At 36.3% G+C, this 121,896-nt stretch overlaps 13 protein-coding genes, 1 long non-coding RNA gene and 2 other non-coding genes across 25 annotated transcripts; 10 read left to right on the forward strand and 6 right to left on the reverse strand.

The window, feature by feature from the left end:
* Window positions 1-5,439: 5,439 nt before the first annotated feature.
* LOC121266162 (40S ribosomal protein S14-3-like) lies at window positions 5,440-8,678 on the forward strand. Its single transcript, XM_041169899.1, has 6 exons — window positions 5,440-5,623; window positions 6,731-6,850; window positions 6,935-6,980; window positions 7,651-7,736; window positions 8,015-8,144; window positions 8,422-8,678. The coding sequence occupies exons 1-6, from the start codon at window positions 5,621-5,623 to the stop codon at window positions 8,487-8,489; spliced, it is 453 nt and encodes a 150-aa protein (XP_041025833.1). The 5' UTR covers window positions 5,440-5,620; the 3' UTR covers window positions 8,490-8,678.
* Window positions 8,679-10,910: 2,232 nt separating this feature from the next.
* LOC121264090 (cytochrome P450 710A1-like) lies at window positions 10,911-13,013 on the forward strand. Its single transcript, XM_041167141.1, has one exon. It carries the CDS (start codon window positions 11,230-11,232, stop codon window positions 12,763-12,765), a length of 1,536 nt encoding a protein of 511 aa, XP_041023075.1. The 5' UTR covers window positions 10,911-11,229; the 3' UTR covers window positions 12,766-13,013.
* A 13,666-nt stretch (window positions 13,014-26,679) lies between these two features.
* On the forward strand, window positions 26,680-34,661 carry LOC121264760 (60S ribosomal protein L18a). Of its 2 annotated transcripts, XM_041168060.1 has the most exons (6): window positions 26,680-27,012; window positions 28,818-28,893; window positions 29,346-29,460; window positions 32,716-32,831; window positions 32,963-33,026; window positions 34,107-34,661. In XM_041168060.1, exons 1-6 carry the CDS (start codon window positions 26,793-26,795, stop codon window positions 34,446-34,448), a joined length of 933 nt encoding a protein of 310 aa, XP_041023994.1. In that variant the 5' UTR covers window positions 26,680-26,792; the 3' UTR covers window positions 34,449-34,661. The 2 variants fall into 2 exon arrangements, with proteins under 2 accessions (XP_041023994.1, XP_041023993.1); XM_041168059.1 differs by lacking the exons at window positions 26,680-27,012; window positions 28,818-28,893; window positions 29,346-29,460 and adding an exon at window positions 32,209-32,370.
* Window positions 34,662-39,368: 4,707 nt separating this feature from the next.
* LOC121264889 (cytochrome b561 domain-containing protein At4g18260) lies at window positions 39,369-41,782 on the forward strand. The gene is made up of 4 exons (XM_041168232.1): window positions 39,369-39,775; window positions 39,965-40,129; window positions 40,777-40,925; window positions 41,068-41,782. The coding sequence occupies exons 1-4, from the start codon at window positions 39,638-39,640 to the stop codon at window positions 41,411-41,413; spliced, it is 798 nt and encodes a 265-aa protein (XP_041024166.1). The 5' UTR covers window positions 39,369-39,637; the 3' UTR covers window positions 41,414-41,782.
* A 2,923-nt stretch (window positions 41,783-44,705) lies between these two features.
* On the forward strand, window positions 44,706-50,286 carry LOC121264888 (urease accessory protein G). Its single transcript, XM_041168231.1, has 6 exons — window positions 44,706-45,137; window positions 46,381-46,441; window positions 48,858-49,059; window positions 49,539-49,660; window positions 49,791-49,895; window positions 50,051-50,286. The coding sequence occupies exons 1-6, from the start codon at window positions 44,836-44,838 to the stop codon at window positions 50,132-50,134; spliced, it is 876 nt and encodes a 291-aa protein (XP_041024165.1). The 5' UTR covers window positions 44,706-44,835; the 3' UTR covers window positions 50,135-50,286.
* A 1,380-nt stretch (window positions 50,287-51,666) lies between these two features.
* Window positions 51,667-54,418, forward strand: LOC121264890 (uncharacterized protein At4g18257-like). Of its 2 annotated transcripts, none has more exons than XM_041168233.1 (4): window positions 51,667-52,032; window positions 52,798-53,118; window positions 54,011-54,276; window positions 54,325-54,418. In XM_041168233.1, exons 1-3 carry the CDS (start codon window positions 51,749-51,751, stop codon window positions 54,171-54,173), a joined length of 768 nt encoding a protein of 255 aa, XP_041024167.1. In that variant the 5' UTR covers window positions 51,667-51,748; the 3' UTR covers window positions 54,174-54,276; window positions 54,325-54,418. The 2 variants fall into 2 exon arrangements, with proteins under 2 accessions (XP_041024167.1, XP_041024169.1); XM_041168235.1 differs by having other exon boundaries at window positions 54,011-54,256; window positions 54,326-54,418.
* A 511-nt stretch (window positions 54,419-54,929) lies between these two features.
* On the reverse strand, window positions 54,930-55,013 carry TRNAL-CAA. Its single transcript has one exon. It is a non-coding gene; the product is annotated as a tRNA-Leu (tRNA).
* Window positions 55,014-55,092: 79 nt separating this feature from the next.
* TRNAR-ACG lies at window positions 55,093-55,165 on the reverse strand. The gene has a single exon. It is a non-coding gene; the product is annotated as a tRNA-Arg (tRNA).
* A 2,596-nt stretch (window positions 55,166-57,761) lies between these two features.
* Window positions 57,762-61,181, reverse strand: LOC121266243 (uncharacterized protein At2g34460, chloroplastic). Of its 3 annotated transcripts, none has more exons than XM_041170018.1 (5): window positions 60,945-61,181; window positions 60,520-60,732; window positions 60,266-60,385; window positions 58,328-58,600; window positions 57,762-58,160 (listed from the first exon to the last, which is right to left on the reverse strand). In XM_041170018.1, exons 1-5 carry the CDS (start codon window positions 61,080-61,082, stop codon window positions 57,996-57,998), a joined length of 909 nt encoding a protein of 302 aa, XP_041025952.1. In that variant the 5' UTR covers window positions 61,083-61,181; the 3' UTR covers window positions 57,762-57,995. The 3 variants fall into 3 exon arrangements, with proteins under 3 accessions (XP_041025952.1, XP_041025953.1, XP_041025954.1); XM_041170019.1 differs by having other exon boundaries at window positions 60,520-60,825; window positions 60,945-61,086; XM_041170020.1 differs by lacking the exon at window positions 60,945-61,181 and adding an exon at window positions 60,877-60,897.
* Window positions 61,182-62,418: 1,237 nt separating this feature from the next.
* LOC121265201 (3-oxoacyl-[acyl-carrier-protein] synthase I, chloroplastic-like) lies at window positions 62,419-68,529 on the reverse strand. Its single transcript, XM_041168721.1, has 7 exons — window positions 67,953-68,529; window positions 65,959-66,390; window positions 65,295-65,468; window positions 64,256-64,369; window positions 63,878-63,979; window positions 63,177-63,243; window positions 62,419-63,077 (listed from the first exon to the last, which is right to left on the reverse strand). Exons 1-7 carry the CDS (start codon window positions 68,397-68,399, stop codon window positions 63,010-63,012), a joined length of 1,404 nt encoding a protein of 467 aa, XP_041024655.1. The 5' UTR covers window positions 68,400-68,529; the 3' UTR covers window positions 62,419-63,009.
* Window positions 68,530-76,365: 7,836 nt separating this feature from the next.
* On the forward strand, window positions 76,366-101,438 carry LOC121265555 (high mobility group B protein 14-like). Its single transcript, XM_041169218.1, has 7 exons — window positions 76,366-76,457; window positions 94,379-94,555; window positions 95,105-95,284; window positions 96,796-96,853; window positions 96,977-97,021; window positions 100,928-101,008; window positions 101,093-101,438. Exons 2-7 carry the CDS (start codon window positions 94,470-94,472, stop codon window positions 101,144-101,146), a joined length of 504 nt encoding a protein of 167 aa, XP_041025152.1. The 5' UTR covers window positions 76,366-76,457; window positions 94,379-94,469; the 3' UTR covers window positions 101,147-101,438.
* Window positions 86,218-89,203, forward strand: LOC121265689 (protein FAR1-RELATED SEQUENCE 5-like). Its single transcript, XM_041169376.1, has 3 exons — window positions 86,218-88,516; window positions 88,599-88,724; window positions 89,186-89,203. The coding sequence occupies exons 1-3, from the start codon at window positions 86,387-86,389 to the stop codon at window positions 89,201-89,203; spliced, it is 2,274 nt and encodes a 757-aa protein (XP_041025310.1). The 5' UTR covers window positions 86,218-86,386.
* On the forward strand, window positions 89,376-91,123 carry LOC121265690 (60S acidic ribosomal protein P2-like). The gene is made up of 3 exons (XM_041169378.1): window positions 89,376-89,474; window positions 90,158-90,403; window positions 90,870-91,123. Exons 1-3 carry the CDS (start codon window positions 89,376-89,378, stop codon window positions 90,894-90,896), a joined length of 372 nt encoding a protein of 123 aa, XP_041025312.1. The 3' UTR covers window positions 90,897-91,123.
* On the reverse strand, window positions 91,370-94,000 carry LOC121265556. Of its 6 annotated transcripts, none has more exons than XR_005940691.1 (4): window positions 93,926-94,000; window positions 93,779-93,830; window positions 91,711-91,882; window positions 91,370-91,613 (listed from the first exon to the last, which is right to left on the reverse strand). It is a non-coding gene; the product is annotated as an uncharacterized LOC121265556 (long non-coding RNA). The 6 variants fall into 6 exon arrangements; XR_005940689.1 differs by having other exon boundaries at window positions 93,779-93,870; window positions 93,926-93,956; XR_005940690.1 differs by having other exon boundaries at window positions 93,784-93,870; window positions 93,926-93,955.
* A 1,876-nt stretch (window positions 101,439-103,314) lies between the features above and the next one.
* Window positions 103,315-107,821, reverse strand: LOC121266208 (uncharacterized protein ycf23-like). The gene is made up of 9 exons (XM_041169979.1): window positions 107,519-107,821; window positions 106,596-106,661; window positions 105,925-105,999; window positions 105,475-105,537; window positions 105,266-105,325; window positions 104,784-104,873; window positions 104,597-104,704; window positions 103,742-103,864; window positions 103,315-103,570 (listed from the first exon to the last, which is right to left on the reverse strand). Exons 1-9 carry the CDS (start codon window positions 107,717-107,719, stop codon window positions 103,439-103,441), a joined length of 918 nt encoding a protein of 305 aa, XP_041025913.1. The 5' UTR covers window positions 107,720-107,821; the 3' UTR covers window positions 103,315-103,438.
* An 11,060-nt stretch (window positions 107,822-118,881) lies between these two features.
* LOC121265691 (cation/H(+) antiporter 15-like) lies at window positions 118,882-121,222 on the forward strand. The gene is made up of 2 exons (XM_041169379.1): window positions 118,882-119,778; window positions 119,975-121,222. Exons 1-2 carry the CDS (start codon window positions 118,882-118,884, stop codon window positions 121,220-121,222), a joined length of 2,145 nt encoding a protein of 714 aa, XP_041025313.1.
* Window positions 121,223-121,896: the final 674 nt, after the last annotated feature.

A 121,896-nucleotide genomic window follows, 5' to 3' on the forward strand; every position in this document is an offset into this window, starting at 1 on the left:
AGATATCATTAGACTCAATGGTCTTGTCGTTTCTGCACGGAAGATCAAATTATTCCAAACCAAGATTAGATTCATTGGTTATGATATTTCTGAAGGGAAAATCAGGCCCATCCAAAAAGCCATTGATTTTGCCGACAAATTCCCTGATGTCATTCTTGACAAAACTAGTTACAGAGATTCTTAGGATCTCTTAACTATGTTGCTGATTTCTACAAGGATATGAGGAAACAATGTCGTCCTTTGTTTAAACGACTCATTTCTCATCCTCCTCCTTGGACAGAAATCCATACAAAAATAGTGAAGAAAATCAAAGCACATGTCAAGACTCTTCCGTGCCTTGGTATCCCCACTTCTGATTCATTTAAAATCGTTGAAACAGATGCCTCAAACATTGGTTATGGTGGCATTCTAAAACAATCGGTTTCACCAGGCTCTTCCGAACAAATCTTTCGTTTCCATTCTGGAACCTGGAACCCTGCACAAGAAAAATATAGTACTATTAAACAAGAGATTTTATCTATAGTACTATGTATTTCTAAATTTCAATCTGATTTATTAAATAAGAAGTTTTTACTTCGTATTGATTGCATGGGTGCCAATTTGTTTTAGAACAAGATGTTCAAAACATTGCATCAAAACATATTTTTGCACGATGGCAAGGTATATTAAGTGTTTTTGATTTTGATATTGAATACATCAAAGGTACTGATAATTCTATCCCTGATTTTCTTACCGAGAGTTCTTGCAGACACCCAACCATGAGCGAAAGCAAGAAGAAGAAAGGCAAAGAAAAACAGAGAGTGAATCTCCCACCTCTAATACCCAGTATAAAACTCATCAAGAATGAGTCTAGATCATCCATTGTGCCCAGTGCCGTCTCAACAGCACTGGATATTGCCAATAGGTTTACGCCTCTTGGTAAAATTGTGCAACCATCGACCTTCGCGTCTACGGTTTCTACACCTTTTGAACCATATGCGAAAGCAATGGCATCAAAAGGCCTTACTTTGATCACTCCTCAGTTTTTCCTCCTAAAAGGAAAATCTGAATATATGAAGAAGCCATTTATTACTCATCTGTTCCATATAGAATCTAACCGTTCTAATTCAACAGATCCGTTCAAAATAGTCTCTTCCTATTTTCCCCCTAATTTCCACTGGATACCTGAAGATTCCTAAAAAAATCTCCAGTATTATTCCAGTATCTTGATTCTCACCAACTCTCTTACCATAAAACCCATTTATGATAAGAATGACTCCACCAAACTGATTTACCACAGTGCTTATATTCTTCGAGTCGTAACCGAGGCCGAATGGGCAACAAACCCATGGACTCTTAAAAAACTCCCAGATACTGCACTGAGTTATAATTATTTTGATTATATAACGGCCTGGAGACGTTTCATGTTTTTCCAAGTACCAGATATGAGCCATTCATGGTTCATTAACTTTGATACAAGATTCAAAGGAACATTTCCCTACTGGTTTCTCCAATGGTGGGACCAATTTGGGATAATTCCCCAGAATCTCTCTGAGCAGCTCGCCAGAGCTTTTACATTTTATCAACAAGTTGCTGGTACAAAACTGAACCTGCATTCCCAGATGTTTCCTTATGAGCTCCATTTTTGCAAGAACTACAAACTATCGTGGATCTTCAAATGGACTTATAAGAAAAATGCTGATATATTGGACAGAGCTTATTTCACAAAATGGTGGGATAAGTTTGGATTTGCTGATAAAATAATTGACCAGATGATTAAAGATTTTCCTCAAGTCGCTCCTGATCTACAAGACAAGAAGAAATTCCCTACAATTAAGTCTGGTTCATCTATTCCTGAATATCGCCTGATATGTCAGGCCCCTAAATCTCCAACTGCTTCATCAAGAGGAAAAGCCACCAGCTCATCCTCAAAGAAATCTTCTAAGTCTGCCAAAGATAACATCCTCAACAGACTCGGTAAAAAAGACCTGATAAAACTGTTGGAACAACAACTGTCTAAGTCTACGAGCGATAATTTTGAAGATAATTCGGAAGCATCCTCCGAGGCTTCATACAGTAATATTTTTGGTCATGATTCAGAAGTCATTCCAAAGCTGGAAGATGATTGACTACTACTTGAGTTCAAAGAAGACCGACCATAGTCCTCTTTGAGATAATTGTCACTCTGCACCAAAAGCAGCCGCCCATAGAGATAGCTGGAAGACACAGAGTCGACCAAATCCTAAATTGTCATCTTGCGCCGAAAGCAGCCGCCCACAGAGACAGCTGGAAGACACAATGATGACACCATGAGCCCCGTGCCTAAACAGTACCCACTGTTCACTCACGGGTCGATACACTGTTTTACTTTTACTATTGTAAACAGGAACTCCTTATTTCTATAAAAGGAGAACCTTACTCTGAGCTAAGAGAACTCAAACCAGAACTCACTCGAGAGAAAACCCTGACCCTCTCAACCTTGTTCTTGAGTCTCCTTATTTACCCTGATTTTGTGTAAGTGCAAATTTGCACTACCTTGTACCTGTAATTACTTTAAGCTTGTTAATTTTAATAAAGCTTATATGTCTATTACAATTAATTTTGCAAACTGCATACATGCATATGGTCGGTTTAACCGCCTGATTATTTTGTGCTTGCATAAATTAATTATTGTGCAATATATCTTCCATCCTTCTTTCTCTTGCTTCTTTTCCTTCTCTTCTTCTTCAGTCAGCTTCGACTTTTCCTTCTCTCCGCTGTCTTATATATATATATATATATATATATATATAGTTTACAATAAAACAAAAACACAAAGATATTTATATAAGCGCTTGTTTTAGTTATGAGCTATGCGTTTTAAGGCCAAAGGCATTACAAGCTTGCTACTTATGTTTAAAATTACAAGTTTACAATCTATTTTAGTTTTTCCTACTTCTTAAAGTTGAAAAACCTTAATACTCATAAAAGTGTTGAGATTGAGACTCAATTATTCAAGTTGAGTTTAAGGCTTGTTTGGGTAATGAGCTATTCTCAAAATTTCTCATAATTTTATTCCCAAACATCACTTAAATACAAAACAATTTCAAAACTTTAACTTTTTCATCTAATAATTATCTAATGAACACAAAATTTAATAAAATTTTTCCAAACTTTCAAATAAAACATAAAAAATAATATAATTTTTCAAATTTCAAAACAAAAATTATATTTAAACAATTTTAATTTTATAATATTTTTATTAAACTTTTTATTTCTCACTTCCCAAAACTCAATAAAACATCAATCCGTCTAGGTACAGCCGTTTTGGTGGACCGAATCCGCGCACGAAGCTGACATGGTAGCAGCTTTTTTTCTATAAAAAAGAAAAAAAAAAGAAAAAAGAAAAAAAAAAACAAAGAGAAAAAGAAGAACATTAGTTCTTCTTCATCTCAGTTCCGGTTCAAGAAGAATCAGTCATTTTCACCTCCCCTTCGTCTCCCCTCCCCCAAATCCCATCTTTGCACCCTATTTTCGCCGTTTGTGGGTGGTGCTCTCTCGTTCCTCCCTCTGTTGCAGATTGGCCGATCTCCTCCGTGACCCACCTGTTATAATCATTGAAGATCCTAAAACTCTAGAATATTTGATGCATTTACCATACTGTTTATGAGATTTAATTTCTTTGCGTCATCCACAAACCATGTCCCAAAACCATCTTCAAAATATATACCACCTACACTCTCATTCCTTTGGCATTTGCAATGCTGAAGACAAGAAGGATCAATTTTTGTATTTCTAAGAAAACCACTGTCTATCCCTCGAGCTCCATACTGTAGCATACTTGAGCACTCAAGAAATTGTGAACAACTTGAGGCTCTTCTCCTCAAGCATTTGAAACGAAACTTAAATGCACATCTCAAGTTTGATTTTCTAAAACACGGGTTACTATAGAAAAGACAAGGTCCAACCCTAGACAAAATTTGCAGAATTGCTTAAGAAGTACCTATCGATAAAACATCTGTATCAAACTAATATCAAACTTAGTCCAAAAGAATCCAAAAAATCCCGTTTGGTTCAAGACACCTACATAGTGTACATTAAATCAAAAACAACTATAAATCATCAAAGTCTTCAATGTCTTCAGATTTGTTTCGATAATGTCTAAAGTCAGAGAACAAATTCAAACAAACATATATCCTGGCAGTGTTTTCTTAGAAATGCAATGGTAGAGAACAAATGCAAAACAAATGCAAATCTTTTCTACTTGCAGCGTAAATTAATCCGAGATTGTAGATGGTTCGAGCAATGGCAGTGTTTACTCGTGTCTCGAACGAAATCGCAAGGAATTGCATTCTACTCCCACGTATAGCCTGCTCCCATTTCATTTAAATTCCCTTCCTGTCCAAAACTCATTCACTGAAGTAAAGTAAAAACGAATCGTTTCATTAAACAGTACAAGTGGATGATTGGGTGCGCGTTCATCCCCTAATTTGCCTTCATTCATATTTTTTCATAAAATATCTTAATTCAAACTATTTTACCGCTATTTATAAAAATTTTGAAACCTTCCAAAGACTCAATTATTCAATTTGGTATCCGTCGATTATCAATTTTAATAAATTAAATGTAGAGGAAGCAAGACATAGTCATATAGAAAATAAGTGGAGGTGTCTAAGACCTTTAAAATCTCAAATTGTATTAATTTTTTTATTTGGCCTTTCAACTTATTTTAAAACTTTAATTGCAGAATTTAAAGAAATATATATATATATATATAAAAGAAAATGAATAAAATATGTAATATATTTAATTCTACGAAGATTATATATGTAATATATGCTTAAAATAGTTTGATGTTATGACACAACAAGTAGACTTTTTTAAATTTACAACGTCAGAAAAGATTTTAAAAGCTTAGTTTTAAAGAGTTATGCTACTCGCAAGGCTATTATGTATTGCCACATTTACTATATCACCTATTATATTCTTAAAAATTATTTTTGCAAATAATTTATCTAGTAATGTTATATACAATTAGGATATGTAAGCCCAGCTTACTTCTCTTGAAAAAAAAAAGGATTTATTATTAAAAAAATATTTTTTATTTGAATTTCAAATTTATCCATTATTTTAAAAAAACTGTAGAAAACTTACATATTTTAAAACTACAAATATCATTTACTCATCTTTCTCAATTATAGAATAAATGGTGCAAAATAGCACTTTAAAAAATGGTGCAATAGAGACTTAAATTTAAAATAGTCAGTAGTTTCAAACTAAAAGGGTATAAAAAAATAAACAAAAATTTTGTATACAGTTATTTTTGTATACTTTTTACGCACTCTATTAATATAATTAATTATATTATTATTTTTAATATAAAATTACTGTTTTGATCGAAAGTGTGCTAAACAGAGCTCAAAAATAAAATGTACTAAGCCTAGTAATAATATGATATAAATGAAAAAACAGAAGGATATTTCTGTAAATCCGATCTCAATTCACTTTCGTTCGAGCAAAACCCTACCCCGATCCTCATATAAATCTGACGCCGTCACACCGTCTCTTTTGCTACCAGTAGTTCAGAGGGTTTTCGCAGCCAAACGAAGTACCGGAGCATCTTCAGAAACCCTAGAGTTCTCAATTTCATCACGACTAAGCCATGGTAGGCTACTCTTGAATATATTCTCTGCTCTCATGCATATCGTGTTCTTATAGCGTAGTTTGCTTTCCAAAGTCATCACCTTCTTTCTGCGCTTAGATTGCATGTGAAACCTTCGAACCGCAGTTTAAGTCTTGTTTCTTCTCAGATCTAGAAGCTCTTTGGTTTATTCAGGATTAAAGCCTTGTTTTTTCTTTGCGTAGATTGGGAAATTGATTTGCATTTTAAATAGACAATCTATAAAATTTTCTTAGTTTTATATGTACAGCTTATTTGCAGTCAATAATAGTAGATGTTGTGTTAGATAGAATAAGGTTTGTCATCTCGATGTGATTTGGGCGTTGGGCATTTTAATTTTTCTTTTTCTTTCTCTTTTTAAAGTGAATCCCTGTAATTTTTGTGTAAATACATTTCTTAAATAGTATGTTTTACTTTCTATACAATAAAGATCTGAGGACGCTTGCCTAGTTATTTATACCTTCGACGTTTGTGCATTCCTTTCTTTAATATTCTCTTAATAAATGTACTATATATCTAGCCACTGAAACAAATATTATTTATCAGATTCACTTCAATAGAATTTGTTTTGAGCATGTCAAGTATGACTAAAATCTCATAGACTACTCTAATTCAACGTGCAAATGAAGCTTGGAGAACTTGTTTTACAATCTGTTTTACAAACAATCGAATTTGTTTCTTGGGCATTTCGTTTTCTTTTTGGGGCAATGTGAAGTTTAGTTATTTACAATGATAGCAAACATATCTTTACCTTCTTTTTGTGCAAATTTACCCTTTATTTTTTGGTTCAGAGGAGAGAAAAGTCCATTACCCATTCCCTTGTCTCAGTTTTCTTGAGTTTTGTATAGGCTTAAGCTGGTAACTTGACCCGATATTAGATGTCAAACTTTAGCGGATTGGATCTGTTTGTGGCCCCATGCTGTGACCCATCACTTGAGAACGGAGGTGCTATGAAACATATAATTATTTGGGTTAGATATACTTATTAAAAAGTTAGTTGTGTTAGATATATCAGATTTATTTTTAGGCTTGCAAGATTGCTGGATTTCTGACTCCTCTTGGCTTCAAATGTTTTGTAATGATGGATTATAGTCGAGGAAGAAGACTAGGGAGCCAAAGGAAGAAAATGTCACACTTGGACCCGCTGTAAGAGAAGGGGAACATGTTTTTGGTGTCGCCCATGTTTATGCATCATTTAATGATACCTTCATTGTAAGTGTAACATGTTTGATTGGTGCTCATGCAATTATACTTTCTTGGAGTATGGCAGAAAGTGAACTTTATATTTGATTGTAGCATGTGACCGATCTGTCAGGCAGAGAAACACTTGTTCGCATTACTGGTATGTACACCATCTGTTTTGTAGTTTTATACACAATCCATTATTTCATTAAAAAATTTTGGACCAGAGGTACATATCATGGCATTGATATTGTATCTGTTAACTGTATTTATTCTTCCTCCAAAAAATTATATATGCTCATTGGTTTGTAGTTGGTGCAGCATGGAGTGTTTTTTTTAATATATATATATATATATATATATTATGCTTTATTACTTATCAAAAAAATATATATTATGCTTTATTACACACTTTTAATCTGCATGTATGAAAATATTTATCTGCATGTATGAAAATATTTTCTTTTGATGGCTTTGGACTGAATCATGAACTAATTTCTGAACTTATAAGCCCAAGTCGATTCCTAGTTGTAGGAGTTTTTTCAAACACTTGAATTTTTGGTGAGATCCTCTTTATATGCTGTTGAAGTGCTTAAGAGAATCTCCGCACCTCTTTATAAGCCTAAGTCAATTCCTAATGGTAGGAGTTTTTTTCCGAACACTTGAATTTTGGTGAGATCCTCTTTATATGCCATTAATGTGCTTAAGAGAATCTCCGCACCTTCATTCCTGTAATAGAGTGTTTGATGACAGATGACTGAATAATCAATTGCATTTTGGATAGAAAACTGCTATATAGCTTGTTATGTAATCTGCATTTTGAATTACAGGTGGGATGAAGGTGAAGGCTGACAGAGACGAGTCTTCTCCATATGCTGCCATGCTTGCAGCACAGGATGTCGCTCAGAGATGCAAGGTCTTTGTCCCATTTCCATTTGTACTCTGAAACTGAGTCTGAATGCTCTTTATGTTTCTTTGAAAGAGCATCATTTATCTATTTTGGTCAAAATGTTCCCTTTCTCTGTTTGATTTTAAAAACAAATATGTATATGCTGCATGTTATTTGAACATTTTGTGACAGGTCTTGGCCTTTTCCATTGTCTGTCTTTATGAAATAGTACCATCATCTTCTCTTGAATTGCTAAGTTTCAGTTTTATTCCTTGCGATAAGAACTTTCAGTTTTTATAAAGCAGGAACTTGGCATCACGGCTCTGCATATCAAGCTCCGTGCTACTGGTGGGAACAAGACAAAAACACCTGGTCCTGGGGCACAGTCTGCTCTCCGTGCTCTTGCTCGTTCTGGAATGAAAATTGGACGTATAGGTAAGGTTTTTGTTTCCACGAAGGCAATTTTCACTGTTTTGTGTTGTAATTGAATGGACAGAATGTTATAGAAAACCTAAGCTATTATTTAAGGGATGAAGTTTAAATTATCCAAAAAAAAGAAAAAACTTTAGGAATTAATTGAAAGATATGGCAATAGGAGTGCCTGTTGTTATTGCATTTTGAGCTTTACTTTCTTTGGTTTGAAACTTTGTTTTTTGTAGTTCATTTTCCAGTGTGTTTGTGATGATTTAATTTTAATTACTTTGTGTTTCAGAGGATGTTACTCCAATTCCTAGTGACAGCACCCGCAGAAAGGGTGGTAGAAGAGGAAGAAGGCTCTGAGTTTACTGTTCTTATCCTGTCACAGCTGCCCTTGTTCTTGCACTCGTGGTTTCCATCTGAATTGGCAGACTTTTTAATTTAGCGACAATGCTACCTACCCAATTTTGAAACTATTTTGTAATTCTATAAATACTGGATTTTGCCAAAGATTCATTTTTAGGCTTATTTGGAAACCTCTATTAGACTTAAGATTATGATTTGTGGCTTTTTATAATATTATGATTTGCACTATTTATTTCACTTAAAATCCAATTTCCCAGACAGCTGCCGCAGCCTGCCACTGTAGTTGTTGTATCAGCTACAATTCCAGCTTCTGTGCTCCCCCCGATTTTGGGTTATCTCAAAGCTCAAACCCCTGATGTTGGATCTCGTGGGGCTCTGCCTAAAAGTTGAAAAGATTACAATGAATTATTGTAATTTTGTTGGAAATTTAAATAGATGTGAAGGGTCATTCCATTTTTCTACGGCAAACCAAACCCCCGTCAACAAAATTAACTCTATTCGTTCTTCTGTTCATTACTCATTAGAAGAAAAGTAAGTACTTTGGACGGAAGGTAAACTGAAAAATGAACGAAGAGGTTCCCACATACTCTGGCTTTTTATTATTATTAGCATTTCTTTATATATATATATATATATATTTACATATATATATATTGAATTTTCTTAATATTGAATTTGTGTAAATATGTATTTAAGTTGAGGTCATCCACGTGTGATACATTCTAGATCCTTACCTTTCTTTCAAATTCAAAGTTGTCCCCCTTTCATGTATGGGTGGGGAGCGTATAACATAGAAATATAGAAGAAAACTCTCAAAATTGCTGGCGGCTACTTAATTACATGTATCATCCTTTATTCAATCTTTGAAAATGCTGCTAGAAAGTGGCTTAACAATACGAAATTGGCAACAATTATTCCCATCAACACCCTCCTCAATTTACCACGTGGAATTAGTTGCAGACTTGTGTTGTTCTTCTCTTTTTCCTGGGTGGAATTGTGGCCGGTCCGGTCTCTCCGCTTTAGATCCCATTTCAATTTAAAACTCACCTAAATTCTTCTTATTTCATTATTATAACATTTTTAAAATTTCATACAAAATATAATAAACAATTCAACTTTTTCAAATCTCAAAACAATAATAATATTAAAAATAATATTATAATAATATTTTATTCAACTCATGTAAAACCATCTCAACTCATCTCTAAATCCAAACGGGATTGTTTCTTATGGTATTAGGGTTTTTTTTTTCCTTCAAAAAATGACATTTGATGGTATTAGGATTAAGATAAACAAAAAATAAATGACATTAAGCCATTTTAATGGGTGAATATTGAAGAATAGTAATTTAGGAATAAAATTCGGTGCCCTTTTTATTTAATGATAAAAAAAATGATATATACAAGTCCTAAATACACCAGCTTCGCATAAGCACTTATAAAAAAGTGGATCCAACCATAAAAAAGTGTAAAAAACTCATTTTTTTTTTTTTTTATGGGATTCACATTTTTATAAAAGCTTAGTACAAGTCTTGTACATTTGAGACTTGTATCTACTATTACTTTTTTTTTTTATTATTATATTTTTATAATGATCAACTCCCTGTCTATGTTCGTCTCCTTGTTCTTCCAAAAAAAAAAAAAAAGGTGAGCCATGTGCTCGCGTCAATACAAGAGACAAACCTGAATTGTATATATATATTTTTTTTCACTCCATTATTTTAACTAAATATTGAAATGAATTCCCCTCTAATTAGTCATTCCCATGACAAGTCAAACCCTTTGATCGTTGAAGAGGAGGGAAGAGAAAACTGCTGTCCCACGAGCTCTTAACATCCATTATCCATTCATCGATCAACCAAACAAATGACATAATATATAGATAACATGACGTAGTTTTTCTCTGGTTCAATCAACCAAATAATAGTGATAAAGACAGGAAAGAATAAATATTTCAAAGTGGTGAAATATACAAAAAGTAGTTTTTCTGTCTGGTTTAATAAGCGCGAGTGACTCTCTGGTAATCAAGTTGTTGTGCAACTGATCATGGCTAATTGATTGAAGGTTAAGGTGGCCGAGGAAACAAGTGTCATGTCCTTACAATTATGCTTGCTACAAGCACGACTAACTGGTGAGAAACCCAGAATATTAGAAGCCTAAAATGTCTTACGAGGAATAATCTCAATTGTCTGTGGATAAGGTCTTAGACATGTTTATAAAAAATGAACAATCATATCTTGTACAACCGATTTTATGAGATGAATTCGGCCATAAATTTTTTTATAGTATCAGAGTATGCCACAAGACAAATGAGAGACCATACTACTGCATTGCCTAACAATGTCTTGAACATATTTGATCTCCATTCTCTGGCTCTGTTTTCATAGCCGGATCTTATCTGTGCCTTGTAAAGAACAGAACTCTCTCTACCGCCGCCATTCAAAAAACTTCTTTAGACTCTTCCCTTTTGTCTCCATCTATGCTCTGTTGATTTATTATTCAGCATTCAAACCCAAATCCCCCGGCAGTAAAGCACTTGCCGCCCTCAAAACACCTTTCAAACAGACATTTGATCCTCCCCTACGTACTACTTTACCACCCCCTGTTTTTTTGACCACCTACATTCAGTCACCACCTATTATATATATAGTATACCCTCCCACACGCTGGTCATCTTAACCATTTCCCTCTCCCTCTCCAACTCCAAAAATAAAAAAGTAGATCAACAATATACATTAATGATCTCCATCATCCGTACCTCTGTCACCCCACTTTTGCCTTATCTCTTTTGCTTCGTTGTCTTCCTCATCTTCTTCGAACAAGTCTCTTACTTGAGGAAGAAAAAATGGGTCCCTGGTCCTGCCTTTGTCTTTCCCTTCCTCGGCAGCGCTACCTCTTTGGTCCGTCACCCCACCCACTTCTGGGACCTCCAGTCCTCACTCGCCAAGTCCTCCGCTCTAGGCTTCTCCGCTAACTACATCGTCGGTAGATTCATTATCTTCATCCGCGACACCGACCTCTCCCATAAGATCTTCGCCAATGTACGACCTGATGCCTTCCATCTCGTTGGCCACCCATTTGGTAAGAAGCTCTTCGGCGACCACAACCTCATTTACATGATGGGTCAGGATCACAAGGATCTTCGCCGTCGCATCGCTCCCAATTTTACTCCCAAGGCGCTCTCCACCTACACTTCTCTGCAACAGATTATCATCCTCGACCATCTTAAGAAATGGGTCCGCCTCTCGTCTCAGAGCGCGATGAAACCGATTGCACTGAGGAATCTGGTTCGTGACATGAACCTGGAAACTTCCCAGACAGTATTTGTTGGTCCGTATTTGGGCCGAGAGGCCCGCCAGAGGTTCAAGGTAGACTACACTCTCTTCAACGTTGGGCTCATGAAGTTACCCATCGACTTTCCAGGGACGGCATTTCGGAACGCCAGGCTTGGTGTTGACCGGTTGGTCAAAACTCTCGCTGTCTGTGCGGAACAGAGCAAGGTGAGGATGGAGACGGGAGAGGAGCCGTCTTGTTTGATCGATTTCTGGATGCAGGAGACTGTGAGGGAGCTGACGGATGCATCCAGAGCCGGCGAGCCCGCTCCTGCTCACACCAGCGACCTCGAGATTGGCAGCTACCTCTTCGACTTTCTCTTCGCTGCGCAAGATGCGTCGACGTCATCGTTGCTGTGGGCCGTGACGCTCCTCGACTCGCATCCTGAGGTGTTAGCAAAGGTTCGCGAGGAGGTTGAATCCAAATGGTCGCCGGACTCGGATTCCTTGATAACGGCGGAGCAGCTGGGGCAGATGAAGTACACGCATGCGGTGGCGCGTGAGGTACTGAGGTACCGAACTCCGGCGACCATGGTGCCCCACATAGCCGGGGTGGACTTTCCGTTGACCGAAAATTACACGATTCCGAAGGGTACCATCGTATTTCCATCGGTGTACGAATCGTCATTCCAGGGTTTCAGCGAACCGGACCGATTCGATCCGGATAGGTTCTCAGAGGAGCGACAGGAAGATCGGATTTTCAAGCGGAACTACCTGGCGTTCGGAGCCGGGGCTCACCAGTGCTTAGGCCAGAGGTATGCACTGAATCACCTGGTCCTCTTCATCGCGATGTTCGCCACGTTGCTGGACTTCAGGCGCCACAGAACGGACGGCTGCGATGAGATTGCGTACGTCCCCACCATTTGCCCCAAAGACGATTGCATGGTTTTCCTCTCGCAGCGGTGTGCACGGTATCCGAATTTCTCCATACGAAAGGTCTAAAATGCCCTTATTCCCTGGAGCCGGTGGAGGTTGGGGTGGGGCAACTGGTAATGTTGTTTGTTTTGCCGTGTTTGTCGAGGGAATGGTCAGGCCGTGTTTTTGTCTGTTCATGTTGTAATCTTTTCGTTTTTTTTTTTTTCCCGGGTTGTTGGTGGAAAGAGCTTGTGGACGGTTAGGATTCTTTGGCAAGGAGTGTGTGTGGATCATTGAATGGTGGATCATTGGGTGGGTGTGGAGAATCAATTTTTTTTTTTTTTTAAAGGGTCTGTCCGGAAACTGCTGTTTGGGCTTGACTTGCATAATAACCTCTAAAAACACGTGCCGTAATTGTATGGAGTTGTTCTTGTTTGTAGTACAAGATATTGGACATTTTTCCCTTGCAACTTTTACAAGTATGGTGCCAAAACGAAAGACAGTCGGACATCGAAAATACGGAACCTTAACATAAACGGTCAAAACCATAGCATGTAGTTTTCAACTTTTGACAGTTTTTGGTTACCATTTACGTAAGGAAAACTCTAAAGGCAGTCGTTTTCGTGTACAGAGGGCGCACGAAAACGATCTGGTAGGCGAGGGTAACAAACAAAAAAATTTTAACTTATGAAACGGTGTGTTTCGTCTCAACAAATACGAGATTCTCCTCCTGTCATTCCCTTCTCTTTTCTTCTCTTCTCCTGCATCTGAACCCGTCATCTAGCCAAAGACGCCTTCTGCCATTTCCTTCTCCTATCTTTTCCATCCATGTTATGTGCCTCTAATGAATCCCCGTACCAAGCCCTTCTCTTGTTGCCTGCCAAAGAGCTAGCTAGAATTTGACCTTCGGAATAGTTTTTGAATTTGGGTATCTATGATTTCTTATACCCATGAAAAATCAACCAAATGGGTCGAATGAGTTTGGTCACGAAACAGTTGATTCCTTGATCTCTAGCTTTGATTCAGAAACCTCCCACAAACATTCGATACGGGATATGCTCGATTTCTTCGAATCTGGGAGTTAGTGATTCTAGATTTTTGGAGGATTCAGAAACAATGGGTCAAGAAATCAATACCAGGTTTGAATCTGGGTGTTTGAGATTTTCCTTCTCTCAATAGTTCTGAGGAATTAGAAGAAAAGGTCCAGCGGGTAAATGACAAAGGCATTGATGAATTCGAACTTGGAAAAATGATGTTTTTATAAGCTTTTTTTAGGAGAGAGAAAACACACTGCACGCACAACAATACAAAGCGCATAGGGAGAAAGTGTTTTCCCATTTATGTGATCCGACTCCGTAGTTTTCTTTGCTTTTTCGAAGAGAATTGTCAGAAAATTATTTATTTATAGTCAGTTAATTTTAATAAAATAATTATTTATAATTAAAATAAATTTAAATAATTTTTTTGTCTCAATTAAATAATCAAAAATTTTTTTTTTTTTTCTTTTAAGTGTGTTAAGACTGTCGAGTGTGAAAATGGAAGAGATTTGGTAGTAGTCCGTTGAGTCCGTTGTCTTCGTGTTTTTCGATTTATTTATTTTTAAATAAAATAACTGCTGCTTGTGCAGCGGTGCGCACAAAGGGTGCACAAAATTATCTGACCGTAGCAGAATTGTTTACCTAATATATCCGTTACTATTCATCTTCATATATTATATCAAATAATTTGTTTTTTAATAAGATACAAAATGTGAAATAATAAATAATAGTTATTAAAAAAATTATTCTTACGCATATATATATATATTAATTAGTTGTGAAATAAATGAAAAAGTAATTATAAATATTTAATTTTTTTTAATGGATAGTCCCTACAGGCAACTCAACTACTTCCACGTGGCGCTGCTGTCAGACTGCCCCTATACATCCGCAATATATTATGGCATGAACTTTATAGTAGAAAAAGCTCATTTGGTTGGACGCATGCATGCCACTTGTCCCAACATGTCCAGACTCATATACAAATAATACACATATACATATGTATATTGCAATTTGCATGGCCCATAGATATATAGGGCGGCAAAGCAATACAGTTGTCAAGTCTTCTTATTAATTAAGACGTGATAGATAGATTTCTGTTTTCTTTTTTCTTTATTTAGCATAACAATGGAGTTTTATTTGTTAGGTGCTCTTAGTCATGTGGTCTATCTAGCTATCTAGTACTTCCCATGCATTGGTTTGGTTACAGCTAATCTTGTACGCTTTCCCGATGAATAAAATTATTATGCCTCTTTATTTTAATCGTTTCATTTAAATATTGGTCAATTTTTTATTTTATTTTATTTTATTTAGTTATTAAAAAAATAACTTTAAATGTATTAATAATTTTTTTAAAAAATATTTAAATATATTAAAAAATAAAAAAAAATACTGAACAATACGTCAGCGGTTAGTTGGGCCGCATTGTAGCTCCACCCTTTCCTAATACTGCAAGTCTGCAATTGCATGCACGTCTTGGCTTTCTTTTCTGACTTCTAACTTCCTTGGATTACTCCCCCCAATGACTTACACAAGTGCCCATGATTACTTTGACCAACTTGAGATTTGAAGTCACAAGTATTAACACGTGTTATTGAATGACCAAATATTCATTTTGTGCATTCATTGGACCCCAATTCCTTTTGGAGCATTGTACTTTGCTTTTTTAACTTCACGTCAGTGAATAAAATGAAAAACTCATGCCGGAGTCGCTTCGTTGCGGGGCAAACGGGTTCGATGTGACGTAAATAAAAATGTACCATTTTAGTGAAATAACAATGCATCGTTTCGATCTACTTTCCTTCTCTCGATTTCCCTTTTTATCTCTTTTCTCACTTTTTCGATTTCTCTCCATAATTTCCATTTCGCTGTCGTTGAGACTCTCTGTATTTCTCTCCCTCAAAGACAAAGACTTTCCCATTTCGTCGAGTTCGAGCTTCGTTTCCCTTCCATTTCCTTCCATGGTTGATAATTCTCCAGTCACTCATGTGGTGATGCATTTTCTCCCCATCACAAATATAGCTTAGGAAATAATATTTCATAAAGTCGGTAAACAATAAAAACTATAGAGTAAACATAGAGACGAAGACACTATCTTTTTCAGATCAAAAGACATCGTGTCTGGTTTGATTTGGTAACAACCATATAATTATCAGAACCTCTATTCTAGTCGGCTCTAATAATTATCTGGTAACATCCATATGATTATCATTTTAAATGGGATATCATTCTTATTTGATCCTTCAAATTCACTGTTTCAATTGACGAAATGTAGATTGAGAAAAGAAAAAAAAAAAACTTTACCAATGGAGACCCACGGAGAAGACTCCCATGGAAAAAATCCACACGGAGAAGACCATCAGAAAATACCTACAAAAATGGAGACCCACGATGAACACGAAAACTCAGAAGTAATGTGGGTAGCAATTTCCCATATCAGATGAGCAGGAAGACGATGACTGCACAACCATTACACATGAAGCTGACGACTAAGAAACCATTACACCCAATTGAAAGAAACAGATGCCATACAAGCAGGAACACGAAGACCTAGACAATGCCGAACTTTGTTTTTTCTTCAGTTCTTCTTTCAACCATTACACATGAAGCCGACGAACCATTACACGCAAGACCCAGACGCAGCACGAGAGGGAAGATGAAGACCAAGCTCTGTTTCTTCAATCAGTTCTTCTTTCAGTTTCTAGTGGATTTCTTTTCCTATTCTTCTTCTATATCTTTTTTTTTTAGCTTTTTTTATTTTTTATTTTTTAGAAAAATATGACGTGGCATCCCGACTGCATAACTCGACTGTATATAGCAGAATTGAAATAAAATTGGTGTGTTTTATCTGAGAAAGGTCACATGCAAAGTTTGTATTGGCTATTGGGTAACGACCGATTGCCTAGCCATATGTACTGTACTGAGAAAACCAACAAACTATTTCAAACACTAGTTCCAGAGAGGGGGAAAAAAGATTTTAACCAAGACTATTCTAAAGCCAAAATCATATTGTGGAGAGATAAAATACCACAGTCCATAATTGGGCCCAACCTGCTAGGCCACCACTAGAGACAATGAGGAAATAAGAAAGAGACAAGGAGGGACATGAGAGCATACAAGTGTCAAGAGGGGTCAGAGGCCAAAGAGAGCAAGTCAGACATGCCAAGTGACTCAAGTCACCTCATGGCAGGGGGATCAGAAAAAGGGGAGGACGAGACGACTTTAAAAGGATCTTCTTCTTCTGCGACAAAAAAGGCTCTCAACTTCTACTTCTTTCTCTTCTTCTTCAACCCCGAAAATGAGCGCTCCAGAGGAATTTTCTTCTTCAACAAATAGATGATTCTTTTGTACAATGAGATATAAGGGTGATGTAACTGTAAACAAATACATTATAGTAGAAATTCTCCCAGACTCCGTAGACGTAGGTCTAGTGTCGAATCATGTAAATTTTTGTGTTCATCTCTTTTTATTTTCTCTGCACTTATATTTTCCATTCACCGCCATGGACAAACACATTGCCATCGTACAGCTGAGCAGGAACACTGCCGAGGGCTCCAAACAATACCAATCAAGAGAGGAAAAAAAAATAAAAAAATCATTGCATACGTACTGCCTTTTCCAAGTGTACATGTGGACTTCACCTCTGTTTCGTGACCGTTTTAAAACCCGTTTATTTTGGAATCTTCTAAATTGTAAGGATATACTTGGAAAATTTTAATTTATAATACAAATTTGAATTCATTTCTTTTCAAAGTTATTATTTGAATGTATACAGTTATAAAGAAATTTTGTAAAAGTAAATTTATAAATTAATGTAACTTTATGTGATTTATTATATCTATTTTATAATAAAAATAATTTTACAATCTAACATATAGTAGTAAGTCAAGTCAGGTTGTTAGTTTATTTTCGTAAAATCCTTTTATAACTGAAATATTTCTTAAGTCATTATAGAAGAGACACCATACACACTATTGATGTAGTAAATTTACATTGCAAATTAAATCGTGTCATATCAGCGATGTTACAAATATAATCTTTCTTCATTTCAGTTCAAATCAAGTAATTTTTTTTAATAATCAAATCAAGTAATTGATTTTTCAGTATACAGGCGTAAAAAAGCCGAGTTCGAACAAGTAATAGGTGATTTAAGATTTATTTTTCATTTAATTTTTACTCGGATACAAACTGAGCTCTAACTTATCAGCGAGTTACGAATAGCTCATTTATTCTTTTTCAAGTTGAGTTTGCGTTATACTTGATTTTGATAAAGTAGATTATTTATATCATATCTTATATGTTTATTTACTAATTTTGATAAACAAATTCTGAATTCCTTTTTAGTATCATTATGAAGTTTATATTATACATATATATCAATCATTATATTTGTAAAGATTTGCAAAATAGGTATTATTACGCCCTGCACCTAAAGGGTTAGGAATTGAGTTCGTGCCACTTAAAATAAAATCCCAACCATACAAGTATAAACTCCATATAATATAGGAAAAAGCTCTATAACATGTAAAACTCATTTATTTTGAAAAAAAATACGTTCCTTTAGAATAAAGAATCTCCTAAAATCTCAATAAATGCATCATTATTTTAAAATGGTGCATTTTTTTTTATCATTTCAAAAGAAAATAACTAATTTATTGAATAAAATCCTTTAATGATCTCTTGCACCTCTTATGGATTTATTCCATAATGCTAAACTAATTTTGCCATTCCTTCCTATTCTTGATCTTTAGCTGGAACTTCAAAGCAATTTGAAAAATATTGGATATAAATAGATAAGTTATCAACAACTCAATAAGCAACGAATATATATTAATGTGTAAATATGAACCAGTTATAAAATACAGAACAAAACATAATCTCAACATAACAGAGTGATATTTCATAAACATTAATTTACAACAATAATAAAGACAAAAGACATTTGTCATCAGTACAACTGAAATTACATCATAACATAATAGAGGCCATTTTTACCCTGTGGTTGGATTGGCAAACATCGACATCAAACCAAGCAAAAACATAAGTGAAATCTCCATCTTTTAAACTCATGTTCTGTGACACTCCCAACCTTTGCTTGGGATGGATCAGATACTTAAAACGTCGGGACATGTAATATAAGGTTACATACTCCCGTTCATGACAGTTAATATACAATGCATTTGGCAGTATGCAATAACTACAACAGAATAAAGGCGACTAAATAAAGCTTATGCCAAGATAAACTAAAACATCTCAATTTCATTCATAACCATCATTAGTTCAGATCATAATGTAGCATAATCTTAGTACAATTATTCCTACTAAGAAGTCTCCATAACTAAATCTGCTGCTTCACGCGTTCTAAAGCATGAAGGATTAGGGCTATAAATATCAAGATGAGGTTCAATATTTTATCGAGGTTCGATTCCTCTTCAATCAATCAAATTCATTGGTCCATCTGGTTCATTTTCGTCAAGTCCTAACACAACTTCTATTATTTTGAGTGGAATGATAGTGAGTTAACAAATGATGAGATTTACTTGAAATTTCAGTAACTTAGACAACATGCATAAAGATAAATTATGCGAGATTAATGATACATATGAAATGCATGCGATTCAGGAAAAAAAATCAGTATATGTCTCCCATCCAGATTTCTTAACATTTTCTTACAGAGAAAATTTTTCATTTCAACTGTCAAAAACATAATTTCATCATTACTTTTCATCATTATTAGAAATTCTCATTTAATCATAACATTAACATCATAACATGTGATATCGTCACAGTTCCTTATATGCAACGTGAGTCCATTCTGGTGACCATAGTACAACTCATGTTGAAACTACGTTATCTGCAGACTCGTTCTCAATGCATTGATATTATAACATAATATTATCATAACATCATAACATGTACACTCATCAGCCTTAGATGTCATAACATTGACTTCACTTCCAGCGTTCTTTAAAAAGAACCAATTTGAAGCCCGTTGGCTGTTCTTCGTCAACTTAGGGGTTACCACTCCATTTTTTATCACTCCAGAGTGGACAAAAGAGTTTCACTAGGATAATACCTCATCATCGAATTTAGGGTCGTGACAAAATTATTTTCATATTATGCTCGAAAAATGTAGTTCATGACATGTGCATACATAGTAAGCTTTCATGTGAAAATGACATTTATAAGCATTATGCTAAAATGGTAAAAATTTCACATGTCATGTAAGAAAGTAGTCATGTAGTCAATGTATCATATAACATAATGTATCATGCTCAAATGACAATTATAATATGAATATAGCAGTTATCAATAAATTAACTTACAAGCTGCTCGAGTTTGGAAAGTTTGGAAAAACGTATCGGCCGTAATCAAAGTTGTACTAAGTTAGAATTTGAACTACTATGGAAGATGTTCATAGAACTCATATTTTGTATATTCTAAAACCATATATGCTCTTGGAATTCCAAAAATCAAAGTGGAATTAGCCCAAATATATTCAACCTGTGGCATGCACTCTAGTTGATGCTTAAGTGTAATTTCAACTATTGATCTCTATGAGTGCATGCTATTCAATTTTCTTTAATTAAAAATAATCACTATAACCCTTAAAGACATGTTAAAAGCTTAATCTTGGGTGAATAAGTTCATCCCAATACTTAATCATGACTAAAAACTTTAATTTCTATTAAACTAGTCCTTAAGCATGCATGATATCTCTTAATCTTTTTCATCAAAAGTCTCAAAAACTAGAATTAAATCATGCATTTATCTTCTTATCCCAATCACAAGGTTTTCTAAATACTCATATTTCAAGTTTAGGTAAAATAAATCAAAACTCCATAAATTAAGCATGATTTAATCAAACCGTGCATCCTTTGATAATCAACATGTACTATATAGAATTAATACCAATCATTACATGCTTTTAATCTCAAAATCAAACATTCAAAAATCATTCTAAGACATTTATACATTATATCAAAATATGCTAAGACAAGCCATAGCTAAAATTCTCACTTAAAACAATTTAAACACTTAATCCACATCCTTAATGAACTCGGCTTTGAATTAAACATGGTAACATTTTCTAAACTCATCCAAAAATCATTTCAACACTTAAAAGCAACACATAATATGCAAACTAAGATCTAGGGCAAGAAAACTTACAATTTTCGTAGCCCTCTAAAGCTCCCAACACAAGAACTCTTAACAATCTTCCCAAGAATACTAAAAAACATTCGATTTCCACTCACTTAGACTCTAAGAGGAAAATAGCTCTCAAGAAATTAAGAGGAGTTTGAAGAAGAGGTGTGGAAGAAATAAGAGAGTAAGGGGGTTTGTATAGTGCTCAAGAGTAGGAGTGTTAGCCCATTTGTCCAGACTGGATCGAATTAAAAAAAAAATATTATTTATATAATAATTATATAATATATTATGTAATTTTCATCTAATCTATCATCATTAAAAATATAAAATTTTAAATATGTTATTAACAAATTAATATTCTATCAATTAACTAATATATAATATCAACTAAATAGTTATATAGTAATTATATAAGTTAATAATGTAATTTTCATCTAATTTATTGTCACTAACCATATAAATGATTTTTTAATTAAGTTAGCTACATAATCTACATTAATAATTCACTTAATTTTAATTTAGCATTTTAAATAATTTATTGTTATTATTTTATTTTAAAAAATAATTGGGCCGAATCAACTGGACCGAATCGGACTGATAGCTACCAGTTTGATCTGATCCGAGAAAAATGATGGACTGAAAATTTCGATCCATCATCCTCTTGGACCAGACCGAATTGAATTGAACCTTGAGTCAAGTAGAGAGGGCATGCTGTCCATGGTTTATAGTGATTGGGTGGAGTGGGTGGTGGGTAATGAATGCCACTAAGTCGGTTGTGTGTGTCATCCTTGTGCAGTGAATAGTGCCCCATGATCTCATCAAGTCAAGTGCTGCAAAGAAGCTAGGGAGTGTAGGGCTGCCGTGGTGTAGAAAGGGAAAAAAAATAAAAAATAAAACCAGGGTATGATGCCATGCCATGATGTGCCAGTTAGGGATTTTAAAAAAATTTGGGCAGTTTTTCAATTTATTATTGCATCATATTTGTTTTATCTCCATGGTTGATTTGTATAAGTATCATGACACTCCTTGAAGACTTTTCCAGGTGGTAGAAGGTTGAGGGTTGGCTAACATATGATGATGAAGTGGTAGATCAAAGAGGAGGGTGAAATGGTGGTGGTTGCCGAGTCGTGTTTTGCACAAAAAGCCAATCGGTTTTGGCTCTATTTGGGGTGGCTTGGAGTCAAGGTTCACCATGATGACTGGAGGGGATCTTGGGGATTGGAGGAGAAGGGAGGTGGGGTGTGATGGTGGCTCAGTTATGAGCAGAAGTGCAACCAAAACACAAGCCATTCGTTTTCCATCCAACTAGTGTTTATGTGCATTTGGTTTGGGATTTTTGGTTTGGTTCTTGGAATCAATTTCTTCTACCACTAGGTCTACCTTGAGAAGGGTATTTTGAGGGCAAAGACAATAATTCCCTTAAGAAAAAAGCAAAAAAAGATTGAACTAAGAGCTATTTAGTCCATTGCACACAAGGGCACACATGTGTGATTGGTGTGGATTTAGGGTTTTGACATGTCATTACCCTTAATTACATGTGTGGAAATTTATCTAGGGTTCTAATATGATCTATGAATGATGAAATAGAATAAAAAAACAAGAAAATGTCAGGAAAAAAGGTGAGAAATAATTAAAAAGAAAACTAAACTTAAAACATGGTTTAAAGATCATTACTCATGGGTAAGTTGATCAATACTCTTAACCCAAGTTCAAAACTTAATTTTGGGTCCAAAGAATTCCTTAGGGGCGTGGGGCACAATGTGGGTTTGAGGAAACCAATGATATGGTGTATGTGGGTTTCAATTGGAAATTTAGAAGTGTGAAAATGCAAGACAGGACTTTAGGCCTTGTTGGGCTTAAAAACTAAAAAAGCCATAAGAGTGAGTTGCATGGTTTATGAGCTTTGGGTGTGGGTTGATGGAAGATTTTGGGTCTAGATTTTAAGAGGTCATGAGAGGCCTCAAGATCCACAACAAAGGAGCTTGAAAGGTTTGCTTTAACGTAAATGAGCTTTGGGTCAAAACTAACACAAAATTAGGCCGAAAATGTTTTATGCCTTCCTCACACTTGGACCAAGTCTTTCTAAGGCTAACCTACCAAGACTTAAACTCTTATAAGGCTTGTAAGTTTTGGCCCATAACATTCTAAGGGTTTAAGGGACTTAAGTGAAGCATTAATGTGCTTGCTTACTAAACTACTTAAGCTTAACTCTCACGTTTAACAGTAATGACTCTAAGCATCATAGTTTAATGGATAAAATAAACCTAACTAACTCCCAAAGAAAAAAAAAATTATAATAATAATTTTCATTCTAAAAAAAATATATAAAGCCCAAAAATATAATATAATATCATAATCTTATTCTAAGGGAGATTAAGGTTGAATCTTAATGGGTAATTAGGCGGGGTGTTACATGTGCCAAGTGTGCACACAGGAAAGATCCACGCAAAAAACTACATTGTGTCCAAAGTAGGTGTACCAACGTAGATTTTGGTACCAACATAATAATATTGGCCACAATTTTACGCTCGTGGTAAGCTCAGGACCCAAACATAAATATAATGTCATGCCAAATGGTTTTTAGTTTCAATATCATATTATAATAGATGACTAAGTAGATAATTATCATATAAATTTTTAATCATATAAAAATTTCAAACTTCCTATTCGCTCTTTATATAGTCGAGAACAAAATAACAAAATTGTTCATGTCTATACCATTCATGTCAAGAATATTTTATTTTTTATTCATATACAAAGAAGAGTGTAGAAAATAATCGAGGTTATTTTCATAACAAGACGGGCAGATATTTCATAAAACTAATCTGAGTTAGTTTTTAGGGGAAGTTTAAGCATAGAATCATCTCTTACCTGAATTTTGCAGTATATTATCTAAGATTTGAACTTGAACAATGGTAGTATCATGACCTAATCTAGAAAATATTACTAACATACTAATAACTCATACGAATATAAGATCAACCTAACTAATAAAATTTTATAGCACAAACTACAGCTCAATATGAGCCAATAAATTACACATAAACAAAATAGTTCATCATGATACCTCAGGTTTATAATAGCACGAGTACATTGTCCAAAACACACACTCCGCCATTAGATTATCCCAACCTCATTGATTCACTTAAAATTCACCACAACAATGTTACTATTTACAATCTTATTCACCAACAACTCACATTTTAAGTTCATCTCCGCCTCTCTCCATGACATTACAAACAGGTGATTCTCCAATCATCAACCAACTATGGCATTACGACGGTTACGTTTGGATGTTGAACTGAGTTGAATTAAGTTAATAAAATATTGTTAGAATATCATTTTTTAATATTATTATTATTTTGTGATTTGAAAAAGTTGAATTGTTTATTATATTTTGTATTGAAATTTGAAAAAGTTGTAATAATGAGTTGAGATGAGTTTAGGAACCAAACGAAGCAGTAATCTACAAATTTCAACATGTAAACAGAAACAATTGGTGTTGGAAGCCAAAAGTGGGCGGCGGCAGGGGCGCTACACATTCCACTGAGAGAGAGAATGAGTGTCAAGTGAGATAAGAAATATAGGGGAAAACCCTTTCCAGTCAAACGGTACGTTTTTGCATCTTTTTTTTTCATCACTTAAAAAGAGAGGGTCAAGTCTCCCTTCTTGGACTGAGGTCGGATATTATATGGTATTAGAAATAGGCATGCAACCCGACCTGGTACAGTCGGGTTTAGGCTCAACCCGACCTGAACAATGTTGTTTATGCCGCCAAACCGACCTGAACAAAATGAAATCGGGTCGAACCATATGACCCGACCAAAAAAAAACACTCGAGAGATTTTCAGGGAGAGTGTGGCTATGACGCGATGGATTTTCAGTTGTGATGCGGCGGCTTAGGCTAGGTCGTTTCCTTTTTCTGAGGTCAATAGGAGTTTCGAATCTTGAGTCGGCGAGGCAAAACTCGAACTCGTCCGAGGTGTAGGCTGGGATGAGCAGCGCAGCGGTGGCCCTGGCTCTTATCACAGCCATAAACAGTATAACAAACTGTAATTACAAGAGCAAATAAACAAATTACTCTCAAATAATCTTCTATATACAATAAATATACAGTAAAATAAAAACGAAGAAACTCATTCAGGTACCCAGGTGAGTTGATGAGAAAAGTTATCACAAGCTTCTTCAAAATAGGTCGCTTTCAAAAAAACATCAAAATGCAATCTTTTCTTTGGTTTTAAATTGTGATGGTACTGCACGAAAGAAATTATTACCAACTCTTCAAAACCATATTCAACCCACTTCTATCTTCTTCCTACTCTCCAATCCCATCCTCGCTCGCCTGCAAAACCCATACTGTTATGACCCTCCATGGCAGTGAAGATAAGAATAGTAGTTGTCGAGGAATGAAGAAGAAGCAAGCTGCGCAGCGTCGTTCACTAGATGGAGATGAAGCAAGCTAGGTGGCGTCGTACCTGACCCTACTCTTATAGTCCTACCTGTATCCTGCGACCCGAATAAGCTCTGCGCATGGTCTCTTACGCAGACGCCTCGTCCAATGAAGGCAACCTCACTTACGAATCGATCGGCCAGTTGGAGATGGGAGGCAGGGTTCTCATCCTGATTTGGGAGGCTAGGGTTTGTGAACTGAATGTAAGTATTCTTTTATAGTTGGACAGGTTGACACCCAAAACGCGGACCCGCTACTTAGTTAGGTTGGAGATCCGAAAAGATGGCACCCGATAAAAGTTGGGTCGGGTCGAGTTATTTTGCTCCGGTTCAACGAGTTATCGGATTATATGCACAACCCTAATTAGAAATATGATTTTTTTTTCTTTGAACATTTAGGTTTCGTTTGAGTTTAGTCTAATTTTAAGTTGAGTTTAATATCCAAACGCTCAACTCTCAAATTACTAAATTCATTCCAACTCAGAATCTTCTTACACATGGAACCCACAACCTTTTTCAATTTTTCATAAAAAGTACTAAACTCATCTTAACATCCAAACACACTTTAAATTCAGTTTAGATGGATCCCACATAATTCTCTTTACTACTCAACTCATTACTATTCATAAAGAACTTAACTCAGTTGAGCTTAGTTTAACATCTAAACACAGCTTAAAATATCCTCATTATAAATATAAAAACAATTTTATTGAATAAATATAAAATTACTCAAGTTTATACTAGTCCAGTCGATATTTTATTTTTGGGGACTGCTACCATGCCGGCCACTGCTGGGCACAGGCCAAATGCTATTTATTTTATATTTATTTTTAAATTTTTTTAAAAAATAAAAAATATCAATATCTTAATAATTATTTCTTTAATCATTAATTTTTTTTTAAAAAATTAAATATATGATAGGCATAGTTATTATAATTTTATATTTATAGATGATTCATTTATTAAAGGGTAGTGATAGGCTTACTACCCTATTACTACCTATCTACTACCTAAGTGTATTTCAAGGTTTTTTTATTTTTTTATCATTTTCTTTTAAGTATTTTTTTTAACATCCTTAATAATTAAGAAAAAAATTAAAAAAATATATAATTTTACTAATACTCACTTCCTTAATCATTAAGTAAAATAAAAAATTAAAAAAATTAAATACAAAAAAAATAATAGATGGGTAGTAGTAAGGTAGTAACCTTATCATTATTCTTTATTTTATTAAATGAATTGAAGTAAATTCAAGTTTATCCTTGCCGATTTCAAACTATTAGTAGAATAATTTTATACAAGTTATCGCTCGCTCGACCGATCTATACCTTGCACGTACCCAAAATTATTTAACCATACCTCCATATTTATCGACCTTTACCGCATCAAAATTTTTTGTTGCTGGTGAGGCGAACGCTAAACCAGAGCCCCAAAAAAAAATCCCTGACCCCCAAATCCAAATCGCTACTCAAAACAATGAGCGAAGATGGGAAGGCCAGAGGACTCATTGACGATCAGCAGAGTCAATTTCACTACGGCACGTTTCAAGGCGTCGCCAATTACAACCCTCCCGCTCCGCAGCCACTGCCTCATCCTGTCGTCGGTTTTCCCCAGCCGGTTCCTCCGCCTGGATTCACTGTAGATTCCCGCTATAATCACCAACACCATCATCATTATGGATACCAAACCGTTCAAGGTATGACACATCCCTATCTGGGGATTTTGATAAAGGATGCAGATATTTGTGAATTATTTCTCGGATATAATATACGAGATTGGGTGGAAACAACATAAAATCATTGGGCAATCAAACGTTGTTTTTCTATTGGGTACAGTGCAAATTATAGTAACTCCACGAACGGAGGTTGTGAGAAGGGCCCAAGACAAAAAAGAAAAAAAAAAAGAACGGAGGGTCTAAATTTTATACTGAATTAGTTTTATTGGGCTATTATTTAATAATAACGTTGTGGTGCTGTTTAATTCATTTTTAAATGTTATAGCTTGAATTGTATTTTATTATTTATATGAGGAGATTTGAAAGAGTTAGTCAATTTAAATGGTATCTGTGTAAGTGCAATGATATGGAAGTTGAATTATTGAGCTAATCTTGCTCAAGATCTGTTTTCTTGCCCGAATGTGGCATGACATAACTCGGCCCTGATGTTGGATCTGAATGATCTCGAAAAGATGGATCTTACTTGAGTTTCTGCGCCTTGTGCTTTAATTTGGGATCACGACAGGTTGCAGAAACCATGCTTGTGATTCTGGGAGGGAGGGACGGAGGGAGGGAAAGAGGATGCTATTTTTGAGAAATTTGGGGCTGGAAAAAGCTTGATCAGGATCTATTCTGAACTGAAGAAATGGCATTAAGTACGGTTGAATAACAGAAGAAATTAAAATTTTGAATCTGAGTGCAAAGAGGGCTGTAGATGCTTCATGGGAAAACAACATCTGGCATCACATCTTCAGGTTAGGTAGAATTGCATGATGCAATACTTGCTGCAAAGTTCCTCAAATTAAGATCACTTTTAGCGAAGTTAGAATTGTGGAATCTCTGTCTTACAGTGATGATGCCTGGATTCATTACATTTTATGCCTTTTAACTTGTCATGTAGAAATGGATTGGAGGTTTGAAGAACTTTTCAGCAACTGTTTTCATCAATTAGAAGGTTGCTAGGATAGTTTCTTGCTATATATTATAGTTGTTTGGAGGGAAATAATGGAGTTATTTCAAATTGAGAATAGTTAGCAGGAAAATCATTTTATAATGGGATATGGTGGGGAGTAGACAATTAGTTTGCATTGTGGTGGTTGAGTTTGATTAATTGGAAATTTTCGAATGCATGATGCTTAACAGTGGACTATCTTGTACTGTAATGTTGAATAGATAGAGTTGCCTCTGAAGTGGGCTATCTGAAGTGGTAAGGGCCTTGGGCTTGGTGGTATGCTCCCTCCAAGTCTAAGGTTCAAATCCTTTTTGGATGCAAACATTTTTGTCGACATCATATGTAATATGACCACAGCAACATGTAAATTGGGTATATAATCCTAACCTCAACAAAATTATTCTCTTAATTGAAAACTAAAATAAGTTGTTATGTTTTTTCTTTTTTGGCTTTCGTAATGAGAAAGCACGAACCTGTCCATAGCCGTATTCTTCATAGTACTGCTTCTGAATAGCAGAGCTGAAGTAGAGGGACGTGTTGTATATGAGATATGAAGAGTGCTTCGTCAAATTTAGCAGCATGAATTCGAAGTTCAACCCCACCACACTATGTTCACATACCCAAAACGAAAAGATTTAACAAAAATGAAAACCTATGGGAACGAAATCCAGGCCGAGCTTCAAAGATTGGGAATGCTCATTGGATAGACTTAGATGTTTTTCAAATTTTGATAATTGTGTATATTAAATACTTATTGATATTGCTGATAATGAGCAAGTTCTTATTGATATTCTTGAAAAATTTCAATCCTCATGATATTCTTATGCTGTTCAAGGTTATGCCATCGTTGAGGGAAGACCTGTCAGAGAGCTGTCACTTCCTTGCTGTGGTATCGGCATGGGCTGGGTCCTGTAAGCCACTTTAATTTCATCAATTCTCTTCATATGTGTTTTAGGGGTGACAATAGGACTTGTAGAGTCAAAAAAATTGAAAAAAAGGAGTTTTGCGGTTTCCTGCTGGCAGTGGCCATGCATTAATGACATGAAGGATTTTTGGAAGAATATATATAGATACACATTTTACTGAGCTCAGTATGTTCATAATATATGCCGTATACAATGATGAAATCTTAAAATAGTCAATTGACTTGGTCAAGCAAACAACTTTGGGCAATCATAGGTTTCGTTTGGCCATGGAAAGAATTTCTAGTCCCACACACTTTTCATGTAAGTTTAAGTTGCCTCTTGAGTGCTCTTTTATTGGCAATATTGGCTTGCCATTGCAATGCATTTATTTGACTTCTTGCAATGTGTAGTGGTTGTAATCGACAAGTGACAACTCTTGCTTTTATTTTTTTTGCAAGGTTTATAACTGGATTTTTTCTTGGTGGCATTCCCTGGTATATTGGAACTTTTATTCTACTTTGTGTACAAGTGGATTACAGAGAAAAACCTGGATATGTTGCATGCACAGTAGCTGTAAGTGTTTGTGTTTCAATTAGTCTTGCTGGTGGTGTTATAGATCTTTTGAGACTAGTTGTTTCTCTTCAAATGGCAATTTATTCATTTAATTTCTAAACTTGCAATTAGTGCGATGGCACCACAGTTCACAAAAATAACGTCTTAATTAACTCACGTTCTGGGAAGTGGTATATAAGCTTCATGACCCCCTTCAACCTGACCTATTGAATGGACAGTTGGTGTTTGGGAATGAAAGCTTAATGTTTTAACTTAAAGGAGGGGCTCCTCTTTACTTATGGGTCAACCATGGTACATATAAGTTTGTTAGTAATATTCGGTGCTGGAAGTATTTAGAGATGCTATCTAAACTATAGTGTGAACAGTAAGTTACGACAAATTTATTCAGTTGCAGTGACAGAGGAAAGCTTTTGTTCAAGAGGTGAAAGAGATTAGAATAAGGGGAAATATGCTTTTTACTTTCCAAGTAATGGGCGTTAAACATTTTGAACAAAAAACTATTAGAATTGACATGTTGTACTACTCAATTTAAAAAAAAAAAAAAATAACACTTGTTCAATTCAGACTGTTAAGGTGGATGAAAAATAGTTAAAAATAGGTGACATAAAATAATCTTGACAGGATATGTCATTACATCTTTTTAGTGGTCTGCCGGTAAAATCTGCCAGCTTTGTTTTTTAAAGTTTAGAACACCTGCTAATTGGAGGGTGAAAAGTATATTTTCAGCTCAAAATAGGTATGAAAGTTTCAGTGAGTTGTTTGTAAGAGTGCCTTGGCTAACCTCCTTGCTAGTAGGATGGTTTTTAGGTTTGAGAGATTTTATGCCCATGATGTGTGTTACGGTACCATTCCTTCAAACTGGGGGGGGGGGGGGGGGGGATGCTCCCGTTCCATGTGTGGTTTCAAACTTCTTGCTAAAATGTCTAATCTGCCTTATTTGGGTAGAAGTCACCTCTCTGATTCTTTGGTTAATTCAAGGCATCATGTTTTCAATCATTAGGGAACTCCATAGAACAGCTTCTTCTGTCTGTCTGTCTGTCTCTCTCTCTCTCTCTCTCTCTCTCTCTCTCTCTCTCTCTCAGGTTTCTATTCCGGATTATACTGCCTGGCTTAAGATCTTTAAGGCTTTGTAATGATGATATTTAGACTTTCTGCTTACAATGCGCATGATCTATGCTAAGCACTGATGATGTTATCTTGTTTAATTGCCCTTTTGTCTGGTTGCTCAGAAAAATATACTTAACTCTTTTTTTTTTGTTTTTTAATAATAATTTCTACTCGAGCAGTCGCTTCTCGCCGTGATTGCAGTTATGCTTGGGGTGACAAAGGGTACTCGCGTGTGGTGAGATTAAGATCAGCTACAAAGTTGAATGCATAGAGATACCTGTATGCAAAAGAGCAACTGATTGCTACTATTATACTTTTACTGGGACTCGGATGTTTTTCTACCTTGTATTTATGTAATTATTATGTTTATGTTGTTGTGGCATTCTTTCTGACGTGCTTGCAAATGCCTACTTATTTAGTAGATTGCCAAATATTTGAAGAAAAGAAAAGAAAATTAAGTATTTATAAACTTCAGCTTAAAATTTGTTCGTACTCCATTTATATATACTCATAAATTCGGTGCATGTCTTTAACTGTCACACTGGTATCATAAACTCAATCTGTTAGCCCGATCTTAGCCAATATAATGTACGCAGATTCCAACGGTCGAAGTACAGTGTAACGGGTTGAATGTAAATGGAAAATGAAAGAAATGTAGATGATGAGAAATTGTATGATTCACCGTAATTTCTGTAAAACAAAGCCTTCTTCGAGGGAGGCGTCCTCTATTCTGGATGATGATTGCCAACTCTGTCAGAGAGACAGACTACAAATACTAGTAAAGTAAAAGTACTAAAATGCCCTCTGTTCTATTTTATTACATCAGGTAAAACGCAAACATGAAATAAACGGGTCCATGATTCTGAGACTGAGGCCACGACTCCTTCTACTGCAAAGCCCATTGCCTTTCCTACTGTGTTGGCCCACGAAAGCCCACCATTAGCTTAACGTCTAGGGTTCTTCGATTCCCAATCCCGTAAGCCTTTCCCGAGCTGACTCTTCTTCCTCACAAACCCTAGTGCCCCCAATGCTCGTCATACCGTGCCATGGTTGTGTAACATACAGGATTAAGAGCTTACAATTTATTTATTTGTTTTTAAAGAGCTTACAATTTACAAACTGATACGGAACTCGTCGTGATCTTTTGAAATGGGATGAAGGACTATATCCTAATCTTGCGAAATCCGACAAATGGACATTACATTATTTTATATTGGCGCGAATCTTGTCGTTAAATAATAAATTTATTATTATTTTTAATTATAGCAATTGATATAAGAGTAAATGATATGCATAATTATTTTCATCATCTTTTGCATAACCATGAGTTAAAATTAGAATATATATATATATATATATATAGATTTTTATAAAATTTAAGTTAATTTATGAATTTCGATGGAAGAAATACAACCTGGAGCAATAATAAATTTATATGTAGTAGCATCTCATGTGTTTGTAATATATACATGCATTAATATAAATATATATATTATTATATTATTTACGTGGGTTTTATTTCCTTGTTTGGATTTCAATCGGGCCTGGTCCTCTATCAGCCCAAAATTGCGAAGGTCCTTCTCCACGTGTAGGTATTCTACTAGCGGTCATTTATTTGTCTCACTGGCCAGTCACTTTATGCCTTTCTTTACAAATTAGGGTTTTTCATCTCTTAGTCCTGGCTCATATATAATCCAAAGAAAACCTTGCCCCTCGCCTTCTTCTACACACCGATAGAGAGAGAAATCGAGTGGCAGAGGCTTCGGAGATCTTAGCTTCTTATCGGAAATGGTTACTTTCAGGGTAAGCCTGCGTATCCTAGTTCTCAGATCCATTACAAAACCTGTTCTTTTAGGGTTTCTATTCAAATTCATTTTCTCTGGTTTTGGTAGTAGTTATTGAGTTCTAATTATTTATGTTTGCTTGGTTCGCGAGAAAAGATAACAATGGAAATTGAAACCGTCCCTCCTTAGTTTGAGCTTTTCGTTTAGTTGAAAAAAAAGAACCTCATGAATAGATATCGCGATTTTCGTTTTCGCTGAAACAAAACTGTTGGGTCGGGGGGCCCGGAGGGGGAGGGCTTGAGGGTTGGTTGTAGGTTGGCTTTTTCTGAGTTTATGCTGAGGGTGTTTTCATTTGGAGTTGCAGTTTCACCAGTACCAAGTCGTTGGTAGGGCTCTGCCAACTGAAGCAGATGAGCACCCAAAGATTTACCGCATGAAGCTCTGGGCCACGAACGAGGTTCGCGCCAAGTCGAAGTTCTGGTGAGTGATTTAGTGGAGATCATTGTGGTTTTGGTCAATGTTGTTTTTTTATTGCTGTGTTATCGATATGTGGATCTCGTATTCTTTCTTTGCTTAATTTGGTTTAATATATTTTTTTTGGTCTGGATTAGGTATTTTCTGAGGAAGTTGAAGAAGGTCAAGAAGAGCAATGGGCAAATGCTTGCTATCAATGAGGTATATTGTTGAATCTCACCTATGAGTCGATTGTCTATGAAATGATTTATTGGATAATGTTCTAGGTAATTGTGGTTTTAGAACTCTATGTTGTGTTCTTCATTCCGAAGAACCTAGTATTCTTTTTGTGCTTATGATTTACTATGTTTGTTAAAATATAGAGAAATGCTGAGCGTGGTTATCAAATTAGCTGTAATTTTTTAGTGTTGGTGTTGTTGCTTGTTTTGCTTTCCATATTAATTTGAGGGCATGATGATTGTTATTTGATCATTTAGTATTTCTTCCATGCAATGAAGCAACAAATTATGTTTGTGTGGCACCCGCCCGTGGGTAGCCCAAGTGGTATGGGTGAACTTGTGTGCATGAGCCCCACCCATGTCAGAGGTTCGATTCTCCCAAGGATCAAACTGTGATTTAAGTGGGAGGTCATGGCGGTGGGTTGCTGTGCTAGTCTCCCCTGGGGTTTAGGTTCCATGGGTGAGTCCTAAGGGCTCTGCCATGGGGTGGTTCCCCCGTTATAAAAAAAAAAAAAAAATGTTCATGTGATATTGGCTGCTAGGGTGTGATTAGGACATAAGAAATTGTGAGGGTATGGCTGGATAGTTGAAATTTTCTGATGGCAATTCCCTTGAAACTGCAGTATTGTTTACATAGTCTTGATCTGGATTTGAAGCTGCACATCTTTCTTTATTTAGGCAATAATTTCTTAGCCTACTTTAATTACTCATTTTTATGTTGGGTTGCTTTTTATATAAAGAGGAAAACAATGGAATGGATGATTTTCATTGTTTCTGACTTGTATGTGGAAAACGAGTGAATATTCTATGTCTAGTTAGGTGTTCCTCTTGTATACTATGTCTACTAGGGTAACAAGCTTTGCGATTATTAAATAATAAAATATTTATTAAAAACATCATTGTTATAAAAACGAATGAATATCTATTTGTAGGTTCAAATTGAATAATAGTATATAATCAGTTTCTTATGGTGGGTGCCTTATTTTTGAGAAGAAGCATCGTATTGAAGATTATGATTATCCTCTGTTTTATTATCATTAACCCTATAACTTGGGTTGTGCAGATTTTTGAAAAGAACCCTACCAAGATTAAGAACTATGGTATCTGGTTGAGGTATCAAAGTCGAACAGGTTATCACAATATGTACAAGGAATACCGTGACACCACTTTAAACGGGGCTGTGGAACAGATGTACAATGAGATGGCTTCTCGACACAGAGTCAGGTTTCCTTGCATCCAAATTATCAAGACTGCCACCGTCCCAGCAAAACTCTGCAAGAGAGAGAGCACCAAGCAGTTTCACAACTCCAAAATCAAGTTCCCCTTGGTATTTAAGAAGGTCAGGCCACCCACTAGGAAGCTGAAGACCACATACAAGGCATCAAGGCCTAACTTGTTCATGTAATTTGATCATTTGAGGAATGAGCTCTGAAGTGTTAAGAGTGGGGCCTAAAATCATTTTGGTAGAGACCATCGTATCGTTGAATGTTTCTTTTTGGATATTGTTTTATTTCAGAATCTTAGCTAACCAAAGGTTTGGAGCTTATCTTTGGGTTTTCCGAGTACTTCATTTATAACTTTCTATGAGAGTTTTTTTTTTTGTCATGAACTACTTCAATGATCTGGTTTTGATTGTTCGTGTTCTTGTATTACAAGTTTACAACCCGTTCAATTTTTCTTTTTAAATTTAAATTTTATTTTTTATGGTTATGGAGGAGTAATGCTCCCCTCAAAGTGGCCTTCTTTGGTTGGCTAGCATCTCACGGGAAAATTTTGACTATCAACAAGCTGAGAAGGCATGACCTATACTTAACAGATTAGTGCTTCATGGGCAAACATCAGCAAATCAGCGGACCACCTAATTCTTCATTGCGAAGTAGTTAAGGTTTTATAGGATGATATTCACACGAGACTGGGTATGGCATGGGTAATGCCTAGAATATTGGCATGCAGGAGAGGAATCCGGGGCAATGAGCAGATCGTGGTTATTTGGAGGATAGTGCCTCTTTGCCTAATGTGGTGCGCATTGGAATGAGAGGAATAGACGATGTTTCGAGACAAGGAGCACTTATTGGAAGGGCTTAGGACTTTTTTTTTTTTTTTTTTTTTTTTTTTAAATCATACCTTGCTACTTTGGGCTTCTTCTACTGTATTGAACGAAACATCTTTTAACGGCTTCTACGTTGCCCTTTGCATCACTTAGCTTGAAATTAAGCTTTCTCTATATACTCATTGTGTACTTGGACTTTACCTATTTAAGTGAATTAATATCATCTTTTCTTATAAAAAAAAATATATTTAAACATCACATGTATTATTAGAAACATAATTTATGTTTTATTTTAAAACATTAAAAGTACTTTCATTATAAGTTTTGAGTTCATAGAAGATTATACAAGTGAAGTAGAGTTTTATACTAGTTTATCATTTAATAACCAATTATAATTTGTGTTTACAAATGACTCTACAAGCTGCGTTTGGAAGATGAACCAAACTCAACTAATCTCAAACTAATTATTAATAGGATCCACTACTTTTTTAATTTTCTATAAAAAAGTTAAACTCATCTCAATCTACTTCATACATTTCAACCTAAAAAATTAAATCCATCTCAATCTAAAAAATTTAAACCCAACCCAATAAAATATTACTATTCACTACTCAACTCAACTCATTTTAACATTCAAATGCAATAAATGAGTTGAGACGAGCTTGAGTTTAGCCAAGTTGACCTTGAACAGCTTATGAAGTTGTATTGTTTATTTACAATCTTATACATTTTGAGTCAAAAAGATAACAGTTCAGAAGAAGGCAATTCTAGGATCTGATTTTTGTTGTTAGGCGGATGTCATGTGAGGGTTTTATTTCTTCAATTCAGTTTTGAAGCTGTGCAGTAAAGTTGGTGAGGGTGAAGTTTGGGAGTATGCTCTACAATGTTACACAAAAATAGAATTCTAAGAGAGGTTTCTAGTGGATTCATATGGGCACGAAATGGTCACAGTATGCAGCAGCACAAAACAGAACAGATACCTGCGTTTTATCCTCGATAATACTAATCTGATGGACACTGCATCTAACCCTGGGTGTGGTAGCCCGCCCATCTTAGTGGCGTGGAAATTTGGAATGAAGGACCCAATGTCTTATAATAACTTTTGGAAAACGATAACATGCATAGACTATTCTTCAATTTTTACTTAAAATACTTTTTAATAAAATATTATTTATTTTGAATTTAAAAAAATTTAAAAAGTAATAATATTTTATTAAAGAATTATGTAAAAATTTCAAAAGAATTGCGTCTTTATCGTAACATTCATATATTTAATTTTGTCATTCTTAATCACACTTATTTAGACGACACATTTTACCGTCTTTCATTCAAATGATTGACATATAAAACTAGTTATAATGCATCAGATAAAAGAGTGACGGAGAATGACACAATAAAAAATGAAGAATGTCATTTCTCTAACGTTTATACCCATGAAATTATAAAAAGTAATTTTCATGTCTTTGTCCAAAAATGCTTGTTTTCGCCCCATTTTTAGCCCAATATGAAATGATAACATCCACCAAAGGAAGGTCCTTCCATCATCAAGGATGCTTCTTGTCTTGTTTTGACAAATCTGTTTCTGTTGAGCTTAATCCATGAAATAAGGTCTCTCGTTTCATATGAAGAAATGATAGTGTAATAAAACTACTCATCTATCTCCCTTGAGTAATACTATATATAATTATAGAGTATACAAGCGTTGTGTAATCGCTTTGAAAAAGAGTAAGATCTACTATTAAAAAATTATTTTTTTTTCATGTGAGTTTGTATTTATTCTTTTTTTTAAAGTGATTGTACGTCGCTTATACACTTATAATTATAACTATCATTTCTCATTTAGGTTGGCTTAGGACTTTTTAAACGCCTTTAATGCTTAAATTTTGGTAACTATTTAGTCACGGTGTACACAGCCACACGACCTACGTAGCTAGAGATACAGCAGATGCAAGTTTTTTTCAACGTCAATCCAACGTCCAAACAAAGAAGAAAGATGATATGGACAGCATACCAAATCTCTGATGATCTCTCTTCTGTTCGCTTTAGAAATTGCTCGTTGAAACATTGCAATACTAATGATGACCATGACTTTGCAGTGGATCCCTCTCTCTTAGTGCATTATCACAAATTGATGTTTTACCCTTTAGCTTTGACGATCGTCTAAAGCAAATTAAGTACCCCTTTTCAAGATTGGATTTATCTTAAAGCCAAGTAATAAGTGTTGAAATTCTGAACGCCACCCCCATTTTTTTACACTCTCTCGTGATATTTTCTCGGTTACTTTTCAGTTCCAATAACCAAAGATGAGAGATTACTACTAGTTCTAGATCTTTTCTTTTCTTTTATTTTTTATTTTTAAATAAAATCACTCTGTTTTTGCAAATTATGTCGAAGATGGTGACGTGAAAATGTTTAGACTTTTGTGGTTTAAATAACACATTGTAAATGGATATATTTAAGTATAGGAAAATGCTAGTATGCCGCCTAGCTTTGCCCCTCATTTTAACCGTTGATGTATTTAATTTCTTTTTTTACTTAATAGTTAAGAAAGTGACTTTTAGTGTATTGGTATATATATTTTTTTATTTTTTAAAAATATTTAAAGATGTTTAAAAAATGTAAAAAAAAGAACAAAAAAATAAAATATAAAATTTATACTAGTAGACAAGCCCAATGGTCAAAGCTGGGTGGTACACTAGCATCACTCTTAAGTATAAAGCGTAATTTTATTTGCCGGTTCAAGTTTGGGAGAAAAATATTTGTGGTATATATATATATATATATATATATATATATATATATATAAATTTACTAATATTCACTTCTTTAATCATTAAGTAAAATTAAAAATTAAAAAAAAATAAATACAAAAAGAGTAGTAGATAAATAGTAATAGAATAGTAACTCTATCTTTATTCTCTACACAGATATATGTGTACACACAAAGTATACAAATAATAGGCCGCCTTCGCTATTTTTCCCACCAAATAAAATGGACTTGCTATGTAAAGACAAGAACAACCCAATTGTCATTTAAAAAAAAAAAAAAAAAACACAAGAAGGGAGTGGAACTAATATTAGAACTCAAAGTGCAAAGTGCAAAGTGCAAACCGATAGTAAGTTGAAAAGAATAAAAAAAAAATCCAACCTCTATGCCTTTATTTGGCCAAGCTATGAATTTCGAGCTTAGATTATCACCATGTAATAGAGACAATCAATGGTTCATTATTCATCATGTGATTGGATGTCGGGTATGAAATACAGCAGTAAACACCCCCCCCCCCCCCCCCCCCCCCCCCCCCTCTCTCTCTCTCTCTCCACAGAAAAGAATTATCTGCAGTCCTACTGGAGCCTCGTGGATATGATCATATCTTTTCTTTCAGCAGTAGAATGGTAAAGCAAATACTAAAAAATACTAGTCAACCTCGCCTCCCCCTCCTTTACCTTCTTTCCTGATTCTACTTTTCAATATGGGATGCTATTTCTGGCCAAATATGTCAAATGGAATTTAAATTACACTGTTCATTCTAGATATACTACCCTCTTACTTCTACCAAAAATCAACCAGTCAAAATGATGAATTCGTTTGAATTTAAGTGTCTTTAGTCATGAGTTTGGTAACAAGAAGTGATCAGAATTAGAAAGGCCAGGCTCAACAAATTTAATCATTTGTATGCATTTGTCATGGGGTGCTTTAATGCTGTCCATAATCCATTGAATTGGGTTCATAGATCTCATGATGTCATGCCAGGGTGGATCGGTAGTTAGTGTTTTAAGAATTGCCCAATTCCTTGTGCTAATATGCAGAGCAGTTGAAATATACGTACCTTCTGTCATCATTAAAAAGACATCAATCTGAACATCCCCATATTATCAACTAAGCTCATCCCATGATGTATTATTTATTGACTGTCGACCATGTTGTGCATAACATGATTTTTGACCATGTAGAGTACTTGTGCAGACTAAGACAGACATGCTACCATGTCCATCATGCATCCACTACGCGGTCCTTCTCAACCTTTCATCCATGAAAATTTTGATCCTTTGGTGTCTGCAATTCCACATTCTCCTTTCTGTACCAAAAAGCTTGCCCATATTAGCCCCACATCGTTGAAATTGTTCATACCCTCCCCAGCTTTTTGTTTTTTTTTTTTTGGGTTTAATTTATGAATCCTAATCTTCTCTCTCTCACCAACCACCACGAATTGCATGACCATGCTTATGAATGTCATAACCAACATATCTTGTTATTATCCATTATGTATTCACTAATCATACCACACTCGGTTTCTTTGTACAGTAAAGCATTGCAGCAGTTTCTGGAACAGCAACCAATACTAGCTTTAGTTAAAACTCTATTTAAAAGCTCTACCCCTCATTGCCAAGTCTGAAACAAACTTTAGCATAAAGCATCTACTTTCATAAAAAAATAAAGAAAGGCTGAACTTTGCAGAGGGATCGAGCGGCAGAGAAATTTCCGGTAGCGATCGAGGCAGCTTAGGATTTGTGATTGTATTCTTGCTTTCCCTGGAGATTGAAAAATGCAGGTTTTTCAGAAGCTAGCACCTTTCACCATCTCTACATACTGTGTTATTCTTCTACCATTAGTTGGCTGTTCATTCCACCAAGAAGTGAATCAGTCCGTCAGTCACAAGAGCATTAGACACGACTTTCACAAGGTAACCCAGTTCTTCTTCAAGTTCCCTTTTTCCTCTTCAATCTTCTTCCTCTTCATCTTCTGGAGAAGTGCCAAGGAAGATTATATTCACCATTAGCAAACTAACTTTCCCATTTTATTCTTGCATTAGTTTTTCTATGAGCTTTTAAAGAAGTACCAGAGGTAACAGTTATTTAGTCCCCTATTGCAGCTGAGTCCTCAGATGACATCTGATGTTGCAATTCATGGGTTTCTCCTATGGGTTTCACTTGGGTTCTTAATGCCTCTTGCGATACTTGCTATCAGAATGTCTAGAAGAGAGGAACCCCGGTCCAAAAGGCTCAAAGTTTTTTTCTATCTCCATGTTTTTGTGCAGGTATGCTCTTCACTCTGCATACTATGCATACAGGTCCATCGTCGAGAAGTTGAAGAATACATTTGCATCCATGCATATGCTCCTATTTTTTAAACATGGCCAACGAATGAAAACTCAGAGCTACAATATGTAATCGTTAAAGATTTGATCTTTTTCTACAACTGCATCATGAAAGTTACTTGAACCTTAATGGGGTCCACAATTATTTTGGAAGAAAATGATTTTGTAGCCCACCGTTTGGAAACAGTTAAGTTCAATTAGTTTTACAAAATTCCTAACAATTAGCAAAAGAAGGTAGTGATTATGTAATCATATATTTATTTTTCCTCGACTTCATTAGTAGGATACACCCTAGGCTTTCTGTATCACAATGGTAATCACACGTTGAAAAAAATTATAATCATTTCTACAGGAACTAGCAAACTGCTGCTCTATCACATATATATAATATTCCATTCCCCTAAGTTTGCTAGATCAAATGATTTAGGCACCTTTCATGGGGCTATAGATAACTACAGGGGCGAGGTATTTAAGAACTAGATGAATCAAAGAAGGCATAAATCTTGCAAGTTCTTCCACCAGCTATTTATTACTCTGTCCTTCTACTAAACCTTTGTCTCTGTATGTGCTGAATTCAATTTTAACAGATACTGTCAGCGCTTCTTGCCACAGTTGGAGCTGTCTTATCGTTCAAAAAACTTGAGAATTCCTTCACTAACAGCCACCAAAGATTAGGACTAGCACTTTATGGTGCCATTTGGGTGCAAGCCTTGATCGGATTTTTCAGGCCTAAAAGGTAATTAGTACAATTTTCTCACAGTCTAAGTAGTTTCTTACCAACTATTGTTGATTCTCAATTAATGCCTAAATTAATTCATTGCATCATTTTATTGGCACTGCCTTATTTATATGTAATCTACATTTTCCTTCCTTTTGCAGGGGAAGAAAGAGAGGAGCTTGTGGTACTTTGTGCATTGGATGCTTGGAACAATGATTTCTCTCTGTGGGATCATCAACATCTACACAGGCTTAAAAGCTTACAGTAACAAAACATCAAGAAGTACGACCCTTTGGACTATACTTTTTACAGCAGAGGTCCTTTTCATTGCTTTCTTTTACCTCTTCCAAGACAAATGGGAGTATATACAAAAGCAAGGTGTGGTTTTAGACAATGCACCTATCACAGTTTCTAATCAACAAATTCCAGAAGGGATCTACCAAAAGGAGTTGCAGCCTGAACCATGTGGCAAGCGCAGTAGACTTATTAAGAATTTGTTTGATTAATATGGGATTCTTTATTACCTTTTTTCTCTATTATTTTTCTTATAGGTTGCTCATTTGCACTTTGTTTTTTGATGCCTGCAATGCAAGGCGATTTGACAAAAGAATACATTATTGGAGTGCATGCAGCTAAGCCCAAGGATTTTTCCTTTTTCATGTGACATACACACGTACTCTAGCTAGATATATCTTTGATGTGATACCCGGCCTTAGGAAATTGGGTGCTTTTTACATATATATATATATATATAATATGTATGGAATAGATGGCGATTGCTTTGTAGGAGAATGTTATGAAGTTTGTAAGTATGCTTTTGTAAAATTATATATATATATATATAAGAGAATATTACACAGACCCTTGATCTCAAACCCCGTACACCATGTCTCGTTCAGTTCATGGAATAAAAGAAATCAAGTGAAGCCTTCGAAACTATTATTGTGGGTTTACTCCCATATAGTTTGGTGGGTGAGAAGTCATGGATTCAGATCTCTATGGACATAATACCAAAGAATTGAGATTCATATCCATTATCTCGACCTGCATACTTCATTGAGAAGTGTTATAGACACAAAGTAATTATATAAGAGTAAACTCACAAACTGTTATAATTTTATGTGATCAGTTAGATCTACTTTATAACAAAAGTAACTTTACAATCTGACATATATAATACTATATCAAACTACATCAATTTGTGAGTTTACGTTTGTGTAATTCCTTCGTAGCTAAATTATTTCTCTACTTTTCATAACACTATATTAAGGAGATCCCACAAAGCAAGATTTATGTGGAAGAACCACAAATGTACTATCAAGACGAACTTGAGTTATATTACAGATCCAAATTAACCTAGCCCACCAAAGGCATTGTAGGGTTAAGCTGGCACGGATGATGGCTCAAGTTCATCTTTATGAATCCCTTTGGTTGTCTCGCTTCGATCATGCTTTGCCCGCCTAGGTCCTTCTCAAAGGAACATCTTGGGAGTAAAGGTGCTACTATGATTATGTCCAAACCCCAGAGAGAGTACCACTTTGATTTTCCATTTCCCTTTTTTCTTTTCTTTTTTTATCAATGCAGCTATTTGTAAACTTATTTTCTGTATGAAATCATTCAACTGCCTGCATCCAAGTAAATATATCTCCAGCTTAATATCAAGGTGAAGTTCAAAAACTTCACCAGCTGACAGCATGCTTCTACTTCCAAGATATGCAGTCTCTGAAAGAATTGAATATTTCTGGGAAGTAAACAGACTCTTGGCACTTTGCAGAGTTTGCATATCTACCGATCGAGTGGCTTGTGTAAGACGATTCTCAAATAGTACTGTATAGAAAGGATCACCAAAATATATATTAAGAACAAAAATTGGAGCAGGACGAGGATGTGGGTCCAAAAGACTCCAAACCCCAGAGGTTTTGTGCACTCAAATCCAAAATTGAATTAGACTAAGCGACAAATTTTGCCGACTTTACATGGGCTGGCATAATGAAAGCAAGCGGGAAAAGTTGTGGACATTGTGGTTCGTTTCTTATTATAAGCTGGAAAAAGAAAGGAGAGGAAGAGTACGTCAGTGGTATTAATATCTTTTCTTCGACTAGCAGCAATTAACTCCGCGAATGATACTGACAAAACAGTAGTGAAATTTGCAGTGAACAACAACATATTCCCATGCATCTGCATTTTCATAAGCCAAAGAGAGAATCTTCTAGCTGCATGGGTACTTGCATGGTCATCAATTTATGTGGTTTTCTCCCTGTGTCATTCAATTCCTTCCTCTCAGAAGTTGCATCCAACAGATCAACCTCCAGCAACTCAATACTATTAATTTGGCAGACCTCCAATACTATTATGAATATTGGATAAGAAAAATTCTTTTCATCAACTACTATTCACTACTTCGCACCCCACACCTTATGAAAAATACCCTCATATCCTATAAAAAACACCCCACGTTCTATAAAAAATTTCTAAGTATGGGGTATGGAGTGTCTACTCTAATTGATCTGTAGAATTAAGGTATCATCACCGCTTCAAATCAAAAGTTGAATCTTAAATGGTTAAATACTTCTAAAATGACAGTCATTATATATTCTGGCAAACTAGTTGCAGAATGAATGAAAGAGTACCATGTTCAGTCAGTTATCATGTAAATCATGAAATTAACAGTTAAAAATAAGCATTAATTGAGTAATTCTTTTACCACTCATTGTTTGCGTTAATGCAATGTTCATGGGCAACAATATGTATAACTTTTAAGTGGCATGCAGGGATGGAAGCCCATCTAACATCATTTAGGTCCTCTATGCTCAGTAAGGCCACAAAAATCAAAAGCCCTACTTGGTGCATTAGGCCCTATACTAATATTTTACACATTAGTGCTTCTACGGAGACCGAGAGATCTACCGAGAGAATGCACTCATTGGTGTATTCTTATTTTTTTTCTTTAAACTTTATATTTCTTTATGTTTAAGGAAAAAAATCAAGTCAGTGCATTTCCTAGTGTTTAAAAAATACAAAACAAAAAATAAAGAACAAAACTGCACCCATCGGTGCAAGTGCTCGGTGGACCGGACTATCTGGCATTTCTCTTTACTTATTACTATAACACTTTGAGCAATACTACACCCATCGAAGGTATATCTTGAGATGGATTTGAAATAAGTCTTAATAAAATATAAATAAAAAGTACAATCAGCTACGGCTATATTATATTATTACAATCTTTAAGAGCATTTCATTTCATTTCATTTCATTATTTAAACTTAAGTTTCGTTTGGATACAAAGTTAGTCTCATCTCATTACATTTCATTTTATATCTTTTAAATATCTAAACATTACTTAAACGTAAACATTTTTCAATTATTTTTTCATACTTTTGATCTAACGTAATTATAGTATTAAATATAATTCAATATATGTATATTATATACATAATCACTATCCAAAATAATTATAATATATATATATATATTTGTTATATCCTATAGTTAGTAATGTGGGAGTCGAATTCAGAGTCAGTAAAACTGGAGTCGGAGTTGGTCATAGAAACACTATTTCCGACTCTAACTCCGATTGAATTTTTCATAAACATTCAGATCCAGTTCCGTTTCAAACTCTTGAATAAACATGCATGTGACAGCATTTATAAGTCACAGGAAGAATAGTACAGTTTACTTCAGCAATTGAAGGCAAGACAGCAATCAAAGGAAAGAACTGTTCATGCCAAAAAAAAAAAAAAAGGAAAAGAACTGTTCCGCTCTAAAGTCTCGGAGACTAAAAAATACACTGTTTGCACAGATTTCAAGAAATATAAATGATTTAATCAGATATATCTCCATGTTCCTGAGGCAAATAGTGGCCTCGTGACCTCGTCTCTTCCTTATCCTCACACTTCTCGGTAAACCTTTGCAGACTACAGTCACAATGGCTTCCCTGCCTTCCCATTCCCACGACCATCATCACGACCACGACCACGACCACGACCAGCATCATCACCACGACCATCATCAAGATCACGATCACGATCACACTCATGGGGATTCAACAACAAAGTCATGGGTCGGCCCCGATGGTAAGGTGTACCATAGCCATGATGGACTGGCACCGCACTCGCATGAACCCATATACTCCCCAGGCTATTTCAGCAGAAGAGCTCCGCCACTTCTCACCAGGGATTTCAGTGAGAGGGCTTTCACTGTTGGCATCGGTGGCCCAGTTGGTACTGGGTATCTCCTTTTTCCCTTCAATGTTCCATTTGTTAGTTTCTTTACATTATTATCAACATTCCCAATCACCGTTGGATCACTATTAGTATTTTCTTCAAAGACACGGAAATGATTGATTATAATATTATACAAATCTTAAGTTCCCTATTATTTTATGTAAGATTCGGATTCATATGGGGATAGTTTCCTTCGAAGAGTGCTCGGTACAGTAAATTTCTTTAAAAAGACGAGTCTTTTGCTTGGAGGGCTACTTTGGGTAAAATCTCAACTGCTGATAACCTTATACAAACAATGTTCCTAGTTGATTGGAGTTGCATGTGTAAGATAGTAGTGAATGTGTTGAGATTTTCTGCTTCGTTTCCTTTTTGCGAGGGAGCTATAGTCCTTCCTTTTTTATGTTTTTGGTGTTCAATGGATGGTGCCAATGACAACGATGGATGTGTACTTTTGGGGGGGAGGGGAATTCAAGTTCACACGGATGTGTACTATATGTCTTTTTAAGTCGGTGTTTGTTGATACTCGTAGCCATTTTGGGAACTCATTTATTCAATTTTTCTTCTGAATTCATCAACAAAGGTTTTTATCCGCCGCGGGGGGGGGGGGGGGGGGGGGGGGGAAAGGGGGAAGGGGAATTCAAGCTCACACGGATATGTACTTATATGTCTTTTTTAAGTCGGGTGTTTGTTGATACTCGTAGCCATTTTGGGAAACTCATTTATTCAAAATTTTCTTCTGAATTCATCAACAAAGGTTTTTATCCCGCCCCTCAGTATTCTTTCTTGGATATGCTCAACTGTTTAAAAGTAGGCATTAGCAATCAAATTAATTCCATACTATTTTGTATATATTCTATTAACATCTTTATTTTTAGTGAATTATCTTTCATTCCTCATCCCTCTAGTTGGGTGTTTCCCATTGTATACACATACTTGGGTTATGCCCCTTTAATAAACTAACTTTAAAAATTTATAAAATATATATATCTTCCAGGCTCCTAGTTTTCTTACAGTTGTGCTATTTTGAACTTTGTTTGTTTCTTGTTATTGTTATTATGAAATGCTTACCTCATATCTGTTATTCTCTTGAAATGTAAACATGGATGACCAGAAGGGAAGCTAAAGATGTTTGCTCCCCTCCCCCCCTCTCTAGTAGATCCACTTTGTTTCATTTATGTATTTTGCATTGCTAGTCTGAATCCAACTCATAAATGGGTGTTGATGGAACGCTGTTTCATGCCTTACAGGAAAACAGCTTTAATGCTGGCTCTTTGCAAATTATTGCGGGATAAGTACAGTCTTGCTGCGGTAAGTAGAAATTCTTTTTCTTTTTTTTTAATTTCTTCTCTTTTTCCTCCGTTCAAAGTTATTTATATTCCTACAACTTGGACTCAATAATTGCCATTCTCATTTGGAGGAGTTAAAAAAAACACCTTTTCTAAGCCCAAGTTTAGCTCTTTTCTCTGCTTAACCAAACCAGTTAACAGACAATCCTGAGCCAAAACTAAGAAAGAAAGGGGAAAAAAGGATAAAGAATGCATCTTTCTTTTGTTCATGGCAGTATAGAAACTATTAATCTGATATATCTTACAACATTAATCAGCAGATGAGTATGTGTATGTGTTTGTTCTTACTAAGCATATGTGATAACTTTCTCTATTTTGAGTATCTCTCCATTTCTGGGTGTTTGAAGTTTCTCTGGAACCTAATAGTAGAATCTTGCACAGTGGTTGATGTTTCCAAAGACCTTGAAGTCCATGTAGGCCTGTGGCTTGAGTCAAGGCATGCCCAGTATACCTAAAATAGAATATACCTAAAATAGAATATAAGAACACCTTTGGGCTTAACCTTAAGTTTTAAATAGGCATACAACTCACACAAACGGGATCTGCATTTCTGGTTTTAGTGGTGCTTCATTGGACTGAACTATAATAATTTCTCATCATTTGTTTCTAGACGCTACTTGTATAAAAAAAAAAATTTGTTTCTAGACACAATCATGCACATAAATAGATACAAAATGTTTGTCAACCTATGTGAGTGCATTCCATACCTCTATGTAGTGTGTTTGAACACCTATGTGAGGGCAATTTATACCTTCATGTGGAGTTACTTTGGGGAAAATACAATTTCCATCCTCGAACTAGATGGCATTTTTCATTTTACACCCCAAACCATCAAAATTTACATATTGTGCCATCAGACTACCAAAACTTTGTGGTGCACACCCTACGTTGAGACCCAAGCGTCGAGATTGTGCCATGTCACTAATTGTCATCTATTAAGGGTAGAATTGGACGAGTGTGCTATTTTTCAGTTTTCGGTAATTTGAGGGTACAATGTATCAGTTTTGATAGTTCAGGATGCAAAATGAAAGACACCCTATAATTTGTGGGAGGAAACTGTACTTGCCCATATTCTCAGGATGCAACCAAATCTTATTAGAAAGACACCCGCACAGCCCCTGGTTCCATCTCTACCGATTCTTGACATAAATTTTGATTTGCTTGATTTGGAAAATGATACTTGGCCCCAAGAATTTGCCCCCTCAAAGTTACTGCTCGGGTATTTTAATTTATTTTTTTTACTTGGTGGTTAAGGAAGTGACTATTAGTGAAGATGTGTATTTTTTTCTCTTAATGGTTAAGGATGTTTAAAAAAGGTTTGAAAGAAAATGAAAAAAAAAAAAAGGTGCAATTGCACTAATGGTAATAACTTTGAGGGGGCAAATTCATGGGACTGAGTAGCAGCACCCTCTTGATTTATTTAATCTCTTTCTAGGATGTGTTGTACTTTTTTAAAAAAGTAAAATACAGCCTAGAATATCTAGCTTGGGACTTCCCTCGATATTTGGTCATGGAAGGGCAGAGGGTATTTTGTCTGTCATCAACTCATTTTACCTGTCATCAACTCATTCAACCTGTTTTGGATATGGGTGTGTCCAAAATAATATGCTGCCTGTTTTTTTTTTTTTTTTTTCTTTTATATACATAAAATACTTGAGCATGCAGTTGCAAGCAAGATTCCAGCTTTGTGAGGCTAGCTTTTGCTTAGCCATAACATGTCATTGACCTTAACCCCTAGGGGTTGGCTCAAGTGGTAAAGTCCTTGGGTTTGGGGGTATGCTCCCCCAGGTCTAAGGTTGAAATCCCTTTGGGTGCAAACAATATTTAGGGCCATCGGATTGGGAATTTTTCCCTTGAATTACCCGAGGTGCACTTGCGAGAAACTCCTTACCAAGGGTTTGTGCACCCCGGGATTAGTCGGGACACTATTCCCACACACCCGGTGCCAATAAAAAAAACGTCATTGACCTTGCTTATTGTTTAATAAACTGTGTCTATTCATGTGGTGACTGATTACTAGGTTGGCATCTTTTGTAGATATTGAACTCCCCTCACTAGAATTATTTACGAGTTTTCTCTTGCACTGATTCAGAGGAGTGCATCAAAATTTTCTGAAAAAATTTAAATATGTTTTGCTTGTTCCATACTCCATGAGAAGATACAAATTCCTTTCGAAAGTCTCCTTTAGTATTCATACAGAAGGATGAGATGGTCTAATCTTGAAGTTTGATATGACTGAACCCATGCTAGAGCCTGTTTTTCATATTATTCACGCACAAGTAGTTAATATATTACCTTTCTTCTATAAGATAAGATACACGAGGAAGAAAAGAAATTTAAACCTTTTATCTTCTGATTTTGAAATTGTAATTTTTCAGGTGACAAATGATATATTCACAAAAGAAGATGGTGAGTTCTTGGTAAAACATGGAGCACTTCCTGAAGAAAGGATACGTGCTGTCGAAACTGGGGGATGCCCACATGCTGCAATCCGCGAAGACATAAGCATTAATCTTGGTCCTCTTGAGGAGCTCTCTAACTTGTTCAAAGCAGACATACTTCTTTGTGAATCTGGGGGAGGTAACTTTACAAAAGATGATTGATGTGGCGGTAGTTTAATTTTGGTTGATGCAAACTGATATTAAAATTGGCATGTCATAAGTTAGTAACTGGCAATGATGCTCATATCAGAACGAGAATCAAAATGTAGAATTAATTTGCTTTAAGATTTCATTTGGGGAAATGCAGTTTAATTAGTGGGAGAAGAGCAGCAATTAAAGTTTGGCAGTTCTTTTTCTCTTTTAGTGAAAACATGATGCATACTTGATGCCCCTTAAGAAAGAGGGTACAAGGTAGTTGCTCAAATTTCATTTAAAAAGTTGCATTATTAGTTCAGGATCTGTTTCTAAAATAAAGTTTCTGTTTCGAAATACAATCGTAAAAAAAAATGCTTATATGAAATTGTGAATAAGCGAGCACCTATCTTATGTTAACGCTTGTGGAATTAAAAGCTTCAATGAGAAAAGGTTCAATATTCTCTTGAATTTGTGTTGGTGCAGATAATTTAGCTGCCAACTTCAGTAGAGAACTGGCTGACTATATCATCTATATAATAGATGTATCTGGTGGTGATAAAATTCCTCGGAAAGGTGGCCCTGGTATCACCCAAGCTGATCTCCTTGTAGGTGTTTTCTTAAATTCATAACTGCTACTTTGGCTGTGGCACCCTTCTTACTGTCAATTATTAATCTTTATAAACATAAAGTACTTGGGAAGTCTAATGAAAATGAGTCAATTGTTTTGGATTGCAGGTAATAAACAAGACTGACCTTGCACCAGCAGTTGGAGCTGATTTAACTGTCATGGAACGTGATGCACTTCGAATGCGTGATGGAGGGCCATTTGTCTTTGCTCAGGTCGGGTTGAGTACGTTTTTCTTTTTTCTTTTGGTTGACGGAAACATGATGCAAGCTCTAGTTTGCCCTATTGGTATCACCTATCAAAAGAAAAGTTTGTTCTATTGGTATTGCACAATTTGCCTTGTTCATGATGCATGTGATTTATATGTCAGGTGAAGCATGGACTTGGTGTAGAGGAGATAGTGAACCACGTACTACAGGCTTGGGGAGCAGCGACCGGAAAGAAGCGTCACTGACGTCCCTTTCGGGAAGTTGGTTCAGTTTGTATTTTGTATCTCAAGTCACTATTGTATTGGGTTACTTTTTAAATGCCTGTGTGACTGCATTTAGGAATACTCACGACTTCGTTTCCAGTCTTCTTAATAATGAACATCTGGATACTAATTTATATTCGCCCCCCTTATAAATGGGTGTTTCTAATTTGGGTTGGGGGGCTATGGCAATTTGCTCTCTTGACAATGAGAGAGAGGAGTGTGAGAGGCAAACACTAACGTGGAAAATGGGAACAATTGCAAGGTGATTCTAAACTGCAATTCGAAGCATCCAAGTATTTTGGTCAAGGGTTGTTGAAGCTCTTGTCAAACTAAAAAATTAGTAGAACTACAAAGGTGGAAGTTGAGCTAGACGGCGTATTGACACAAAAAAACCAAATCTTCGGACGAGGAAAAGGGGCAATAGGCAAGAAATCCATACCTCTGCCCAATACCCAGAGTGCCATTGAAAGTGAAGCAAAAGAAGTTCTCATGGAGGTGATTGAACTGGAAAGATGCGATGAAAAAGTAGCAGATGCATGAGAATATATCGAGGGAAGTGAAGAGGGAGCGTTGGGGAGGAGGGAGGGGATCTTCCCGTCCAGTGAAACGGAAAATGAAGTTAATAGAGAGAAGAATACAGGGGTGTTAAATCGTGTTTTCGAATCATGTTCGTGTCATTTCAAGTTATGAACATTCGATTATATAGGTCAATCCGAACTTAACCTATTAAGCTAAACGTGTCAAACTTTCAAATCATAATTCAACCTATTTAGATAATGGTTCGTATCGTGTCACTCGTTTTGACCCTTTTAATAATTAATTAGAAATATATTAATACGAAACGACTCATTTAAACTTGTTTGTTTCATGTAAATAGGTTGAACTAAAATGCATAACTCATTTTACTTGATTAACAAAATTTTACATAAATGTTAAAATCTATATTTATTAATAACCACAATATCTTAAAAAATATATATCAATATTTTTCAAATTTTAACGTATAATAAAATCAATATTACAAATTATATAATAACAAATATGAACTTAGGTCTAAAATTACAATCCTACCAATAAAAATAATAAAAACATAAGCATACTGAGAAATATCAATATTAAAACTTAACAATAATAAAATTTTAATTTAGAAATAAATTCTAAACGGATCAAAACAGATTGATTTTGTGTTAAACAGGTTGACCGGTTATTGATCTGTTTATAAATCGTGTCTTAACGTGTCAACCAATTAACATTAAACTCAAATCTGTTAATTTAATATTATATTTATATTAAATTTACGAATCGTATCACATGTTACCATACTAGAAGAATATATAGAATAACAAGCAAGAAGTGAGGGGGAGACTTCACTTGAAAGGAACAAAAATTTACTGTCTTTTATCTAAAAGAAGAAGAAAAAGAAAACGAACTTTTGACGATGGGCCGGGCCGTTTACACAGAAATCAGGCCCGGCCCATGTACTCCACCGTCCCTAATTCTGTAAATTGAATTTCCCCTTCCCGATTCTCAGACCAAGCCATCGAACAGAGAAACCAGTCGCCGAGCATTCCCCACTGAAATAGATATCAGTAAAGAATGGGGGAAGAGGTGGAGAGGAAGAGGAGGGTCGTGGTCGAGTCGCTTGGATGGCTGACGGAGTCTTCTATAATGCCGAAGAAGCACAGGGCAATAGAAGGGGTGGGGCCCTCCTCCATCCTGGAACTCAAGGCCCACCTCTACAAGTCCCAGGAGGAGTCCAAAAAAAACAAGGAACTCGCCGGCGTCCCCGACTCCGTCACTTTTCACCGCGCCAAGCAGAATATCGCCGCATCCGATTCCTTCTCCGCCAAGAACTCCGGCGTCGACGCCCGCGCCCACAAGTACCCTTCTCTCTTTGTTTCCCTTTTTGTTTTTGATTTTTCTCGTTTTGAATTGATTTTTTTATTGTAATTTTATTTTGTTTCTTGGGTTTATAATGAGAGAACTGATCTTAAAGGGTCCGTATTTGAGTAGAATTAGGGTTCTAACTTGTGGGGTCATGATGATGATTTTGTTTACTGGTGATACTTAATTTAACCTTACTTGTAACAACTTCAATTTTGGTCGATAATGGATATGAAATTGGCAGTAGGTAACTTGCAATGGGGGTTCTTGAGCTTGCTTTTTTGTTAGCAACTGTTATTTACTTCTTCCATAATCTAGAGTTTTCATCTCCCAAATTAAAACTTCACCCGAAACTAATGACCCTTGAGAAAAGCAATCTTCCCCTTTTATATATTCCAGTCTCATGATGATTTGATTACTTGTGAAGCTTAAGTTTCCTGTTGAACGACCTATCAAAAAAAAAAAAAAAAAAAAAAGTTTCCTGTTGAACGTAATTAATGCAATAACCAGTATTGAACTATGTATCTTTCTCGATGAGGATGATTGCTAGTAGAAGAATAATGTAACTATCTTGACGTGAAAATATAACTTCTTGCAATTCTTCACTTTTCATTTTGGGAATTATTTCCATCAGTGTCCAAATATTGCGGACATGGGATGACATAAGTATTGTGTGCTCTAGTGTCCAACATGCCACTGGACTCTAATTTGGCTTGCAACTTAAGTGGCATCATGTTTTGGTGTTAAAATGATAAATCCAGGGACAAACTCGAGCTGAAAGCAGCTAAAGATGGATCAGCCAGCTATGCAGCATTAGAGAGGAAGGCCGCATTGTATGATAAGCTAGTGAGGGGAGAGCTATCTGATGAGGAAGATAAGGAGAAGTATTGTGTCGATTTCTTCCGCAAGAATGTTGAACAGGATGAATCAGAGCAATCTCAGGACCCAGATACTCCCGCAATGGTACCACCAGAAAGTGAAAATGGCGAGAACGATGCTTCTTTTTTGTTTAACACAAAACCCGTGGGGCTCGGAAGAACAGCTGGAACACTGGACAATGATGAACACAAGCGTTTTGTGAGGTGAGAGTCCTAGCCATTTCTTGTTTAGAACATATAGTTTTTTATATTGTAAAATTCTTAGTAATAAATATGAAACATAATTCGTTTAGATATGAATTAACTGGGCAATGATTGATGAGGGCTTGGGCCTCTGGCAGTTCAATTCAAGTTATTAGTTTATAATCAGGAATTTATGCTGGCCAATAATTTTATGCAAACTCATTTGTACAGGTATAACGCCATGCAAACTCATTTATTACACTTATACTGTTATTTTCCTGTGCCTGCGGAGGGCCTGTGCACCCTGGGTTAGTCGGGACTTGGTTCCCGGACACCCGGTGCCAATTAAAGAAACAAGTTCCCGTGCCTGTTAGCATAAGTTACACCCTTGGCTGCCACTATAATTTGGTTGTGGCTGCTGTTTTGTATTCATATAAGTTGCATTATTGTGGCTGAAAAGTCAAGAATGGCCTGGTTTCAGCAGTTGATGCTATCGACAAGCTGCTTAATTCTAACTCTTTTAAGTTTTAATAACAAGCCTTTCTATTATTGCTGTTACGCAGCATTGACTTGACACTATCAGGCTTCAGATTGAACCTTGTTTGACAAAGACTATAAATATGATGTATTATCATCTGTATTCAACTAAGGATATAAGGAACGTAGTTCATGCAGATTTTAGGCAAAATCCTATCATAAAACTGAGGAATGTTTTTTGACAGCACATGTAAGTAGAACATAAATTTCTAGTAACAGCTAAGAAAGGCTCAATTACAGTCTATGTTCTTTGGCTTGTTTGGTTGTGTATCCCTGAGACCCCTGCCTGATTTTATTGTTTGAAAAATGTTGTTTGTGTTATATGAGTAAGGCTCAATGGCTCATGACATGTTTATTGTGTTTGTGGTTTCCTCAGGGAAGTTCATGAAGAAGTAAATCAAGCAAGAGAAAAGGCGTCTGAGCTCAAACTGCGCAGGCAAGAGCAAGCCGCAGCTCGTCGTGAGAAGCTGAGGCAGGCATATTTAAGGAAACGGCTAGAGAACCTGAAATCTGCTGCATCAAATTCGGAGCGGACATGATTAGCCGAAGGCTAGGATCATTGTCTTTTATTGTTCATGTTGATTTTTCCGGCTCAAGCATCTGGAAGTTTGTTGGTCCTCAACGTGTGAAAAATACAATTTTGATGTATTCACTTCATCAAGCATTCAAAGTATTTTTCTTTTCAATTATTACTTGTGAACAGTAAAGTGTTTTATAGTACAAACTAGATGATCAGTCTGACAACCTCCATTCCTCCCCCCCCCCCCCCCCCCCCCCCCCCCCCCCCCCCCCCCCCCCCCCCCCCCCCATTCTACTACTTACCCACCCACCCACCCGCCAAAAAAAAAAAAAAAAAAAAAGGACACTTGCAACTTTGATCCGTCTTTGTTCAGCTTTTGCAAGCCTTGAATGAATTGCAGCATTTGATTCTGGTGCCGCAAATTGCAATTGAGAGTCATTGTGTGTGTTTCAGATATGGCCAAACAGAAAGTAAAAATGATCATAAGATTCCGGACTTCAAACATGTGTCATGAGACTTCTGAACAATCCAGATTGCAAACTAGAAAATTGAACAGGATGGATTTTGGAGAAAGATGTTATAGATGCTAGTAATCAAGTTGTCAGCTTATTGGCATTATTCTTCACAACCAAGCCAAACCTAAACAATCATCCAACAGAACAACAAAATATAAACCTAGAACAAATTTAAAAAAACATGAGTAATTCCCTTTTCACATTTAGAAGAGTCTTCAACAGTCTTCTGCAGAAAATGTAAAAAGGAAAGAATAACTTCTTGTCAGAAGTGGGATTTGAACCCACGCCCTCGTTAGAGGACCAGAACTTGAGTCTGGCGCCTTAGACCACTCGGCCATCCTGACTGATGTCCATTATTGCACAAGAATATCTTATTTAATCTAATTTTCAAATTAATTATTAAAGCCAAAAAGTAAACCAAAGCGACTCCGCTGGGGATCGAACCCAGAATCTCTGGTTCCGTAGACCAGCGCCTTATCCATTGGGCCACGGAGTCCGCATTTGGTTACATGATAGTTGTCATTATAATATGACTGCAATTACGAGTATAAATGTGAGTTATCCACATAATCGCTTTGAAAAAAATAAATAAAACATAGGATTTACATAAAAAAAAAATTAATTTTTTAACAGTAAACCCTATTCTTTTTCAAAATAATTACGCAGTGTTTACGTACTTCACGGTTATTCTTCGTATTATTACCCTTTTTTTTGATAAGCATAGCTTGTCACCACTCACAATATTCATATTATTACCATTACATTTGTCGGAACTTAGTATACATGGGTCAAGATTGAAGCCACCGTTTATGACAAAAAAAACAACGTACAACTGTAGTGTTCATTCTGATTCTTTTAAATCTATCATTGAAAATGCACGCGAACATCGTTAGTAAGAGAAGGAGATTCTTCTATGGAATGTACCATCTTTTTTACAACGACAGTTTGAAGTCATAACCAATCAATTTAATCATTGAATCAACGCAAATTCCCTTTTGGTGATCTCCTCGTTAGTTCAGTTAACAAATATAGGTCCATTTTTTTTTTTTAATTTTATCCATCTTCCCATGAGCAATACAATTATAGTTGTAATGAGATTTTTGTATGGGGCACTCTACCTTCACTTCTTGTACCTCTGTTTTAATTGAATACATCTTTGATTTTTTTTTTTAAAAAAAAAACATTTTCTGCATAGACTAGCCTGCCTATAAGATCTAGTGTTTTTTTCTTTTTCCCTTAATTCAATGATGCTACCCTTCATCTTTAGGGATCATGGGATCTAAAAGTTGGGAGTTCAAAACTTCAATCCCTACTAGGGCTATGGTAAACGCTTCCAAACTTTCCCACCCAAAGTTTAAAATTTTATATAAATTATGAGGGATTCAAATTAAAAACCTCACAAAGCTATCAATTGGCAGGGTGCCATTACACAGTTAGACCAGGCTGGTACGGGTTACAGTGGAGTTAATTATAAGGAAAGCCCACCAGCTTAAAATGATCATGTTTGTGGTTAAACCAACATAACTAGCTGGAAGATTCTTATTTTCTCCTCAAACCCTCCCTATAAAGACCATTTTCACTCCCATTTTCCTCACTCAAAACTCAAAACTCAAAACCACCCCCATTTCTTCAATTTCCTTGCAAGTTTTACTCCAACCTGTTCTCAATTTTCCATAGAGACTAGTCGGAAATGGGGGATTGCAGGGTGCCCATGGTTTTGACCATCTACATTATGGTTTTTCTGGCTTTTGCTGCTTTCAGAGCCACAGTTACACTTGAAGATATCGGGGAGATAGCACCATCGCCAGTGATGGAAAGCGCCGGAGCGGCTTTGGGCGTTCCAGCTGTGTTTGCAGCTATGACTTTACTAGCTGTTTGGTTCTTCTAAATTACATTTTTTTTATCTGTTTTCCATTACTTGTCGAAAGCATTAATGGAATGGAATGCCTAAATTCTCTTATATTGTATTTTGGAATGAGTTTTTAAGGCATTGGGCTTTGAAGAATATGATATCTTTCTATTCTCATTATTTCTGCACTCAAATGTTGGAGACCAGCATTTTTACCCCCCCCCCCCCCAAAAAAAAAAAATTAGGAAGGAAATATGTTTTCCAAAAATACAATAACAAATCATACTTCTAAAAAAAAGGACATTATCCTATTGCAGAATAAGCTCGCATATATATATATTTTGTCGGAGTACCTCTCTAAGGCAGGGCCCCCTTGGACTCACCCCTACAGAGTAAACATCGATCCCGTGCACTTGAAAAATTTTCCTACACGGAACTGGTTAAATCGCTGACTTTTCACTAAGGGGTGTGGTCCTAAAGAATTGTTTGCACCCATGAGGTGTTGAACCTTGGACTTTGAAGAGAATGATACCCAAGACCAAGGCCTTCACCACTTGGGCCAACCCCTTGGGGTTGGAATAAGCATATATTAAAACTAAAAGAAAGAGAGAAATAGACAAAAATCATACGGGTTATTTTTAAATTATTTAATGGATAAAGTATTGTAGCTACTTCATCCAATCTTTTGCCTTACGATCTGATCGTTACAGTATAAGATGATATATAATTAAGGTATGTTGAGGACAAGGAGTCTCTTTTAAGGATTCCGATGAAAAACTTCTCCACAACTTTATATGCAACGACCATTATGCATGGAGAAACTTCAGATGATAAACATTCTAAGAGAACAGACAAGGTCTTTTATGCAACTATTTGTCATTAAAACCCTCGGAAAGCGAAGAATGAGAGATAAAAAAAAAATCTAAATGGTTCATATTCCTAACCTCGTTTGCCTTGCTATTGCTGTTGCTCTTCTTAGTCATTTTGCTTTCACAGAATGTATTATTCGCTATGACTCAGTTTCTTATACAGAAGCAACCTTTAGGGGAAGCCAAATAATGGATTTTTACACTTTGAATTCTTGTATGAAGCATCTTATTAAGACCACAAAGGAATTCACCTCAAGCGAATCTAGTATACACGTTGTGAATTCAAATTAATTTTTCGTTTCTGAGCACAACTTCAGACATGGAAAATAACTGAGGAAAAAACAATAGGTTTAAAGTGAACGCCACACCAAAAATAACCAACTCTCACTTTCTAGGACCCAATTAAGATTCATTCGAGTGCTTTAAGGCAACTGTCTATTGAACAGGATTGAGTGTAAATTAAGCATTTTTCTAGTTTGCTAGGCATATTCTTTCATCAAAGTTTAATGAGCTCGAGAGTATAATAGCAAACATATATCTGCCAGAAGAAAGAAAGAAGTCAGAAATAGTACTCTGCCTATGTCGTGTTCTGAGATTTAACTTTGAAGTCACCGCTGCTTAATGGACCTAAAAAGATCTTCATATGAACGCTTAGGAGCATCAGCTCGGGAAACTATCTCTACAACCTTATAAGATGCTTCAGGATGGACTAATGCCTCAACAGCAACTTCTGCAACCTGATCTCTTGATATGGTACCTTCATAAAGAGTGTCCTACAAAGAAGGGGAGAAGGGGAGAAAGGAGAAAGGGAGAGCGAAGAAAAGAAACAACTGAGTTCTTAGTATTTGACATAGTAGATTTTCTTTTTTTTTTATAAGCAATGTATTTGAACGCCTGGTAGAGAAAATGTTGAAGTTTAGCAAAGTACTCTTTCATTTACCTCTGGCTGCATAAAAATATTTCCTGCTGGGGGTTCATTTCTCAGCCCACCAGGCCTTATTATAGTGTAGTTTATACCCGATTTCCTGATATATTGTTCAGCCTGAAGCTTTGCAATTAAGGTAAGTCCAAAAACATTAAGAAAGATGTAAGCTGGATTCAGTATCTGTCCCATTGCAGCTCCATTGACTAAAATGGAACTGACAAGTATGAATCTGTTGACACCCAGTTTACGGCACGCTTCAACAAGGTTTACAGTGCCAAAATTATCAACCTGCAACATCATATTTTTCAGACAATAATACTCATATTACAAAAGAGCACCAGAAAAGAAACAGGGCATATGCAACACAAGGACCATCAAAGACCAAAGGCTCATGAAGGACTTCACAAAAAAGTACAAATGGTGGTTGAATTCTTAGATTCCTATTCTATATTCACATAGGCTTAGCTCAGGACCCCACTACTCCTGAGGGCATTTGGTTTTGTATTTCTACTGCATGACTTTTTTTTTTTTTTTAATTTATTACGTAAGTCATGGACAAACAAAAAAAATAGAGTAAATTTATTAAGCAAATGTGGACATTATCGCTCATATTGAAACACTCTTCACGACAGTAAATTTAACGTTGGGGAACTGTTACACTATAACTTGTACCCACAAATAATGCAGAGATGCACTAGTTTGAGGAAAGATTACAAGAATGAATTGAAGACATTTCTAAAAACATAAACCTTGCTAAAGTAGAAGATCACAGAAATTTATGTCCAAAGTAAAAGATCAACAAATGCCAAGGAATAACAATTTTCTTGAATTGAATTAGTATCGGATGAATAAGTATGTACTAAAGATTATATGAGTGTGAAGATATATAAGTAAATGGCAAAAGTCTTTAGACTTGTGACTGCCAAGTGCAAGAAAAGCCTACCAATGGAGCAGTCAAGAATAATTTGACTTCCAAGTTGAAGGCAACAAAGGACAAGTGCAAGGTCCAAAGGTCCAGAAGAGGCAGGAAATGTGTAGTAAAGCAAGGATTTAACAGAGGATATACTTTGAGATAAAACTGACAGGAAAATAAGACACCAACAAATAGAAGTTGTTAAGACTAAGGTTTTGCTGCGTTGGTGTGTAACAACCTAGGGAAACACTAGCCACATATGTGCTATAACCCCAAAAAGACTAGTCAATTTGAAGCTTCCCTAGAATCACTTATAAGGCCATGTTTCGCCTAGTAGGTAGCCGCTGTAGGACTTAGCAACCATGACTACCTTTATAACCTATCCACTCTATGTAGGTTATTCTTATTCACGTGTTGACTGAGATGTTACATGGTGAAAATATGATCTTGACGCAGGATTAAATGTATTGCCAAGAGATAGTCCTTTTGGAATCAACAAGCTACTGAAAGAGTTATTTTTAGCATAGATGTAAGCACAGCTTGACCACCATATTATTAATCTACTAGTCAACTGAATCAATAAAATGAACTTAGATTCCTTTGTGTTCTACCCTTTATCTACTTGGACAAAATACAAGTGCCTTTGTCAGCACTGTTTGGGATAACACTGGATCTAGTCGGATACAAAAATCTTTAAGTAAACTGTGATGCCGGTGAAGAAACTAAAATATCTATGCAGTTCAAACTCAACATGAAAGCAGAAAGTAACAAATGAAATATTATTAGCCTATCGGTCCATGATTAGTGACAACAATAATGTAGTGTCATACAAGCTAAGTAAAAAATTAATTCTTTTTTTTAGGTATTTTGAATGAGAATTTACAAGAGCTGTTTATAACTTAACATAGACGAGCAGCCTCCATATGATTACAGATAAGTTGGGCATTAATAAGAACAATGAATGAATGTACTGCGAAATTGGCTACAAAAATCCATATGCGGATAGATATATAAGTTGAATAGGTACAAAATGGACTGACCTTCCATGGAGCAAACAAATCCCACCCCGGCCGAAAGCCAGTTGCACATATCACAGCTTCTGAATCATCACCAATAGCTTCTGATAGCTTCTCAGAACCCTCTGTTACATCCGCTTTCAGCTGAAAAACAGAAAACCCATAACACGTATCTCGAGAAACTTAGACGAACTCAATAAAAATAAAAATAAAAACCAGTTAAATTTTCACACAGACAGTGTTTAAGTCTTGCACTTCAAACATCCGAGGAAACTAACAATTTGAAGGGCCGGGTTGTCATGGGAAAGCGTATTTTTGGCCTTGTCCAAGTCACGAACCCCGGCTTTAACCTGAAAACCCTTTGCCAGCAGCTGCTCAACAATTCTCTTCCCAGTACTTCCGGTTGCTCCAGCAACAAAGATTTTCTTCTTTACAATTTCATTGGCTCCTGAATTCTCTGCCACTTCTTCTGTAATCTCACTTCCTTCCATCTAACAGAAATGGTTGGCACGCATAGCAATGTCAAGTTATGAGAAGCAATAGTCTATTTTTCTGTGAACCCATTTTACCCCACCGTTTGGAAACTGAGAAACCATAGGAAAATAAAACGAGAGGAGAAAAAAGAAACCCAATAACAAAACTTTCTTTTACTTTTCCTAAGACAATCAAAGAGCGGATTGCTGTCTTTGCGTGCGTGCGTTACCTTTGTGGAACAGAGGATGGAGAGAGGCCTGGACTTGGGGATGGTGAAAAAGGGAAGGGAAGGGAGGGGTTTGTTGGAGTGTGGAGTCCAGAGACAGAGAGGTGAGGTCCTGAGAATCAGAGGAGAAATAATGGCCATTGCTATCTCTGAGCTTTCTCATAATCTCATTACATGTTCAGAACCAAGGCAAACCCCGCCACTGATTTCTTTCTCAATCCACTAATAGCCTGTCTCTCTCCGCCACGTACTCAAACCTTCTATTACCCTTCTACTTCTCGCCTCTTAACGCTTCTAATTACATTCACGAAACGGTATTTGCAGCTATTAAGTATATGTAAGACTCATAAAAAAAAAAATGGAAAATAATAATAATAATAATAATATAATACGTAACGTTCATATAGTCTCCATTTCATCCATTTCCATACAGTTATTTTTAACTAAATTTTAAAATTATAATAATATTTTTTTTAAAATAATTTTTTTTATCCTCATTTATCAATAAGACTATCCTCCGATTGAAAATAAAATTTTTCTAAAATAAATTTTATTCATCATCCTACACATCATATTTTTTTTTTATTTTTTTTATTAAATATGTGATATATAAATGATGAATAAAAGAATTTAATTAGTTTAATAAGAATAAAAAAATTAAAAAAAATTAAAATATGTGTAATATATAGAGATGAAGAATAGCAGAGTTAAAAAAAAAAAAAAAAAAGTACGACACAATTCATGACTATATCATATCATCAGCATAGTCTTCCGTATATACACAGTTACGTTTGAGGGCTTAGCCCCCAATTTTTATTTATTTTTCCACAATTTGTACTTGGGCTGTAGTTTCTAGCGTTTTAGATAATGGATGTTCCCTCAGTTGGTTTATACCCTTTCTAAAGTTGATTAGGCACGATTTGGATTAAGAGATAAGATGATTTATAAATAATAGTGAAATTTATGAATTAAAATTTGTGAATAAAAGTAAAATGAGTTGAGATCATCTTTCAATCCAAAACGGCTCAATTTCAGCTATTGGCATATAGAGTACGAAATAGAAACAAGTTGATATGCTGTTCCAAAATATTCATCTGAAATAATTTCCTTGTAATTTTCACTTTCATAGCGATTCCCCTACCATCAGAATTTGCAAACTGCAAGCAATACCACTCTATCCATCCCCATTCATTCATTCATTCATTTTTCTCCAAATTTCTCTGGTTCACGCTTAATTTTGACAATGATCTTACATTATACACAGAGAGAGAGAGAGAGATTAATAACAATGCTCGGATATGTAATCCATTTACAAGTCATTGAGTATGTTAGTGATCTGTCTTGATGAGCATGGACCACAAACGAGACAGCAGAGTTTATATCTAAATTAAAGATGACATGCAATCATGCTCAACTGTGTTTCTTTGGTCACCAACAATGACTCACCCGCACACACGAGTATATTAAATGCTCTAAGAACACCAAATTTTAAAGGCTTCCATTCCATAAGAGAATTACCAAAATTCCGTAAACAACGAAAACGGTAACAAAAAAACAAAGACCTGTAGTAATCAGCTCAAGTCTTACATGAGGGCAAGTTGAGATACATTTTAATCAGCTCCATGACCACCATCGATATCAGCCGCTGTATCCAAAGAGACAACACTACGCTGGGCTTCAAATATTTAGCAACTATCTGCACCTGGTCGGAAGCTGTCCCTGTCAGCCCATTTTGTGAACCTCTCTAGTCATCTACACTCCGATCAATGAGCCAGAAAGATAGTAAGAATCATGTCATAAAGCAAAAGGCCTTCGGCAATCTCTCCCTCTCCCTCTTCTATCCATGACAATTTAAAACTGAAAATAGATTGAATAGTTCCAAGTAAAGATGTCACAAAGTAATCAGAGCTAGAATTCAACTCATAACTATCACTAAATTAACAACTACAAGTGGCACAAGCATGCAGTTGACTCCAGAAAGTAGAAAAGGAAGCGCCTCACTAACAAACAAGCAAACTCCTGAAAAGCAAGACTCATCTCCTACAAGAAATCCAGAATGGCCGGATGATCAAGGTTTGAATGCAGAAAAGGCCACGACTGAGTTGTGTCCACCGAATCCAAATGAATTTGAAATGGCTGAAATCATACGACATAGATGAGTAATTAAATCTTGGATGCTGAGGCATCACAAGCAATTGCAAATGAAAATGCCGTGGTGTACAATGGGCATCTTACCAACATTCACTTCATGCTGCTGCTTTTTATTTGCGACGGTGTCGAAATCAACTGAAGGCTCTGGATTCTGCGTCCATTGAAGAGAACATGTCACTCATCATAATAACATTATCCTAACTTTAAAAAACTGATTAAATTGAAACTTAATTACTACTTTATTTAGTCTAAAAAAATAGACCAAAAGAAAGTAAAAATTCACAACCATAAGATTCGAGTTTACTTAAAAAAATATATAAAAAATCAACTCTCATGTGATTGTGGTCTGTACCATGGCTCCCAACAGCAAAGACATTTTTTTTTTTTTGGCATCAAAGACACATAATTTGTAATGTTATGTAATAATATTAAAAATAAAATAAAACCTCAGCCCAATTAGTTGTCTGCAGTGACTAGTGGAGAATACTGTTCACAACTTCCTGTTACATTCAGTGCTATATGATGGCATTAACCACATATTCCATCTCCATAACTTATTCCCAGTCTAATATCTAAGATGAAATAATAGGATCAATTGAATAAATCGGTATAAGAATCAAAACTGGCTAATGTTATGAAGTGTACTGTATGTGCGTTTCACAAGTTTTCTTTCTTTCTTCTTCTTTTTTTTTTTTTTTTTTTTTTTTAAATAGGAATCTGTGTTACACTATCTAATTCTAATTTGCATTCTACAAAGCAAGTGTCAACTAGAAAGTAGCACATACAAATTGATTTATGGTAGGATGCAGCCATCCAGTGGTTATGGCTTTCACGGTTGCGATGGCTTCCAAACCTCCAGCGGCACCTAGGCAATGTCCAATCATTGACTACAACAGAATGAAGACAAGAACAAAACAAGATGAGACAAGTGGAACCAGGATACCTAGTTTTTGGGGCCGGGGAGAAGGGGGGGGGGGGGGGGGAGGACTAAAAGATTTTTTTAATGAGGGGGCAAAAGTCAATGTTTAGAGTCTACTTTATAAAAAAACCTTAAAAATATGAAATTTAAAGTGAGTTTTTCAAATACCTAGTTCTACCCCTGCATATGACCGGCTTAAATTTGAAAGAAGAGAAAGTAAAGCATTCACTTGGGGAAAGATTACCTTAGTGGCATTAATTTTGATCTCTGAAGTATTCTTGAAAACCTTTTTTACGGCATTTATCTCAGCCAGGTCACCAGCAAGAGTGGAAGTTGCATGCGCATTTATGTAATTAACCTGGAAAATGGGGAAAAACTATTTTAATTCTCCTTCTTTAGTTTATTTACTAGTACTGTCATTCAGAAATAATTGTAGCCACAGATATTAATTACAGGCCAAACATTGATTTTTATAAAAAATCAATTTACAAACCGAGCACTTAATATTATCTGTCCATTCCACCTCATTCACCAGATATGACTGGAAATAATTGGTTCCTGCACAGTAACAGCCCAATCTCTCAGACTTACAAAATTGACAGCCCTTTACAGCACTTAACCATCACCTCAACAGAACAAAACTTTAGAGCCTTTCTCTTGGTTCATCTAAAAAGATGTTTTACAACACTGTACTCTATCTATGGCCATCCTCATGCCACTTCAAAGCAATACTGTTCCTTCCTGGGTTCCCTTCTCCATACACCGTCAGTTTAATTTATATTATCTCACTAAAGCACTAACGAATTATTAGTTCTAGTCACCGAGACCAAACTTTAACAATCTAAATTTCTGACAATGGTGCTTATTTTCTCACAGATGGATGTGTTTTAAGTCCTTTCTGCCTTGCCACCACCTATTTCCAACATGTTTATTTAGACTGCTCACTTCACAGACATGTTTCCTGACTGTCCGGCATCCTCTACTGGTTCACCGCAGAGGACGTGCAGTCTTCTAAAAATGTCAATGAATTTCTACTTTGAATCATTATACATGCACCAATCATAATCTTCTCCAAAAGCATCCCTACACTTCATCTATCCTCTTTTAGCCTATGGCAGCATCAGAGTCAGGTCCTCACAGGCCCAATAGTCATACCAAAGTAACTCAAATGGTCACTCTTGAGTATTAACTAGTCCATAAACATCACTCTCAAAAACCCCTAATAACTAAAAAAAGAGCACCATACAGTAAAAAGATTGCCTACAAGGGAATAATGACAATACCTCCTCAGGTGACACGCCGGCATCTTCAAGGCTGCTCTCAATGCATGAAGACACACCAAGTCCATCTGCTCTTGGATCAGTCATATGATGAGCATCACAGTTAACAGCACCTCCCAAGTACTCAGCAATAATTGGGGCACCTCGTTTCATTGCATGTTCTAAGCTCTCCATTATCTGTCATGGAAATCTCAGTCTTACACTAATAATCATATCAATTCATGAAGCAAAATTAGATGTCATTACAACCATAACACTTAAAACTGTTCAAAGAGAGACTGGAACTCATACAAAGCAAGCTTATTGACATTTAATCAAACAAGCAAACTGTTCAAAGCTGAGGAAAAAATATACATGTAACTTCTAAATGGAAACTCATTGAGCAGGCCATCGTCTACACTAATTACCAAGGAGGCCCTGTAATTATTTTTCTTTGAAGTACCCACAATGATTACACCTTTGTCTGTTACAAATTTTATAGAAACGACCAAATCACAATGGTTGGTTGGCATTCCAAAACTCCATTGGATTCCTGTAGGTTAAGTATGAAAGCAGACCCAAAAGGTGAAAGCAGTCAACTAGTCAATGTAACTTTGGCCTTTTGTTATTTATGTCAAGCAAGCTTAAATCCTTTTTACACAACTAACATAAAAAGAGGTAGGTTTACCAATACTCCAGCTCCTTCACCCATGACAAAACCATCTCGATCTTTGTCCCATGGCCTTGAAGCAGTCTTTGGATCATCATTTCTCTGAGATAAGGCTCTGCATGCAACAAAACCCCCCAGTCCAATGGGAATAACAGCAGCTTCAGTCCCACCAGCAATCATCAAATCAGCCTCACCCCGACGGATGTGATTTGCAGCAGCATAGAAGCAATAATTGGAGGTTGCACAAGCCGTTGAGATTGAGTAATTTGGACCCATGAAGCCTATATCAATTGCAAGCAATGCAGAACCCATGTTCGTTATAGCATAGGGAATGAAAAAAGGGGTTATTTTCCTGTAACCTTTCTCTATTAAAGACTTAACACCCTCGGAAAAGACTGTAAGACCACCCATCCCAGTTCCCACAAGCACACCAGCCCGCTCCTTATCAATCTGCAGCATAAATCAGCAATCACAGTGAGTCAAGCACATAGCCGTAACTAAAAAGAAGAAAAAAAAGAAAGAGAACACACTGAATTAAGCTTGTATGATGCATAAAGAATAATCTTCTAGACACAAGGGTGAATGCTTGATAAAAATAAAATAAACAAAGAAAGAAAAAGAATTGGCATTGTATCAAAGACTTCCATTATACAGACATTCAATTAAAGATGGAACATTTGATGTGCTCGAATAGAATATTTTACCAGCATAATGACAATTTTTTTATCAGTAAATAAAAAATTTATTCATGAGAAATAGGCATGGCCCAAGTACACGGGACATATACAAGAGCAACACCTCGGCATGATTGACTAGAGATACAGGGAGTTCAAGAACATTCAGACCATTGAAATCTGTTATAATCGACCAATGGAGTGAAGTGTTAAAAAAGGATACTCTACGCTCATCCATCGATCGCTTGTGATGTTTAAAGCTTTCAACATAAGGAAAAACGTATCTCACCATTTTCATCATTTCATATATAGAGTAAAAGAAGCATGAATAAAACTTCTTGATTACCTATAAAAAATATATATATATATAGAAAGAGTAAAAGAAGCAACAGACTGTTATCTATAGACATGACACAGAATCGCTTTTTTTTTTTTTTTTTTTTGATAAGTCAGAATCGCTGTTCTTATGGACTACCAATATCCTAAAACTCATATCCCCTTGGAAGGCTTGAAAGGTCAATCAAGTGACACGTATGTCCTTGTTATATTAGATGCAAACCACTAAATTTTGGGGAGGGAGTCATGTTGTAGGTTTCCTAACTTCCTACATCATCAAGTGGCGAGCAAACAAACATAGGACTTTTGAGGAAAGAAAAAATTAGGCAAGCTACAAAATTGATTTACATCTCCAATCTAGAAAAACTTATCCCAACTATCTACTATAATTTTTGTTTTTTTTTTTTGAAATCCTATCTACTATAAAATTGATGCCACATATAGTTAGTTGGAAAATGATAAACCTACAATTAGTATACAACTATTTTACCACTCTACTTAAAATGAAGGGTAACTATGTAAAATTGAAATTATTTTTACATTAAGTGTCACAATTACATTGGTTGGTTTAAAATGAGTTGTAAGATAATTGTAAAAGAGTTTTAGGTGTATCATTACCCTCTGCAGTTACATTTGAAAATAGCCTTTTTTATAAGACATTTGAAATTAGGTTTTTTTTTTTTTTTTTTTTTGATAGGTAATCATAGAAATGTTATTAATAGAAAAAGGCAAAGCCCAGGTGCACATCTGAAATTAGGTTTTAGCAAAGGATAAATGATTTATCCGATCTCAAACATATCAAATGCATGCATACATGTCAACAATTTGGCCATGCGTGACTTGCAGCAAAACCAATATATCATAAAAATTCAAAGCCAATTTTAGTACACATGACAATTTAATCACAATAACCCAAATCAACCATCATGCACCACAATTGAATCAAACACATATAACTAAGGTATTGAGTAGACTAAGATTTGGAGACGAGAAATAGTGGACCTTGGAAAGTTTATCGCTGCCAAGATCGGCATGCTCGAGAGCCTTCTTCCCAGCGACAATGCAGTATCGAAGGCAATCATCGAGGCGCCTGTCATTCTTTCCATCAATGTATCCCTGGGAGCTGAACCCACGGATCTGGCCTGCGAACCGGGTGGGGAACTTGGAGGCGTCGAACCGGTCGATGGGACCGATCCCGCTCTCGGCCGCAAGCAGTTTGTTGTAATACTCATCGACGTCGTTTCCGAACACGGATACCAATCCCGTCCCCGTGATCACGACCCGCTTCTTGGGGTCCTTCTCGCGTTTCGGCGCCGAAACGACGGGACGGGACGAGGCCGCAATGAAGGGGAGGCGGCGCCTGGCGATGAAACGGAAATGAGAGGAGCTATTCTTGCGGAGTGGGCCGAGCGGCGAAGGGCAAAGGGTCGGGGATTGAAGGGCTTGCATGGCGGCCTGAGAGGTGGGATAGAGAGTGCGTGGCGAAGAGTGACGACGAATGACGATGATAACTATGCGCTTGTGAAGACGAAGCGAGTTTTTTGAGTGCTCCCGAGTCCCGTCTTTATTAGGATTCTGGGAAGTGGTTTATTAAATTAAATATTTGCAGGGAATATTATTTTTAATTTACAAAAGTTTTTGTGTAATTATTTTTGTGTATTTTTTGTAAATTTTATTAATGTGATTGATTGTATTATTTTTTTAATATAAAATAATTATTTTGACCAATCACATCAATAAAGTATGCAAGAAGTATGTAAAAGTGAATGCATATAATAAAACTCTTTTATTTAATATAGTACTTTTGGTGCACAATATTCAAAAGAAAAAACAAAAAAAAGATTTTATGGTTTTGTTTTGAGTGAGTTTGATGCAACTATAAGATTTCAACTTAGATTATGCCAATGCTAGGAATTAAGTGTTTTATAATCAAAATTAATATTTTTATGAAAAATCGTTTCATGTAAAACAATTTGTAAGATTGGAGAGAATTAACTTTCATAATCCCAACTCTTTACTACTTACATAACGTGGTCTTCATTTCTTTTTTGTCAAAATTTTAAGTTTCTTTAAGAATGTAAATAATTAAATCTTAAAATCTATTTCTTATTATTAATTTAAAGTTTTTGGACAAATAATAATTTCACATAATGTTGAAGTACTGATCGTATGTTCGAATCTCGATTCTTCACTTCGCTTCATTAACGAAATATTTCATATATCATACCTATTTATCGAAGAGAGAGGAAAATATTTAGAATGTAAGTTGTAGGAAGTCTAAATTGGTTTTGAATCTTTTGATACCTTTTGTCAAGACTCAATAAACATTAAACATATTAGTAAAAAAACAACAAAAGTGATACTCAATACGAGGCCTGCAACCTAATTTGATACAATCAGGTTTATGCCCGACTTGACCTGAATGAGCTCGTTGAAGGCACCAAACCAACCTGACCCAACCCGATCAGAACAAAATAAAATCGGATCAAATCCGTACAACCTGATAAAAAAAGAAGAAAATGCTTCTTGCACTTCGATTTACAAAATCTCTCTGTAATTTGAATCTCAAATCTACAATCATCCTCAAATGATCGAAATCTCAGATCTACAATCATCTTCAAATTCAAGAAAAGATCCAAAAAATACTTGCAGAATGGAAGAGCCACTTGCAAAAGAAAAACGAATGAAAAAATAAAAATAAAGAGAGAAAAAGGGAAACGAAAACATTACCATCGCCATCATCAATGTGTTGCGTTTGGAGTTTCTCAAAACTCATCCCTAACCTTCACGTCGTAGCTTCAACAGAACCTCTCCCTACTCTTCTCTGCAATGCCCAATGACCCACTCCCATCTCCCCTTTTTCAAGAGACCAAAACAAACGTCAAACACACTTAATAACCTCTCGTCTCTCTCTCTCTCTCTGCTAGCTATTTCTAGGTGGATGCTAGCTGGGAATTGAATCTAAACACATACATCTCTGCCCATCCTTGCGGAGAACGAAGACGAGAGTTTCAACTTGATCAGCAAAATGGTTGAAGTAACCACTTTAGCCCGCGATGAATGAAGACAAAGGCTTCAATTTGCTTTGTCATATCGTTGAGTCTAAGGGAATATTTGCAGAGTATCATAAATTGAGGTGAATGGTGTAGCCCCCATGAACTTTTCATGGGAATAAAAAAAAATTTGTCTTTTCTTTATTGCATCGTATCCTTCTTTAAGTTGTGTTTCTCACAATTTTATCGACCGGGTTGACAACGAAACAAAAAGTTCCTAGTCGGGTTGGAAACCCGATCAGATAACAATCCAATAAAGTCAGGTCGGGTCGATTCACTTTAATCGAATCCACCAGATTATCGTTTGTTTTGCACAGGCCTACTCAATACCATACAAAGATGTCAAGAACCTATTCTACCTAATATAACTCATATTGTCTTTCATTTTGAGGGTTGACAAAACTTAATATATACTTTGATTGTTCCCAAAATCTTGGAAATGGACTAAAGATGGGAGGGAGGAAAGAATATTTTCAAACAGGATGATAGAGAATTTTCACGTGATTCATTCCCCTGACCGGACACTTCATTTTCATTGCAAATGCAATGATGAAAGATGAGTTATTAGTTTTTGTTTTTTGAAATCATTATATTTTTAAGAGGATCTTTGTTCTATACCTAAAATAATATTATTTTATAAAATACTCTTAATTTAATATATAATTATATAAAAAAAACTTGTATTAATTATATCACAACATTAAAAATAAAAATTTATAAGGTCTTATTTGGATAGTTATCTCAACTCATCTCATTCCCAAATATCACTAAATACAAATATTTTTAAATTTCAAATTTTTCAACTTTTCATCTGGAGTGATGCTACACCTACTGATGGATGCAACCGAATTTGGTTACCAAATGTGCAAAAAAAAAATAAAATAAAATAAAACACATTTTCAAACCCCTTAAACATTTAAAAAAAATACAAACTCATTAAAAAATATTTCCTTAACCATTAAATAAAAATAAATAAATAAAAAACAATTCGATAGAAAATGCCAGTGGATATTGTCGGTGGGAGTAGAGTTTTCCTTTCATCTAATCATTACCTAATCATCACAATTTTCCAAACTTTCATACAAAACACAGGAAATAATTCAAATTTTAAAATAAAAATTATATTCTAAATTTAACAACATTTTAATTTTATAATATTTTTATTCAATTTTAACTCTTTCATTTTTCAAAATCCAATGAAATATCTTAACTCAAATCATTTCATTATTATTCTTAAATCATTTCACTACTATTCACAGATTTCTCATCTCATATGTGTAACCAAACGAGACTTCATAGGGTTTTGGAAAATCTGTAAATAGTAGTAAAATTGTTTAGGTTAAGATGTTTTATATGATTTTGGAAAATGAGAGAGAAAAAGTTGAATAAAAATTTATAAAGTTAAAATATTGTTAGAGTATCTTTTTTGTTTTGAGATTTGAAAAGGCTGAATTGTTTTTTATGTTTTGTTTGAAAGTTTGAGAAAGTTGTAATGATTAGGTTGATTAGATGAAAAATTTGAAAATTTAAAATTGAAAAGTGTTTGTATTTGAATTATGTTTGAATGTTGAGATGAGATAAGATGAGACAAGTTGAGACCATCTATGAAACCGAACGAGCCTAATTAGGTGTCGTTTGGAGTCGAAAATGAGTTGAGATGAGTTGTGAATAGTAGTGAGATGAGTTGTGAATAGTAGTAGGATTTGTGAGTTAAAGTTGTTGAATAATAGTGAATAATAGTGAGATGAGTTGGGATGAATTGAGATGAGTTGGGATGAATTGAGATGAGTTGTGAATACAAACGAGGCGTAAATCTTTTGTATGTTATGTGCCCCATACACGTGGATCCATCTAAGCCTTTCATGTGATCGCTTGACTCTCATTTGTTCCGATGTCTTTTATTTTATTTAAGTCTAGAAGGTTCGTGAGTCTTCTTTATCAGTTGTATTTTTCAGTATATTATCTTTTGGTTTGTAAAGGTCTTTAAGATTAGGAAAATGCTGGGAACCGAACGTGTAAGAAGGCTTGATTTACACCCACCAATAAATGCATGACACGTACGGATTTTAGCCAAATGATTAATAGAGTTGCATGTAGGCAATTCACTCGTATACCTCCAAGCCTTTCATGTGATCGTCGACTCTCATTTGTTCCAATGTCTTTTATTTTATTTAAGTTCTAGAAGGTTCATGAGTCTTCTTTATCGGTTGTATTTTTCAGTCTATTATCTTTTGGTTTGTACGGGTCTTTAGGATAAGAAAAATATTGGGAACCGAACATGTAGGAAGGCTTGATTTACACCCACCAAAAAATGCATGCCACGAATAGATTTTAGCCAAATGATTAATAGAGTTGCATGTAGACAATTCACTTGTATACCTCCTCTTCCCCCAATCTCTTTTCTCATATCTCTCTCTCTTTCTAGGTTTGAAGCTTTTTCCCTAAAACTAACACTTGACACTAGAAAATGGTTTGCGAAAGTGGTTATCCTTCAACAAAAATCTTGCCAAAGGAGCAAAACAACGTCGAATGACATAAGATGGTTTTTTTTTGGCTATTGCAACTCTTAACATTCTTTCTTTTTTTCTTTTTCTTTTTGCAATGTTAAAAAGAAGAGGGAAGCGGGGTTAGGGGGAGGGGGAGGGGGATGCGAGCAAAGCCTTGGAAGGTGTTCAATATTGAAATAATAACGAACTAAAAGTCTTGTTCGCTTAACATTAGAGTGAATAATCTGATTCTCCTTTAGCATCTAAGAAACCTAAGCCTAAACAGGCAATAACTTCCACCCTCTTTCATTATGGGAATCTTAAAAAAATCTAACAATGTTATCAGACAATTGAGAAAAGATAAGAAACACCAAGAGGAGTGCCAATATTCTACCTAAAACTGTTACTAAAATCTCTTTTTGATGTTTGAACGAAAATTTTTCATACAAAAAAACTGACGAAATGAGAGAGTTTTGAATTGACGAAATGGGAGAGAGATAGAGATCGCGAAGACGGACACTGTCGAGAGAGAGTTTCGCGAGGACAGAGAGAGCTTCGCAACGAAATGGGTGATGATAGAGATGAAAGAGAGATCCATTGTGAGGGGGAGGGGAGCGAGAAGAGAGAAAGGGAGAAGGGAGAGGAGAGCTAAGGAGAATGAGAGAGAAGATATAAGGGAAACATGCTACCTTCAACTAGGGGTGGGCAGCGGGGCCCGCCCCCGCTACCCCGCTCGGCTTCCGCCCCGCCCCCGCATGGGCGGGCGGGCTAACCCGCTCCGCCCATGCGGGGGCGGGGTCCCCCGCCCCGCATAGAGAGGGTATAGCGGGGGCGGGGGGCGGTGGGGAAATCCCCAACCCCGCATGGTGCGGGGCGGGGTGCGGGGAAGGGCACCCCCGCCCCGCACCATGCGGGTAGCAGCCCTACCTTCAACTTGCACTTACTGTAAAACATGTAAATCTCCTACGTGTTCATTTTCTATTGGAGGGTGTAAAATACAAAATCACACCACGTCTGATCTGAAGCTTTTCCCTTAAGATAATGGTCTGTGTTGGACGCTAGTAGTAAGTGAGTTGGATCATGTCTTAGCATGATCAAGAGTCTGTTATGTTTAGTCCTATATAAAGTCCAAGTTTTGATTTAATGAAGCAACTATTTCCATTAAGTCCATATGAATATTTTGGAAGTTTTAGCCCCTCGAAGTGCCTTTATTTACAATTATTATTGAAAGCCCTTGACAGTGATATCCAGAGCCAATTCAAGTCTCATGGCAGAAGGTACTTGATTTACTCGACTTTTGAAATCCATTGTGGGGGGGGGGGAGCGAGAAGAGAGAAAGGGAGAAGGGAGAGAAGAGAAGAGGAGAGGGGAGAGCTAAGGTGAATGAGAGAGAAGACATAAGGGAAACATGCTACCTTCAACTTGCACTTACTGTAAAACATGTAAATCTCCTACGTGTCCATTTTCTATTGGAGGGTGTAAAATACAAAATCACACCACGTCTGATCTGAAGCTTTTCCCTTAAGATAATGGTCTGTGTTGGACGCTAGTAGTAAGAGAGTTGGATCATGTCTTAGCATGATCAAGAGTCTGTTATGTTTAGAGTCCTATATAAAGTCCAAGTTTTGATTTAATGAAGCAACTATTTCCATTAAGTCCATATGAATATTTTGGAGGTTTTAGCCCTCGAAGTGCCTTTATTTACAATTATTATTGAAAGCCCTTGACAGTGGTATCCAGAGCCAATTCGAGTCTCATGGCAGAAGGTACTTGATTTACTCGACTTTTGGAAGCCATTGCTCAATTTAAAACCAAAAATGAAAGTTTGAGAGATACACAATCGCAGCTAACAAGAGCCCAGGCGCAACAACAGAATCTTCTGGAGGAACTGATACAGGAGGTAGCAACCTTAGCCTCAAGCTATAACACATTGTCCCACACCCTTGCCCACCCACCACATCAAACCCACAACACTAATCCTGGAAGCAATAGTTCCTAACACCACCAAGACACAAACCCTCTCACAACTAACCATATCCATCACAATCTCCTTTTTGACACACCGAATGGAATCCATAGTCGCAATATGCATTTGGGTTTTTCAAAATTTGATGGAACTAACCCCACTGGTTGGATTTTCCAAGCCCATCAATTCTTTGTCTACTACCACACCCCAGACCCAAAAAATATTCATTTGGCCTCTTTCCATATGGAAGGAAAAGCCTTGAATTGGTACCAATGACTATTTGAATCCCACCCAATTCACTCTTGGGCCAAATTCGTACATGCCTTATGAGTCCGATTCGCACATACCCCTTTCGATGACCCCATAGCCGAATTTACCAAACTTAAACAGTCTTCTACTGTGGAGGACTACCAAACCCAATTTGAACTACTCTTTAACCAAACCCCAGTCTTCCTGAAGATTTTCGGGTTAGCACCTTCTTAAGCGGCCTTCGAGATGACATTCGGATCACAGTCACTATGTTCCAGCCCAAATACCTATTCACGACATTTGAACTAGCCCGGCTCTATGAGGAAGAGGTATGGAGGCGTTCTTTCTCCCGCCCATTTGGTCACTCTTATATGGGCCCAAACCCAAATCTCGGGAATACTTTCCCTAAGCTACCAGCCTTGAACCCACCAAACTCATACAGAATCCTTGGTCTTCCCTCACCTCCCTGCCCAATTAACCAACCTTTACCCCTTCCTAAACCCAAGCCCAACTTACCTATTAAACTGATTACCTTGGCCCAAATGAAGGAACAAAGAGATTGTGGGATTTGTTACTACTGTGAGGAAAAATGGTTGCCGGGCCACAACTGCAGAGCACCTAAAGTGTTTTTGTTGGAAGGTTAGAGGAAGAAGATAGTACTGAAGTGCATGAGGCAGTTTCTGATACTCCAACAAAAGATACCATTGAGGACGTGGCAGCCGGTGGAGAGGTAGTGGAGATTTCTCTCCATGCAATTTATGGGACACCAGCTTCGAAAACCATGCATTTAATAGGCTTGATTGGGAACTAGCAAGTGACAATATTCATCGAAACAGGCAACACATAGTTTTGTTGATCCAAATGTTTGAAGAAGTGCCAAACTGTCAATGCAGGAAGGGCGTGGCATGATAGTTAAGGTGGCGAATGGAGATCGCTTGCCCTACTTAGGTTGCTATGTAATAGTTCCTTTCAACCTACAAGGTCACAAATTCTCTACATATCTCTATTTACTAATATTGGGTGGTTGCGATCTTGTTTTAGGGGTTAATTGGTGTAACACCCGCTTCTCGTAGGTTAGGGATGTCATATATTTTCATAAAAGTAACTCGGCAAGAGATCTCATTTTTAATAAAATAAATATTTATTTCATATAAGAATTATTTAATAAAAGCATGTCTCTAAATAAAATTAAATGAAACAATTGAATAAAATTTATGTCATAAAAATAATTTATTCTATAAAGTCTGGAATTTAATCAACTACTCCATCTAAGCCTAGCCCGCATGTTCGTACCCATCACCATGTTTATCTGTGGTGGTTTAAAAACATAAAATAAACTAAAATGAATTGAAAACTCAATAAAAACTCTATCATAACGTAAACATACTTAACATAAGATTTTTCATAAAATATTTTATACCAAGAACTTAAAATCATGATCGTTCATAAAAAGAGTGGGTTTTTCATAAAAACATACGCATGCTTATGTCATGCATGACTAGTTTGAGTTATCTGTCTTATCATATTTATTTTACTGGCCCACACACTTAACCCTAGGAGAGTTCCAAGACCAGATAAAAAAGTATGTAGATCTTATAGAACTGAACGAACATTTGAAGAAAAGGAATGGGTTTACCCGAGGCTAAAACCCTATTGCCAACCCTTATTTATCATTGTTGTTGATATCGCTTGGCATTGTACTTACATTTTTTAGCACAATCTTTTGTACCTCTGTGACAAAGAACCTTTTTTTCTAGAAAAAGTTTGGGGAGCAGCCCCTATTTGCATCAGCCGGATCACACACATGACGTGGCCTAAACAAATTTACCAATTTCTCCCTAAGTCCCCGAACCCCATCTCAGTCCCCCTCTATCTCACCACGCACTCCTCCCCTTGCATCTCAGCCCTAACCCCTCCCCTTCCATCTCAGACTTATCGATTTAATAAAATAATAAATAATAAAAAAAATTACCTTCCCATCGCCATGGCCGGAGCTCACTACCTCTTCATCTCTCTCTCTCTCTCTCTCTCTAAAACTCGAAGTGAAAAAAGGAGTATTTGAAACCCAAGATTCTATATTTTTATTTTTTGGTCTCCCTTTGTCTGTTTCTCGTGGTTGAAGCGAGGAATCCAGTGTCGTATTGAATCCGTGAAGGTCTAGTTTGGTAGACGAGGAAGCCCATACTAGCAAGACTTCGCAGGTGAGGAAGAAAAATACACCTTTTTTTTGTTTTGGCTTTCTTCTTTTTGTTACGGGACTAGTGATAAGATTTTTACATATGGTGAACTTATTCTTTTACTCCTGAATTTGCTTAGTCTGATTGTTTGTAATTTTTTTTTTTCATCATCTTGGTTTTGTGTTAATTTCTGAGTGATTCTAGTGATTTTTTTTTTGCCCATATTGTGTTTGATGGAATGATTACTTCACCAAATGGACTTCCTTGGCTTTTTTTTTTTTATTTTTTTATTATTTTTTTTTTTTTTATGAATAGCTTTTTAAGCATTCAATGAAACTAAATGACAGTTTCTGGTTTGCATATATGACAATTCATATTGTTTTAGAAATAGCTCAACACATATCTAATTGGTCAACATCTCATTCTTAAATTATTGATATTTTTCTTCCTTCTTGTGTTCAGTACTTTGATGGGTGGCAAACTCAATTTTCAGCAGGTACCTGGGTATGCCTACTCTTATGTTTTAACTATATAAGAACTAATGAATGCTTGAGATGGTGAGATTTTTGTTAGTACCTGAAAATGATTCATTACTTTCCATTTATTTATAACACTATTAAATTTAATTGACTAATGAGATCAATCAGTTGAGGAGCTAGTTGATTTATTAAAATCAATTGACTCAATTGTTGGTGGTATGTATAATTGGATATCACTGCATGCTATTTGGTTTCCCATGATAATATGAGGCCACTGTATTCCAGATGGCAGAGGATGATAGTATGACAATTTGCATATATGACTTTCAAAGCTTATATCACTTCTGTATTGTCTTGTTGATTATGGTCATATTCTCAACGTAATGCTACCAACTAGTCCCTGCAAAATGTGATATATAGAGGCTGTGGATTTAGTTTCCACCAAACATCAAACATAATAATAATAATTATGATAATAATTACCATTAATCAAAATATTGCACTAATTTTTGCACATCTTTTGAAAACAGAGTAATCTGATCTTGGGTTACTGAGACCTTGAGAAATATATGTGATTGTTTGGTTTCTGTTTTGAAGCTATTGGCATTTTACTAGTGACGATTTTGACGATTTAATCTGTCTCTAAAACTTCCTCCAATTTTATTCATTAGGTATTTTTTGCTAAAAAGATGAGAGGCAGGGGTTTGTGGCAACTTGGGCAATCATTAACCCGTCGGCTTTCATGGTGGTTGTTGGCTTTCCAAGGTGGCAGCAGATTGGTGTCTCTAGCTGGGTAACCTTGGCCTGTGTTGGACATGGAAGGCGGTACAAGTTTGCTTTGTGGGGTTTGTTAGTTTAATATAGAAGTACTCGATCAGTTTGTGGGGTCTGTTAGTTTAAAAAGCTTGTTTGGAGGAGATGATCAATTAGGAGGAGACCAGACGTTACCTCCCTGAACATCAACATCTTCTACATATATTGAAGTACTAGATTGGCTTGGAGGAAGAGGAGCTCCAATTGGTTGTGACCTTTGTAATGACCTTTAAATGAAAAGTTGTGTAATGAAAACAGCTTAGCTCCATATAGGTTTCCTTACTTTTCAATGAAATCTGTGTACTTTTCAATGAAATCTGTGTACTTTTTAATGAAATATGTCTTTTCATATTGGTTACATATGTTTATTGTATATTGGATCTACTTTGCAAAATTGCACAGAAATTATGATACAAGAACGATGCCTAAATGGTGACCACATGAAGGCTCAAGCTGTACTTTCAAATTTCATTCACTCAAAATATATGCATATATAAGATTTATATTACTCAATTAACCCTCTGCCAGCCGAACACCATTTACATCAGATCTTCCTCTAATTGTTTGCGCTTTGGAGTTTGAACAACAAAAAACTATAAAAACACTACAAAAGACAACCATTAAAACCATTTTGCAATCTTGCCAAATTCCCTCATCTCATTCACATGAAATAAACTTATACAGAGATCAGTGCATGCGTAGTCTCCAACTGGTATAAATTAAAGTTGTACAAGAACTAATTAATACATAGCAAATGAAAATCTGGTCTTGTCATCCTTTCCAATCTTGTCAAAATCCTCCACCTGAAAGAAGTGACACAAAGCCATTCAAAACTTAATTCCTTCTACGAATGTGTCTAAATTAGTGCACAATTGTGCATCTTTTTCTTTGCATTTTTTTTGTTTTCTCAGAGTCCACTTAACCAATTTACTGCTTGGTTGGTAGTCCACTGTATTTTGTTCTTCCTCATCTGTCAACCACCTTTTGAATGCTGCAATAAAGTTGAAGAGAGGAGAAAACAACTTTAGCATCATGGAAGCAACTCGAAGTGTGGCGCCCCCAATCCCCCTTATATAAATACACAGGGATCGAGACGCCAGGATGGTGACAACACGGTCACACATCCCAACGAAGTGCCAGTGTGTGTACATGCAACAGTGTACAAATATAATAACGCAGCGGATAGTCAACTAAGTACCAGAATTTAAATACAAATATTTAAAACAATTTATCTTTAAAAAATTATACAGTCATCCCAAATATAATACAAAAGGTGAATACATAAACTGATAAAAACACATAACTCACTAAACAGGAGCAATCCCAGATCACTCCTCCAACGGAGCCAAGCTAAGGCTCGTCATCATCATCTGCATCAAAATCTGCGATACCATAAAATGGTACCACAGGTAAGTATAAACCAAACAACTCTCGGGATAAAAATACATTAATGCAACCAACAATATAGCAAAATACAGTTAACCATAAAATACCATTTTTTCCCAGAAAAATGATTATTTCCAACACACGCCAAAAATCCCATTTTGGCCCAAAATATCCGTAACACATTTTCCCATAAAATGATTCACACAAACAATCCAATTATCGGACACTGTAGGCGGGAATCGCAGGCGGGACTCTACCACCGTCCCTGCTTACCACCATCCCTACCGCGTGCACCGTAGGCGGGAATCACAGGCGGGACACAACCACCATCCTTGCTTACCACCATCCCTAACGCGTGCACCGTAGGCGGGAATCACAGGCGGGACTCTACCACCATCCCTGCTTACCACCATCCCTACAGTTCCTTTACACACAATAAATACTTAACAGAGCACTGTAGGCGGGAATCACAGGCGGGACACAACCACCATCCCTGCTTACCACCATCCCTACAGTCTCTTTCCTTTTACTCACATGAAAATCCAAATCCAATAAATACATAAACATGTATGCAATACACGAAAACCCAGTTTTCTTTACAAACATGATCATGCATGCAATATGCGATGTACGTGAACAAGTCATAACCAACAACCACAATTCACAATGCAAACAAACACAACTCCGTCCACAATCCATCCAACCCCGAAACTCCTCGGACTCAGTCCGGCAAAACAACCCAATTCACAGATAATATGCGTTAGTGCAAAAATATATTTAAATCACGAAAGTTCTTTAAGGAAAATACTTACAGTGCAATATAATAATTTCCGGAGGATCTCGAAGTTGCAAGTGGTGATTTCTGAGCAACACCACAGTGTAAAATACACTGTGGCCGTGGGTCACAATTACCAACTTTTCAACGAGGACAAACGAAGACCCAAGATTGATAGGGTAGGGCCTAGGGAGGTCGGTGAAGCCAATGGTGGCGGTGGTTTGCCGTGGGTGGCGGCGGAATGGGCGGTAGAAGACCAAAATGCCCAAATCGGAAATGTAGTTGGTGGAGCTTCACCGGTGACGGATCGGAGGTGGGGTTGGGTCCAATGGGTTGCCAAGAGGTCGGGGATGAAGTGGTAGGAAGATGGTGGCCAATGGTGGTGCGACGGCGGCGCAACGGCGGAAGGAGTGCCGCGGCTTCGAAGAGCTACTGGTGGTTAACGGCGGCACGGATGGAGGTAAGGTTGGTGGGGTGAGGTCGCCGGCGGCTGGGAAGCTAATGGGCTGGGCGGTGAGGGCCACCGCCGGCTCACGGCGGCGCTGGCGTGAAGGTGGCCCGCTACTTCGTGGGGGGCGTGTGGGCTACCGGCGGCGAGGTAGGGGCTGAGGTTTGGGAGGTGAGGTCGCCGGAGGGAGGGGGAGCTGGTCGGCTGGGCGGTGTCGCGCACGGCGGCGCGACGGCGGCGCTGGGAGGAGACGATGGAAACGGGCGGAGGAGAGGAGAGAGAGAGATCGCGCGGGAAGGAGAGGAAATGAGGAAAAAAAAAGAAAAGAAAGAAAAGAAAAAGGAAGGAAAGAAAAAATGGAGGAAAAGAAATGAGGTCCAATCCTCATAACTTGGGTCACAAAAAAGATCCAACGGAGACGATTTTAAAACCACAAGTTAAATAAAATAATTTAAATGTAATGGTAAAGTCAAATTGAAATAATTAAATCCCACAGTAATTAATTTAAATATTAAAAGCAATTTAAATGCATAATAATAAATAAATATTTGGAAAGCACAAAAAAATAATTTTCACCAAATAAAATCATAGAAATAAACTTACTAAAAATCCAACCAATTTTAAAATAAGAGGATAAATTTTTGAACAATAAAAAATAATCCTTCAGTAAAAATACACTGAAATACGGGGTGTTACACGAAGTCTACTATAGCATATTCCAAAGGAAAACCGTGCATAAAGGAAGTATACACAAACTTCTTAAAAAATAAAAAAAAATCAAGTTAAAAACAGACAGGTCGCAATAATATAAGTAGCCTATCTCATGGTGGAATTGATGTACAAGAATCAATGATATGCTAAAGAAACTCTATAGCAATCAGAAAAAAGGTAGCCTATCTCAATAATCGTGATAACATAGTCTACCGATGCATCTCACAATCAAGTGAAACATTGTCATGCAGATAGCAAATCACTAGAAACAGAACCATGGACAGACATAGAGTAAGTGACTCAATCAGAGCCATTGTCATGTATATATATATATCTCACATCCTGGTATATATATGGAGCTGGTATATGCATGCATGCATTGCATAATTACTATTTTTCTTTTTGGATTTGAGTGCAATGTAAACTATATTGGTTGTTTTTAAGTTTTGCCTCTACTGAGTTAATCAACATGCTGAAAACTGTGAGGAGGAAAGCTTCCAGACTTAATTCAAAATAGTAGCAGGAAACCCAAAATAAAAAAGCAACTGGCACCACATTTTTCAACCTTGTCACTCCAATTCATAGATTTTAAGGCAAACAAAGAAGACTATAAAATTGTTGTTTTGCCCTGCCTGAGTTCAGAAGCCCATTCCAGGCCAAGTCCAAGGAAAGTTGGAACTTGATAATTCACAAGCAGAGCTTAACTCTCTAAAGTTCAGACAACTTAAAATCATGTGTTTGACTTAAAACTAATTGCACATGGTTCAGACGATTTAGAACTCACTAGTTCAAAGTTATTTAACTCAAAGTTGTCCAGTGAGACCATGCAGAATTTGGTAGGTCTAAGCAGCATTCCATAGGAGGAAAACAAAAATTTCTCAACATGATTTACTAAGAACAATTAATTAATTACAAACAAACAATCATATAGATTGCTAATATCATTCTACTCGGAAACTTGGTTTCTTCAAGGAGGGTAAAGTCAAGTACCCTAATTGGTTTCCACTTCTGTGTCTTAAATTTAGGATGAGAAGAAGGATAACTCCAATATCGATTAATATTCCTACCAATAACTCAAAGGCAAAAAAATAAAAAAAGTGGGGTGGGATGGGAAAAAATCTTAGCTGGTGAAAAAACTCCAAAATTGGTCAATTTTTTATTTATTAATATAACACCGCTGCATGCAACTTTTAGTAAAAGAAGACTTGGTGGTCACATAAAGCTTCCAAATTGCTTTCAATCATCTATTCAATGCTTTCACTTATATGCTCATGTCGTATGCCTTCTCCAATGACTAGTGAAGCCATTGCATAACTTTGGCCATAGCCTTCCAAACAACCGCCAATATTTTATTATACAACTCTTAAAAAGTGACAACATAATATTAATGGTAAGTTTAGAAAACTTTACTTGAGGTGATCAGGCAAAGAGGAATAAACATATTTCCCGATAAAGCAAGTTAGTACGTAAAATATTTCCTGTATTACTTCTATGGTCTACTAAAAGACATCTATTACATATCCCTATGAGCACAGAGGAGCACATTCTCTTACACAAGAAACTTGCTTATGAAACACATCAGACAAAAAGAGCCATTGACTGACAGAAATGAGATTGATAAATATATTGCATGTGCTATGAGCCAATAGCAAGCTTAGTTAAGACATCCTATAAACATGAAAGAGAATTTGTGTGGGAAAAGAAAGAAATTGAAAAATGTAGAATGTCACTGGATTGATCTTGTACTACTCCATGGGAGAATCAAAAACATGGAGATTAGTTATTACTCTGTCTTTGCATTCTTCATCAAAGCAATGATTCTACAGTCTGATATAGATTAATTATCTAAATCGAGATTAATGTGTAATTGTTAGGAAAGAACTGTAATTAATAGATCATAATTGGAGGGGCACCACATTTCTACTTACTTTAAGTAAAAAAGAAGACCATAATGGCATGGAGATTTGTGGGAGGGAGGGGGATGGAAGTCAGAGAGAGAGAGAGATAAGAAAGTTACCATTGGGGCCACAAAGGATTATCTAAATGTCTTCTTTTCTGTCAAGAAGCCCCAATTGCATCACAGAGATAAAAAAAAAAAAAAATTATAAAAAAAAAAATCCATTTTCTTCCTTACACTTGTAGCAAGTGCTATCGTTTTCTTTTTTTATTTCAATAATTTCTGCAATAATATGAATTATTACTTGAGAGCCATCACCAAAACTAATCCTGAGGAGTTTTAGGATTCTTCAGAAGGGTGGGCTTGAGATTTTTCAATCACATATATGCCTCCCATGCTCCTAGCACCCTTATTTTCCATTATAAACTAGTAGCTTAAATTATTCTATGAAAACTAAAAATGTAACTATTCCCATAGGACTCCACATCAGTGGTATCCAAGTACCCACATATTTGTATGCAAGAAGATTAAGGATTAAGTTAACAAATCCTTTCTAAATCAAAGACACAATCTTCAGTCGACCAATTATACCAAACTATAAATACAAGAAACAAATCTCATCAACAAATTAACAGTCCAAAAAAAAAAAGCAGTAACTATATCTAATTGGAACTCCAAAATAAATCAAAATAAGAAAGGAAACATAGCCTTTGGCCTAATTTGGATACCCATTTGGGTTTCTTTCAATCAGATGTCCTAAATCCTGTAAAATATAAATGCATAGATGCGTGTAAAGAGAGAAATACAAACAAGAAGTAAGAGAGGAGGAGGAGAGAGCAGAGAATAAATCGGTCTTCACATACATTTTCAAACTGCGCAATCTTGGTTTGGGCAGAGGGAGGGTCGCTCAGAGAGGCGGCATCGCCAGTGGCGGTGGGCAGAGCAACGACGCGACGCGAGCGAAGGAGGAAATTTTCATACGGGACAAATTCGAATGAAGTAAGAAAGAGAAAAACAGTAAAATGAAAATACACGTTTTGAATTTTTAGATATTTTTAAAAAGAGTAACACTATACGAAATCCACTGTAGCGGTGCACTCAGTGCACTCAGTACGTGGATTTCATTTTTTTTTTTAAAAAAAAAAAAAAATCAAAACGTGCGTTTTGATTGAAGACTGGTTTGAAAATTCGTTTCATTCGTTTCTGCCATTTGAATTCATGCCGCGAAACCCCTGCTCCATCGCGACCCGCGTCTCCTTCCACAACCCATCACCTCCCGGCGACGCCGTCTGTCTCATCAGTGCCACCGAGCGGCAGTCCTCCGAGTGCCCAGTGCCTCCACTGTCCCGTGAGCTCGTTTGAACGGAGCAAAGAATATTTGAATCCCGCGAAACCCCCTTCCTCGCCACGAACCCGCGTCCGTCGGCTTCCGCTTGCCAGCGCCACCTCGCGACGACTTCTTCTTCCCAGCGCCACCTCGAGACGCTCGTACGTCTACCCAGCGCCGCCGCTCCCCGCGAGCTGATCGAACGGACCAAACCAACGACGGGTAAGAGTGCTCTGTTTCGCCAAATGGTTTTGTAGGTAAATATTATACTACCATTTTCCCGTCCATACATGCTATGTACATCATGATTTTTGTGTTTTCTGAGATGAGTATGCTTAGGGCATGGAGAAATTTCCAGAAAATGATATTTGCTATTATAATCTGTATTTACATGTGAAAACATTGAGGAAAACCTGTGTGTTGTCTCCTAATGTTATCAAGATGCAACTGAGGTTGTCATTAACAAATATGCTAAATTTTAATTTTCAGATTTAATATTTATGCTGATGTGTGAAAGCTTGATCAGAAGTTGTTTATTAGTGATCATAGTTAATATTTGAGCTTATTTAATTTTGGTTGCTTTAAAAGTTGTTTATTAGTGATCATAGTTAATCATTCCAATGAATTGTTCCTTCCGAAACATATATTTTTTTAAGAGTATAATTAATTAGAAGAAAATGTGGTAAAATAGAAAACAGTTTCATGTCAACAAAAGAACAAAATCTTTTAAACTTCATGTGTAGTGAAGACCAATTTGATTAAACAGTATGAGAAGAAAGCAAACTTTTGACTTCTTAAATAATAGGAAGTCTCAAAATATGGCTATAGCATAGATAGGATGCTGTCAAAGTAATTGTTTTTGCAATATTCATAAAAAAAAAAAAAAAAAATGTGTCCAATAAGTGTCTTGCAATAGTTTCATGAAAACACTATTAGAAACTATTCCGAGCACTGAGATTAGAATATATTTTAACTCATTTTTTTTGTTCTTGACAAGTAGAAAGACATGAAAATAGACTAACTAAATACTTGCTACATGATTCGATGGATTCCATGAATTGGAAATATCTGTTTCTGCTCACTGAGAGTGATTTGTTTCTATTTTTTCCGTTCAAACAATAATTGTACGTTTGTATTTCATTTACGTAGAAAGTGCTTATATTTTCAGATTTTGCATTACGTATGAGGGTTTAATCTTTATTTTTCTTCTTTTGCCATCTTGGAAGACTGGATAGAAATTATCGGAAGACATTCTTAGCCTTATTGTGATGGGGGAAAATGAAGATAGAATGCATCCTTTTGATATAAATATGCCCTACAATTCCCCGAGTACTCCAGTAGATTATAGCCCATTTTCTGATTCATTTGAGGTATATTTATTTGAATTTTTATATTTTAGAAGTTAACATGTTAAATTTTTTAGAGTCATCCAATTTTCCCTAACAACGTGCCTGTTGCAGCATATGCCACCTTATATGTCCTACCACCCTCCGCCGAGTAATCCAGATGACTTGAGGCAAGAAGTGCCCCCGACGTCAATTGTGCCAACCGATACCACATTTGAACAAAATCTTGGAAGTACATCACGGATGACTGCTGAAAGTGTTCTTGATGCCGATGGTAGTACAGTTTTATTTGCCTTGATTATAATCATTGTAATTTTGTTTTGATGCTAATCCATATGTTTCCATTTTTAGACATGGTCTTCGACATAAATGAATATTTAGAGGGTACCACTGTTGTCGATGATGATGAAGTACGAGTTGAAGCACCAAGATCTGGGATGGAATTTGACAGTATGAAAGATCTTACAGCCTACTATAAGCAGTATGCGAAGCAAGAGGGTTTTGGTGTACGGACACAAAGGACTAGGAAAGATGATGAAGGGAGGCCTGTGTACGTGACTGTTGGTTGTGCCCGTGGCGGAAAGTACAATCCTACGAACAATAATATCTCGAAGCCACGACCAACAACTAGAACGGATTGTAAAGCAAGAGTAAATGCGACATTGAGCAAGAATGATAAATGGGTTTTCACCACTGTTGAAAATGTGCACAACCACATAACTGTGAGCCCCAAGAAGACAAGATTCTTGCGATCTCACAAACATCTAGATGAATACAGTCAAAGGATCCTCGACCTAAATGATCGAGCCGGTATACGAATGAACAAGAATTTTTATTCTCTTGTCGTTGATGCGGGGGGTTTTGAGAATCTTCAGTTTCAAGAGAAAGATTGTCGGAATTTCATTGACAAGGCTCGACATTTAAGGTTGGGTAAAGGTGGTGGCGAAGCACTTAATCAGTATTTCCAAAGAATGAGAGATCGGAATGATGGGTTCGTTTCTAACATGGACTTGGATGATGAGGGAAGGTTACGAAATGTATTTTGGGCTGATGCTCGGAGTCGAGCGGCGTATGAGTATTTCGGAGACGTAGTAACATTTGATACAACGTACCTAACAAATAGGTACGGGATGCCTTTTGCGCCATTCGTTGGTGTTAATCATCATGGTCAGTCCATATTATTAGGAGCGGGATTGCTTTCAAACGAGGACACTGAAACTTTTGTGTGGTTGTTCCGAATGTGGTTGGATTGTATGAATGGTCGGGCGCCCAAAGCCATGATAACCGACCAAGATCGGGCAATGAAGAGTGCTATTGCCATTGTATTCCCTGAAACTCGTCACAGATATTGTTTATGGCATATAATGCGCAAACTTCCAGAGAAGTTAGGATCTCATGCGCAATTCAATGCGGGGTTGAAGACTGACCTTCATACTGCATTATATGACTCACATACCAGCGGTGAATTTGAGGAGAGCTGGGGTCAAGTAATTGTGAAGTATGATCTCCACGGCAATAAATGGCTTCAATCCTTATATGAGGAAAGGTCTTTTTGGGTTCCAGCTTACTTGAAAAGTGTATTCTGGGCTGGAATGAGCACAACACAAAGGTCGGAAAGCATGAATGCATTTTTCGATGGGTATGTCCATTCCGGTACCACGTTGAAGGAATTCGTCGACCAATTTGATAATGCTCTTAGAAAGAAGGTGGAGTTAGAGACAATGGCTGATTTCAATTCTAATAACCAAACTATTCCCTGCGTGTCCCATTTTAATATTGAGAAGCAGTTCCAAAGGTTATATACAAATGCAAAGTTCAAAGAAGTACAAAGAGAATTACTGGGCCTAATGTGTTGTAATTGTTCGTTGGTAAGCACAGAAGGGTGCATTTTAAAATACCAAGTGTTGGATGAAATATGTACTGATGACCACATCAAAACCTTGGATTTCTGTGTTTACTATAACGAAGAGGAGGTGGAGGTCAAATGCACGTGTGCACTGTTTCAGACGATGGGGATTCTATGTAGGCATGCACTTAGAGTTTGCCAGTTGAAAAAGATTAATGTGCTGCCAAATGTATATGTGTTGGATCGTTGGAGAAAGGACTTAAAGAGGACATACACATTAGTCAGAAGCAGTTACGATGACCAGCGGGACAGAGCAGATGCACGGAATTATGAGCGGGTGCTTAAAAGATGTTCAAAATTAGCCACCAAAATATCCTCTGATAATAAAAAAATCAGTGCTTTCTTGCGTGTTGTTGATGAGTTTGAGACAAAATGTGAAGGTTCAACACTAGAGTCGGAATATGAACAAACGAAGGCCAAAGCAAATGTTGTCTTGGATAATGGTAAGAAGATACGAAGCCCCAACGTGGTTCGAGGGAAAGGGAGACCCCCAAGTAAGAGGAAGGTTCCACCAGTGGAAAAGTTGGCAACAAAGAGAAAGAAACCGGTATGACATCATGTCTAATTTCGCATTGTTTTAAGTTAATATTATGAATCTAATATCTGTCTATTTATGTATTGGACCTCAGACTTCCAGGAAAATCTTGGTAGATGAAACACAATTGGGTGAGACATCGGGATCTGAACAACACCAATTTGATGATGGGGTTGATGTTGGAACACAAAACAGCATTTTTACACAATCAACTGCAGAGGTTCATTGTGTCTTTTAAATAACTGACAACCATGTATTACATCATGATGCACACTTGTAACCCTACAATTGTTTTATTTCAGATGTGTCACCATCTCGATGCACACTTGTAATCTCATGGTGATGAGAAGCCACATTTTTTGAAGCTCTTGGAGAGGGTATGTTGTAGTTAAAGAGGAAAATATCATGACAATTTTGAAAATGATGCAATCTTTCTATTTGAAAATGATGCAATCTCATTTCTTTTTTTTTTAAGGAGAAGCTGGAATTTGGGAGTTCGGGGAGTAACTTGACTCTGGGGCCGTAGCTCATTTTAATTATCTTGCAATTTTTTTTCCCCGTTTAGTATTATTTTGCATGATTGGCTCTGTCGATTTTTCTTTAAAGTGTTCTTTTTAGATACTTGTATTTCTCATTGATTTGTCTTTATATCCTCTAACATTGTTTGATTGTATTTCTCAGATCTGCCGCCGGGAATGAGTTGCTGTTTTTTTGTGTTTTAGAGGGTTGGGTGGTAGTTTTGTGGCTTTATATCCTCCTAGTGCAGTTTTGGTATCCATGGGTGTATGTCAATGGTAAGGTTTTTTGTGGAGATGCAACGAGTAATTTTTTGTACCTCTTGGAGATTGGAGATCAAAGGTGTTTTGGTACCATGACCCAACAAGTTTTGGAGGAGTACTACAAAATTTTGGCAGTTGATGATGATGCAACTGAGGAAAATATCAGTTTAAATTACCTAAGTTTTGCACTGGTTAGTGATCTCTCTTTCAAGGTTAACATGTATGAATGGTGGTTTTTCCATTGCTTCATTGTCAAAAGTTCTTGTCATTAACTTCAATGGGACAATGGGTCAGCCGTCTTATTAGTGATTCTGTGGAAGGCAGCAATGGCTACTTTTGCTGCGTAATAATCACTTTTCTTGCTGGTGGAAGGCAGCAATGGCTTGTTTTTATAACTTCCTTGCTTTTTATATCATGCAGTTATATTTTTTATCATAGATTGCCATTTTAGAATAATAGAATGATTTATTCTTCAATACTTTTAGATTTGGTACATTTGAACATGACTCAGTAATCTATTACTCCTATCAGCTTCCATTTCTTTGACTTATTCATCTCATTTCTTCATTGCACATATGAGTTTATAGTTTGGTTGGGGTGATTTTTAAATGAAGTTTCCTTCCAAGATAAATAATGTTCTATTTCTTCATGTTGTTATCCAACTCTGCGAGCAATTGGTTCTTATGCTTCTATTTGAAAGTAATGTGTATTTTTTCTTTTCCAGGGGCTTCTGTAATGCTGGCAGAGTTGGCAATAGCTTGTGTTGTTATATATGAATAAAATTATTTATTTGAAACATTGAATATCTGATGCAAGTTGTCAGCTTTATGATTATAAACCTTGAAGGAGCATATGTTTAATTTTGTATGGTTAATTATCTGGGTTTGCAGTTGGAGCCGAAGCTGATGATGATAAGATAGTGCTTCTTCTGTCACTGGTCAAGGGCAAAGACATTACAGAACTTATTGCTACTGGGCGGGAGAAGTTGGCCGTTATGTCTTCTGCTCATGATGGTTTTGCAGTTGCAGCCACAGGTGCAGATGGTGGTGCTGTTGCTCATGCTGCTGCGGAGCCAAAGAAAGAGCTGGAAAAGGTGGAGGAGAAAGAGGAATCTGATGAAGTAAGCTCTTGAGCTTGACGTACATTATGATCATTTTCCTCTAATTTTGCACCGCTCGTATTCTAATATTAAAATTGTAGTTGTGTCTAGTGGCATGCTAAATTTAATTAATTTACGTCATTGAATTTAATTACATTGTCTTAGATCTTTCCTGCCCATGTTAATGTAACAACAGTTTTACTTGTTCAATTGAGTACTACTGCTGCACGCATTATAGCCTATAGGGCGTTCAAAAAGATTGATTATATCATTATATAGCATGCATCTCTTTACCACCTAAGCAGTCAGCTTAAGTACTATATATTTATTTAGGTTAGATGGGCTAATAAATGTAATGTGCCACCTATATATTTTCATGTACTCCAACAAGAGAAAAAAAAAATGTTGACATATATATATATATATATATATATTATGATCTGTTTCTTGATATTATCTGATTTGTTTTGCCTTGAACTTGTTGCAGGAAATGTGCTTCAGTCTCTTTGATTAAGAAGTACTTGGTTCATTTGTCAGTCTATGAATATCCAAGCTCCAATACACGGCGCCGGCGTGAGAATGAATTGTAGTAGTTTATAGCTTATAATTTTGTAGTTTATAGCTTAGTTTTAGGCAGAAAAAAGGCTGGATCAGTACTTACCACCCTAATGTCATATTTGAATTTGTTCTATTATTTTATCCGAGGATTTGATTTATTATATATCTTACTTATATCTTGCCCCTCTTGGCATATCATGACAATTCTGGGTTTATTGCTATCAACAACCAAAATGGATTCAGAAACCGGATGATTCGAAAACAAAGCCAAGATACTTGAAGAGAATAGATTCAGCTCATTTAATCGAGCTCAGCAGTAGCTTCAAACTGTTATTCTAACAGATTAGAGTAAGTCCTAATTTATACAACATGCTTTTTAATCTAATGTGTCTACATCAAAAATTTATACAACGTGCTTTTTACATTACATTTATCCAAACCAAGCAAACAATATTACAAAGGTGATAATCCAGTACAAATACAATAACTTTCGCTTTTCCTTTTTCAGATTCTTCGCTATCTCTCTCACTTTTTCTTCCCTTTTCCGAACGGCATACTCGCGGCATAATACATCATCCCATGTATTACGCCGCGAGTTCTGTTTTAATAACATGTTCTCCACTAACAACTGAAAAATATCCGCCCATACGAAGAATTCACACCTCGCATCTTCCTGCACACAATACGAACTCCCAAATTAATATGACACAAAGTACAACCCGCAACAGCAAATCAATTAGTTTAATATGACAAATATTAAGTTGCTTTACCGTATTATATTTGGGGCAGGCAAAAAATCTCCTTCCTGGATTTTTCTTAGTGTAGGACGTCTTTAGTGGCGTTTTCAAACCACACCAACAAGTTGGTGACTCCATCACAAAATCATTATCTAAAGATGATGATTGAGAAGATGCCATAGTGATTCTGTCAAAGGAAAGACAACTACAAACACAAGAGTCTGTCTCATATGAACAAAATTGAATACATAGTAATATTGCCTAGTGAATGTCTGATTAACTAAGACCATCATCAAATTTAAACATAACTTGATTTCAAGTAACCCAACACTAGCAGCTCATTATCATGTTTATGACAATAACCACACACTTCCATTCAAGGATACAATATTTATAAAGTTAAAATAATTAATGATGTAGTTAGTCATGGTAAATGTATATCTAAGTACACATTAGTGTTCCCAAATGGATAAAGATGCCAAAAAGAATACAGATTTGGATATTCAAGTTGCAGGGTTCAGTTTTCAGCTAGGAAAGTCCAGTTAATTGCAACATGATTGGCCGTTTATTATTATTTATTTGTATGGTTCTATATACAAGTACAAGTAGAGAAGATTAATTTTGAGTCATGGAGAAAAAATAAAGTTTCAGGAAAGGAAAAGAACAATCACAACACAAGCAAAGAAAGGTGAGTCTAAATAGACATGCATTTAAAATGTGCCACTTAATAGATTTGGTTAAAGAGACAAAATTTAAGAAGATGAGTTTTACTCATATCTCATTTCTAGGTTACTTTCACTGCAATAGCCTTATTGTGATGGCATTGCTACTCAAACCTTGGAGAGTGCAATAATTTTTTTTCTTCGGTAAGGGGGTTTAACTACACTAATAGAAAGCCATAGTCTAATTTTCTATTAACTAGTGTCAATAAAGTACAACCACATGCATGGTCTATTTCAAAGTAATCAAACCCAACCTAGGTAAGTGAAGAGAATATGCATTTTATTCTAATGAGAGTTGGACATATTGGAAGACAATAGTCTCCCCCAAAGCTAGTCCGAACCAGAGAGCTAATATAATAGGCAAAAACATCTCTCTTGCTGAAGATACTCAAGAAGCTTGTCTTGTTTTCATGACTCTCGAACCCTTGCAAAGCTCTCAGCTAGTTTGTTTTCCTATGCTTACAAATATATATATATATATATATATATATATATATATATATATATATATATATATACACACACATATATTCTCAGATCATCTCCTTCCAATATGTCAAGTAGATTATGCCTTGACATTTTTTTTACTAAAGAGGAAAAAATAATAAGGGTAAGTTATATTGGATGAGCGAGTTTGGCTCCAAGGAAAGAGGGGGGGAGAGGCTGGAAAAATGAACTGGAATTTACATATATCATACATACATAAATTATGGTCTTTTTTGGTAAGATGGCTGATCTGTAGCAGTTGGGGGTTTTCTAAAGTTTGGAGGACCATTGACCGAATTTAAGAAATTCAATTTTATAGTGATAATGCTTTCACTTATACATGGAGATAAAAGAAGAAAAGTCAGAAAGGTCCAATCATCATCATTGTCTCTCCCAAGATATGAATAAGAAATACCATTATTGTCTGGTCAGTTCTATATTCAGGTTTGTTAAGATGGATAGCCGATGGAAAAATTGTTTCTCAAATTTGTTTAACCTGATATAAGACATTAACACATGGAAGTCCACTATTGTACAAACCCTTTCTAATAATCTCTTTCAAGCTTCATCACGGATTCTTAAAACCTGTGCTAATATGCTTGCCTAGATAAATCTCAGACTGGAATGTGTTTATAATTGGTTAAAGAGACAGTTTCTTCTTTAAGTTTCATATTGTTTGCCCAGTTTGACACATTACTGCTATTGAGGATTTCTCTGCTTGTTCATATATTTGACCAGTAAACCTACAGCTCATATAACTAAACCCTAGAGGAAAAAAAATGTTGTAAACACAGAGAAAAAAAAATAATCGTATGACTAAACCCTAGAATCAGATAGGAAAAAAACGTAATACATGAAAAAGCTTCAGGAATATTATTTACAAGAAACTGTACATTACCCCTCCCGCAGCTCTGGGCTTCGTGTCGGTGGATTGAGGGCTTCAATCTGAGTGTGTCGAACACAGAGAGAGAGAAGAAGAAGAAACCTTAGCGAATAAGTGTAAATCTTAGAGGAGGAGAAGACGAAGAAGAAGATATAACCTGCGAGGAGCTCGGCCTTCGGGGGAGGAACTCAAAATCGCGGGACAGGGCCTCCCTTAGGGCAGAGGAGTCTCGGGGTGGGGGGGAGAATAAGGAAAGAGAAGGGATGGGAGACAAAACAGGGAGGGAGGAAACGCGGGGGGTTGGGGGAGAGTGAATCTTGAAGACGAAAGGGCAATCTCGCGTCTGGGGGGCTCGGGGAAGGGCTCGGGGAAACGACGCGGTAGGGTTGGGGGAGAGGAACGAATGTTGAAGACGAACGAATGTTGGGGGTAAATTGAAAATGAAACGAAAACGTGCGTTTGGGGGGAGGGGGGGTGTCTCGGACACGTCATGTGTGTAAATGAGTGCTGTCAAACAGTGGATGTATAATAGAGTTTTCCTTTTAAAAAAAATATAAACAGCGCAGCCACGTAAGGTGTGCAAATTGTACACCCCTAATGACCCGTAGTACTACTGATTCAGGGACACTGTTGAATTTACGATTTAACCCAAGGCTGTGTCCACCCCGAGTCACGGTCGACCACCGCAGAGAAAAAGGAAAATGGCGAAGAAAGCTAAGAAGTCCCAAGTATCTCGCTCATCTCGAGCTTCTACGTCGGCTAAGGCCCCCAAGGGAGCATCCAATGAGTAAGAACCTCTCGCTCCCTTTACTCTTGGTTATCCTTTACTCTTTAAGCTGCTGTAGGCTTTCTGCTTGGTTCCTGAGAATACCCAGAACGAGAAAAGGAAAGAAGAAAAGAAAAGGACAACTGCTCAATTTATTGGGTGTGGCGTTTTGGATTTTGAAAAGCCGAGAGCACAATTTAGCTTAGAAAATCAGTTGCATTCGGCTTTTTTGAGTGCCCGGGGTGGGGTTGGAGGGTTTTTTTTTTCCCTCTTGTTGGTGGTTTTCTCAGCAACCAAGATTAGTGTGAACGTATATCCAAACCACATCTCTAAAAGGTTCCAAAATCATAGAGATATTGAAAACAAAAAATGATATACATAGGAGAGGATTTTCGTTTTCCGGTTCATACGTCAGCAGCACTTTTATTATGCTTTCGTAGTGTATACCTAAATATTTTTGGTTTGATTTCTTGTAGTTTCATTAACGTCAACTTTTTTTTTTTTTTGGACAAGTAATATGAAAGTTTCATTAACGTCAACTAAAGAGTGGGTTTGCTTGAAAATTTACAGTGAAATGGCGTTGACGGTAACATCAAGCGAGGGGATGAGGAGATCGGCAAGGGTGAGCAAAGTTAGCGAGGGAAGGAGACCCAAGTTGGTAAAGAAGTCCAACGCAAAACAAAAGAAGAAAAAGAATAAATTTGATGATAAGAAGCCAAAAAAACCGCCAACTGCTTTCTTCTACTTCTTGTATGTGCCCTGTTTTATTTACAAGTAATTGGTATTTTGTTTTAGTGCTTGAATCCGCTAGACAAGATTAGACACTAGTACGGTATGCCAAAATTTAATCAGATTTAGGTGTGTTTGGCTGATAGTTACTAGACTACGGGGTGCTCATCCATTTAGATGCCATGCAAAGGTTTTTTCTTTTAAATAAAAAAAAAAAAAAAAATTATTGATATGAATGGAGTAGGCAAAGCCCGTGTATACATGAAGTATATAAAAGAACACCTAAATACATTTTAGGAACCAGAAATTAAAAACAGAAAACCATTAAGCAACTGTTCCTAAATACATCAGGAAGTATACAAAAGAACACCTAAATGCATCATGAACACTAGTTCCATTAAGCACAATGGCTGAAAACCAGAGCAATAAGGTGTGTACACTAGATGCCATGCAAAGATAATGGAGTTATTGAATTTTGGCACTGGCACAATCTATATTCGAGGTCATGCTTATGGAAGTAAACAAGTAATTGTAGCAAATTAGTTTATGTGCACAGTATGCTTCCCATGGCTATGTTTTGCTGTACTCTTGTGTGGGCAAAGGTGGACGTACTGGTTGAGAAATAAATGCATAGGCTATCTTTTATATCCCATTTTGATGGAGGAATGAAAAAGTAAGGGCCGACTTGATATACATCACCATATAATTTACCTTAATATGTACTAGAAAACACCTTGATATATATATGTGTGTGTGTGTATAGATTTAAAAGCCACCCCATCGATGCCTCCCATCTTTAAAACCTTCAGTCCTGAGTTAATTATGCTTCTTAAGAACATTGTTGGCAGCTTGACTTATTATTTCACCCATGTCATTATTATCATTTGTGAGCCATGCTGGGTAGAAAAGAGTCTCATCCTCATTTCATTTCCCAATTGCCTCTTTTTTGTCTCTCTGTTGCTGGTTTCTGTTGCTGTTGCTGGTTGCTGGTTTCTTAAGAACATGCCAATCTCCAAGCCTCTCTATGCATAGCTTCATGTGCTTCAGCCTCCCACTCCTATAGGGATGACCTTATCAGGTTCAACTACCGCACTTGACCCACCCTAGTGAGCTCTCTGTGAAATGTTCTCCAGCCCTTTCCATTTCTTCATTTTTTTTTTATAAGCAAGAGAATTTTATTAATACGAATGAAATAGGCGAAGCCCATGTACACAGGGAGTATACAACCCCCTGAAATACATTCTAAGAACCAGAAAAGGACAACAGAAAATCATGAGCACTATCTCTGTTAAGCACTGAAGCAGAAAACCAAAGCTGTAAGGAGTATGCAAAAAAATTTCGAAGTTCCCCCAAAGTGTGCTCCTTATCATTTCGAAGTTCTTCATTATTATCGTTGATGCTAGAAAATGAGTAGTATTGTCTCAATTGTGGCAGAATATTAGTAAGTTTACTATGGAAAGCTGTTCCATATGCGAGAACCTATCTTTGAACTTGTCTAACATCATAAAACTAATTTTACTTTGTTTTTCAAGGGAGGATTTTCGTAAGGAATTTCAAGACCAGAATCCAGATGTCAAGTCAATGCGTGATGTAAGTGGTGGGACATATATGTTTCAATTTTGCATTGTCTTATTAATTCAACGGCCTCAATTTTCTGGTTGCTCACTCTCTTCTTTCCTTTTTCATGAAATATGCTCTATTTCCATCTTTCAGATTGGCAAGGCATGTGGAGAGAAGTGGAAAATAATGACATATGAGGTTCGAGCTGCATCTATATTTAAGCATGCTTTTGTATTTTTCATTTGTAAGTTCTTTGGCGTAGGATTATGGATTATTCTCTTTGTTGAGTTGAGAAGAAGTTCCCTGGAAAACACTTGTTTTGTTGTCTAGTGTGAGTAATTAAGGTTGATTATGTTCCATATTGTTTTGCTTCTTTAATGTTTTAGACCTTGTTTTATTTACAGTGGTTTGAACTGACAAAATGTTAGTTGACCCCAATGTACTTGGTTACTCCTATTGATATATATATATATATATATATATATAATATTATTACTTATCAAAAAAAAAAAAAAATGTTAGTTGAATTAGTTAAAAATTTTGAGAAGTACCCTTGATAGTTTTGTATATAGGGGGTGATATACACTATGCCTGGCTATACTCTCTTATAACATAACTCAACTTTCCCTTGGTTGTATACACTTGAGTCCGTACAGCTCTTGTGACCTACAGTTGACGTTAAATAATCTTCTGTGCTGTTATTCTGGTTGGAAAAGTAATAATCCCTGACCTCCCCAATGGAAATTGGTGGATGATAATTTGATAATTCTAGTATCCCACATAAACCCAAGATCCTACTAAACTGCTGGAGTTTCCATTTGTCCCAATAAAATGTTACTTTTACCATATTACCCCATGATTGAGAGATGGAGTTGTTCTCTTTGTTTTTCAACAGATTGTATTACTTTAGATGGGGAAGAGGCGGTAATGACCAAATATGTTGGATCCCATTCAAAGAGGATCTTTGAGGTTAAATCCTATTTCAACGCATTCATTCGTCCTATTCGTTGACATATATTTGGAGAAACAAGGCATCTTTGAAGGTTTTTTTGGTCTTAATAGCCGCCTCAGGAATGATCTTAACCATGAATAATCTGATAAAGATGCATCTTGTAATAATGGATCGGTGTTCTATATGCTAACATAATGGGGAAAATATTTTTTTGATAAGTAAAAATATTATAAATATATATATCAAAAGGAGTAACCAAGTGCACTGATGTATATAAGAGAATACCTTGCCCATAATAGAAAACCCCTAATAACCCAAAAAGCCCGTGAAAAACAACCCAAAATACACCAAGCCCAAGCCCAACCCCTTGTTTCCCGTAGAATTAAAACTCTGTCCAAAAACCCCACCCCAACCCCTTGTTTCCCGTCTTCACAATGCCCTCCCTTTAGACTTTCCTCTAGTTGCGCTACCACCCTTAGCGTCGTAGTTGATTGTCGAAAAGAGACGCTGTAACTCCCTGCTTTTCTTGAAACTTGATTTGGTTTCAAGCAAGTGGCTTGCCTCGATCATAGTAATTAATTCTTTAAATTGGTCTTCACATCCTCCATGTGAAATTCCCACGAACTGCTGAATCTCATTAACTTTAGGCAGAATCCAATCTGCTATTGGAGGAAGAGAGACCAAGGGAGCCACAATATCCCCAGACACAGTATCCAGCTGCACTCCAGACTCTAGGCAAGGCACCAATGCCAAATCCATATTAAAATCTTGTACCTCCTCAGCAACTCCATTGGTTATCTCCAATGGTATGACATCAAGTCCCTTCACCTCTGGTGACCCTTTATGTGCAACTTCAGCGGGTCCCTTCACCAATGGTATGACACCATTTTTCTTCAACTCCGACGAGAGAGCCATAGTTTATTCGGGTACAGAAGTCACCTGAGGCGAATGGCATTCTATTACAGATGTCTCTATGCCGATACCCGACATAGAACCCACTTCAAATAACCTAGACTTCCTTTTGACCCGCCTAATGGGGAAAATATTAATCACCTTCTACTACATTGCGAGTTTGATGGGAGTTATTGTGGAGATATCAAGTTTTCAACACATTCGGGATTGAGTGGGTTATGTCCCAGTGAGCGGTTTGTTGGTATATTGGTGAAATATTTTTGGAAGCCATAAAAATTAAGAAATTTGAAGGATGGTTACCTATGGTTAATGTATGTGGCAAGAATGTAATGCCTGAATGTTTAAAAGCTGAGAGAAGAGAGTGATCGGGTTAAAAGCTATAGTATTCAGCAAGATGGTTGTAACACCCCAATCTCACACTGGGAAAATGAATAACTCATGTAGAGTAAGTTATGAAGGTAGTCATGAGTGCAATGCCAAGTCCCACATTATCTCTATTAGTGATTTTAGGGAAAATTCAGTTTACTAGTTTTTTTGGGTTATAGCGCAGAGGTGGTTGGCGCTTTCCTGGGGTTGTTGCATATGGTATCAAAGTCAAGTTGTAAAGCTAATCATGTGATATATTGGAGCTCTATGTGACATGACCCTGACTAGAATGTTAGGAATTTAAAAGGGAGGAGTTTGTAACACCCACTTCCATAGTGGGAAAATTAATAACTCACACAGTGTGTAAGTTTTAAAGGTAATCATGAGTGTTAAGTGTTAAGTCCTACGTTGGCTATTTACTGGCAGAAACTGAGTTTTCCAAGTGATTCTTGGAAATTTTCAAATTGACTAGTTTTTATGGGTTATAGTGCATATATGACTAATGCTTTCCTTTGGTCGTTACGCATACACTACCTTAGATTGAGTGTATGAAGGTGGTGAATAAGATCCCAAATAAATTGGGAGGGAGAAGTTCTTGCTCATTATAATGATTCCAAGGGGCTCCAATTGTAACCTTGACTAGTCTTTATGAAGTATATATGTCTTGTGGCTTGAACTTGCCTTAGGTAGTTACATATGGTATTAAAGCCAATGTTAGATACAAGTGTGGGACTTGAACCATGTCACCTATAATGGAATGACCTGACGAAGACATCAGGTATTTAAGGGGAGACATTTGTGATACCCTGAATTGGGTACAAGGGGTGGTGAGTGAGATTTCATATTTTTTGAGAGGGAGAAGTTTTTGTTCTTTATAATGAATCCAATTGACTTAAATTATAACCTTAATTAGTTCTTTTGGAATATAGGCCTAGATGTGGCTTGGGTTTTCCTTGAGTTATACAATGGAGGCTCACAACAACTCCCAAGTCTTTTGTTTCTTAGATTTCAAAGATGTTTGCTCCTTTCCTTCTTCTAGCTAGTTATGCATTTTCATTTGTATGCTTCCTGTGTAATTGGGTTGTGCCCCTTTACGCTTTGGTTGGAATATGATATTTAGTACTTGGGTTCTATATTTTCTTTCGTATGCTTCTGTGCACATGGCTTGGATTATGATATTACACACTGGTAGAGTTAGCTGGTAACTCGGTAATATTTCATAATAAGTATTAATGGTGATATTTCTTATGTGGATGCTATTTAACTATTTGACCAGGCGTAGGTGACTACTCTCTTTGAGAAAAAAGTTAATCAACATTTTTTTCTTCTCTCTACTGATTAAAAAAAAAAAAAATCTCTGTATGTATAAAAAAGTAAACGACATTTTATTGAGCTTTGACTTGAATACAACAGCCTCTTGTTTAAATATGACCAGAACTTCAAGGACTCTCCTTTAGGCTCTTCAGGAGCCACTACAGCAATTGGAAATATATTGTATAGAGTTTATTGCAGTAATAAATTTTTGATTCACAGGGTTTGAAGAACAGTCCCTCGCATATTTTTTGTGTGATGGTCTTTTTAAAGCTGTTGAATGCTGTACATTTGGAGATTTGTATTATGGGGGAATTTTGATCTTAGACTTTTTGTCATTGGTAAAATAATAGTTCTTTCCTAATCAAAGCTCCTCATTTCACTTTAATATGTTATTAGTTTACCTATATTTTGGTATAAAGTATCAAAAGATGTTGCTTATTTTGATTACTTTTCCAAACATCATATTGCAAAGATTCTAGGAGGAAACTGGCAAGAGTTCTGCCACTCTAAATCCTTTTTTTTTTTTTGGTTGCCTGTGTTTGTTGTGGTTCTTGCAATAGGATAAAGTTCAGTATTACGACATAGCCACTGAGAAACGGGCAGTGTTTGACAGAGCCATGGCGGATTATATCAAGAGAAAGGTGAACTAGCTTTACATGTTCTTCTTTGTTGTTTGCCGCAGTAGTAAATGAGGCAAATTATATGAAAACATTTATCTTTTGCAGGAAAGCGGTGAGGATGTAGAGACTGAGGATTCTGATTCAGAGTTTGATGAGTAGAACTGTGGGATTGTTCTGTAAAAGGTAACGTCTATAGGGGTAAATAGTGGTTGGGCAACAGGTTGTATATTGACCGACGAATCATTTGTCATATGAAACGGTCTGTGTCTGTATCATTTTTGTGTAGATGACTGCTTGCAATTGCTTTCTTTGATAACAAAAATTTGACAGTGTGTCATTTAGTATGATTTTGTTAGGAGCTTGGTTTCTGCCAAGTTGTTTCTCGGATTAAATTGCTTTGAATTTGATAAAGAAAACTGAAAACAATGGCTGGCTTTACTTGGCCAAGTGAGTTCTGGTTTGCAACAACCATACCCGCTCATATGTTCATATAACATAAATTACTTTAGAGTTCTCTCTCTCTCTCTCTCCAAAAAAACAAAAAGAAAAAGGAAAAAGAACTTTTAGGAGAGCCTTTTATTATAATTGGACAGAAGTTATCTATAATTTCAGAGATGTCATGAACGAGAGGGATTGGAGGGTTGGCACAAATTAGATTGCTTTGTGATCGTAGGATTTCTGGTATGTTTGTACCTGACTGCTGTTTTCTTAACCACACAGACCTTTTGAGGAGCTTCACACGCAATTTTGTTAGGAATCGTGCTACTTAGCATCCTATTTGATAACCATTTTATACAACCATCAACTATTTTTTCAGTTTTTTCTTCCAGCCATAATTGATGCATGTCAATAGAAAGTCATTTTCATTTAAAGAAAATGTAGAATTTTGAAATATATATATATAATTTCTGTTCATAATTGTAGAAAATGGTTGTATAATGGAATGATAATTATCATTTTTCACTTTGTTATCCCAGTAGGATGGCGCACAATCCGTGTGGTTTCAAGAAAGGTTTGTGATTGGGAGACATTAAACAATCATAATTTATTCATGCCATTTATGGCCATAATTCAATTCTAACCACATACAAGTCCAAAAATAAAAGAGGAAGATAATACTTGGGGCTCAAAGGGCTTTGGTATTTTTCTTAAATAAAAAAAAGGAGGTTTTTATATATTATTTGGTGGACACTATGTTAACTTGAAATCTACAACGGTTTTTATATATTATTAAGAAAAATGGGCTTTTGTGACCATTTAATTGCGGCGACAAGACCATTTATGACCAAAAAAGACTCATTTTGTCTGTAAATAGTCATTTTACTGGAATTAACTAGCCATAAATAAGTAGTTTTCTTGTAGTGAGTAGTAAAAAAGTAATAAAAAAATATTAAATAATAGTGAATAATAATAAAAAGTAAGTGAAAAGTAAATAAAATTATGAATAGTAGTAAGATATTCTCAGAATATCTGAGAATACCTTGACACCCTTTGTAATGAGAACTTCGAGATCACCCCTTTCATTCTGGGGTGACGGAGGGATCATACCATTCGAGCTTTTTTTTTTTCATGCTTTTTCCAGAGGTATGGAGAAAGTTACAATCAATAAGATTTTCCTAATCCTCTCTTTCCGAAAGGAAGAAGTTGAAATCATTTTTCCTTTTTGTAGGGACCAAGAGATAGGATCTAGCCATAAGAAGAATGCTTGGTTGATAAATAACTCTGATAAATAAACATATCTCATTACACTGATTGGGGGTGTTCGTAGTGACTAAGGGGGTCGTAGTAGTAGGTTTGATTTGAAAAAATATCTTAGTGTCTAAGGTTGGGCAAGGATGGTCCTCTTAACGCCTTCTTTTTTCTTCTCATCAGAGTTATTTCACAAAGACTTGACATGGTAAGAAAGGAGGGAAACAAGCACACTTAGAGAGTGTAATACACCGGAGAGTTGTATGCTGCGTTTGGAAAGGATGAATCGCTCCCGAAAAAAAATCTATTGATTCTCTCCCAAATGACAAATGACATATAAAACCAAAACACCTTATTAGTGTATCATGGCTGGAGAATTTTGGTTAAAAAATTATATTTATAAGTCGATACGAAGGACATACATTTCATACTATTACTACTGATACGATAGAATTTGATTTATAAGAGAATTTACTTTTAAACTTATATTGCAAGTTGAGTTTTGTCAAAGTTGCAAACAGAAACAGAAGTACTTTCATTATGAATGTGACTCTTTATCAGAGTATGCGGCTCTATATGCTTCTAGTAATAAAAGATGTTGAATCACTTCATATGAGATTATGGGAAAAAGAAAAACAAAGAGAAAATGGCACCATTGCACTTACTATTCTAGAGGAAGGGAAATAATAGGAATATGTGCCGGAGGTAACAAAGACCATTCCAAGCCATTTTATTCGCTTAAGGAACACGAAAATCTGTGAATTACTGTCTTAAAGCTCTCTCTTCAGATGTGCTGTGTCTACCAGCTGATGCCCCTAATGAATTGGTGATACTTCTGACCTCTGCAATCATTGCAACCACGTCATTAAGCTTGTTCACTGCTGAACCCACACCCTGTATTTTAAACATCATAGCATGTTAGTGATCTCATTAAAAAGAGTGAAACAGCAGTCTTAAAATGTTGACATGAATGAGATCCTGTACAGGCAAGTGAGTTGCGATATCAAAATATTGTGACATGGGTATTACAATTTTCGAGAGAAAAGAATGATGCGTGTTACATACCACACCAGCAGCTCCGGCTGTGATGGCCATTGGCGCTGTAACTGAACTCAGTCCAGATGAACACATGACAGGAATCTTGACAGCCCGTGAAATTGAATATGCAGCTGCTAATGTTGGTGTGGCCTGTAATTACCAATATCCAAGCAAATTCTTAGTTAGCACAAAAGATTACCATGAAATTAAACCTAGGTCACTCTTTTCAATTTACATTTCAACCTATTAGTTTTATGCCTTTAGAAGCATTAGTCTTCACTGTCATTACAGACATCTTAGTCACACTGAAGGACTCATTCAATCACTCATGCAAAGCTGCTTCTGTGCATAATTGTAAAAAAGTCTCTACAGAGTAGGATAAAAAAACACCTGATAGACAACCAATTAAGTTTTAATTTGAGCACAGATAAAAGTTTAGACCCTGCAGCCAACAGTATGTTTTGAGGGCATTGTGCATGTACTAAGGCTTAAGGCAGGAAGTATGTGGAGCAGGCTCGACATTCGATGTCTGTTGATGATACAGACGGACAATTTAGATCCAAGAACTGCCATGATTTTTTTTTATAGGTAATCAAGAAGTTTTATTCATTAAAAGTAGGCAAAGCCCAAGTACGGAGTATACATGAGAAGTACCTAACTAGAGTTTCCGAAAGTAGAAGATGTATTATGCTGTTCACCGAACCATTTTTCAATTCTGACACTTTCAAGTGTACATTCTCCAAATCTGAATTCAGTACAGCACTAACAGTGTAGCACATTTTGTGGGCAAATGCTTATGATATTTTGCATATATAATGCCATTTTTTCTGAGGAAAGGTGCTGTATGGTAATAGGCATTACTACAAGATTCTTTTGTGTTACCTTCTCAATCAAACCGAGAACACCAGGTTTCGAAGGATTAGAAGATTTCCCTCCTTCAGTTTGAATGATGTCAACACCTTCCTGTTCCAGCATCTCCGCGAGCTTGACCTGTTGGTTATTCAGATACTAAGATTAAATCAAATATATGGTTGAGAAATGGAACGTTGTTTTAGCTGCTCCTTGTAACCTGATCGGGTAGGCTTAGTGTGTGAGGCACGGTTACTGATAAGGTGACAGATGGAAGAATACTCTTGGTCTCCTTTGTTAGATTCAATATCTGCAAAAAAATATTCAGCAGGAAAGCAAATGCAGAGTCATGGAGTTCATTCTTATAACTCCTGCATAAAGCCTCATACAGTGTAATTGGGCCACATGCTAAAAAAACATTTTCCAGTGTATTTACATTAAAATTCTACAGTCACCCTCTCTACAGGAGCTCTACAGGAGCACACCTCCATGTGTATGAACGACTTATATATGTTGAGAGAAATGGTATATTTCAATTTATCCATTCGCAGTTTTGAGATAAAAGTCTTGTCTAGTTTTTTCTTGTTTAAGTTTCCCCAATCTCTATCTATTTACAGTAGCAAATTGATAGACACACTGCAGACATACTATCAAATGAGGCTTTACTTCTATATTTATTCATGGAGAATTAATAAACTATACCTTCTCTGGAGAGAAAACCACACCCATCTCATAGAATGAATCATAGTTCCCAATCTCAACCTGTAAACACCATTAGTTTTATAATTAAAACTTAGCAAAGTGCTTTGTGGTTTTCTTCTAAATTTTTCACACCAGTAAGGGGCACCATGTCAAGGGATTCAAGCTTATGGCTTAAATGCAGGACTAAAATGACAAGTTTGTTGTCAAACCATTAGTGCCCCGGCTTCAACGGCAGCTGGAAATGCTGATGGATCCACAGAAGAAACACAAACCTGCAAGGGGGAGAGATATCTTCAACTCATATAAAGAAAACGTTTCAACATGTTTAACTGAATTAGCCTCTTCTCAAGAAAAAAATTAAGACTCTTCATTTCGAAAGGCTGCAGATAAGATATTGAGTCATCTTATACACCGACAGTGAATTTGAAGCCTAAAGACATCATATGAAGCACTGGTCTTCTTCACTATGGTTCTGTTTTCATTTATAGCCTGCCCCTATTTCTCTTATTATTTACCTAAAATTGTTGTTTATCAAGATCCATTTCAATGACATAAAATATATGAGAGGACAGGAAATAATTAGAATCTTTTGCATGTTTCCCTTGACGTAAAATTTTGAAGTGAGTAATCAAGACTGCTTTTTGAAGGTATGAATTTACCGGAAGAGAAGTTAAACTGATGGCAAGCTTCACTAATTCTGGGTCACAAGCTATATCCACATGCGTTGCTCCCCCCTAGATGTATGATGACATGATAACATAACTTATAAGTTTCAGAGGTAGGCACCTTTGAGAAAAGAAACTGAAACACAAGGAAAATTCCAAAATACTTGAGAAGCAAAATAAAATGTTGATGCTTGAAACCACTAAAGTTGAAGCACATTTGCACAAAGCACTTCTATGGATCAAGTAAAGAATCAACTATTGAAAAATATATTCACCAAATATTGCTTGTAATGAGTAAGAAAATACTGAAGGGAATTACAAGCTTGTACTACAATGGCCAGTAATGTGGCTTACATATCAATTTCTTCCATTGATCCATTCATAGAAAATTTGAATAAAACTATGATTTAGTTCTTACAGTATTGCATAAAACCTAAATTCTGAAGAAAATTAGGACTAACTAAAATTTATGTGCCAACTTCATAATGTAGACCTCACAAAATGCATGCAAATAGTTTACAATACAACTATATGAACTGCCAAAAGAAAGTGAAAGCAATTATTTATAACACGTTCCATTAATTGGGCTAGTGGCATTGATGTTCAACTTATTTCAATCTCAAATATGTAACTCAGGATAACCTAGACAGTAACATCAAACAAACCTTCTCCGCAGCTGTCACAACCAAAGCCACATTGTCTCTATTGAAATTCTGCAATCCTGAGATAATCTGTAAAGTACAAAATCATATAAACATGAAGCAGCCATTGGCCATCAAATTAAAAGTCGCTCAAATAGATGGATTGTATGAAGCATATATATTATATATATATATACACATATTCAGATAGATGAATTTTATAAAATTGAAAAAAGAAAACATCAAATGAGCACTAAAAAGAGGGCTTGAACCCTGGACTTGTCGTTAGCAGACACGCGCTGTAATCAAACAAGCTATTCCAGCTGTTAGTTTGACTTTATTATTATCGTTAATATTTTAACGAGTATCTGACTATCAATTTGTTGAATTTGGTACGTAATTCTCACGTTTCAACCGCTTCCTCATTAAATCCATAAATTCATCCAAAAAAGAACAGAATATGCACAACAACATAATCTCAAAAGTTACATCGCAGTTTCATCTGGAAAGCAGTTCTGAACTTAGCTTCTTCTCTGGCACATTAAGCAGACAATTTTAAAGTTGGAAAAAAAAAATTGAGGAAAGGTAAAACTATAATAAAAAGATTGAGTTTAAGTTTTAGGATGGAGAAGGGACTTTGAACAATAGCGTCCAATCTATTCCTTAAGTATGATTGCAGAGAGAACTAGAAACAATAAATAAATAACCGAAAAATAAAATTTGAATGTTATATTTCAAAAAGTTAGGAAATTTAGCTTAACTAAACCAGATAGTTTTATTAGGAGCAGTTGAAATAAAAGAATACTTTCCCAAGTTCAACAAAACAGAAGGGGAAAAAAAGAAAAGAAAAGAACATAGAAAAGCAACAAATTATTACTTCCCTCCAGCATCGAGGCATAGGAAAATGACAAAAATAATGACAGAAAAAGGAAGTGGATTTGATTTACTTTGAGAGCTCTGCGTTCTTGAAAATCCCTCAAGACTGCTTCTTTGGCGGTCGATAGAAGTGCTCTGGTAGTTACAGAGGCTCTTCTTCTCAGACGTAGACATGGTCTCGAAGAAAGACAGTCTCCCAGAAAAGGATTGTGGTTGGGTTTCAAAAGTGGGTGGGACGATGGTGAAATGGGCATGCAGACCGAGGAATGCATCGCTCTGTGTCGCTGGGTGAGCCTGTAGTTGGAGGGAGCAGATAAGATCGTCGGAAGCCTATGATGTATCCGAGAATATATTTTTCGTCTTGTTTACTGTTTAGTTTCCCAAGTCTCGCCGACCTATCACTTTTTTTTTTTTATAAAAGAGAGCCGATACATAGCATTTAGTGGGTTCACATAATACATTCACTATATGAATACTTTTAGTCTATATATATATATATATATATATTTTTTTTTTTTACCAGACGGCTTCTCTCGTCTCTCTCATTCATCCCATCATCTCTCATCGTTTCTCTCTCTCATCTCGAGTTCTCTCGCTCATCTCGAGCTCTCTCGCTCATCTCGAGCTCTCTCATCGTCACTCTCTCTCTCTCATCAGCTCTCTCTCTCATCTCGGTCTCTCTCTCATCCCTCATGCTCTCTCTCATCTCCGCTCTCTCTCTCACAGTTGGTGTCTCTCTCTCATCAACTCTTTCAGTCTATATTAATTTTAAATTTGAGAGATAAATATTATAAGGTGTTTTCGTCATTTGACTTATACCACGTAGGGTGTACAGTAACTGCACCCACTACAGTGGCTTCTCCTTAAAGTTTTTCTTTATAAAATGAAAAATTATATTTACAAGATAATGTTTAAAATATACTTTTTTTATACTATTGATAGAGGAAGATTATTATTATTATTATTATTTATTTATTTTTTTTCATAGAAAGACATCCTTTATTGATCAGGAAATCAACATTACAAAAATTATTTAGACCAAATGATTTGTGAAATACAATCTGGATATGAGTTCCACCAAACCAACAGGTCTTTAACATACCAAGCTTGTCTAGCTAGCCGATGGGCACACTGTTATTAATACCGTACCGTACCTATCGGTACGGTCGGTATTTGCCGTATCGGCCATTGGGCCGGTACAGGTACTATATATATTTCGTACAGGCTGTACCGGCCAATATTTCGGCCTGTACCGGCCGATATTTCGGTCTTAATTTTTTTTTCATTTTTTCACACTACAAGCTCATTTTTTGACCCCCAATTCAGACTAAACTATTTATATTTTATATATATATATTTATATATAATTTATTCATATATAGACTATTATTTTGAAATATAATTTATATACATATATTTATATATATAATTTATTCATATATCGACTATCCCGAAACGGTACACGAAACGCTATCGGTACCGAAATATTTCGTTCCAGTGTCTTGACCGGTACGACATTCGGTACGGTATTCAAAACATTGGATGGGCTGCTTCATTGTCCAACCTTCCAACATGCTACACATTGCAGCTCTGGAATTTCTTCATCAATTATTTGATCTCTGCTATTATATTGTCCAAAAAAGCAAAAGACACTTGTTCATGTTTCAACTCAGTAACCATGAGTAGAGAATCACTCTCAATAACCAGTTCCTTCAATCCCATAGGCACACAAAGTTGTATACCTCTCAAGATGGCCAAAAGTTCAATCTCAGTAGGATCCTTCACTTCCAATTCCTTTTTACTAGCAGCCATTAGCGGTGTAAATTTAAACTGAAAAATCGGAACATCGGACCGAACCGGTTGGTCCGGTTTTGAACCGGTCCGGTCTGGAACCGGTTCCTATATTATGAAAACCGGCCGGAACCGGTCCGGTTTCGGTTCCGTAGTTTCCGGAACCAGAACGGACCGAACCGGACCGGTTGAAAAAAATACATATATAAAAATTAATTTTATATATAATACAAAATATTTTTATATATAAGTTTTAAATATAATATATAATTACATATTAAATTTTTATATATAATATATAATTATATATCATATATGAAATAATTTCATATTATAATTTATAAATTATAACATAAAATGTTAATCTTAAATATGAACATTTGTAATTTTTTTGATCATATGTTATTAATATAATTATATATAAGATAATTTTATTATAATTTATAAAATAAAAGTTTAATCTTAAAGATGAAAATTTAATTGATCATATGCTTTAAACGTAATATATATATATATATATATTAAATTATTCATAACATTTTATTATAAGAAGTAATAATTTATTATATATTTTTTACATTTTAAAAAAATCGAAAAATCAGACCGGACCGGACCGGAAACCGGATGTACCGATTTAGGAGGGTAGGAGGGTAGCCGGGGCGTAATCGGTTTTGAAAAATGAAAAACCGGTACATACCGGTTCGGTTCTAGATTTTGTCCAAAACCGGACCGGACCGGACCGGTTACACCCCTAGCAGCCATGGGGACCTCACCTTGTGAATCTCTAAGAATAATTCTCACATCTGTCTTATCCATAAACATTGCCTCATCTACATTCAGTTTCACACTGCCTGCAGTTGGACGAGACCACCTACACTGCTTCTCAATCTGCTTCACTAGTTTCCCTCTAGCCTCTTTGTACCCTTTGTATAGAGATAAAGCATGTTCCACTACATGCTCAGGGGATAAAACTTTATCTTTATAAACTCTCTGATTTCTTCTATTCCATAATTCCCATGCAATTAGAAAGAATTTTTCCAAGTCTTCTTTGTTGCCAGTTCTCATTACTTTCCTGACTACCTCCACGAAATCTGCTCTACAAACCTCTGGTGGCAAGCATTTTAGCTTGATGGAACCAGCAATCCCTTATTGAAGAGTAGTAGTAAAGGGCATGGCCCACATCTTCTACACCCTCACCACAAAGCTTGCATTTAGTCTCCAAAAGAATCTTTCTCTTACTCGAATTTTTCAAAGTTGGCAACCTATCCTTACAAGCCCTCCAAGCAAAAACCTTCACCCTACTTGGTAGTTTAAGTTGCCAAAGTTTCTTCCCAAAAGAATTTTTGATCTGTAACATTTGAGCTCTCACCTTCATGTGGGGACTTACCAAGTAAATGGAACAATCGATAACCACTCTTCACACTGTATTAACCATTTCTCTCATGATCCCATAGCAATCTATCATCTCTGACTCCTGGTACCATCACAATTTTCAGTATTGTAGTTGTTGCTCTTGGGGCTAACATACTACTAACTTTCTCCACATCCCATCCTTGGGTAGTTTGATCAATCAAGCTTGCTACTTTCACACCTATAAGTTGATCATTTTGCTGATTCTCCCATGCTTGAGGGAAGCTATAATCTAGTATCCACTTGTCAATCCTTACATTAATAGATCTACCATTGCCAACTCAACACCGACAACCTTGCAATAATAACCTCTTTGATTCCCATATTCCACACCAAGTATAAGATGGTATTGAACCTAGTTGAGCATTTTTGAAATCTATAGTGGGAAAATATTTAGCTTTAAGAACCTTATGTAGCAAACTAGACTCATTATTCATAACCCTCCACCCTTGCTTGGCTAGCATAGCCATATTGAAAGTCCTTAAAATCTTGAACCACATACCTCCTGCTACTTTTGGTTCACACATCTTACTCCAGCTAACCTAACAAACTTTATTTTCATCGTTTCTTTGACCCCGCCAAAACTTAGCCATCATATTTTTCAGATCTGAGCAAAAATTTCCAGGCAACATAAAACAGCTCATGGTGTAAGTAGAAATAGACATAGCCACTGCTTTGATAAGAACTTCTCTTCCCCATTGGGATAATAACTTTTCCTTCCAACTTTACACCTTCCTCCAAACTTTATGCTTTAGATCAGAAAAAACAGCATTATTGGCCTTGCCAACCACTGGAGGCAATCCCAAATATTTGTCATACTGCTGAAGATTTTGCACACCCCAAAATTCCTCATGTCGCCTTATATCAACATTTCTACTGAACACCATTGCAATTTTCTCTCTATTCACCTTCTGACCAGATGCTTTTTCATAAGTATCCAGCAGCTGTTGAATCCTCTGATTTTCCTCCATACTGGCCTTGCAAAAAAAAAACACTGTCATAAGCAAACAAAAGATGATTTATTTTTAGAGCCCCTCTACAAATTCTTATCCCCTCCACTGAATGATTAGTAGCAGCTCTTTGTAAAAGAGACATCAGACCCTTAGTACATAGTAAAAAAAGATAAGGGGATCCCTTATCTTAAGCCTCTAGATGGAAAGATGGGGCCTTTTGGATCAACATTAACAAGTATAGAAAAAGAAACAAATCTCACACACCACATAATCAGTTGCACCCACCTTTCATCAAAACCCAGCTTTATCATTACCTTTTCCAAAAAACTTCACTTCACTCTATCATATGTCTTACTCATGTAACCAGTTTTTCCATCTCTTTTGTCTAAGAAAATGTATCAACTCATATGGCACAAGAATATTATTAGTTATAAGTCTTCCCGGGACAAATGCACTTTGTGAAGAAGAGATAATATTTGGTAGTATCATTTTGAGTTTGTTCACAAGAACCAACTTATAAAGCACATTACATGAGCTAATAGGTCTGTAGTCAGCCACTACCTCAGGTTTTTTCATTTTAGGAATCAAAGTAATGAAAGTATGATTGAGATCTTTAGAAAACTTACCACTGTGTAGAGCATCCAACACAGCAACAATGACATCCTTACCAACAATATCCTAGTATTTTTGGAAGAAAAGAGGCGCCATACCATCAGGTCCAAGTGCTTTTGTTGAATTCATTTGCTGCAGAGCTATATATACTTCCTCTTTTGTGAAACTTTGTATTAGAGACTCATTCATTTCTTCTGTTATTCTTCCATTGATACCTTCTAAAAATTCCATGTCCCCATGTTGATCTGAGGCAGTAAACAACCTTTTAAAATAATCTAGTATCACATTGTCTCTAGCTTCCTCTACTCTCCAATTCCCAACCTCATCTCAGATCATTTTCAATAAATTCTTTTTTCTCCTCTGAGAAGCCTTGTGATGAAAGAATTTTGTGTTTAGGTCCCCTTCCTTAAGCCACAAAACCTTTGACCTCTGCCTTCATATTATCTCTTCCCTTTCTAGCCACTTTTATAGTTCAGCTCTAGCTTCTCTTTGTTCTGTAATCCTTAAACACTAAGGATCTTTATCTAACAAACTCTTCAAAAGAGACCTAGAGGACTGTATCTTTTGTTTAATCTACCCAAAACTGTTCTTATTCCACGTGGTGAGTTTTTCACTACACCTTTGGATCTTCCCCATCACAGAGCTTATTCCTCTAGATCCTGCAGCCCCTTGCCATGCCTCCCTTACCACCCTTACACAATCATCTTACTCTACCCACATTGCCTCGAATCTAAAAAGTCTGATTCCTCTTTTGTGACCCTTCTCTCCACCTAGATTTATCATAATAGGAAGATGGTTTGAATGAGCAGCTACACCATGAATAACATTAGAAATAGGAAAGAGGGATCTCCATCTTAAGTTTGCAAAGAATCTGTCCAGCCTTTCACTTATGTTGTTGCCACTGTCTCTTCTATTACACTAGGTGAAAGGGACCCTTGAAAAACCCAAATCTTGCAAACCACACTCATCAACCACATTTCTAAACTTCTGCATCTGCCTCTCAGGCCAAGGCCTCCCCCTTATTTTTTCCCTAGTACTTAAAATTTCATTGAAATAACCAAAGACTAACCAGGCTTGTTCATTAGACCCCTTCAAAGACCTTATAAGACTCTGCATCTCATGTCTTTTTGTAGTATTAGGATTGTCATATACTCTTGTTAACAACCAAGTGGCATTCTCATCTCCATCTTCTTTCACACAACTGCGTACATGAAACTTGAAAAAATTCAACACTTCCAAGTTGAGGCTATTCTTCCATAATAATGCAATGCCTCCACTCCTCCCTTCACAATTCACTGCCAAACACTTCTCAAACCCCAACTGCACCTTAATAAACTCCATTCTTCTAGCAACCGATTTTGTTTCTTGTAAAAATAAAACCTAAGGACCTTTCTTCATGACCAAGTCACGAAGAGCTCGAATTCCTTGTGGGTTTCCAAGCCTACTGGAATTCCAATTCATGAGTTTCATGGCGTTTGGCAGGGCTGAGCATTAGCCCCTGCCAATATAGTTTGGTTTGAATTCACATCACCATCTTCCAACTGGATCCTTTTTAACTTAGAAAAAGCATCGTTCCCTTTACTACTTCTGTATTTTTTTTAACACCACATACTTCATCAATCAACTCACTCCCTTCCCCATATCCCTTCTTTCTTCCAATCTCAGTTTGAGTAACAGTAGAAATCATACCTGCTGCTCGAGCTTTTTTCTTCCAACTACCAAGTGCTTGGGAAATACTACTCTTCTGGTGATGTTGGTTGAATACAGCATGAGTAGCCTCACGGCCCCAACTTTGCTGATCCTCCGCTGGCTCACTTGTATTTTGCCTCTCTGAAAGGAAAGAAAACCTCAACTCACTACTAGTTGGCCCATTGTGAAAAGGCCCATCATTACATTGACCTCCCATAGTCAAACCCTCCTGATCTCCACTATCAATTCTTACCCTTTCCTTTTCTATCCCTGCCATTACTTCGTCTTCATTTCTCTCCATAAAACCAGCCTCACATAACTCCCTCAAATCTTCCCGTTCTTTTAACTTTTTTCCAAACTAAGGAATTTCCATACTGGTCTCCTCAATCAGCATTGTTTCCTTACAGAAAGTATATTGCCGATCCTCTCCTCTTGATTTTTTGGCACTTCCACCTTCTGTATCACCTTCCATATCTGGCATTTGTCTCTGTTGCTGCTCAGGCCCCTCCTCTCCACTGTCAACCTCTGTGTTCCACTAATAACCTCAATGTTCACCAATTCCATCGTTCCCACTTGTAATAATCTAACCTTCGTTTAAAACCTATATCTGCTTGGAGCCATGGGCCAAACTGAGTAGCCTCAGAAGTTTGGGAATTCAATGACTTACAACCCATAATGTCATGAATAATTCGGCCACACTTGAAACAGAATCTCGACAGTTTCTCATTCTTCACCGGAATCCAAACCTTCGAACCATTTATCGAAATAGATCTTCCTCTAGCAAGTGGTTTAGTAATATCGAGCATAATTATCACTCTTAAAAACGTGCCCCAACCCACATCCACATCCTCCACAAGTCCAATTGAGTTCCCAATTCTTTCACCACATTCTCTGTTCATTCCCACTAATGGCATATTGTGTAATTGGACTGAACTTCATTCTCTTTGGTTGAGTAAAACCATTGAACGAATTAATGATAAACAGAGCATTGTCAAAAAACCATGGCCTTCCCCCTTTATCCTTTGCTTATCAGCATGAGTTGCAAAGTGTATAATAAAAACATTTTATCCCACTTCCTGAAAAGTCGCCTGCTTGCTCAACATCCAAATCTTTGACATAGTAGTCTCTAGAACAGCCTTTCCTATCATTCACTTAGAGCAAACTTTACTAATCAAACACCTTTCTCCTTTTCGTTGTACCTCGGCCACTACTTCCCCTTCCAGTTCTATTGGTGTATCCTCTTCCATTGTGAGACGTAACAGGCCCCGCTTCTCTTCGATTCCTTGCATGCCAATAATAAAACAAAAAAACTAACCTCCCCCACTCAAGACAGAGACTCACGTAAAAACTTTTTACACTATCTCTATTCTCTTTGAGAGGACCCAGAGAGGAGACTTTTAATAGATTTAATTTACAAAAGAAGTTGAAAATTTAAATCTCTTATAAATCAATTCTTATCATAATAACAACATGCATAATGTGCTTTACACAATGACTTACAAGTAGAATAACTCTGGAGAAAATCATATTAGTTTCCATTGGTCTTTCTTCTTCTTCTTCTTCTTCTTTTTTTTTTTTTTTTTTTTTTTTTTTTTTTTTTTTTTTTTTTTTTTTTTTTTTTTACAGGGGTAGGGGATTCAAACTTGGTTCGAACATTTGGAGATCAAACCTTATGCCATCTGATTCAAAAAACCTTGACTTCCATCAGTCTTGTCATATGAGAAATGTGAGATTTTAGAAAAGTAAGATTTATAAATTAATGTAATTTATAGCGATACATTATATTGTATAGGTTTATTCAATTTAAAAATAAAAATGTATTACTTTTAATCACATCAGATTGTAAATTTTATTTTGTGAGGTCTTTTTATAAATCTATAGCATTCCTCTTAATTATGATATATTTTGATTTTTATAAAAATAAATAAATTTAAACTTTTTTTTTCTGATTTTGTTGTGTCAATGATTTAAAGGGCATCGGTAAAAACTTATTTTGGCTTTCAATGACCAAAACATGCTTATATTATTTCTTCTATATATGTATTGCAATACAAAAGTCTAAATAAGGATAGTTACAACCAACATCCTAGTGTACAACTTTAAGTGCATAAGGCAATAATGGCAATAAATCAAAGAATTAAAAGAATAAAAGGCAGAGATGGGAAATTAAATACCACGAAATATACATTTCGATTAAGTTAATGCTTGGTTGGCAGAATCTGCACATTTATGACATGATACGAAACAAAGCTGTACGTTACAAAAAATTGAAAACCGTCGTGAAATATATTAATTTGTGGTATAAAAACAAATTATCACCCAAATTTGCCAACAATCATCACAATATATAACTCCATCACAAGAATGTATTTGGGACGATTTACAGTTCAACCATCATAAAAAAATATTTTTGTAATAGTTAGGAGTTTCGTCACCATATTCAAGTGCGAATTCGTAAAATTTTACAATTTTAATGTTTTAAGTGTCCATACGTAATTAAGAGAAAGAAATGAATCAATGATATATACTGCAAGTTTTAAATGTACAAGTTTTGTGTAAACTTTTTATAAAAAGATAGATCTTATCATAAAAAAGATGGGACCCACATATTTTATAAAACACTTGAAACTTGCACCTAGCATTACTCAGTTAAATATGGTTTAGATGGTAGGTACGTAGTTGACGTTTGAACGTTAGTTTTGATCAGTTCCAAATTACTCCTGATCTAATTATTTCTGTGCGCTTTAGTTTTCAACCATTGTGTACGTACTTTGCTTTCTAATGTATTGGAAAATTATTTATTTATTTTTCTCCCTCTCTTGCAAGTATTTATTTTTCTTTAAATGTATATGTTTTTCCTTTTTATTATATATATAATGTTAACCTTGCAATTACTACATAATTAGCTAATACGTACATTAATTGATCACGGTGCAGATCATGTATATATATGAAAATATTGTTTAACCATCATGATCATGTAATAATGTTACGTACAAGTAAAATGAATATATATATATATATATATAACATAATCCACTAATCATCGCAAACATTGTTTTTGCAATAACTAAATAATTAAAAAAGTTCACAAATATAATAGGTCTTTTTCGATCGCAAGCTAAGTAGTTAATGTACGTACGTAAAAAATATTAAACCCATGTCTTCAAATGTAACTCTATAGTCTATACAATTCATGCATGTAATACATACACATTCAAACGACGTTATTGCATCACGATCGTGGATCGAATGTGCATGTACTAGGCGTATTTTTTAAGTACTTAACTATTGTAAAATGTAAACCTTAGCAGAATACAAATGGGCTAAAACATAGCACGACGAGGGATGAAACTCTAGCAGACCAAAAATCGAGACAGAGAAACTTTTGGAAGAAAAGAATAAAGGGCTGAAATATTATGTAAAATATTGTTATTTACATCTGTGTACGGTGACTGGTATTTATTCTAGTATATGAAGAAATAAAAAACATGCATGTGATACAAAGATGAATAAAAGAATTAAAAGAATAACTTTAATTCATGATACTAACTTCTTATAAAAAATTAAAATCTAATTAAAATCCGTATTCAAACATCATAATTAATTCCCAATACATGCATTTGATTTTGAAACAACTTATAAGCATTTGATATATTAACCTTGGCAAAACCATTCAAACGTACGTACATGCATTACTGCATGATGATCGACGTTAATTCGAGTATTTGTAATTAATTAAGTATTTTTCAATTCTATTTAATACGTACCACACTGATTCGAGTATATAATTTATAAAGATATATATCAAATTAGCTCAACTCCAAATTAATTATAAGATTTACGTTCAAGCTGGTTTCATGACATGCATGATGGGTGTGCACGTAACCGTACGTGCTAGCTGGGAATTAATTCTTTCTTTGCTATATATATTGTAACAATGCTAACAAACGAAACGAAAAAGAAAAGAAAATCCATCTGGACCATCAATATATATGCATGCAGGAATCAAAACCGCAAAACAAAGAGATGCCACTCAATTAAATAGAGTACTTATAAACGGATAACCAATTTCGAGTACTTCGATCCCCATGTACGTATGTACGAAAATGATCGATGTCTTCCTAGCTATTTCCTCCTCTCTTGCTGCTCTAACATATATTCTATTATTCATTTCATGATTTACTACATTTTCCCAGCAAAAAAAGAGTGTCACAGCTAGCTATCAAGGTGGGGGCCGTAGTGCTCATGTCTATTGGCTAAGAAGATCAAGTACTGCACGTACGGGATTGTCTGCATATATATGGTGGAGGAATTTGCTAACTAATTATTAAAATGTCTGAGAGAAACATAAATGAAACTTTATTATGTTATGATCATCATGTATTAATATCCGCCACCAATGGCTTCGTCTGGCGATCAGCTGAAAGCCCCCCCTTCAAATCTCTCCCTATATTCGTCTCCCAGCTTTTCGTTATTCTTTTAATCACTCGCCTACTCTTCACAGTCTTCAAACCCCTCCACCAGCCGTTTCTCATTGCCGAGATTGTGGTAAGTACATTAATATATATGTTGGCAAGTCATGTAGTACTGCACATGATGCAATATCGCTCTCTGCGATCTTTCTTAAAACAAGCTTGCAGAAATATTCAAATGCCATAAATTAGAACTTGAATATATGCATCTAATTTCTAACACCAATTGATTTTTTGAACTAGAGTGCTATCTACTTGTGCAGAATATATCCCTTGATATCATATATAACTATTGTGCAAATAAGATGATCTTTTTCGTATATAACAAGATCACTCGAAGGACATGATCAAACATTTTTTGCATGCATCTAACAGGAACTAACAACAAGAACATGATCTCTTCATTTTATATAGGCTGGTTGTATCGTAGGTCCATCAGCACTCGGGAGATTCAAGTTCTTCCAAAGCATTTTTCCAGCAAGAGGGATCATGCTCATTGAGACAATGGCAGACTTGAGCCTTCTTTTCTATGTATTCCTCACCGGTTTAGAAATCGAAGTTTCCGCGTTCTTGCGAGTGGGAAAAAAAATAATGGGTATCGCTGTGACAGGAATTCTAATCCCAATGGGGATAGGAATAGGCCTGTTTTTTCTACTGCAAAAGTGCGCACACAATCCCGCAACAACCGAGGGTTGCATGTTCTGGGCAGTCGCACTCACCATCACTGGCTTCCCGGTGCTCACACGAATTCTGGCAGACCTCAAGCTCCTCCACTCAGATATAGGGAGAATCGCCATGTCTGTGGCAATGCTCAACGACATGTATGCTTGGGTTTTTATTGCAGTCTTGGTACCAGTAGGAGTCAGCCTCAAAACTGCTCCGTACTCGATAATTGCCATAATTTTCTTCACATTAATATGCTTGTACGTGGTCCGTCCTACCATTGAAAGGATAATTCACCACCACAGTTCAGACAAGGAACACTACAATGAGTACTATCCATGTTTTATGCTCATCGGGGCAATTATCTGCGGATGCATCACCGATGCAATTGGTGCACACTCTATTGTGGGAGCTTTTGTGTTTGGGCTTAGCATTCCAAAAGGCGATTTGGTGGAAGAGCTTTTAGATAGGCTAGATTGTTTTGTTCCGGGGATAATGTTGCCGATTTTCTTTGCGAGTTGTGGGATGAGAATTGATTTCACTAAGATTGCAGATAGCTCATCATGGTTCTTGGTGCTTCTTGTGATATGCTTCGCTTGCATGGCTAAGATTTTGAGCTCTCTGATTGTTTGCTTTTTCTTTGATATGCGACTTCGAGATGGTGTGGCTCTTGGATTACTTATGAATACCAAAGGCATATTGTCCCTCGTTATCCTTAATGTTGGGTGGGACAAAAAGGTACTAGCTACTAATGATTCTTTTCTATTTATCTTATGGGTGTGTCAAGGTCCAAGGAGTTTTTTCGTGTTATTAGTATAAATTTTTGTGCTGAAATTCGTCTTTTTTGTTTGCAATACTTTGAAAGTAAAGTTAATTTAGTGCCTGTTCAACACTTTCTTTATGGATATCATGACTCGCCAGCTTTGCCATCCAGATTTTGAACGACCAGTACTACGCTGTGATGGTGGTTGCAATCCTAGTAATGACGAGTGCCGTGACGCCAATCATGTCTTTCGTCTATAGGCCCATATCAAAGGGTCCGAATATTTATGGGCTCAGAACTGTACAGAGATCAAATCCTGACACGGAACTCCGAGTCCTCTCTTGTGTCCATACAACGCGAAATGTATCGGGTATGGTCAGCCTCCTTGACGTCTCCCATCCCACCAGACTATCTCCTATGACCGTCTTCGCCCTTCACCTCGTTGAGCTCACAGGCCGCTCCTCCGCCATGCTTATTGTCCATTCTACACCCAGATCCACTGCCCATAACCCCAGCCGCGCCCAGGCCGACTCTAACCTCATCATCAATGCCTTTGAAGCGTTTGAGAATGACAACCACCTGGTCACCGTCCAACCGCTCACCGCCATGTCACCGTATGGTACAATGCACGAAGATATTTGTAGCTTGGCCGAGGATAAGCGGGTTGCGTTGATTCTCCTCCCGTTTCACAAGCACCTCACAGTTGATGGGCGAATGGAGGACGAGAATGCCGATTATAGAGCCATAAATCTTAACGTTTTGGCTCATGCACCGTGTTCCGTGGGACTCTTTGTCGATCGTGGATTAGCGGGAGCTGTGCGTTCCGGCGGGCCTAATGATATTGTTATGTGCCACTTTGCCATGCTCTTCATTGGTGGCCCTGACGACCTCGAGGCACTAGCTTATGCATGTAGAATGGTGGGGGACCCCCGAATAAGCCTGACAGTGGTGCGGTTCCTTCCAGGCAAGAACGTAGTGAAAATGGAGTCGGAAACAAATATCAGTGAAGGTGAGGAGAGACAAACAACGATTGACGAGAACTATATAAATGAGTTTAGGCTCAAGACGGTAGACAAGAAGTCAGTAATGTATATAGAAAAGATCGTGAACAATGGGGAGGAGACGGTGTCCGCCATAAGTGCAATGGATAATAGTTATGATTTATATATAGTGGGAAAAGGGACAGAAACGATGTCACCGCTAACGTTGGGGCTATCAGAATGGAGCGAGAATCCGGAGCTAGGGGCAATTGGGGATGTATTAGTGTCGTCGAGCTTTGCCTTAAATTCCTCTGTTCTAGTGGTGCAGAAGTATGGTTCTGGGGATCATCAAAATGGAGGCACATTGCCCTCGTACGGCACATCTAGGGGAGAGCATTTCAGTAGTATTCGGCAACGTGTGATGGGTGGTTTAATTTGAGGTCTTGGCAAAGCTCAAAGATGGTGTTATCTGATAACGACTGGCCACGACTTGGGAATGGCTAAATTAAGAAAATTAAGCTAGCTTTTGTTGGAGTACTGCATGCAATACCGTGAATTGCAGTACTCGTTATTATACAGATCATGATCATGCAAGTAGTACGTACTATGGCTACCAATTTGTTAGATTTGGTCAAAACAGTTTATGATCAAGATCATGGCTTGCTTGCTTGCAATTAATATTTTATACAATACATTTAAGCTTAATTTAGAATTAAGGACATACGATCTCCTTTTTCCTCGTAAACAATATCTTCATTTCATGTTCATATATAATATTTATATATATAGTTCATGTGCTGATGATCATACGTAAAAGTTGTACCAAAAAATAGTTGTGAAAATTATATTGAAGAGAGGTTTAAAAGCAAACGATCGATCTCATGAAACTATTATATATCATGTCATGAAGATTCTAATTCATGTTAAATAATCCATGATTATATAAATTTGCTAAGAATAATTATACAATGCCATAGCATTATATATCATTATAAGAGAAAATATATTTGCAATCATGAATTGGGCAATTGTCACGTAATCGCTTTGAAAAAAGTGAATAAAACATGAGACTCACATGAAAAAAATTAATTTTTTAATAGTAGACCCCATTCT

The sequence above is a fragment of the Juglans microcarpa x Juglans regia genome, chromosome 5D (genome assembly GCF_004785595.1).
Source record: "Juglans microcarpa x Juglans regia isolate MS1-56 chromosome 5D, Jm3101_v1.0, whole genome shotgun sequence".
Taxonomy (NCBI): domain Eukaryota; kingdom Viridiplantae; phylum Streptophyta; class Magnoliopsida; order Fagales; family Juglandaceae; genus Juglans; species Juglans microcarpa x Juglans regia.

Excerpts from the sequence above, each read along its gene's own strand:
- LOC121264889 (XM_041168232.1), top strand. The coding sequence starts at position 39,638 with ATGCAGGTTTTTCAGAAGCTAGCACCTTTCACCATCTCTACATACTGT. Across the intron at positions 39,776-39,964 it reads TTAGACACGACTTTCACAAG|CTGAGTCCTCAGATGACATC; the intron begins GTAACCCAGTTC and ends CCCCTATTGCAG. Across the intron at positions 40,926-41,067 it reads GGATTTTTCAGGCCTAAAAG|GGGGAAGAAAGAGAGGAGCT; the intron begins GTAATTAGTACA and ends CTTCCTTTTGCA.
- LOC121266208 (XM_041169979.1), bottom strand. The coding sequence starts at position 107,719 with ATGCATTCCTCGGTCTGCATGCCCATTTCACCATCGTCCCACCCACTT. Across the intron at positions 106,662-107,518 it reads AAGAACGCAGAGCTCTCAAA|ATTATCTCAGGATTGCAGAA; the intron begins GTAAATCAAATC and ends TGTACTTTACAG. Across the intron at positions 104,705-104,783 it reads CACTAAGCCTACCCGATCAG|GTCAAGCTCGCGGAGATGCT; the intron begins GTTACAAGGAGC and ends AATAACCAACAG.
- LOC121265691 (XM_041169379.1), top strand. The coding sequence starts at position 118,882 with ATGGCAGACTTGAGCCTTCTTTTCTATGTATTCCTCACCGGTTTAGAA. Across the intron at positions 119,779-119,974 it reads ATGTTGGGTGGGACAAAAAG|ATTTTGAACGACCAGTACTA; the intron begins GTACTAGCTACT and ends TTTGCCATCCAG.
- LOC121264888 (XM_041168231.1), top strand. The coding sequence starts at position 44,836 with ATGGCTTCCCTGCCTTCCCATTCCCACGACCATCATCACGACCACGAC. Across the intron at positions 46,442-48,857 it reads ATAAGTACAGTCTTGCTGCG|GTGACAAATGATATATTCAC; the intron begins GTAAGTAGAAAT and ends GTAATTTTTCAG. Across the intron at positions 49,060-49,538 it reads TCTTTGTGAATCTGGGGGAG|ATAATTTAGCTGCCAACTTC; the intron begins GTAACTTTACAA and ends GTGTTGGTGCAG.
- LOC121265555 (XM_041169218.1), top strand. The coding sequence starts at position 94,470 with ATGGCGAAGAAAGCTAAGAAGTCCCAAGTATCTCGCTCATCTCGAGCT. Across the intron at positions 96,854-96,976 it reads ATGTCAAGTCAATGCGTGAT|ATTGGCAAGGCATGTGGAGA; the intron begins GTAAGTGGTGGG and ends TCCATCTTTCAG. Across the intron at positions 97,022-100,927 it reads GGAAAATAATGACATATGAG|GATAAAGTTCAGTATTACGA; the intron begins GTTCGAGCTGCA and ends TTCTTGCAATAG.
- LOC121265689 (XM_041169376.1), top strand. The coding sequence starts at position 86,387 with ATGCTAATCCATATGTTTCCATTTTTAGACATGGTCTTCGACATAAAT. Across the intron at positions 88,517-88,598 it reads CAACAAAGAGAAAGAAACCG|ACTTCCAGGAAAATCTTGGT; the intron begins GTATGACATCAT and ends ATTGGACCTCAG.
- LOC121266162 (XM_041169899.1), top strand. Across the intron at positions 6,851-6,934 it reads CATTTAATGATACCTTCATT|CATGTGACCGATCTGTCAGG; the intron begins GTAAGTGTAACA and ends ATTTGATTGTAG. Across the intron at positions 8,145-8,421 it reads AATGAAAATTGGACGTATAG|AGGATGTTACTCCAATTCCT; the intron begins GTAAGGTTTTTG and ends TTTGTGTTTCAG.
- LOC121265201 (XM_041168721.1), bottom strand. The coding sequence starts at position 68,399 with ATGCAAGCCCTTCAATCCCCGACCCTTTGCCCTTCGCCGCTCGGCCCA. Across the intron at positions 66,391-67,952 it reads GCAGCGATAAACTTTCCAAG|ATTGATAAGGAGCGGGCTGG; the intron begins GTCCACTATTTC and ends TTTATGCTGCAG. Across the intron at positions 63,980-64,255 it reads TCAAAATTAATGCCACTAAG|TCAATGATTGGACATTGCCT; the intron begins GTAATCTTTCCC and ends ATTCTGTTGTAG.
- LOC121265690 (XM_041169378.1), top strand. The coding sequence starts at position 89,376 with ATGACCCAACAAGTTTTGGAGGAGTACTACAAAATTTTGGCAGTTGAT. Across the intron at positions 89,475-90,157 it reads ATTACCTAAGTTTTGCACTG|TTATCTGGGTTTGCAGTTGG; the intron begins GTTAGTGATCTC and ends TTGTATGGTTAA. Across the intron at positions 90,404-90,869 it reads AGAAAGAGGAATCTGATGAA|GAAATGTGCTTCAGTCTCTT; the intron begins GTAAGCTCTTGA and ends AACTTGTTGCAG.
- LOC121266243 (XM_041170018.1), bottom strand. The coding sequence starts at position 61,082 with ATGGCCATTATTTCTCCTCTGATTCTCAGGACCTCACCTCTCTGTCTC. Across the intron at positions 60,733-60,944 it reads CCATCCTCTGTTCCACAAAG|ATGGAAGGAAGTGAGATTAC; the intron begins GTAACGCACGCA and ends CATTTCTGTTAG. Across the intron at positions 60,386-60,519 it reads ACAACCCGGCCCTTCAAATT|CTGAAAGCGGATGTAACAGA; the intron begins GTTAGTTTCCTC and ends TCTGTTTTTCAG.
- LOC121264090 (XM_041167141.1), top strand. The coding sequence starts at position 11,230 with ATGATCTCCATCATCCGTACCTCTGTCACCCCACTTTTGCCTTATCTC.
- LOC121264760 (XM_041168060.1), top strand. The coding sequence starts at position 26,793 with ATGAGCGAAGATGGGAAGGCCAGAGGACTCATTGACGATCAGCAGAGT. Across the intron at positions 29,461-32,715 it reads ATGTTGCATGCACAGTAGCT|TTTCACCAGTACCAAGTCGT; the intron begins GTAAGTGTTTGT and ends TTGGAGTTGCAG. Across the intron at positions 32,832-32,962 it reads CGCGCCAAGTCGAAGTTCTG|GTATTTTCTGAGGAAGTTGA; the intron begins GTGAGTGATTTA and ends GGTCTGGATTAG.
- LOC121264890 (XM_041168233.1), top strand. The coding sequence starts at position 51,749 with ATGGGGGAAGAGGTGGAGAGGAAGAGGAGGGTCGTGGTCGAGTCGCTT. Across the intron at positions 52,033-52,797 it reads GTCGACGCCCGCGCCCACAA|GGACAAACTCGAGCTGAAAG; the intron begins GTACCCTTCTCT and ends TGATAAATCCAG. Across the intron at positions 53,119-54,010 it reads GAACACAAGCGTTTTGTGAG|GGAAGTTCATGAAGAAGTAA; the intron begins GTGAGAGTCCTA and ends TGGTTTCCTCAG.